At 44.0% G+C, this 144,179-nt stretch overlaps 2 protein-coding genes across 2 annotated transcripts in view; both read left to right on the top strand.

Moving 5' to 3' along the window:
* Nucleotides 1-33,224: 33,224 nt before the first annotated feature.
* LOC310775929 (uncharacterized protein) lies at nt 33,225-113,661 on the top strand (the record flags this gene model as incomplete). Its single annotated transcript, XM_083636051.1, has 9 exons — nt 33,225-33,296; nt 108,292-108,372; nt 108,602-108,688; nt 110,251-110,364; nt 110,456-110,566; nt 110,658-110,771; nt 113,059-113,145; nt 113,343-113,456; nt 113,547-113,661. The coding sequence occupies exons 3-9, from the start codon at nt 108,615-108,617 to the stop codon at nt 113,659-113,661; spliced, it is 729 nt and encodes a 242-aa protein (XP_083492177.1). The 5' UTR covers nt 33,225-33,296; nt 108,292-108,372; nt 108,602-108,614.
* Nucleotides 113,662-130,525: 16,864 nt separating this feature from the next.
* Nucleotides 130,526-144,179, top strand: part of LOC310775928 (NACHT, LRR and PYD domains-containing protein 3-like) — a gene marked incomplete at both ends in the record, with an annotated part of 15,886 nt that continues 2,232 nt past the window's right edge. Inside the window, 5 exons of the mRNA XM_083636050.1 lie at nt 130,526-130,763; nt 131,559-133,347; nt 133,448-133,621; nt 143,755-143,949; nt 144,039-144,179. The exon at nt 144,039-144,179 is cut by the window's right edge and continues 30 nt beyond it. Of these exons, the coding sequence (XP_083492176.1) occupies nt 130,526-130,763; nt 131,559-133,347; nt 133,448-133,621; nt 143,755-143,949; nt 144,039-144,179 (2,537 nt within the window). The remainder of the gene's footprint in view (nt 130,764-131,558; nt 133,348-133,447; nt 133,622-143,754; nt 143,950-144,038) is intronic.

Raw genomic sequence — 144,179 nt, 5'->3', positions numbered from 1 at the left:
AGAGCAGCAGCATGGTGGTGAGTGATGACTGTCTGTCTGCCTGGCGAGATAATTGAAGGTGAGCAAGCTGCGAGACAGTGAGCGAGTGAACGACAGACAGTGAGTGACACACACTGACAGATTTTTTAGCAACAACCAAGAAAGTAAGTGTCTAGTCTGTCTAAGTAACTTTGTGTGTTGTGTACGGCTTGGGTTGTGTACCTGTGTTTGTAGGTGTCATTTTGATATGAATTTGGCTAAAACAGTTTGTGTTTGTTAGTTACAATTATGTTGACAGGAGAGCTGAGCAGGTGGTGACATGAAAGAGAATATACTGAATAATGACATCACAACAGTATAATCCTAATGTTGATTTAAAATGATATATTACTCTAAATATGGCTTAAAAAGGGGGGGGGGAAAACTCACCGCCGAATCCGCCTCCCCTTGCTGGACCTCCCCTATTTCGGAACCCTGGCTACGGCCCTGATAAGAGCAGCTTATGGAATTTATAAATGTCCTTTGTAACAGCAGTGTAGAGAAATATCTGCAAATGACATCTCAAAGACAGGATGCTGTTGAGAAATATTTGAGGCTGTCTTCAATTGTGCTAAAACAACATTGGTGAGCTTTGTATAAAGAAGATACTGTTGCATTAATATTGGTATCCTATTTTATGTTTAAGTAGCTTATATTTGACAGCTATTGGTATTGTTATATATATATTTTTTTTTTACTGGGAGTAGCCTACTCACGAGTCTCTCAGGCTGCAGTAGTGTCGTTAAGTGAAGTTAACAAGCAGCTGGGTGCCAGCCGTGGCTCTCTCTCCCTCCCCCGCTCTCATGTCTCGTCTCTCTCTCTCTCTCTCCCTCTCTGTCTCTCGCTCTCTCTTTATCTCTCTTTCCCTCTCTATCTGCCTCGGTCTCTCGCGCTCTATCTCGCACAAATGGGGGACATTAAATAGTTTATTATGTAGAAATAAAATAAAAAAATAATCTGGCCACTAGGGGTTGCACATGCATCCGGTGCACCAACGTATAATCGCCAGTGCACTCACTTTCGTGTCACCACCTGCTCTCCCTTTAGGTCGTTTTACACTACAACAGACAGCAACAGAGGCAGAAACAATGAAATTATTTAGTCTTATATTTTATTATCTTATTATTATAAACCAATCCTAAAGAATAACATCACCCTCTTTGCTTTGCTCATAGTCTTCAACTAAACCCTAAATATCGCAGTAATACATATAAAACACATTTTAATCATATATATATATATTTTTAAATTGACATTACATTTCCAATACAAAACAGCAGAGGGTGCTGCAGCACCACAAGCACCCCCACTTCCCGCGCCCCTGGTCACCACTTGCCCACAGGCATCCAATGACACTAAATCATCAGACTTAATCTTCTTGGAAACAAAATTTATTTTGTCCTGATTTTTTTTTTTGATACTTTTTATTTATAGAAGATGGTCCATTACAGTAGTCCTCACAAATAATGAGTAAAGGTACAGCAAAAGGAACATATGCTGATCATCATATCTACTGCCTGTTCCCCCACCCACCCCTCAGTCCCCACACATTACCCTAAAAAAAAATTAAAGCAATCGCAAACAAAAACAAAAACAAAACAAGAAACATATACATTAATGTGTGCATACATACATACATACATACACATACATATACATACTGTGATAAAACCTTTAACTAAGGCAGTGAAATGCTGCCGCCACCTGGATAAAACCAGTATTTGGCTTAATGTCACAATCAAGAGGCTGAAAGAATCCCACACAGGAAACAGGGGGCAATACAAAAAGGACAATTTATTAGCTAAAATAAGTTAAGGCATAGCAACCAGGTCATGATCAAACAGGGGGAAAGCTGACACAGCCAATGGGCTGGGACATTGTGGTTTAACAACAATGCACACTTTATGGCACGGCAAACACTAGGCTAGATATACAACCGTCTAGCTTACACTGCACACTGGATAGCACTGCAAACACTAGGCTAGATATACAACCGTCTAGCTTCCACTGCACACTGGACAGTTAAGGCAACTGTAAAACACCTCACACATTAGAGCTAGATATAGAACGGACTAGCTTTAAGCACTGCAAGCACTGCACTGGAAACAGGCAGACACACGTGACGTCACTGCACACTTTGAGCCCGTGGGCTAATAAGAAGACCACACACCCCAATCCCACCAACAGGCTGGCCCTCCCCACTACTTCCAAATAGACAGCTGGCTGCGTATGCAATTCATAAAACCCTAAGAACGTAGCTAAGATGAAATAATACAGAGACAGGACATACACATCAACATTAAAACATGTAAGTTAAAGTGTGTGGGCTGCTACTCAACTCGCCGGGTGTGGCGAGACCCTCCCCGGGGTCTACGCTTGTGGCGCCGGCCGACTCCCCGGGGAACCACGGCTTCGTCGGCGGCGCTGGGCAGAGTCAGATGAATGGCATGGAAGACAGCAAGCGGCGGCGTGCCACTGCTGCGGATCGGCTGGAGAGCGGCGGCCAGTGACACTCCTATTACCCGGCCCTATCCCTAAACTACAGGAGGCAGCTGACCTCCCCTCCTACAGCAACACAGCAGCAGACCTCCACCTCCCTAGGTGTCTTCTGCACCGGCAGCACTAATAGCTACGAACGCTCCCTCCCTGTCCCGAGAGTCACCAGCCGTGAATAGGCAGAACGCTCCACCAGCAACGTAGGAGTCAAAGGCTGGCTGCCTTTTGAATGTCTGTGTCTCCTCTGGCCACACAGGTGAGAGTCATTATCATCAGGTGCGAGTCATTGTCTCTTGATTAGTTGATTGCAGGGAGACAGCCCCTGCTGTCGCACTACACTCCTCCCCCCCTTGGCAAAGGAGACTTGTCCCCAAGTCACTCCACAGACACATTGTAGTCACGGGACCACGCTGGCGCCCTCCGGTGGCGCTGTGGCCTCCCTCCTCCAGGTCCCACGACCCCCGGCTCTTCTCCAGGGCCCTGGGCAGCACTGCTCCGCTGCGGGTGTGGGGAGATGGAGACCCCCTCTGGTCTGGAGTCGAGTGAAGGCTGGACTGGTGCAGAAGTGATCACCGCCGGGCCTGGCCTCTCCATCGGCCTCGAAACATCCGCCGTGGCATTCCCTTCTCGAGACGTCCTGGCTGGATCCTGGCGCCTCCGGTAGGCCCAGCTAGGCTCCCAGTTGACATCAGGCGGATGTCTCGATGGGTTGACAGGCTGCCGGGATGGGTGGGGCGGCTGTCTCAACGGGGGTACCCCTCCTCCATCATGTGTTGCTACTGGTTCTGGACACGGGGAGAGATATGGTTTGAGGCGGTTGAAGTGCAACACAATCTCTGGCCCTCCCTGCACTAGCACCACTCTATACAACACCTCAGTAACTCTCTCTAGAATCCTATATGGGCCCCTAAACCGCCTTTGAAGTTTAGGGCAAAGCCCTCTCCTCTTCGCTTTGTTCCGGACCCATACTAGCTCCCCTTCTGAGTAGTACTGAAAATTCACTTTGACATCAAACGCAGCTTTCTGCCGGCCCGATGCCCTAGTTTGGTGTCTCTGTACAGCATTAACTACTGTAGACAAAATCCCTGCTAAGCTGGTAATGTACTGATTAGCTGAGGAAAACTTCTCCTTATCACCCAGATGTAACATGATGTCAACTGGTAGCACAATCTCTTCGCCAAATAGCACCTTGTAGGGTGTAAACCCTGTGCTGGCGTGGACACTGCTGCGATATGCCATCATAACATACGGCAGCAGTGTGTCCCAATTTGTCTGATTATCCTCCACAAATAAGGACAACATCGAACAAAGTGTGCGATTAAACCGTTCGATTAATCCATCCGACTGGGGGTGATACGGCGTTGTCCGAGTCTTGTGAATGTTCAGCAGCCTACATAACTCTTGAAACAGATTGGACTCAAAATTACGACCCTGATCAGTGTGAATGCTGCGGGGTGCACCAAAACGACACACCCATTGCTCAGCTACCACTTTGGCGATGGTTTGAGCCTCTTGATTAGGGAGGGGAAAAGCCTCTGTCCATCTAGAAAAATAGTCCCCCATTACCAGGATATATTTATTTTTGGTAGTAGTCTCAGGTAGGGGGCCCAAGATGTCTAAGGCTACCCGTTCGTGAGGCCTTGATGCCACAACGGATTGGAGTGGGGCACATGGGGCTAAACCATGAGTTTTGCGTGAACCACAATCCACACATTCCCTGCACCACTGCTTTACATCTCTGAACCACCCAGGCCAATAGAAGCGATCTTTAACTTTGGCCTGTAGTTTCTGCACCCCCAAATGGCCTCCAGTTGTTGAATTGTGCAGCTGAGCCAACACACCGGATACCAAGGTACCAGGAAGGACCACCTGCACCTGGGAGGCAGCATCAGAATTAGCAGGGGGTACTCTCACTAACCAGGAACCCTGCAGTTTTAGCTGTGACCACACAGGGGCATACCTCCGTAAAGCAGGGTCCTCTGGGAGTTCTGCGCTCTTCCCACCCCTTCCCCCTTTGATACGCATTAACTGCTGTATCTCTACATCCTCTGCCTGAGCTCTGGCTATATCATCCAGCTCAGCACTCTGGGAGGGGTCTACGTGGGCCACCCCTTGAATGGCTCGTATAACAGGCCTTGGAAATGCCTGCACGGCATTACAGCTCTCGGGTTTGGGAGCCCTCTGGCGCCCCTCCATAAACCCTGGAACTCTAGATAAAGCATCTGCATTGGTATGCAACTTCCCAGGTCTATGCACTATTTTATACTGAAAGTTGGCCAGCTGCTCTATCCACCGTGCTAGTTGCCCCTCCAGCCCCTGGAAATTGTGCAGCCATCGCAAAGAGTTATGATCGGTACGCAGCAGAAATTCCTTGCCCAGCAAGTAATGCTTAAAGTGCTTAGTGAAAGTGACCATGCTCAAGAGCTCCTTTTTGGTTGTTGCATACTTCCGTTCTGACTTAGTCAATGCCCGGCTAGCATATGCTATTACTCGTTCAAAGCCCCCTCCCTCCTGCGATAGTACAGCACCAATGCCTGAGTCACTTGCATCAGTGTCTAAAATAAATGGCTTGCTCGGATCAGGATAAGCCAATACGGATGCAGAGAGCAAACCCCGTTTGAGCTGTTCAAATGCCTGTTGACATACATCGGTCCACTTAAAACGCCTCCCTGTCTCTGTCAGCTGGTGTAATGGGCGGGCTATTTGGGCAAAGTCCTGAACAAAACGCCTATAATATGAGGCCAAGCCCACAAAGCTTTTGACTTCAGTCTGAGTCCTAGGGGTGGGCCACTCCCTCACAGCCTGCACCTTTGCTGGGTCTGCCCCAACCCCTTCGGCTGAAATAATGTGGCCTAGATATTTGACCTGGGCGGAAAAAAGATCACATTTGGAAGGCTTAACCTTCAAATTAGCCTCACGCAGCTTTAACAGTACTTCATCCAGGCGTGTCAGATGCTCCTGGAAAGTGCGGCCGAATACAATAATATCGTCAAGATACACCAAACAGGTGTTCCATTGTAGGTCGGCCAGCACAACGTCCATTAGCCTCTGAAACGTGCTTGGCGAGTTACATAGGCCGAAGCTCAGGACGTTAAATTCAAACAGCCCCTGGCGTGTAATAAAGGCTGTCTTAGGCCTATCGGCAGGGTCTATCTCCACTTGCCAGTATCCACTGGCTAAATCAAGAGTGGAGAACCAACACGCATTGCATAGACTGTCCAGAGCATCATCAATTCTAGGAAGCGGATACGCATCTTTTTTAGTCAGGTCATTTAACTTGCGGTAGTCAACGCAAAAACGGAGGCCACCGTCACGTTTCCTAACTAGGACCACCGGAGCTGCCCAGGGGCTGCATGAAGGACGGATGACATCGTTCTCCTGCATCTGTTTTATGTGTTCAGCTACCTCCTGTTGTAAATGCAGTGGAACGCGCCGGGGGGGCAACTTCACAGGTTTGGCGTCGCCAGTATCAATCTCGTGTAATGCGAGATGGGTCCTGCCTAAATCTGAATCCCCCGTGCTAAAAACAGATTGATGACGGGATAGCAATGTGGACACGACCTCAACCTCTGAAGGGTCCAGACCTTTTTTGTCGATACCCAACCGTGACAAAAGGTCATTGCCTGACCAAGGCGGGGCCGTTTTTAAAGCGTCCTTGCCTCCCCCCTCCCCCTCATTCTCTATGCTGATGCCGGCGTAGAAGGTGCCTACTTTCATACCGGCTTTTAACACTAGCTCATCGCCTGTGACATTGATCACTCGAACAGGAAGGGTCCCTGCTTTTACCTGACAAACCACCCGGGCTACTAAAACATCACAGTGGTTTGACAACGAGAAAGATGGCTCTAACATCCCCTCCACTCCATCCCGAAATCCTGCAGCAACTGCCCCTGGAATAATTGCCTCGCTGCGAGGGGGCACCACAGTGTCTGCCTGGATTACCACCACTTGGGGTTGGTGCTCATCCTGAGGTACCACCATTTTTAATGTTTTCCCCATTAGACGGCAGATTCTCTCTTTGAAATCGAGTACAGCACCATATCTGGAGAGGAAATCAAAGCCTAAAAGAATTTCTTGAGAGGGTATATCCGCGACCAAAAAGTCTGCAACTACTGCCAGTGAATCAAATTGACACACAGTTTGCCATTGCCCAATGACACCCATATTTCCCCCATTGGCAGCTGACACCTCCCGGTCGTACTCCATTAACTCAGACCCACCCTTGGTAATTGTTAACCATATCTGCTTGGGGACTATGGACCTATTGGCCCCACTATCTACTAGGACGAGGGATTCCAACCCACCTATTTTGGCGGCCAGATAGGCAGAACCACCAACATCCGTTGCAGAGGCCACACTTTGAGAAGGTGAGGGGGCGGGCATTTGGCCCTCCGTACCGGCCCCCTCTAGTTTCCCTGCAAATAGGGGCAGTCGCGGCGTATGTGTCGGTCAGACCGACACTCCCAACAAAGGACCGTACGTTCCCGAGACCACCCGGGTCTAGTGGGCGGGGCAGGCTCGCCGGGGTCTCTAGGATGTCCCCCGCTGGCCGACATATCAGTGGGGGCCCTGTGCATGGCCTGGACTGTACCCTGCAATGATTTAATCTCCTGGCGCAATCCCTCCACCACCCCCAGCAGATTATCCATTCTCTCATCTACTTTTGTCCTATGTTCTGAAACTTCACGGACTCTCACATCAGGAGGGGGAGCCTGGGAGTGCTCTAAATTTCTTAACAGTTCCATTTCAGCAGCTAGATTAATGGCAGACTCCAGGGTGTCCGGCTTGGCACTCCGCAAACTGATACGAAAGTCTCCAGTAGCAAAGTGAGTTATAAAATGGTCCCTAGCCAGCAGGTCACGGGTACCCTCATCCGCTGTCGGATAAGCTCTAACAGCCATGCGGCGTAACACATTACCAAATTCGCGAGCAGTCTCATTATGTAGCCTCCTCCTGCTCGCGAACGCAGCTCTGCTCCAGTCATCACTGTCACTAGGCTCTAAACACCTGGTCATGGCTGCTTTCAGCAGTAAGTAATTGCTTTTAGCTTCAGCTGGTATGCCGCTATAAATATCCCGAGCCCGCCCAGACAAAAGTAGTGACATGAATTTAAGTTTAAGGGAATCATCCCAATTATTGACATCTGCAGCTAAGTCAAATTGCTCAGACCAGTCCGTCCACTGACGTCCCACTCCAGTAAAGGTTTCTGGCATAAATACTGGCCGAGGGGTGGAAAGCGTATTAGGCAGATGGGGTTGTGTACCTGCTGCGACCACAGGCCCATTTGACCCGCCTGGCTGGGGTTCAGCCTCCGAAAGCGACATTTTGATTAAAGGTCAAATATCCCACCGCTGCCACCAGTGTGATAAAACCTTTAACTAAGGCAGTGAAATGCTGCCGCCACCTGGATAAAACCAGTATTTGGCTTAATGTCACAATCAAGAGGCTGAAAGAATCCCACACAGGAAACAGGGGGCAATACAAAAAGGACACTTTATTAGCTAAAATAAGTTAAGGCATAGCAACCAGGTCATGATCAAACAGGGGGAAAGCTGACACAGCCAATGGGCTGGGACATTGTGGTTTAACAACACTGCACACTTTATGGCACGGCAAACACTAGGCTAGATATACAACTGTCTAGCTTACACTGCACACTGGATAGCACTGCAAACACTAGGCTAGATATACAACCGTCTAGCTTCCACTGCACACTGGACAGTTAAGGCAACTGTAAAACACCTCACACATTAGAGCTAGATATAGAACGGACTAGCTTTAAGCACTGCAAGCACTGCACTGGAAACAGGCAGACACACGTGACGTCACTGCACACTTTGAGCCCGTGGGCTAATAAGAAGACCACACACCCCAATCCCACCAACAGGCTGGCCCTCCCCACTACTTCCAAATAGACAGCTGGCTGCGTATGCAATTCATAAAACCCTAAGAACGTAGCTAAGATGAAATAATACAGAGACAGGACATACACATCAACATTAAAACATGTAAGTTAAAGTGTGTGGGCTGCTACTCAACTCGCCGGGTGTGGCGAGACCCTCCCCGGGGTCTACGCTTGTGGCGCCGGCCGACTCCCCGGGGAACCACGGCTTCGTCGGCGGCGCTGGGCAGAGTCAGATGAATGGCATGGAAGACAGCAAGCGGCGGCGTGCCACTGCTGCGGATCGGCTGGAGAGCGGCGGCCAGTGACACTCCTATTACCCGGCCCTATCCCTAAACTACAGGAGGCAGCTGACCTCCCCTCCTACAGCAACACAGCAGCAGACCTCCACCTCCCTAGCTGTCTTCTGCGCCGGCAGCACTAATAGCTACGAACGCTCCCTCCCTGTCCCGAGAGTCACCAGCCGTGAATAGGCAGAACGCTCCACCAGCAACGTAGGAGTCAAAGGCTGGCTGCCTTTTGAATGTCTGTGTCTCCTCTGGCCACACAGGTGAGAGTCATTATCATCAGGTGCGAGTCATTGTCTCTTGATTAGTTGATTGCAGGGAGACAGCCCCTGCTGTCGCACTACAATACTCACATCGGTCCTCATTTTTATATGTATAGGACATTGTAGAATACATATCTACTTACTATTCTACAAGTGTTATCACCTAAATGCACTCTTACATTGCTGCAGGTCATATGGTTAGTGTCCTCATTCCTACATACATATACAGTCACACCCATATATACAGCTATCCATCCATACACACACATGCCACCTCCATTCATACTTACGTTTCCACCTCCTCACGTACCCACATTCATCCACCCTGCACACACACACCTATATATATGTATATATATAGCAAAGTAAGCACAGAGAAAGAAAAGGACAAAACAAAAGAAAATAAAGCAAAGACAACAAAGGTTAATGAAAAGGAGGAAAAAAGTTAGTAAAGCAAGAAAAATAAAAGAAATAAAAAATAAAAAATAGTAAGTCGTACATAGTTGGGTTTCACTCGGGGAGCATCTTAAAATATGCGTTTTTCTATATTTCTATATCCCCTCTTTTTATTATATTCCATCTTGTCTTAAACAGTTCCGTTAGGTTTCTAATGTTATGATTAATCCTCTCCATTTTATAAATGTCGCTAATTGTATTCTTCCATTTCGTAATTTGTGGTAGTTCTGGTTTCAGCCAGTTTTTTGTTATTTGCTTGAGTGCTGCTACTCTTAAGATTCTATACAGGTATTTATCCCCTTGTTGTAGAAGCAATTGTGGTGGTCTACCCAGTAGGAGTTGCTCAGGGCCCAAGTTAAGTTTGCACTGGAAAATGTTGTCCATAATTTCGCCTATTTGGGTCCAAAATTGTTTTAACACCGGACAGGAGAAAAAAATATGTGTGTGGTTGGCATCTGCCTCCCCACAATTCCGCCAACAGTCTGTGGTTATTTCTTTCGAGTATTTTGCTTGGATAACAGGCGTGATAAAAAAACGTAACTGAATTTTCCAGGAATACTCTCTCCAGATAAGAGAGCTTGTTGTTTTCCATGAGTTATTGCTTATGTCCTTCCATATTTCTGGGGTTAGCGTAACGTTAAGTTCTTTCTCCCAATTGGAAATTGCCTTGATTTCATGTCTTCTAGGTTTTTCTTCTATTATACGATAAATCTGGCCAAGAATATTTTTGGTGTTAGCTTTACTAGATGTTTTTATTACACAGGTTATTAAGGGATGTATTTCCTTTGTTGTTTTGTTTAAGCCCATTTCTTTGATCAGATAGTTTCTTATTTGAAAATACTTGTAAAAGTTTGTTTTTGGTAAATTACGGTATATATTTTTGATAGATTTTCGAAGCTATCTATTCCTTTATCTGTAACTATTTGATTATATCGAATCAAGCCTTTGCTTGCCCAGTTTTTGAAAATGTTATCATTGAGGGTTGGTGTAAATTCCCTGTCCATAGCGATTTCTCTTTCTCTTATTTTGTCCTGATTGGTCTTAGATTTGTGTCATAGTTCTGTGGAGCCCAACATGAGCCCGACCAAAAAATATATACGTATATATATATATTATTATTATTTTGTTTTTTGGAGGGCCCCTTCACACCGAGGGCCCCTGGGGCACCTGCCCAGGTTGCCCATATGGTTAATCCGGCCTTGGCTCAAGCGCCCCTAGCATTTGCCTAGTTCGCCTAATGGACGGCACGCCACTGACAGCGCCCGATTACATTTTGCTGTTAATTAGATTTTGGAACAGTTAATTTCTTGGTTTCTGTAAAGCCGTTTGATAGGCTTCCTCCACACAGCCACCTGGATACCCCCGTTGCAAAAACCTTTGTTTAATTTCTGCTGATTTTTCAATTGAATCCTCTGTAGTATGACATATTCATCGAAGTCTGAAGAACTGACTTTTTGGTAGACCTCGTTTCAGGGGTGTGGGATGATAGCTGTTTGCCAGCAGTAAGGTGTTGTGATCAGTGTATTTTCTGTATAGAGTAATCATGGTCAAGTGCTGGATCATTCTGGGTGATTTCTGAAGCTGAATCAGCATCTGGGCACGCTTCCCGTTTTTACCAACTTTTGCTGAGGCCAGGTGTCTTCAGTTCTCCCTGTGGCAGCTATAGGGGAAGTCTCACTTCTGAAAATAATTTAGTCAAATGTAGAAGAATGACTGTTGTGATGATAGTTTCTCTGTGATCTCTCTAGCTACAGTCATGGAACTCTGGACAAATTCATATCAGAAATATTCTGATTTTGGTTTGAGAATCACTGGCCTAGGGGACCTCTCTCTCGCGCTCTCTCTCACTCTCTCTCTCTCTCTCTCTCTCTCTTTCTAAATAATGACATATAGGCCTACATTAAGTAGGCCTATAAATAAACAAACCTGAACATGTGTCCTTATACTTTTGTGGTAATTCAATGGCCGACACAATTTGATTTTGATTTGAGGCAAGTGATAATTCAAAACCAGAGATCATCATCTTACAATGTGTTGCATGTAAAACCTGCATCAGTGCAGATGGATTCATCAACAGTGAACACCCTAACCTGGTCTTTTATATCTGTGCTTCTGTGGTGATATAATGGTGATATGACCATCTAGAGCAGTGGTTCTCAACTGGTGTAGCCTCAGGACCCATTATTTTCCTTGTCATGAAGTCGCGACCCAAATTTAAGTTTTTTTTTTAAACCACTCAAATTTATTGCACAGAAAATAGCGCATTAATTTAATACACAATGCCTTCATGCACTGTTATAAACCTCAAATGAACAAAAAAGTGCAACAGAAGTGCAACTAGGGCTAAAAACCAATTGAAATAAGGCAGACTGGAATTACAGGCCTATATGTTTTTAAATTTAAACAAGTCAAACTGGTCATGCTCAGAAAGTCTTATTTGAACTGCATGAAATATGAAATAAAAGGCAGACTTATCTTGAATTGCATGCCTATATGTTTTTAAACAAGTTAATAATAATAATAAAACAAGTTAACCTGGTCATGCTAATCCAGTTTCAATAGTCTGAATTTAACTAATATGAAATAAAAAGGCAGACTTTTCTTGAATCACAGAAATATGCTTTTTAGTTAAACTGGTCATAACTTTTAATTAAACTGGGGCCATGCTAATCCAGTTTCAATCATCTGAATTGAACTAAAATTAAATATGAAATGAAAAGCCAGACTTCTCTTGAATTACAGGCAGAGCATATGCTTCAGCTTGTTAAACAAGTAAAACTGGTCAGGCTAATCCAGTTTCAATAATCTGAATTTAACTCAAATGAAATATGATTTTTTTTTTTTTTTTTGCCAATGTCCGCGACCCAATCATAACGGCCCCGCGACCCACCTTTGGGTCGCGACCCACCAGTTGAGAAACGCTGATCTAGAGTGTTTTCCAGGGTGTTTTTCTGTGAAATATGTGGTAGTTTAGATCAGACGCCTAGCTAAACTGGAGCTTTACAGATTGCGAGCGGCTCGCTGTGCCGAGTGTGAACAACCTGATCCACTAACATGGGTGCTGGGTCCACACACACAGACACGCACACACCCACGTACACACGCACGCACGCAAGCGCGCACACACACTCGCACACACACACACACACACACACACACACACACACACACACACACACACACACACACACACACACACACACACACACACACACCTTCCCCTGCAGTTATCTACCCAGTATTTGTGAAACAAAATCACTCAAGTGAAAGTTCTTTCACAAAACTATATTGTTATGTATCCCTGCAAATTGTATACTCAAATCCTGGAGCTTTCCTAGTGGGTATACATACTGCGAACCTGCGTATCACGTCGTACACTACGCCCCCATTCACACAGTACGCCGAAGCAACACTCAACCTAAGCTCTACGCTGAACCCACAAGTTTCATTTTGGCGTCCTTGTTAACAGGCGAAGCCGTTCACACCACCCGCGCGCGTGCCACGCTGACGCTTTGACGAAGCCACGCTCACACCACGCCGAAAGCGATCACTCAGGATTGACGGCGAATTTCCAAGCGTGACGCTGAAGCCGTGAGGCATGAAGTCAATGGGAGTTGTGGGCGGGTTCAAGGCGCGAGAGTAGGCGCTGAGAGGAAGAGAGAAGGCGTCTTGTGTGAACGAGGGCACACAGGACGCCGAAAGTAAGCAGAACTGAAGCTTGAAGCAGGCACAAGCTGAACGTACGCCTTGTTGTTCACACAAGACGCATTCTCTTTTCCTCTCAGCTCCACTCAGCGCCTACTCTCGCGCCTTGAACCCGCCCACATCTCCCATTTGACTTCATGCCTCACGGCTTCACGCCTTCAGCGTCACGCTTGGAAATTCGGCCTCCGGCCTGAGTGATCGCTTCGGCACGGCGTCAGCGTGGCGTGAGGGTGGTGTGAACGGCTCCGCCTGTTAACAAGGATGCCTAAATGAAACTTGTGGGTACAGCGTAGGTACAGCTTCGGTTGAGCGTTGCTTCAGCGTGCTGTGTGAACTAGGGCTTAAGGTAAACCACCTGCTGTTTACTTAGTGTTACACACAGAAGCTGTAAAGTGATGTCATTATCTGTGACACAGGCAGCAAGAGGTAAACCTGCTGTTTACTTAGCGTTACACACAGAGACAGTAAAGTGATGTCATTCTCTGTGACACAAGAGGTAAACCTGCTGTTTACTTAGCGTTACACACAGAGACATGAGAGAGAGAGGCGTCGGGAGAAGGCGACCCGCTGAGAGCTCCGTTAACTTCATAGACAAATAGGCTTTTTTTTTTGTGTAATCGCGTTTTGTTTTTAATTTTGTTGCTTCGATTCGCTTTGTAAATACCTATTGTATATAACAGTGTTTTTATATAGTGTATATAGTAGGGTCTTTGCACTTTTTGCAAGAAAGAACATAACAGAGGCTAAACTGCGGGACCATTGTTTTCGCTGCAGCCCCCCTCTCTACAATGGAGGACAACAAAGACCGGACAACAGCGACAAACACAAATACAACAGGAATGCGCTAATCAAGATCAGGAATGCACGGAATCACCCCAAACGAGAATGGCAAGCTCCCGACCTCACAGAATTTCCTGAACTTATAAAACATCAACAGAAAAGAGGAAGGAGAGGAGGAATAATCGCCCGCCTAAGGAGACGCGCTAACAAGCCACCATTGCCCAGCGTCCTCCTAGCCAACGTACAATCTCTAGAGAATAAAATGTGCGAGCTGAGAGCGCGAGCACAATTCCAAAAAGACATAGCGCGCTGTAACGTTCTGTGTCTGACTGAAACCTGGCTCACACCTGATACAACGAACCATGCCATCACCATACCAGGTTTCAGCGTCCACAGGGGAGACAGGGACGCAGAACGATCGGGTAAGACAAAAGGCGGAGGCGTTTGTCTAATGATAAATGAAAACTGGTGTGTAAACAACACTAACATTGGGAAATACTGCTCAGCAGACCTGGAGTATGTCATGCTGCAGTGCGTGCCGCACTACAGCCCGAGGGAGTTCACATCAGTCACCATCATTGGTGTGTACATACCTCCACAGGCGAATGTCACCATCGCACTGAAGGAACTGCAACGTGCGATTAGCGCACAAGAGACAAAACAACCAGAAATGGCGCTGGTAGTGGCTGGAGACTTTAACAGGGCAAACCTGAGAGGGAGAATGCCCACGCTTCACCAGCACATCCACTTCCACACCTGAGGCAAAAACACACTGGATCGATGTTACACAAACATCCGCCATGGTTACAAGGCCACACCCCGCCCCCCCCTTCGGCAAATCGGACCACGCCTCCATACTCATACCCAGGTACCAACAAAAACAAAAAACAGCCCCCAGCATTCCGAACCGCCCACTGTTGGTCAGACCAATCAGACGACATCCTGAGGGATTGCTTTGACCAAGTAGTATGGGAGGAGTTCAAGGCTGCAGGAGACCTGGGCGAATATGCAGAGGCGGTGTCATGCTTCATAAAAAAATGCACCGAGGATATAGTCCCAACAAAGAGAATCAAAATAATGCCAAATCAGAAGCCCTGGGTCAACAGTGATGTCCGGGCTGCCCTTCACGCCCGGACCACCTGTCATAGTTTTGTAATATCATTCTTTATTATGTTACTTTTTGCATTCAGTTATTCAGTCGTCATTCATTCAGTCTTATTGTTCATACTCTGTCCTAACTCTGCTGTCATTCCAGACCCAGCCACTCCCACCTGCCTGTCTTCCCTCAGTAGTTTCACCTGTGTGCCAATCATCCCCACTCACCTGCTCCTCATTCCCTAATCAGCTCCCTAGTATATCTTCATGTCCATTCCACCAGCTCTCTGCCAGATTGTAATTGCCATCCACCCAGAAACAGCTCGGCTCCATAGCATTCGGATTTTTGATCTTGTTCTGTATTTTCTGCCTCAGTTAACCTTTTGGAATCTTGCCTGTTTTGTTTGTTGGAGTTTGTTTTGGAGTAAAGACTTTTGACTTTGGAAACTTGTCTCTTGAGTCGTGCATTTGGGTCCAGGTTTTGTATCTGATCGTGACACCACCGCCTTCAGTTTTGGTACACCAGAACAATACAAGCAGGCCCAATATGCCCTCCGAACCGCAATAAAAAAAGCACGGAGAGATTATGGAAAGCAGCTGGAGTCAAAATTGGACACTAACAACCCCAGACACCTGTGGAGTGGACTCCATGCTGCCACAGACTTCAAAGGGGTGAAACGACAGAACCCCAGCACGTCACCCACCCTGCCGGACGAACTCAACGCGTTCTACGCTAGGTTCGACCCCTCTGCCAGAGCGCCCAAAAATCCTCAGGGACTTCTACAGAGGCACCATTGAAAGCCTGCTGACTGGCTGCTTCACCACCTGGTACGGGAACTGCACCACCATGGACCGCAGGGCGCTAAGAAGGGTGAGGCGCGCGGCCCAGCACGTAACAGGATGTGAGCTGCCAGAACTGCAAGATCTGTACAACCAGCGGTGCCTCAGGAGGTCCCTGAAGATCATCAAAGACACAAACCACGCCCACAACAGTCTGTTCTCCCTGCTACCCTCAGGGAGGAGATACAGGGTCCCAAGAGCATGCACAAATCGCTTGAGGGACAGTTTCTTCTCACAGGCCACGAGACTCCTTAACATATACAAATAGTGTAGTAGCCGTACTGTACCGCACTGTAGATGCTACCATTATGTATGACTAATGTTCAATAGTATGTTTAATTAGGTATATGCTATTTGCACCTAAACAGAATGTTATTATGTTTAATTATGTTTAAAGTATGTTCATGCCATTTGCACTATGGGCAGTGAATACGCCACTGTCTGTGGCGTGTCTTACTGCTTTATTGCTTGTTGCCTCTTGTTTTTATTTATATATATTTTATTTTTTGCACTATGTTGTAACGGAGCCTACAGCACAAGAATTTCACACGTGATACTTGTACTACGGAGTGACAATAAAAATCTTGAATCTTGAAAGACTGTAATGTGATCTCATTCTCTGTGACACAGGCAGCAAGAGGTAAACCCGTTACACACAGAGACTGTAAAGTGATGTCATTCTCTGTGACACAAGAGGTAAACCTGCTGTTTACTTAGCGTTACACACAGAGACTGTAATGTGATCTCATTCTCTGTGACACAGGCAGCAAGAGGTAAACCTGCTGTTTACTTAGCGTTACACACAGAGACTGTAAAGTGATGTCATTCTCACTTGGCGTTACACACAGAGACTAAAGTGATGTCATTCTCACTTCGTGTTACACACAGAGACTAAAGTGATGTCATTCTCACTTGGCGTTACACACAGAGACTAAAGTGATGTCATTCTCACTTTGTGTTACACACAGAGACTAAAGTGATGTCATTCTCACTTGGCGTTACACACAGAGACTAAAGTGATGTCATTCTCACTTGGCGTTACACACAGAGACTAAAGTGATGTCATTCTCACTTGGCGTTACACACAGAGACTAAAGTGATGTCATTCTCACTTGGCGTTACACACAGAGACTAAAGTGATGTCATTCTCACTTGGCGTTACACACAGAGACTAAAGTGATGTCATTCTCACTTGGCGTTACACACAGAGACTAAAGTGATGTCATTCTCACTTTGTGTTACACACAGAGACTAAAGTGATGTCATTCTCACTTCGTGTTACACACAGAGACTGTAAAGTGATGTCATTCTCACTTCGTGTTACACACAGAGACTGTAAAGTGATGTCATTCTCTGTGACACAGGCAGTCAGAGGAAAACTTAAATTGGGGACAACCTCCACCAGGGGACAATGACAGTATGTTAACAAAAGCCCTTAAACAAATCTCTTACAAATATAGATTTCAGAGCTTTTCTATTGGTAGAGAACTCGGTAACACTTTACAATAACGTACACAAATACTGTAGTAGTTACTAGTAAACTAATCATTAACTAATAGTTAGTTAATGAGTAGCTAAGGAATAATTTGTCATTAGTCAATCACTAGTCAATCATAGTTAATGAGTAGGTAGTCATTAGTTAATGATTAGTATCTAAGTTCCTGAGTAGAGTAGTTAATCAATACTTAATGATTACTAAATGTCAGCTCGTGAATATAGTAGTTAATCATTAGTTACTGATTAGTCGGTCAGTTCCATGAGTAGAGTAGTTAATCGTTCGTTAATGATTAATAAATGTCAGTGCGTGAATATATTAGGTAATCATTAGTTAATCATTAGTTAAGGTCACATTGTGAGTATAGTAGTTAATCATTAGTTCATGATTAGTTGTTAGTTCCTTAGTAGAGTAATTACTCATTAGTTAATGGTTAGTGAATGGTCAGTTTGTGAGTATATAGTTAATTGTTAGTTACTCATTACTTAATTATTACCTGTCCATTAGGTACTCTTTTTGTGTACCCTATTGTAAAGTGGTGCATCATACTCAGTAGTTTATGAATACTGAATTATTACTTAATTATTATCTGTCTATTAGTTAGTCTTTTTGTGTACCCTATTGTAAAGTGGTGCATCATACTCAGTAGTTTATGAATACTGAATTATTACTTAATTATTATCTGTCCATTAGTTACTCTTTTTGTGTATCCTATTGTAAAGTGGTGCATCATACTCAGTAGTTTATGAGCACTGAATCATTACCTGTCCATTTGTTACTCTTTTTGCACCCTAATATAAAGTGAAAGATATCCTGATCAAATAAGCACTCACTCCAGGTGAGATTCAAACTCTGAACCCCAAGATTGTTAAATTGTGAGTCTGGTTTTCTACCATCTGAGCTAACCAGCCTGTTATTTGGTAGAGCCATACTAGGGGTCACACACACACACACACACACATACACACACACACACACACACACACACACACACACACACACACACACACACACACACACACACACACAATTTTCAGCCAATTTCCCCCAAAATATACTGTGTGTATAAAACATTTCAAAGGAAACTAGTTGATTGTGGTTTGAGCTCAGTCTGAAGCGGCTGTTGATGGATTTCTGTGAGTTTGCTGTCAGTGTATGACGTGTCTGACAGTGACAGGATAAGCCCCTCCCCCCCTCTCTCTCTCTCTCTCTCTCGCGTGCTCTCTCTCAGTTCATCATTTCCTTCTTCGACTGTTATTAGCTTTTTTAGACTAAGAAGAGGAACTCAGCTGTTAAGGTTTTGTCTGTGTGAAAACCCCAGATTCAAAACAACTCAACGCTCCTTTACATGTTAGTTTTAGTAGTGTTAATGTTCAAATCGTCTAAAAGTAGAAGTAGTTAGTAACAGTGTTGGGGGTAACTCATTACAAAAGTAACATATTAATATGTTACTTTATTACAAAAGTAATATATGTAATATATTACTTTTAGCAGTAATATAACTTATTACCAATAGGATTTCAGTAATATTATACCAGTTACTTTGTCAAGTAACAAGTTACAAATTCAACAATCATCAATATTGTGGAAACTATATTTTAATGTTTTATATTTACTTACCATACTTAACTAGGTTTCACTGACTTCCTGTTTTCAACTAGTTTAGGCCTAAAAAATGAGGAAGCCAGTAAGTTATTATAACCAACACCATGAAGCAATATGTTCAAATACAATAAATGACAAAATAAAGTGCAAAGTAAAACAATGTAATCACAGGACAGTAACATCTCTTGCTATAGTAAAATGGAAGATTTAGCTTCTTGTCACATGTTGCTCTTCAGTCAGTCACAAACCTTTTTGATATTACAAACTGTGACGTCAGACAGATTTTAGATGTAGTCTCTCATTCTCACTCTATCATTGAATTTTAAAGCCATATAAATTACTCCTCCATGCATTACATCTGTGTGAGTGCTGCTCTGCTGTTTACTACCGTCAGTCTTCCCCAGGGCAGCTGTGGCTACATCACCCGTAGCTTACCACCACTGGTACGAATGGTGTGAATGAATAATAATTCCTGTGAAGCGCTTTGGGTGTCTAGAAAAGCGCTATATAAATCCAATCATTATTATTATTATTATTATTTACTTCACTGTAGATGGTTAATGTCTCCATCTAGTGGACAGCCGGTAGTACTCCACTCCATCACATTTCTTGATGTCAGACTAGACTAGACTTGTTTACCCTGAAGTTATGAGGCCACACCCTCATATCAAATGAACACAGAACTGACAGAGGAGAATAAGCTGTGTCTGTCTTCTCTCTCTCTCTCTCTCTCTCTCTCTCTCTCTCTCTCTCTCTCTAGATGAAGGCAGAAAGTCTCTGACTTGATCTGGATGGTGTGAATTTACCAGGAATACATCTTCCAAGGCAATGGTGACTACATTTGTCTTTGTTTGATTGTTTGTTGTCTGGCAACGTGTGAATGAACTTCTGTCTTTATAGACCTGCTCTGTTCGTAGCAGGTCTCTCTTGAAAAAGGATGTTTTCTGTATCTCAATAAGATAAGACTTCCTCGTTAAATAGATCGAAACACAGTGTGAACAATTAAAAAAATATATATTGGGGGCAACTTTTGCCCACATGGTTTAAAATGTGGGGGCATTAACATTATTTTGGGGGCACTTTAAAAAATAGTAAATAATTAGTGCATAAAGTTGCTAAAGTGTAGTGTGCTGTTTGTGTGAGTGTGTTCTTCATCGTTGTCTTCTGGCAACCAGCTTGCAGGTGCTGAGTGTGTTACAGATGGAAATTAAATGTATTGAATGAAAATACAAAATATCAAAATATTTGGGGCAATTTTTGCCCCTGGATCATGGTTTTTAGGGGCATTGTTCTGAGATTTGTTGGGGGCATTTTTGCCCTTGCCCCTGGCTATGTGTTTGCCAGTGTAGGAAACACTGGCAAACACATATTAGATAAATACATAGCTGACATTATGTTATCACTGTAATGCTGACTTCTGCAAGACGAGCTGCTAGTCTTTCAAATCATGAACCTGCTATTTGCAGATGGCGTTCATAGTGTCATAATATCCAACATTTGTTCTCTTAGTGGCCAGAACATTGTTTTATTTGGGACTTTTAGTGGAAGCGTGATAAACATGTTTTGACTCATGTGTTTTAATGTTTCCTTATGTGCTGTTTGTGTGTTCCTGTCTGCTTTTTAGGCTTTTGAGTCTGCAGTTTGTCATTGTATGCTTTGACCTATGTGCTTTGATTGTGTGTGTTGTTGAAACTGTATTGCTGCTATCTTGGCCAGGGCTCCCTCGAAAAAGAGATCTTGTCATCTCAACGGGACTCACCTGGTTAAATAAAGGTTTAATAATAATATTAATAAACTCTAGTTATGTTGTAATCTCAGTTCTCTGCATTGGTGAAATATGCAGGATGCGTCAGAACTAGTCTGTAAGCTCAGATACATGTTGTGTTTCTGTTGATACACTGTGAACAAAACACTTTACAACACAGCAGAACTACATCACCTCATCTGTCATCAGAGGGTACCTGCTCAGACCTGGTTTCTGGCCCCAGGTTAGGCTGGTTATATCAGAAATATGTTTATAGACTTTAAAGCCCCATTCAGTAGCTTTTCCAAGTTTTCCTATTGGAGAAACTGCACCCTCTGGGTGCAATAGCATCGGTATCGATATCGCCGTCCAAAGTAAAAAAAAAACACAGCACCAGAAAGCTTTATGTACATGTTGTGACATCGGGTACTCACCACGTGATGAAATAATAATCCATAGTTGCGTGAAACGTCAAATCTGCACAGAGTTACTTCCTTGTTTTCCTGAAGACAACGCTTCCGCTGTTACAGCGCATGTGTGCATGCTGCCTCCGGGAAGCAGGCACCAAACTGCTTAGTCCCACGAGAGGCCTTTGGAGGGTGGTGTGTAGCCTACTGGCCGGTGTTGTGTCAGAAAGTGATTTGCTGCCAAAAACTGATTTCGATCCGCGGGACCACGCACAGCGCTGCCTCAGTGCCTCGGCAGTGCCTCTACCCACCCTGTGCACCGACCACCCCAGCCTGCCTACCCGGCCCAGCTCACACCTTCTCCGGGGAGACCCCCCTTCAGGACATGGCACACTAGCCGAACACAAAGCACCCCTCCCATCACGCTACACACAGACTCCCGCCCCGCCAGACCCTCGTTCCTCTGGTAATCCAATTCAAAACGCAAATCACTTTTTCGCACAAAACCATGACAAACGAATTCTCATTGTTAAATCAATGTGTGTTTTTTTCTGCAGTGTAGGTTAGTTGAAAATCAACGTGGCATTGGAGGGAAGTATAGAAAAAGAAAAGGAAATCCGCACACTGTTTTTTAAGCTCCCACGGTGAGTTTTTTAATTACAAAAAAGCAACGTTTCGACCCTCACGGGTCTTCATCAGGCAGTACCATTGGAGGGAAGTATGTCTGCGCGCGAGCCGTGCGTAATGGGCCTATCCAAGCGAGGCATCCATGTGCATCCATCTACCCAGGGCCAGATTAACACCCCCAGGGGCCCCTGGGCACTGAAGCTACCCATCGCCGCCCCCCACACACACTCGGACACAAGAAGGGGGAAAACAAGATAAAAACAACAACAAAAATTTTGTCCAAGTAAAATGCTGATTCTAAATATAACTGAATCGCTTTGTTTGACCAAGCAAATAAATTCTTTTATAAGCATTTTACAAAATGTCTATGGAAAAATGAATGGCTGACCAGTCACCACCAGGGACACTGGAACTGTTTTTAAGTAGGGGGTGCTGCAAGGAAGGGACTGTGAAAAATTTACTTTTTTTGGACGTTTGGATGTTTTTTAGCCATATTTAGAGGAATATCTCATTTTAAATTAACATTAGGATTATACTGTTATTATGTCATTATTCAGTTTCTGAGATTCCGTTTCTCACTCACTCATAGGCGATTCTAGGCTTTGCAAACAGGGGTAGCACTAGCAGGATAAAAATATTAGTCTGATTGGGGGGTTTGTAGGGGGGGCTGTGCCCCCCCTGGACAAAGAAATTTTGTACATTTTAAAGTAAAATGCATGAATCTGATGCACTCTGAGAGCAAAAGGAAGAGGCTAATCTTCACATTAATATCCTCTTCACTGTGCTGTGGCTTTACAATGATGAAAAAATAATTGTCTAATAAACACAGATGCAAGCAAAACACTAATGAGGGTTTCCAAATTCCAATCATGGAAGTTTAAAGCCCTCATTAGTGTTTTGCTTGCACCTGTGTTAACCCTGCCTTTTCGACAAAAAAGACCCCGTGAGAAGGGTCTACTGTCCCAACTCTCAGGCTATGTAAATAGCCTACAGTAAGCAACACATGTGACTAAAGTGTGTAGGCTACAATAAAACAGAACAGACAGGTTGCTGATATGGGATTCATGGCTTCTGTTCAGATATCAAATGCATGGCATGTTTGTGCCTTCCAACGATAGCATTAAAGTTAGTCAATCTTTTCTAGTAGAACAATGTACTAATAGCTTATACTGAAGTAGAACCATACTGTAACTGTTGTAGGCTACATTACTGGTTCATTTGAACAAAACATTAAGAATAAGAGCAGCTTATGGAATTTATAAATGTCCTTTGTAACAGCAGTGTAGAGAAATATCTGCAAATGACATCTCAAAGACAGGATGCTGTTGAGAAATATTTGAGGCTGTCTTCAATTGTGCTAAAACAACATTGGTGAGCTTTGCACAAAGAAGATACAGGCCCACTGTTGCATTAATATTGGTATCCTATTTTATGTTTAAGTAGCTTATATTTGCACGCTATTGGTATTGTTATATATATTTTTTTTACTGGGAGTAGCCTACTCTTGAGTCTCTCAGGCTGCAGTAGTGTCGTTAAGTGAAGTTAACAAGCAGCTGGGTGCCAGCCGTGGCTCTCTCTCCCTCCCCCGCTCTCATGTCTCGTCTCTCTCTCTCTCTCCCTCTCTGTCTCTTGCTCTCTCTCTCTTTATCTCTCTTTCCCTCTCTATCTGCCTCGGTCTCTCGCACTCTATCTCGCGCAAATGGGGGACATCTAAATAGTTTATTATGTAGAAATAAAATAAAAAAATCATCTGGCCACTAGGGGTTGCACGTGCATCCGGTGCACCAACGTATAATCGCTAGTGCACTCACTTTCATGTCACCACCTGCTCTCCCTTTAGGTCGTTTTACACAACAACAGACAGCAACAGAGGCAGAAACACTGACATTATTTAGTCTTATATTTTATTATCTTATTATTATAAACCAAACCTCAAAAATAACATCACCCTCTTTGCTTTGCTCATAGTCTTCAACTACACCCTAAATATCGCAGTATAAAACATATAAAACACATTTTAATCATATATATATATTTTTTTATTGACATTACATTTCCAATACAAAACAGCAGAGGGTGCTGCAGCACCACAAGCACCCCCACTTCCCGCGCCCCTGGTCACCACTTGCCCACAGGCATCCAATGACACTAAATCATCAGATTTAATCTTCTTGGAAACAAATTTTATTTTGTCCTGATTGGTCTTAGATTTGTGTCATAGTTCTGTGGAGCCCAACATGAGCCCGACCAAAAAAAATAAAAAAAAATTTGGAGGGCCCCTGGGCACCTGCCCAGGTTGCCCATATGGTTAATTCGGCCTTGCCTCAAGCGCCCCTTGCATTTGCCTAGTTCGCCTAATGGACGGCATGCCACTGACAGCGCCCGAATAGCCAGTCCGCGCCTGGTTGGGGGTATAGGTTCTGCTAAACATGATTGAGTATTTGTTGTTAATTAGATTTTGGAACAGTTCATTTCTTGGTTTCTGTAAAGCCGTTTGATAGGCTTCCTCCACACAGTCACCTGGATACCCCCGTTGCAAAAACCTTTGTTTAATTTTTGCTGATTTTCAATTTAATCCTCTGTAGTATGACATATTCATCGAAGTCTGAAGAACTGACTTTTTGGTAGACCTCGTTTCAGGGGTGTGGGATGATAGCTGTTTGCCAGCAGTAAGGTGTTGTGATCAGTGTATTTTCTGTATAGAGTAATCATGGTCAAGTGCTGGATCATTCTGGGTAATTTCTTCAGCTGAATCAGCATCTGGACACGCGTCCTGTTTTTACCAACTTTTGCTGAGGCCAGTGTCTTCAGTTCTCCCAGTGGCAGCTATAGGGGAAGTATCACTTCTGAAAATAATTTAGTCAAATGTAGAAGAATGACTGTTGTGATCATAGTTTCTCTGTGATCTCTCTAGCTACAGTCATGGAACTCTGGACAAATTCATTTCAGAAATATTCTGATTTTGGTTTGAGAATCACTGGCCTAGGGGACCTCTCTCTCTCTCTCTCTCTCTCTCTCTCTCTTTCTAAATAATGACATATAGGCCTACATTAAGTAGGCCTATAAATAAACAAACCTGAACATGTGTCCTTATACTTTTGTGGTAATTCAATAGCCGACACAATTTGATTTTGATTTAGATTGTTAGGTTTTCTTCTATATCAGACACAGGTTTGTGTTCCTACCTGACATGTTTCGACGGCAATACTTCCGTCTTCATCAGAGGTGTCACTAGATGGTGTGTGACGTGCCTTAAACAGCTGATGTTGTTTACAGAGGCGTGGTCGTCCTGTCAGATTTGACAGGACAACCACGCTGTCATTCCGCCGTTTGAGAACGCTGCTCCAGGTGGTGGAAAGCATGTAAGCCCCCTCGTCCCGGTTCATCGTCGTTTGCGCCCGCTTCCTGATCTCCACTGCCTCCATAATCCAGCGCTGGTGTTTGTTGTCCTGAGTGCGGATGACTTTGGCCTTATCCCAATCCATAATGTGGTTCTCCCTTTTGCAGTGATCTGTGATTGCCGATTTGAGATTTTCTTGTAGTGCCTGTTCCTTTATAGCCCGTGTCTGCCTTTTTGTTGTCTCCTTCTCACATTCCTTTTGGTGCTCTTTTTTGCGGGTGATGAATGACCGTCCTGTTTCTCCTATGTACGATTTATTGCATGATTGACATGGTATCTCATAGATGACATTGTATTTATTGTTTGGGTCGATTTTATCTTTTGGGTGCACTAGCAGTTGTCTGAGTTTTATGTGTGGTTTGACTGGTGTGCTGATGTGACGTTTTCTCATGGCTCTCTGTATGCGTTCAGTGATGCCTCTGACGTATGGTAGTGTGACCGCCCCTATGTTTTCTGTTTTATTGTCCGGTTTCTTTTTTCCTGTACGGCTGTGTTGTCTTTGTTTGACTTGCTGTTTTCCCTTTTCTATGGCCCAGTTTGGATAGTGGCAGGTTTTGAGAGCGTTGTGGATGTGTTGTTCCTCTTGTTTTTTGTCCTCTTCCTCCGTTATAATGCTGGCGCGGTCGTACAGTGTCCTGACTACAGATAGTTTGTGTATTGTGGGATGTTCCGATGTCCAACGTAGATATTGGTCCGTGTGTGTTGGTTTCCTGTATATTTTTATTTTGATGCTGCCGTCGTTAGTGTGATGTATTTTAATGTCCAGAAAAGCTATGGATTTGTCTGTTTCCTCCTCGTGCGTACATTTTATTTGTCCAGTTTCGTCCATGGTGTTTAGGTGATCCGTGATGTCCTGTGTGTGTCCCAACTTGACCTTTTCCAAGATGTCATCCACATACCTTTTCCATAGGGTGGGTCGGCAGTGCTCAGGTGCAGATGTTATGGCCTTGGCTTCCAGGTTCTCCATGAAAAAGCCGCACATTATTGCCAACAGCGGGTCCCCCATGGCAAAACCTTCTTTCTGCCGGTATATTGTTTCTCGAAATTGAAAATTGGTGGATGTAGCTACAAACTGCAATAACTGTGAAATGTCCTGTGGGGTGAGATTGGTGCGTTTTTTGAGTGTTTTGTCCGCTACTAGCCGTTCCTGTACTATCTGTAATGTTGCCTCAATCGGTGTTCTGGTGAAGAGTGATACGACGTCGTGGGATATGAATATTTCATCTGTTTCTACTTTTATTGTTTTGAGTTCCTGTGCTAGCTGTCTTGCGTTTTTACAGTGCTGATCTGTTTGTCCTAAGAGGGGTTTCAAAATGTCTGCGAGGGATTTGGATAGGTTGTAGGTTACTGAACCGATGCTGTCCACTATGGGTCGTAGGGGGGCTCCTGGTTTGTGTATTTTTGGTGTGCCATATATCCGTGGTGTGATACTGGCTGTGGGAATTAAATGATTATATGATTGTTTGTCTATTTTATTGTCATTTAACAGCGGTTTCAACAGGGTCTTGAGCCTGTTCTTCTTGGTTTCAGTTGGGTCCTTCTTCAGTACTTCATATGTGTTTTTGTCGTTTAGCATGTCCATCATTTGTCTTTCATATTGTTCCGTGTCCAGGATGACAGTAGTTCTTCCTTTGTCCACTGGCAGGATTGTGATGTTGTTGTTTCGTTTTAGTGTGTCTATGGCCTCTGCTTCTTTTTTGTTGATGTTGCTGGGTGGTAATTTGGCTGTTTTGAGGATTCCTGCTATTTCGTTACGTAGTGCTGCTTTTTCTCCTGGGTCCTGTATTTTTTGACACGCTAACTCCGTTGCTACAATGAATTCCTCATGCGGGATATTTTTTGGAGTTATGGCAAAGTTTAGACCGTGCGATAGTACGCTGCGTTCTGCCTCTGTTAGCTGATGTTTTGACAGGTTGCATACCCATTTGTCCGGTATCTTACCGTCGCGCTGTTTGTTTCCTTTCTTTGCGATGAGTTTCTCTAATTTGCTAATGTGCCGTCTTTTTGTTTTTGTGAATTCGTTTTCGTGGATTCTATTTAAATGATTTTTTATCGTCTCTTCCATTTCCTTGTCCAAATGGAAACTGTGTTTTATTTCCTGCATTTCCTGCTTCGCCTCCGTTTCCAAATTTCTTATTTTATTTGCCGTGCATCTAATCCTTTCTTTGACCAAACCCATCCGCACTTTATTGACCATCCGTTCCGCATTTTTAGTGGGGATCGGGTTTCTGATGTTTAAGCTGGTAAGTATGACTCCTTCGTCTCGGCAGCGGAGATTGAAACGGAGATGGTTTCTCTGGCGCGCCCGTTTTTCCTCAAGATGTTCCAGATGGCGAAACTTTTTGGCACATTCTTGTCCAAAACTTTCACGTAATAATCCAAAAAGGTTCATAGTGTCTATACTTTACTTAGATTGTTAGGTTTTCTTCTATATCAGACACAGGTTTGTGATATAGAAGAAAACCTAACAATCTAAGTAAAGTATAGACACTATGAACCTTTTTGGATTGATTTTGATTTGCATGTAAAACCTGCATCAGTGCAGATGGATTCATCAACAGTGAACACCCTAACCTGGTCTTTTATATCTGTGCTTCTGTGGTGATATAATGGTGATATGACCATCCAGAGTGTTTTCCAGGGTGTTTTTCTGTGAAATATGTGGTAGTTTAGATCAGACGCCTAGCTAAACTGGAGCTTTACAGATTGCGAGCGGGTCGCTGTGCCGAGTGTGAACAACCTGATCCACTAACATGGGTGCTGGGTCCACACACACAGACACGCACACACCCAGGTACACACGCGCACACACACACACACGCATGCACGCACGCACGCACGCACGCATGAACACACACACACACACACGGGGACACCTCGCCATTCCGAAGTGTCGGCATTCCGATCATTGACTTCTATGCTTTCGGAGAGGCGGCCCTTTTTATCTCCAAAAAATGTTTCGCCGAGAGGTTAGGTTCTGGGGGAGGTTAGGCTTAGGCGTGGGGGGTGGGAGAGGTTAGGTTTAGGGTTAGGGTCTGGGGGAGGGTTCTTTCGCAATGGCGAGACAGATCTCAATTTTGTCGGAATGCCGGTATTTCGGAGTGCCGACATTTCGGAATGCCGAGGTGTCCCCCCCTCCCACACACACACACCTTCCCCTGCAGTTATCTACCCAGTATTTGTGAAACAAAATCACTGAAGTGAAAGTTCTCTCACAAAACTATATTGTTATGTATCCCTGCAAATTGTATACTCAAATCCTGGAGCTTTCCTAGTGGGTATACATACTGCGAACCTGCGTATCACGTCGTACACTACACCCCCATTCACACAGTACGCCGAAGCAACACTCAACCTAAGCTCTACGCTGAACCCACAAGTTTCATTTTGGCGTCCTTGTTAACAGGCGAAGCCGTTCACAGCACCCGCACGCGTGCCACGCTCACGCCACGCCGAAGCCATCACTCAGGATTGACGGCGAATTTCCAAGCGTGACGCTGAAGCCGTGAAGCCGTGAGGCATGAAGTCAATGGGAGTTGTGGGCGGGTTCAAGGCGCGAGAGTAGGCGCTGAGAGGAAGAGAGAAGGCGTCTTGTGTGAACGAGGGCACGAGGACGCCGAAAGTAAGCAGAACTGAAGCTTGAAGCAGCACAAGCTGAACGTCCGCCTTGTTGTTCACACAAGACGCATTCTCTTTTCCTCTCAGCTCCACTCAGCGCCTACTCTCGCGCCTTGAACCCGCCCACAACTCCCATTGACTTCATGCCTCACGGCTTCAGCGTCACGCTTGGAAATTCGGCCTCCATCCTGAGTGATCGCTTCGGCGTGGCGTGAGCGTGGCTTCGGCACGGCGTCAGCGTGGCACGCACGCGGGTGGTGTGAACGGCTTCGCCTGTTAACAAGGATGCCTAAATGAAACTTGTGGGTACAGCGTAGGTACAGCTTCGGTTGAGCGTTGCTTCGGCGTGCTGTGTGAACGAGGGCTTAGGGTAAACCACCTGCTGTTTACTTAGTGTTACACACAGAAACTGTAAAGTGATGTCATTCTCTGTGACACAGGCAGCAAGAGGTCAAGTCAAATTTATTTATATAGCACCTTTCATACACAAAGGCAATTCAAGGTGCTTTACAATTTTTTTTTTTTTTTTTTTTTTAACATAATGAGCTTTACCAGTTACAATCGGCTAACTTGGTCCTGCTGCAAAAGTGGTATAGCTTTACCAGTTACAATCGGCTAACTTGGTTCTGGCTACAATTGTACCACTGATTATCCACATGTCATTTTTGACACACCCACAAATACATGTTGTGGGAATTTCAAAAATGCATCAAACATTTTGAGCTTTACCAGTTACAATCGGCTAACTTGGTTCTGCTCCAATTTGGTCTTGTTACAATGTGCCTAACATGGACCTTACTTTTGAACATAATGAGCTTTACCAGTTACAATCGGCTAACTTGGTCCTGCTGCAAAAGTGGTATAGCTTTACCAGTTACAATCGGCTAACTTGGTTCTGGCTACAATTTTACCACTGATTATCCACATGTCATTTTTGACACACCCACAATATGCAAACATTTCAGATTATTATTATTACATGTACAGTCCATTTGTTGGAAATGTACAGGAAAAAAATGAAAAATTACAGGCCGAATACAGGTTTATTCTGCCGGGCTGGAGAGAGGCAGTAGTTTAGTAGCAGTTAAAGGCAAGAGTAAACATAAAGGTCTTTAGCTTGGATTTAAAAATAGGCAGAGTAGGGGCAGATCTAATGTGTTCAGGGAGTTTGTTCCAGTTATGAGAGGCATAGTGGGAGAACGCGGCTTCACCATGTTTTGATTTGGTCCTCGGGACAATTAGTAGACCAGTGCCTGAAGATCTCAGGGATCTGGATGGTTCATAGTGTAGAAGCATTTCAGAGATGTAGTGTGGGCCTGACCTGTTGAGAGATTTGTAAACTATTAGCAGAATTTTAAAGTCTATTCTAAGATTTACTGGCAGCCAATGCAGGGATTTGAGAACTGGTGTAATGTGTTCAGCTTTCTTGGTTCTTGTTAGAACTCTAGCAGCCGCATTCTGAATGAGCTGTAGGTAAACCTGCTGTTTACTTAGCGTTACACACAGAGACTAAAGTGATGTCATTCTCACTTTGTGTTACACACAGAGACTAAAGTGATGTCATTCTCACTTTGTGTTACACACAGAGACTAAAGTGATGTCATTCTCACTTTGTGTTACACACAGAGACTGTAAAGTGATGTCATTCTCTGTGACACAGGCAGTCAGAGGAAAACTTAAATTGGGGACAACCTCCACCAGGGGACAATGACAGTATGTTAACAAAAGCCCTTAAACAAATCTCTTACAAATATAGATTTCAGAGCTTTTCTATTAGAGAACTCAATAGATCTAAAGTAAAGTTGAGTTTCCTTTATCAAGACAGGATTCCTGTGAGATTGCTGTCTGTCAGTGAGGAAATGATGTGTCTGACAGGATATAAGCTCCTCCAAATTTAGGTTTTACAAGAAATCCTACTCTTGATAAAAAAAAGCATTTTATAGCATTACAGAACAAGACACGCGTGCGAACGCACACGCCTACGCAAACACACACACACACACACACACACACACACACACACACACACACACACACACACACACACACACACACACACACAATTTTCAGCCAATTTCCCCCAAAATATACTGTGTGTATAAAACATTTCTACTTTACTTACTTTATTGGTTTATTGTGACGGGACAATGCACATTAATGGACATGTTCAGAAATATAGAAGCCTCTATATACGAAAACATGTAAATATGCCGGAGTTAGCTAATGCTAGTTTACATCCGTAGTCCCCAATAAATATCAAAACAATCATTCATTACATTCATTCAAAGCACAAACTGAATATACATGTAACGTGTCATCGCAAGAGATACCACAACATTACAGACATCAAATTACAGCAAAACACAGACATGCAGCATGTCAGTGCTAAAAGAAAATACTACACCTTACATTCATCAGGTTACATGATAACAATACATAAATACAATACGAAAGGCTACTCTACTCTCTCTTAAGTGCTACACTTAAGTGGTGAAGTGCCTAGTGGAGGAGGAAGAGAAGAAGATTTGGAAGGTAGCTATTAAGCTAGTGTTCACAAAATTGGTTTGTTTTGAGCCAGTTTTTGAGCTGGCTTTTAAATGCCGCAAAAGTGGGGCTTTCCCTAATAGCCATAGGCAGTGTGTTCCAGCTAGTGCTGCCATTGATCGACCAGGTGTTTTTTGAGAACGTGGTTTTTCTAGCTTGGACTTCACAGTCCCCCCTAGCTGCTGCCCTTGTGCTCAAATTTCTATTTTTCCTTCTAATGAACTCCCCTAGAGGAGGAGGAGCCAAGCCGTGTAAACATTTATAGATTAGACACGTGCTTTTAAATGTTCTAAAATTGTTAAAGCTAAGGAGCTGATATTTCTCTAAGATTTCACAGTGATGATGTGATTGTGGTTTTTTGTCAAACACCTTGATTGCTTTTTTATAGAGCTGTTCAAGGGGTTTGAGCACAGTGACACCAGCGAAGGACCAAACAGGGGAGCAGTAGTCTATGTGAGAGAGAATCATACAGCGGAGATAGGCTTTAGCCGCATCCATTGTGATAAAGGGCCTGATTTGTTTGAAATTCTGTATGTTAAATCTAACTGTATTGGACACCTTTTTTACATGATTTTTGAAAGTGAGGTTAGAGTCCAAAATAACCCCAAGGTACTTGAACTGAGGTACCAGTTCCAGTTCTTCTCTCTCCAGGAAGACATAGGATCTGCTCAACTTATTAGGTCGCTTGGTGAACATCATACATACAGTTTTCAAAGGGAACTAGTTGATTGTGGTTTAAGCTCAGTCTGAAGCGGCTGTTGATGGATTTCTGTGAGTTTGCTGTCAGTGTATGACGTGTCTGACAGTGACAGGATAAGCCCCTCCCCCCCTCTCTCTCTCTCTCTCTCTCTCTCTCGCGTGCTCTCTCTCAGTTCATCATTTCCTTCTTCGGTGTGGCGCAGATTATTTTCTCCAGCTAAAGGAATTGTAACCGCACTTTACTGACAAATTTACTCTACTGACTCTTTAATTAGACTGTTATTAGCTTTTTTAGACTAAGAAGAGGAACTCTGCTGTTAAGGTTTTGTCTGTGTGAAAACCCCAGATTCAAAACAACTCAACGCTCCTTTACACGTTAGTTTTAGTAGTGTTAATGTTCAAATCATATAAAAGTAGAAGTAGTTAGTAACAGTGTTGGGGGTAACTCATTACAAAAGTAACATATTAATATGTTACTTTATTACAAAAGTAATATATGTAATATATTACTTTTAGCAGTAATATAACTTATTACCAATAGGATTTCAGTAATATTATACCAGTTACTTTGTCAAGTAACAAGTTACAAATTCAACAATCATCAATATTGTGGAAACTATATTTTAATGTTTTATATTTACTTAGCGTACTTAACTATGTTTCACTGACTTCCTGTCTTCAACTAGTTTAGGCCTAAGAAATGAGGAAGCCAGTAAGTTATTATAACCAACACCATGAAGTAATATGTTCAAATACAATAAATGACAAAATAAAGTGCAAAGTAAAACAATGTAATCACAGGACAGTAACATCTCTTGCTATAGTAAAATGGAAGATTTAGCTTCTTGTCACATGTTGCTCTTCAGTCAGTCACAAACCTTTTTGATATTACAAACTGTGACGTTAGACAGATTTTAGATGTAGTCTCTCATTCTCACTCTATCATTGAATTGTAAAGCCATATAAATTACTCCTCCATGCATTACATCTGTGTGAGTGCTGCTCTGCTGTTTACTTCACTGTAGATGGTTAATGTCTCCATCTAGTGGACAGCCGATAGTACTCCACTCCATCACCTGAACTGTGGTTACTCTGCCTCAGACCTGGTTTCTTGATGTCAGACTAGACTAGACTTGTTTACCCTGAAGTTATGAGGCCACACCCTCATATCAAATGAACACAGAACTGACAGAGGAGAATAAGCTGCGTCTGTCTTCTCTCTCTCTCTCTCTCTCTCTCTCTAGATGAAGGCAGAAAGTCTCTGACTTGATCTGGATGGTGTGAATTTACCAGGAATACATCTTCCAAGGCAATGGTGACTACATTTGTCTGGTGTAGTTGTCTGGTGTACTACCTGGTCTGTTGGTAGCAGTTCTCTCTTGAAAAAGGATGTTTTCTGTATCTCAATAAGATAAGACTTCCTCGTTAAATAGATCGAAACACAGTGTGAACACTTACAAATATATATATTGGGGGCAACTTTTGCCCACACGGTTTAAAATGTGGGGGCATTAACAACATTTTGGGGGGCACTTTAAAAAATAGTAAATAATTAGTGCATAAAGTTGCTAAAGTGTAGTGTGCTGTTTGTGTGAGTGTGTTTTTCATCGTTGTCTTCTGGCAACCAGCTTGCAGGTGCTGAGTGTGTTACAGATGGAAATGAAATGTATTGAATGAAAATACAAAATATCAAAATATTTGGGGCAATTTTTGCCCCTGGATCATGGTTTTTTTGGGCATTGATCTGAGATTTCTTGGGGGCATTTTTGCCCTTGCCCCTGGCTATGTGTTTGCCAGTGTAGGAAACACTGGCAAACGCATATTAGATAAATACATAGCTGACATTATGTTATCACTGTAATGCTGACTTCTGCAAGACGAGCTGCTAGTCTTTCAAATCATGAACCTGCTATTTGCAGATGGCGTTCATAGTGTCATAATATCCAACATTTGTTCTCTTAGTGGCCAGAACATTGTTTTATTTGGGACTTTTAGTGGAAGCCTGATAAACTCTAGTTATGTTGTAATCTCACGTGTCAGAACTAGTCTGTAAGCTCAGATACATGTTCTGTTTCTGTTGATACACTGTGAACAAAACACTATACAACACAGCAGAACTACATCACCTCATCTGTCATCAGAGGGTACCTGCTCAGACCTGGTTTCTGGCCCCAGGTTAGGCTGGTTATATGGTAAATGGTAAATGGCCTGCATTTATATAGCGCTTTTATCCAAAGCGCTTTACAATCAGTAGATAGTCTACATTCACCCATTCATACACCGATTGCGGCAGGCTGCCACGCAGGGTGCCTACACACCATCGGGAGCAAGGAGGGTTAAGTGTCTTGCCCAAGGACACAGCGACAGCAGCTGGGAGGGAGCGGGGATCGAACCGCCAACCCTTGCGTCATTGGCCGACCCGCTCTACCTCCTGAGCTAAAGCCGCCCGTGGTTATATCAGAAATATGTTTATAGACTTTAAAGCCCCATTCAGTAGCTTTTCCAAGTTTTCCTATTGGAGAAACTGCGCCCTCTGGGTGTAGCATCGGTATCGATATCGCCGTTCAAAGTAAAAAAAAAACACAGCACCAGAAAGCTTTATGTACATGTTGTGACATCGGGTACTCACCACGTGATGAAATAATAATCCATAGTTGCGTGAAACGTCAAATCTGCACCGAGTTACTTCCTTGTTTTCCTGAAGACAACGCTTCCGCTGTTACAGCGCATGTGTGCATGCTGCCTCCGGGAAGCAGGCACCAAACTGCTTAGTCCCACGAGAGGCCTTTGGAGGGCGGTGTGTAGCCTACTGGCCGGTGTTGTGTCAGAAAGTGATTTGCTGCCAAAAACTGATTTCGATCCGCGGGACCACGCACAGCGCTGCCTCAGTGCCTCGGCAGTGCCTCTACCCACCCTGTGCACCGACCACCCCGGCCTGCCTACCCGGCCCAGCTCACACCTTCTCCGGGGAGACCCCCCTTCAGGACATGGCACACTAGCCGAACACAAAGCACCCCTCCCATCACGCTACACACAGACTCCCGCCCCGCCAGACCCTCGTTCCTCTGGTAATCCAATTCAAAACGCAAATCACTTTTTCGCACAAAACCATGACAAACGAATTCTCATTGTTAAATCAATGTGTGTTTTTTTCTGCAGTGTAGGTTAGTTGAAAATCAACGTGGCATTGGAGGGAAGTATAGAAAAAGAAAAGGAAATCCGCACACTGTTTTTTAAGCTCCCACGGTGAGTTTTTTAATTACAAAAAAGCAACGTTTCGACCCTCACGGGTCTTCATCAGGCAGTACCATTGGAGGGAAGTATGTCTGCGCGCGAGCCGTGCGTAATGGGCCTATCCAAGCGAGGCATCCATGTGCATCCATCTACCCAGGGCCAGATTAACACCCATCGCCGCCCCCCACACACACTCGGACACAAGAAGGGGGAAAACAAGATAAAAACAACAACAAAAATTTTGTCCAAGTAAAATGCTGATTCTAAATATAACTGAATCGCTTTGTTTGACCAAGCAAATAAATTCTTTTATAAGCATTTTACAAAATGTCTATGGAAAAGTGAATGGCTGACCAGTCACCACCAGGGACACTGGAACTGTTTTTAAGTAGGGGGTGCTGCAAGGAAGGGACTGTGAAAAATTTACTTTTTTTGGACGTTTGGATGTTTTTTAGCCATATTTAGAGGAATATCTCATTTTAAATTGACATTAGGATTATACTGTTATTATGTCATTATTCAGTTTCTGAGATTCCGTTTCTCACTCACTCATAGGCGATTCTAGGCTTTGCAAACAGGGGTAGCACTAGCAGGATAAAAATATTAGTCTGATTGGGGGGTTTGTAGGGGGGGCTGTGCCCCCCCGGACAAAGACATTTTGTACATTTTAAAGTAAAATGCATGAATCTGATGCACTCTGAGAGCAAAATGAAGAGGCTAATCTTCACATTAATATCCTCTTCACTGTGCTGTGGCTTTACAATGATGAAAAAATAATTGTCTAATAAACACAGATGCAAGCAAAACACTAATGAGGGTTTCCAAATTCCAATCATGGAAGTTTGAAGCCCTCATTAGTGTTTTGCTTGCACCTGTGTTAACCCTGCCTTTTCGACAAAAAAGACCCCGTGAGAAGGGTCTACTGTCCCAACTCTCATGCTATGTAAATAGCCTACAGTAAGCAACACATGTGACTAAAGTGTGTAGGCTACAATAAAACAGAACAGACAGGTTGCTGATATGGGCTTCATGGCTTCTGTTCAGATATCAAATGCATGGCATGTTTGTGCCTTCCAACGATAGCATTAAAGTTAGTCAATCTTTTCTAGTAGAACAATGTACTAATAGCTTATACTGAAGTAGAACCATACTGTAACTGTTGTAGGCTACATTACTGGTTCATTTGAACAAAACCTTAAGAATAAGAGCAGCTTATGGAATTTATAAATGTCCTTTGTAACAGCAGTGTAGAGAAATATCTGCAAATGACATCTCAAAGACAGGATGCTGTTGAGAAATATTTGAGGCTGTCTTCAATTGTGCTAAAACAACATTGGTGAGCTTTGTACAAAGAAGATACAGGCCCACTGTTGCATTAATATTGGTATCCTATTTTATGTTTAAGTAGCTTATATTTGCACGCTATTGGTATTGTTATATATATTTTTTTTACTGGGAGTAGCCTACTCACGAGTCTCTCAGGCTGCAGTAGTGTCGTTAAGTGAAGTTAACAAGCAGCTGGGTGCCAGCCGTGGCTCTCTCTCCCTCCCCCGCTCTCATGTCTCGTCTCTCTCTCTCTCTCCCTCTCTGTCTCTTGCTCTCTCTCTCTTTATCTCTCTTTCCCTCTCTATCTGCCTCGGTCTCTCGCGCTCTATCTCGCGCAAATGGGGGACATCTAAATAGTTTATTATGTAGAAATAAAATAAAAAAATCATCTGGCCCCTAGGGGTTGCACGTGCATCCGGTGCACCAACGTATAATCGCTAGTGCACTCACTTTCATGTCACCACCTGCTCTCCCTTTAGGTCGTTTTACACTACAACAGACGGGGACACCTCGCCATTCCGAAGTGTCGGCATTCCGATCATTGACTTCTATGCTGTCGGAGAGGCGGCCCTTTTTATCTCCAAAAAAGGTTTCGCCATTGCGAAAGATATTAGGTCCGCCATTCCAATTCTTCGACAGTGCAGCTGTGTGTGTGTGTGTGTGTGTGTGCGCGTATGTGCGCACCTCATCCAGCCTGCTGCTGGTGAGTTGCGCTGAAACAGCCAGGATTCATTCTGTTTTATCTATGTTTTAATTCTAACTTTTTTTTTAATCCTATCTAGGTTTTAACTTTAATGTAATTAATGTCTTTTTATGTTGCCTGTTGCTTTTACTTGCTGTATGTTTTATGTAAAGCACTTTGAATTGCCTTGTTGTTGAAATGGCATTGTGTGATTCCGTGATGGATAAAAGGAGGAACATGTCTGCTCCCTTTATGTGCAAAAGTCATAGACTAAAAGAGGCTTACAGTTTTTATTTAAACAGAGTTATTGGCATTATCAAAAAAAACAGGTCTATCAGACCGTCTAGGCATTTCTGAGATATCACTGCTGACAGTGGTTTACAGTCCATGTGATGAATTAATGATGTGGATGCTACAAAGAGCCGCACCGCCGTGCGTAATGGTCGCGCGTAATGACAGCTGTTCTGGCGCTGTTGGAAAACCTCACAACAAAACATTATTTTTAATAGAAATGACAAGTTAAAGTAGCCTACAAAATGATCATAAATATCTCACTGCAGAGAAGCCACATGGTAGTCAAATTGTGGGAACACTGTGCTGCGGCGCTCTCCAAGGTGCTGATCCTGCTGGTTGGGCTGGGGCTCATGTCACGTCTCTCTCTCACCCACAGGCCTATGCACAAGGCACAACACATTCCCCAATGGCGAGACATATCTCCATTCCGACAATTTTGTCAGTGCCGGTATTTCAGAGTTTAATTTGTTTTAGTTACATAAAGAACATGTAGGCTATCTGTGGCTTGTCAAAATGTTCTTAATTGCTTCATCGTCACATCACGCAATCAGATTTGCAAGAGCGGAGCAGCTGCGCACTTCCAATCAAATCAACATGAGGAAAAACAAGAAGAAAGTCCGCACACTTCAGCTCTTATGTGCATTTATTTATCACATCCAAATAGTTGTTAAATAGATGCTAAATAAATGCACATGAGCTGAAGTGCGCAGACTTTTTCCTCCTCTTTTTCATCACGCAATCACACAATGTCGTGAATTTGCAGCAGGCTGAGGAAGCAGAGAAATGGACAATACGTTTTAATTTTAATTTATAGAAAATACAAGTTGACCCTCTTATGATCCTTTTTTTTGCCATCCAGGAAGCGCTGCATCCTGGCTGTTTCAGCGCAAATCACCAGCAGCAAGCTGAAGGAGGTGCGCGCACACACACACACACACACACACACAGCTGCACTGTCGAGTAGATCTCGTGAAAGCTTATCTGCACTTTCAGAATCTGGAAATAACTCAAGATGCTGTTGGACCTAATATCTTTCGCAATGGCGAGACAGATCTCCATTCCGACAATTTTGTCGGAATGCCGGTGTTTCGGAGTGCCGACATTTCGGAATGGCGAGGTGTCCCCACAACAGACAGCAACAGAGGCAGAAACACTGAAATTATTTAGTCTTATATTTTATTATCTTATTATTATAAACCAAACCTCAAAAATAACATCACCCTCTTTGCTTTGCTCGTCTTCAACTAAACCCTAAATATCGCATTATAAAACATATAAAACACATTTTAATCATATATATATATATTTTTATTGACATTACATTTCCAATACAAAACAGCAGAGGGTGCTGCAGCACCACAAGCACCCCCACTTCCCGCGCCCCTGGTCACCACTTGCCCACAGGCATCCAATGACACTAAATCATCAGATTTAATCTTCTTGGAAACAAATTTTATTTTGTCCTGATTGGTCTTAGATTTGTGTCATAGTTCTGTGGAGCCCAACATGAGCCCGACCAAAAAAAAAAAAAAAATTTTGGAGGGCCCCTGGGCACCTGCCCAGGTTGCCCATATGGTTAATTCGGCCTTGCCTCAAGCGCCCCTTGCATTTGCCTAGTTCGCCTAATGGACGGCATGCCACTGACAGCGCCCGAATAGCCAGTCCGCGCCTGGTTGGGGGTATAGGTTCTGCTAAACATGATTGAGTATTTGTTGTTAATTAGATTTTGGAACAGTTCATTTCTTGGTTTCTGTAAAGCCGTTTGATAGGCTTCCTCCACACAGTCACCTGGATACCCCTGTTGCAAAAACCTTTGTTTAATTTTTGCTGATTTTCAATTTAATCCTCTGTAGTATGACATATTCATCGAAGTCTGAAGAACTGACTTTTTGGTAGACCTCGTTTCAGGGGTGTGGGATGATAGCTGTTTGCCAGCAGTAAGGTGCTGTGATCACTGTATTTTCTGTATAGAGTAATCATGGTCAAGTGCTGGATCATTCTGGGTAATTTCTTCAGCTGAATCAGCATCTGGGCACGCGTCCTGTTTTTACCAACTTTTGCTGAGGCCAGTGTCTTCAGTTCTCCCAGTGGCAGCTATAGGGGAAGTATCACTTCTGAAAATAATTTAGTCAAATGTAGAAGAATGACTGTTGTGATCATAGTTTCTCTGTGATCTCTCTAGCTACAGTCATGGAACTCTGGACAAATTCATATCAGAAATATTCTGATTTTGGTTTGAGAATCACTGGCCTAGGGGACCTCTCTCTCTCTCTCTCTCTCTCTCTTTCTAAATAATGACATATAGGCCTACATTAAGTAGGCCTATAAATAAACAAACCTGAACATGTGTCCTTATACTTTTGTGGTAATTCAATAGCCGACACAATTTGATTTTGATTTAGATTATTAGGTTTTCTTCTATATCAGACACAGGTTTGTGTTCCTACCTGACATGTTTCGACGGCAATACTTCCGTCTTCATCAGAGGTGTCACTAGATGGTGTGTGACGTGCCTTAAACAGCTGATGTTGTTTACAGAGGCGTGGTCGTCCTGTCAGATTTGACAGGACGACCACGCCCCCCGCTGTCATTCCGCCGTTTGAGAACGCTGCTCCAGGTGGTGGAAAGCATGTAAGCCCCCTCGTCCCGGTTCATTGTCGTTTGCGCCCGCTTCCTGATCTCCACTGCCTCCATAATCCAGCGCTGGTGTTTGTTGTCCTGAGTGCGGATGACTTTGGCCTTATCCCAATCCATAATGTGGTTCTCCCTTTTACAGTGATCTGTGATTGCCGATTTGAGATTTTCTTGTAGTGCCTGTTCCTTTATAGCCCGTGTCTGCCTTTTTGTTGTCTCCTTCTCACATTCCTTTTGGTGCTCTTTTTTGCGGGTGATGAATGACCGTCCTGTTTCTCCTATGTACGATTTATTGCATGATTGACATGGTATCTCATAGATGACATTGCATTTATTGTTTGGGTCGATTTTATCTTTTGGGTGCACTAGCAGTTGTCTGAGTTTTATGTGTGGTTTGACTGGTGTGCTGATGTGACGTTTTCTCATGGCTCTCTGTATGCGTTCAGTGATGCCTCTGACGTATGGTAGTGTGACCGCCCCTATGTTTTCTGTTTTATTGTTTCTTTTTTCCTGTACGGCTGTGTTGTCTTTGTTTGACTTGCTGTTTTCCCTTTTCTATGGCCCAGTTTGGATAGTGGCAGGTTTTGAGAGCGTTGTGGATGTGTTGTTCCTCTTGTTTTTTGTCCTCTTCCTCCGTTATAATGCTGGCGCGGTCGTACAGTGTCCTGACTACAGATAGTTTGTGTATTGTGGGATGTTCCGATGTCCAAAGTAGATATTGGTCCGTGTGTGTTGGTTTCCTGTATATTTTTATTTTGATGCTGCCGTCGTTAGTGTGATGTATTTTAATGTCCAGAAAAGCTATGGATTTGTCTGTTTCCTCCTCGTGCGTACATTTTATTTGTCCAGTTTCGTCCATGGTGTTTAGGTGATCCGTGATGTCCTGTGTGTGTCCCAACTTGACCTTTTCCAAGATGTCATCCACATACCTTTTCCATAGGGTGGGTCGGCAGTGCTCAGGTGCAGATGTTATGGCCTTGGCTTCCAGGTTCTCCATGAAAAAGCCGCACATTATGGCCGACAGCGGGTCCCCCATGGCAAAACCTTCTTTCTGCCGGTATATTGTTTCTCGAAATTGAAAATAGGTGGATGTAGCTACAAACTGCAATAACTGTGAAATGTCCTGTGGGGTGAGATTGGTGCGTTTTTTGAGTGTTTTGTCCGCTACTAGCCGTTCCTGTACTATCTGTAATGTTGCCTCAATCTGTGTTCTGGTGAAGAGTGATACGACGTCGTGGGATATGAATATTTCATCTGTTTCTACTTTTATTGTTTTGAGTTCCTGTGCTAGCTGTCTTGCGTTTTTACAGTGCTGATCTGTTTGTCCTAAGAGGGGTTTCAAAATGTCTGCGAGGGATTTGGATAGGTTGTAGGTTACTGAACCGATGCTGTCCACTATGGGTCGTAGGGGGGCTCCTGGTTTGTGTATTTTTGGTGTGCCATATATCCGGGGTGTGATACTGGCTGTGGGAATTAAATGATTATATGATTGTTTGTCTATTTTATTGTCATTTAACAGCGGTTTCAACAGGGTCTTGAGCCTGTTCTTCTTGGTTTCAGTTGGGTCCTTCTTCAGTACTTCATATGTGTTTTTGTCTTTTAGCATGTCCATCATTTGTCTTTCATATTGTTCCGTGTCCAGGATGACAGTAGTTCTTCCTTTGTCCGCTGGCAGGATTGTGATGTTGTTGTTTCGTTTTAGGGTGTCTATGGCCTCTGCTTCTTTTTTGTTGATGTTGCTGGGTGGTAATTTGGCTGTTTTGAGGATTCCTGCTATTTCGTTATGTAGTGCTGCTTTTTCTCCTGGGTCCTGTATTTTTTGACACGCTAACTCCGTTGCTACAATGAATTCCTCATGCGGGATATTTTTTGGAGTTATGGCAAAGTTTAGACCGTGCGATAGTACGCTGCGTTCTGCCTAGGTTAGCTGATGTTTTGACAGGTTGCATACCCATTTGTCCGGTATCTTACCGTCGCGCTGTTTGTTTCCTTTCTTTGCGATGAGTTTCTCTAATTTGCTAATGTGCCGTCTTTTTGTTTTTGTGAATTCGTTTTCGTGGATTCTATTTAAATGATTTTTTATCGTCTCTTCCATTTCCTTGTCCAAATGGAAACTGTGTTTTATTTCCTGCATTTCCTGCTTCGCCTCCGTTTCCAAATTTCTTATTTTATTTGCCGTGCATCTAATCCTTTCTTTGACCAAACCCATCCGCACTTTATTGACCATCCGTTCCGCATTTTTAGTGGGGATCGGGTTTCTGATGTTTAAGCTGGTAAGTATGACTCCTTCGTCTCGGCAGCGGAGATTGAAACGGAGATGGTTTCTCTGGCGCGCCCGTTTTTCCTCAAGATGTTCCAGATGGCGAAACTTTTTGGCACATTCTTGTCCAAAACTTTCACGTAATAATCCAAAAAGGTTCATAGTGTCTATACTTTACTTAGATTGTTAGGTTTTCTTCTATATCAGACACAGGTTTGTGATATAGAAGGAAACCTAACAATCTAAGTAAAGTATAGACACTATGAACCTTTTTGGATTGATTTTGATTTGCATGTAAAACCTGCATCAGTGCAGATGGATTCATCAACAGTGAACACCCTAACCTGGTCTTTTATATCTGTGCTTCTGTGGTGATATAATGGTGATATGACCATCCAGAGTGTTTTCCAGGGTGTTTTTCTGTGAAATATGTGGTAGTTTAGATCAGACGCCTAGCTAAACTGGAGCTTTACAGATTGCGAGCGGGTCGCTGTGCCGAGTGTGAACAACCTGATCCACTAACATGGGTGCTGGGTCCACACACACAGACACGCACACACCCAGGTACACACGCGCACACACACACACACGCATGCACGCACGCACGAACACACACACACACACACACACACACACACACACACACACACGGGGACACCTCGCCATTCCGAAGTGTCGGCATTCCAATCATTGACTTCTATGCTTTCGGAGAGGCGGCCCTTTTTATCTCCAAAAAATGTTTCGCCGAGAGGTTAGGTTCTGGGGGAGGTTAGGCTTAGGCGTGGGGGGTGGGAGAGGTTAGGTTTAGGGTTAGGGTCTGGGGGAGGGTTCTTTCGCAATGGCGAGACAGATCTCAATTTTGCGGAATGCCGGTATTTCGGAGTGCCGACATTTCGGAATGCCGAGGTGTCCCCCCCCCCCACACACACACACACCTTCCCCTGCAGTTATCTACCCAGTATTTGTGAAACAAAATCACTGAAGTGAAAGTTCTCTCACAAAACGATATTGTTATGTATCCCTGCAAATTGTATACTCAAATCCTGGAGCTTTCCTAGTGGGTATACATACTGCGAACCTGCGTATCACGTCGTACACTACGCCCCCATTCACACAGTACGCCGAAGCAACACTCAACCTAAGCTCTACGCTGAACCCACAAGTTTCATTTTGGCGTCCTTGTTAACAGGCGAAGCCGTTCACAGCACCCGCACGCGTGCCACGCTGACGCCTTGCCGAAGCCACGCTCACGCCACGCCGAAGCCATCACTCAGGATTGACGGCGAATTTCCAAGCGTGACGCTGAAGCCGTGAAGCCGTGAGGCATGAAGTCAATGGGAGTTGTGGGCGGGTTCAAGGCGCGAGAGTAGGCGCTGAGAGGAAGAGAGAAGGCGTCTTGTGTGAACGAGGGCACACAGGACGCCGAAAGTAAGCAGAACTGAAGCTTGAAGCAGCACAAGCTGAACGTACGCCTTGTTGTTCACACAAGACGCATTCTCTTTTCCTCTCAGCTCCACTCAGCGCCTACTCTCGCGCCTTGAACCCGCCCACAACTCCCATTGACTTCATGCCTCACGGCTTCAGCGTCACGCTTGGAAATTCGGCCTCCGTCCTGAGTGATCGCTTCGGCGTGGCGTGAGCGTGGCTTCGGCACGGCATCAGCGTGGCACGCACGTGGGTGGTGTGAACGGCTTCGCCTGTTAACAAGGATGCCTAAATGAAACTTGTGGGTACAGCGTAGGTACAGCTTCGGTTGAGCGTTGCTTCGGTGTGCTGTGTGAACGAGGGCTTAGGGTAAACCACTTGCTGTTTACTTAGTGTTACACACAGAAACTGTAAAGTGATGTCATTCTCTGTGACACAGGCAGCAAGAGGTCAAGTCAAGTCAAGTCAAGTCAAATTTATTTATATAGCACCTTTCATACACAAAGGCAATTCAAGGTGCTTTACATTTTTTTTTTTTTTTTTTTTAAACAAGCAGCAAAGCAATGCATATATAAAAAACAGCCGACAGTTTTAGTTAGAATATATACTCAAATTAACAAACATGAAACATTATTTCTGTTTTAAATAAGTTACAAGGCATTCTTCAGTCTTATTTTTGGTTGTTTGTTTGTTACATGTTGTGGGAATTTCAAAAATGCATCAAACATTTTGAGCTTTACCAGTTACAATCAGCTAACTTGGTTCTGCTCCAATTTGGTCTTGTTACAATGTGCCTAACATGGACCTTACTTTTGAACATAATGAGCTTTACCAGTTACAATCGGCTAACTTGGTCCTGCTGCAAAAGTGGTATAGCTTTACCAGTTACAATCGGCTAACTTGGTTCTGGCTACAATTTTACCACTGATTATCCACATGTCATTTTTGACACACCCACAAATACATGTTGTGGGAATTTCAAAAATGCATCAAACATTTTGAGCTTTACCAGTTACAATCGGCTAACTTGGTTCTGCTCCAATTTGGTCTTGTTACAATGTGCCTAACATGGACCTTACTTTTGAACATAATGAGCTTTACCAGTTACAATCGGCTAACTTGGTCCTGCTGCAAAAGTGGTATAGCTTTACCAGTTACAATCGGCTAACTTGGTTCTGGCTACAATTTTACCACTGATTATCCACATGTCATTTTTGACACACCCACAATATGCAAACATTTCAGATTATTATTATTACATGTACAGTCCATTTGTTGGAAATGTACAGGAAAAAAATTAAAAATTACAGGCCGAATACAGGTTTATTCTGCCGGGCTGGAGAGAGGCAGTAGTTTAGTAGCAGTTAAAGGCAAGAGTAAACATAAAGGTCTTTAGCTTGGATTTAAAAATAGGCAGAGTAGGGGCAGATCTAATGTGTTCAGGGAGTTTGTTCCAGTTATGAGAGCCATAGTGGGAGAACGCGGCTTCACCATGTTTTGATTTGGTCCTCGGGACAATTAGTAGACCAGTGCCTGAAGATCTCAGGGATCTGGATGGTTCATAGTGTAGAAGCATTTCAGAGATGTAGGTCCCTATCGTTGCATCGGCGCAGTTTCTAGGCCGAGCGCCAGCCGCAGCGCAAAGCAGTGGGCGTGGACAGGCGCACTTGATATCGTCGTGCTGGCGCTAGACGCAGCCCAAAGCATTACAACCACGCCTTTTAAGCGTAAAATTATGCACCGTCATGCTCATTGGATAAGTGCAATAAACGAATCGCACGCTTGCCTTTTTAGCTCCAATTCCACTGGTCCCGCAAAACCTGACGAAAGCCAGGCGCTCTGCCCCCCCCCCCCCCCCCTCCCTTCATCCAGTCTGCTGTCTCCATTATAGGCTATTATTCCATATTATTATGCTTCTCAAACCAATCTAACTGCAGTTGAAATACTGCAAGCATGTAAATACGCTACACTATAGCAAGATCAAAGTGAAAAGAATGTTCCAAATGCATCAGCTAGAAAAATATAGCCTATTAGATTGGTGAAAGTTTGTCCAGAAAGATATCATTTTCTCTCGCCTGCTGCAGGAAGGATGATGCACATAAATATACCCTACATTATGTAAAGTCATTGCATAAATGTGTTTTTATTGTAAAACTAAATGTGAAATGGGGCTAAGTTATTGCAGCAGACATCACAGTATAGCAGATGCCAGTAGAAGCGCGGAACGCGTTCGCTGTTACTTCTCTAAATCACGTTAACTCGACAAGGGGTATATATAGGCTCAAGAGGACATATATGTTCACATAGGGTGGTGTTTTCATTTCGATGTTTTATTTGGTCCAATATTGAAATGTTGACAATGGCAGGCTGTGTTACCATTACACATTAATTTAGAACTACCTTTTATATCTATTTTGGCTCATTTGGTTGCTATTTAGTAGCGAAATGGAGAAACACAATGCATGCTGGGAACTCAGAGAGAGAGAGAGAGAAGGGTGACAGAGAAGAGGCAGTGAAGGCACAGAATAGGCCTGCTTTTCAAAGGCGCAAAGCGCTAAATGTAGGCCAGGTGCGAAGATATCAGTAGGCCGGTAGTTAGCGCCGACACGCCCACTTTGGCCCATTCTGGGACTGCGCCACGCCCATTCGGCCTAAAGCGCATTTGGCAGCGTAAAGCCATATTGATATCGTCCCAAAACAGGCGCAAGGCACGTTTTTTTGCGTTTAAGGCCCGTTTTAGCGCCGAAGGCCTGTGGGAGAATAGGGCCCGTAGTGTGGGCCTGACCTGTTGAGAGATTTGTAAACTATTAGCAGAATTTTAAAGTCTATTCTAAGATTTACTGGCAGCCAATGCAGGGATTTGAGAACTGGTGTAATGTGTTCAGCTTTCTTGGTTCTTGTTAGAACTCTAGCAGCCGCATTCTGAATGAGCTGTAGGTAAACCTGCTGTTTACTTAGCGTTACACACAGAGACTAAAGTGATGTCATTCTCACTTGTGTTACACACAGAGACTGTAAAGTGATGTCATTCTCTGTGACACAGGCAGTCAGAGGAAAACTTAAATTGGGGACAACCTCCACCAGGGGACAATGACAGTATGTTAACAAAAGCCCTTAAACAAATATCTTACAAATATAGATTTCAGAGCTTTTCTATTAGAGAACTCAATAGATCTAAAGTAAAGTTGAGTTTCCTTTATCAAGACAGGATTCCTGTGAGATTGCTGTCTGTCAGTGAGGAAATGATGTGTCTGACAGGATATAAGCTCCTCCAAATTTAGGTTTTACAAGAAATACTACTCTTGATAAAAAAAAAAAGCATTTTATAGCATTACAGAACAAGACACGCGTGCGAACGCACACGCCTACGCAAACACACACACACGCACACACACACACACACACACACACACACACACACACACACACACACACACACACACACACACACACACACACACACACACACACACACACACACAATTTTCAGCCAATTTCCCCCAAAATATACTGTGTGTATAAAACATTTCTACTTTACTTACTTTATTGGTTTATTGTGACGGGACAATGCACATTAATGGACATGTTCAGAAATATAGAAGCCTCTATATACAAAAACATGTAAATATGCCGGAGTTAGCTAATGCTAGTTTACATCCGTAGTCCCCAATAAATATCAAAACAATCATTCATTACATTCATTCAAAGCACAAACTGAATATACATGTAACGTGTCATCGCAAGAGATACCACAACATTACAGACATCAAATTACAGCAAAACACAGACAGGATGTACATGCAGCATGTCAGTGCTAAAAGAAAATACTACACCTTACATTCATCAGGTTACATGATAACAATACATGAATACAATACGAAAGGCTACTCTACTCTCTCTTAAGTGCTACACTTAAGTGGTGAAGTGCCTAGTGGAGGAGGAAGAGAAGAAGATTTGGAAGGTAGCTATTAAGTGTTCACAAAATTGGTTTGTTTTGAGCCAGTTTTTGAGCTGGCTTTTAAATGCCGCAAAAGTGGGGCTTTCCCTAATAGCCATAGGCAGTGTGTTCCAGCTAGTGCTGCCATTGATCGACCAGGTGTTTTTTGAGAACGTGGTTTTTCTAGCTTGGACTTCACAGTCCCCCCTAGCTGCTGCCCTTGTGCTCAAATTTCTATTTTTCCTTCTAATGAACTCCCCTAGAGGAGGAGGAGCCAAGCCGTGTAAACATTTATAGATTAGACACGTGCTTTTAAATGTTCTAAAATTGTTAAAGCTAAGGAGCTGATATTTCTCTAAGATTTCACAGTGATGATGTGATTGTGGTTTTTTGTCAAACACCTTGATGGCTTTTTTATAGAGCTGTTCAAGGGGTTTGAGCACAGTGACACCAGCGAAGGACCAAACAGTGGAGCAGTAGTCTATGTGAGAGAGAATCATACAGCGGAGATAGGCTTTAGCCGCATCCATTGTGATAAAGGGCCTGATTTGTTTGAAATTCTGTATGTTAAATCTAACTGTATTGGACACCTTTTTTACATGATTTTTGAAAGTGAGGTTAGAGTCCAAAATAACCCCAAGGTACTTGAACTGAGGTACCAGTTCCAGTTCTTCTCTCTCCAGGAAGACATAGGATCTGCTCAACTTATTAGGTCGCTTGGTGAACATCATACATACAGTTTTCAAAGGGAACTAGTTGATTGTGGTTTAAGCTCAGTCTGAAGCGGCTGTTGATGGATTTCTGTGAGTTTGCTGTCAGTGTATGACGTGTCTGACAGTGACAGGATAAGCCCCTCCCCCCCCTCTCTCTCTCTCTCTCTCGCGTGCTCTCTCTCAGTTCATCATTTCCTTCTTCGGTGTGGCGCAGATTATTTTCTCCAGCTAAAGGAATTGTAACCGCACTTTACTGACAAATTTACTCTACTGACTCTTTAATTAGACTGTTATTAGCTTTTTTAGACTAAGAAGAGGAACTCTGCTGTTAAGGTTTTGTCTGTGTGAAAACCCCAGATTCAAAACAACTCAACGCTCCTTTACACGTTAGTTTTAGTAGTGTTAATGTTCAAATCATCTAAAAGTAGAAGTAGTTAGTAACAGTGTTGGGGGTAACTCATTACAAAAGTAACATATTAATATGTTACTTTATTACAAAAGTAATATATGTAATATATTACTTTTAGCAGTAATATAACTTATTACCAATAGGATTTCAGTAATATTATACCAGTTACTTTGTCAAGTAACAAGGGTGCCTACACACCATCGGGAGCAAGGAGGGTTAAGTGTCTTGCCCAAGGACACAGCGACAGCAGCTGGGAGGGAGCGGGGATCGAACCGCCAACCCTTGCGTCATTGGCCGACCCGCTCTACCTCCTGAGCTAAAGCCGCCCGTGGTTATATCAGAAATATGTTTATAGACTTTAAAGCCCCATTCAGTAGCTTTTCCAAGTTTTCCTATTGGAGAAACTGCGCCCTCTGGGTGTAGCATCGATATCGATATCGCCGTTCAAAGTAAAAAAAAAACACAGCACCAGAAAGCTTTATGTACATGTTGTGACATCGGGTACTCACCACGTGATGAAATAATAATCCATAGTTGCGTGAAACGTCAAATCTGCACCGAGTTACTTCCTTGTTTTCCTGAAGACAACGCTTCCGCTGTTACAGCGCATGTGTGCATGCTGCCTCCGGGAAGCAGGCACCAAACTGCTTAGTCCCACGAGAGGCCTTTGGAGGGCGGTGTGTAGCCTACTGGCCGGTGTTGTGTCAGAAAGTGATTTGCTGCCAAAAACTGATTTCGATCCGCGGGACCACGCACAGCGCTGCCTCAGTGCCTCGGCAGTGCCTCTACCCACCCTGTGCACCGACCACCCCGGCCTGCCTACCCGGCCCAGCTCACACCTTCTCCGGGGAGACCCCCCTTCAGGACATGGCACACTAGCCGAACACAAAGCACCCCTCCCATCACGCTACACACAGACTCCCGCCCCGCCAGACCCTCGTTCCTCTGGTAATCCAATTCAAAACGCAAATCACTTTTTCGCACAAAACCATGACAAACGAATTCTCATTGTTAAATCAATGTGTGTTTTTTTCTGCAGTGTAGGTTAGTTGAAAATCAACGTGGCATTGGAGGGAAGTATAGAAAAAGAAAAGGAAATCCGCACACTGTTTTTTAAGCTCCCACGGTGAGTTTTTTAATTACAAAAAAGCAACGTTTCGACCCTCACGGGTCTTCATCAGGCAGTACCATTGGAGGGAAGTATGTCTGCGCGCGAGCCGTGCGTAATGGGCCTATCCAAGCGAGGCATCCATGTGCATCCATCTACCCAGGGCCAGATTAACACCCCCAGGGGCCCCTGGGCACTGAAGCTACCCATCGCCCCCCCCCCACACACACTCGGACACAAGAAGGGGGAAAACAAGATAAAAACAAAACAATTTCTTTTGTCCAAGTAAAATGCTGATTCTAAATATAACTGAATCGCTTTGTTTGACCAAGCAAATAAATTCTTTTATAAGCATTTTACAAATGTCTATGGAAAAATGAATGGCTGACCAGTCACCACCAGGGACACTGGAACTGTTTTTAAGTAGGGGGTGCTGCAAGGAAGGGACTGTGAAAAATTTACTTTTTTTGGACGTTTGGATGTTTTTTAGCCATATTTAGAGGAATATCTCATTTTAAATTAACATTAGGATTATACTGTTATTATGTCATTATTCAGTTTCTGAGATTCCGTTTCTCACTCACTCATAGGCGATTCTAGGCTTTACAAATGGGTAGCACCAGCAGGATAAAAATATTAGTCTGATTGGGGGGTTTGTAGGGGGGGCTGTGCCCCCCCTGGACAAAGAAATTTTGTACATTTTAAAGTAAAATGCATGAATCTGATGCACTCTGAGAGCAAAAGGAAGAGGCTAATCTTCACATTAATATCCTCTTCACTGTGCTGTGGCTTTACAATGATGAAAGAATAATTGTCTAATAAACACAGGTGCAAGCAAAACATTAATGAGGGTTTCCAAATTCCAATCATGGAAGTTTGAAGCCCTCATTAGTGTTTTGCTTGCACCTGTGTTAACCCTGCCTTTTCGACAAAAAAGACCCCGTGAGAAGGGTCTACTGTCCCAACTCTCAGGCTATGTAAATAGCCTACAGTAAGCAACACATGTGACTAAAGTGTGTAGGCTGCAATAAAACAGAACAGACAGGTTGCTGATATGGGATTCATGGCTTCTGTTCAGATATCAAATGCATGGCATGTTTGTGCCTTCCAACGATAGCATTAAAGTTAGTCAATCTTTTCTAGTAGAACAATGTACTAATAGCTTATACTGAAGTAGAACCATACTGTAACTGTTGTAGGCTACATTACTGGTTCATTTGAACAAAACATTAAGAATAAGAGCAGCTTATGGAATTTATAAATGTCCTTTGTAACAGCAGTGTAGAGAAATATCTGCAAATGACATCCTGTTGAGAAATATTTGAGGCTGTCTTCAATTGTGCTAAAACAACATTGGTGAGCTTTGTACAAAGAAGATACAGGCCCACTGTTGCATTAATATTGGTATCCTATTTTATGTTTAAGTAGCTTATATTTGCATGCTATTGGTATTGTTATAGTTAACAAGCAGCTGGGTGCCAGCCGTGGCTCTCTCTCCCTCCCCCGCTCTCATGTCTCGTCTCTCTCTCTCTCTCCCTCTCTGTCTCTTGCTCTCTCTCTCTTTATCTCTCTTTCCCTCTCTATCTGCCTCGGTCTCTCGCGCTCTATCTCGCGCAAATGGGGGACATCTAAATAGTTTATTATGTAGAAATAAAATAAAAAAATAATCTGGCCACTAGGGGTTGCACGTGCATCCGGTGCACCAACGTATAATCGCTAGTGCACTCACTTTCATGTCACCACCTGCTCTCCCTTTAGGTCGTTTTACACTACAACAGACAGCAACAGAGGCAGAAACACTGAAATTATTTAGTCTTATATTTTATTATCTTATTATTATAAACCAAACCTCAAAAATAACATCACCCTCTTTGCTTTGCTCATAGTCTTCAACTAAACCCTAAATATCGCAGTATAAAACATATAAAACACATTTTAATCATATATATATATATTTTTATTGACATTACATTTCCAATACAAAACAGCAGAGGGTGCTGCAGCACCACAAGCACCCCCACTTCCCGCGCCCCTGGTCACCACTTGCCCACAGGCATCCAATGACACTAAATCATCAGATTTAATCTTCTTGGAAACACATTTTATTTTGTTCTGATTGGTCTTAGATTTGTGTCATAGTTCTGTGGAGCCCAACATGAGCCCGACCAAAAAAAAAAAAAAAAATTTGGAGGGCCCCTGGGCCAGTGGCGTGCCGTCCATTAGGCGAACTAGGCAAATGCTAAGGGCGCTTGAGCCGTTAGGGGCGCCAGAGAGGGTAAAAAAAAAAAAAATAGAAATACTTTTTCATGATAATAGGCCTACTATTATTTTACAATAGTAGACAAAAAATAAGCACAACAACATCTTAAGTCTTTAAATAATAGTGAAATCATTTTTCTAATTCTGGCTTTCTGGCTGCCTGGGCTGCAGCACTTTCACCATGGTCCCTAATCCATACCACCCCACCCCCTGCGCGGCCGCGCCCCCTTTTACCTGCTCTGAGCTTTTTCCCAGAGTGGGGGGGAGGGGGCAAGGGACCTGGAAGGTGGGTGCTGAGGGTGCTGCAGCACCCCCTGGTGGAAGGAAATGGGATTTTCGAAATTGTTGGATTTGGCTGTCTTGTGTTTATACCACCAACAAAATGCATTAAAAAACAGTTTGTGCTTCCCAGCTCTGATCTTATATGCTCTCTCTTCAAAAGTGTTTGATTTTCATCATAATCTGGTTTTCCATAATAATAATAATAAGTTCAGTGTTTATGCCTGTGTTGCTGTCTGTTGTAGTGTAAAACGACTAAAGGGAGAGCAGGTGCTTATATGAAAGTGAGTGAGAAAAGGAGAAGATACTGAATAATGACATCACAACAGTATAATCCTAATGTTAATTTAAAATTAAATATTCTTCTAAATATGGATTAAAGTCCAAAAAACATCAAATTTTCTTCGGCGCTGCCCTTGTGGGCAGCACCGACAGTCCCTTCCTTACAGCACCCCTTCCTAAAAGTACTTCCAGCGCCACTGGGGAAGGGCGATTCTGAGCCTGCACTGCAGTGGTGGAATTCGCTGCAATATAATTTTTATTATATTTTCTTTGGGGGAGGGGGGGCACCAGCACAAATCTTGCCTAGGGCACCAACTTGGTCAGGCACGCCACTGCCCTGGGCACCTGCCCAGGTTGCCCATATGGTTAATTCGGCCTTGCCTCAAGCGCCCCTTGCATTTGCCTAGTTCGCCTAATGGACGGCATGCCACTGACAGCGCCCGAATAGCCAGTCCGCGCCTGGTTGGGGGTATAGGTTCTGCTAAACAAGATTGAGTATTTGTTGTTAATTAGATTTTGGAACAGTTCATTTCTTGGTTTCTGTAAAGCCGTTTGATAGGCTTCCTCCACACAGTCACCTGGATACCCCCGTTGCAAAAACCTTTGTTTAATTTTTGCTGATTTTCAATTTAATCCTCTGTAGTATGACATATTCATCGAAGTCTGAAGAACTGACTTTTTGGTAGACCTCGTTTCAGGGGTGTGGGATGATAGCTGTTTGCCAGCAGTAAGGTGTTGTGATCAGTGTATTTTCTGTATAGAGTAATCATGGTCAAGTGCTGGATCATTCTGGGTAATTTCTTCAGCTGAATCAGCATCTGGGCACGCGTCCTGTTTTTACCAACTTTTGCTGAGGCCAGTGTCTTCAGTTCTCCCAGTGGCAGCTATAGGGGAAGTATCACTTCTGAAAATAATTTAGTCAAATGTAGAAGAATGACTGTTGTGATCATAGTTTCTCTGTGATCTCTCTAGCTACAGTCATGGAACTCTGGACAAATTCATATCAGAAATATTCTGATTTTGGTTTGAGAATCACTGGCCTAGGGGACCTCTCTCTCTCTCTCTCTCTCTCTCTCTCTTTCTAAATAATGACATATAGGCCTACATTAAGTAGGCCTATAAATAAACAAACCTGAACATGTGTCCTTATACTTTTGTGGTAATTCAATAGCCGACACAATTTGATTTTGATTTAGATTGTTAGGTTTTCTTCTATATCAGACACAGGTTTGTGTTCCTACCTGACATGTTTCGACGGCAATACTTCCGTCTTCATCAGAGGTGTCACTAGATGGTGTGTGACGTGCCTTAAACAGCTGATGTTGTTTACAGAGGCGTGGTCGTCCTGTCAGATTTGACAGGACGACCACGCCCCCCGCTGTCATTCCGCCGTTTGAGAACGCTGCTCCAGGTGGTGGAAAGCATGTAAGCCCTCTCGTCCCGGTTCATCGTCGTTTGCGCCCGCTTCCTGATCTCCACTGCCTCCATAATCCAGCGCTGGTGTTTGTTGTCCTGAGTGCGGATGACTTTGGCCTTATCCCAATCCATAATGTGGTTCTCCCTTTTGCAGTGATCTGTGATTGCCGATTTGAGATTTTCTTGTAGTGCCTGTTCTAGGGGTGCACCGATCGATCGGCACGCAATCTGTATCGGCCGATTTGGACCTCAAATATGTGATCTGCTGTTTCCGATATTCCTTTATTGTCACCGATCGCATAGCCGATCATGCTGCACGTGAGAAACATGAGGCAGCCCATTTTCATGTCTTCAATGTCCATCGTTTAACTTTCATATTGTGCTCTAACGTGTATATCATTGTGTTGCAAAGCACACGCTTTGCTTTCGTCAGCCGTACTTTCCGTACTATAAGGCTCACCTGAATATAAGCCGCAGCAGCTAAATTGAATGATTGTTACATATATAAGCCGCACTGGACTAAGCCGCAGGTGTTTTAATGTTTGAAACTGGTCAGGAGGAGGCGTAGCGCCTGCCTGTAACAGAGATCTCCGTGTCTTATCAGCGGAGACCGTTTTGAGTCCGATGAACAAATCAATCAAAAACACTTCACTACGTCCAAGGCTACAAGATTCGTTTCATTCCATTGACTTTGGCAGCGCGGACGAAACATGGGTGGAACGAAACATGCAAATTACATGTTTTGCATCCTCATCGTCGTAACACAGCCAGTTCTCCATCTTTTGAAGCATGATGTTAGATTACAACGAGCTAGTTGTGTGGCTTAGCCTTCCAAAATGTTGCCGTTAAGTTTTTAGAATGTAATACATAGAATTGGGAACGTTACATTCAATTTCATTCAGACTGTCTGTCTGGCTCAATCGCCGACATTTTTCCCCCGGAGCGAGGGAGGGTGGGAGGAGGGAGGGTGTTTTACAGTAGTGGCTGATAGAGCGTAGTGGCACAGTGCTCCAAGCAGGTCGCGAGGCACATTTTTTGTCCACACACCACACCAGACTGTCAACACACCCTTTGCGTCTTTGAATCACACACATCAGCTGGTGATTAGAGCAGACTCAGCAGAGAGAAGTTACCTCCAGTCCTCCCGCCTACCGAGGCATTTGCATGGTATTAAGTCCGTGTTTGATCCATATTTGCGTGTATCCTCCTAACGTTAATAGCTCTGGTTAGCTTTAGCCGCTTTAGCTTAATCGATAAAATAGTTAACTTGGGTCGAAGTTATTTTTCTTGTGTAACAGGGAAATCCCGGAAAATTGAGTATTTTTGTTGAGTGAACTGAACTGCATTGAACTGGTAACATGGAAATCCCGAAGTGGAATCAGTTTTGTTCTTTTATAAACTGAACTGAGGGAACTGGACTGAACTACTAGCCATTTAGTTCAACACAGTCTTGTGCTCCAATTATCTCACACACAAAAAATCATGTTGGCGGTTTCCTTTAGCCTACAAAATATAAAATATTGATGTAGAAAAAAAAGAAAATGTGCTGCACTTTCAATTTGATGCATGAAATGTAGGCCTATATGTAAAATGGAAACTGTTCTATAATAGACTGCTATAGCTGCTTACAAAATAAATAAATAAATATATATATATATATATATATCGGTGATCGGTAATCGGTAATCGGTGATCGGTCGATGATCGGTTGGGCAGATATTTCTCATAGGTGATCGGCAATCGGTGATCGGTGGCAAAAAACGTGATCGGTGCACCCCTAGCCTGTTCCTTTATAGCCCGTGTCTGCCTTTTTGTTGTCTCCTTCTCACATTCCTTTTGGTGCTCTTTTTTGCGGGTGATGAATGACCGTCCTGTTTCTCCTATGTACGATTTATTGCATGATTGACATGGTATCTCATAGATGACATTGCATTTATTGTTTGGGTCGATTTTATCTTTTGGGTGCACTAGCAGTTGTCTGAGTTTTATGTGTGGTTTGACTGGTGTGCTGATGTGACGTTTTCTCATGGCTCTCTGTATGCGTTCAGTGATGCCTCTGACGTATGGTAGTGTGACCGCCCCTATGTTTTCTGTTTTATTGTCTGGTTTCTTTTTTCCTGTACGGCTGTGTTGTCTTTGTTTGACTTGCTGTTTTCCCTTTTCTATTGCCCAGTTTGGATAGTGGCAGGTTTGAGAGCGTTGTGGATGTGTTGTTCCTCTTGTTTTTTGTCCTCTTCCTCCGTTATAATGCTGGCGCGGTCGTACAGTGTCCTGACTACAGATAGTTTGTGTATTGTGGGATGTTCCGATGTCCAAAGTAGATATTGGTCCGTGTGTGTTGGTTTCCTGTATATTTTTATTTTGATGCTGCCGTCGTTAGTGTGATGTATTTTAATGTCCAGAAAAGCTATGGATTTGTCTGTTTCCTCCTCGTGCGTACATTTTATTTGTCCAGTTTCGTCCATGGTGTTTAGGTGATCCGTGATGTCCTGTGTGTGTCCCAACTTGACCTTTTCCAAGATATCATCCACATACCTTTTCCATAGGGTGGGTCGGCAGTGCTCAGGTGCAGATGTTATGGCCTTGGCTTCCAGGTTCTCCATGAAAAAGCCGCACATTATGGCCGACAGCGGGTCCCCCATGGCAAAACCTTCTTTCTGCCGGTATATTGTTTCTCGAAATTGAAAATAGGTGGATGTAGCTACAAACTGCAATAACTGTGAAATGTCCTGTGGGGTGAGATTGGTGCGTTTTTTGAGTGTTTTGTCCGCTACTAGCCGTTCCTGTACTATCTGTAATGTTGCCTCAATCAGTGTTCTGGTGAAGAGTGATAACGACGTCGTGGGATATGAATATTTCATCTGTTTCTACTTTTATTGTTTTGAGTTCCTGTGCTAGCTGTCTTGCGTTTTTACAGTGCTGATCTGTTTGTCCTAAGAGGGGTTTCAAAATGTCTGCGAGGGATTTGGATAGGTTGTAGGTTACTGACCGATGCTGTCCACTATGGGTCGTAGGGGGGCTCCTGGTTTGTGTATTTTTGGTGTGCCATATATCCGGGGTGTGATACTGGCTGTGGGAATTAAATGATTATATGATTGTTTGTCTATTTTATTGTCATTTAACAGCGGTTTCAACAGGGTCTTGAGCCTGTTCTTCTTGGTTTCAGTTGGGTCCTTCTTCAGTACTTCAAAGTACTTGAAGTAGAACCATACTGTAACTGTTGTAGGCTACATTACTGGTTCATTTGAACAAAACATTAAGAATAAGAGCAGCTTATGGAATTTATAAATGTCCTTTGTAACAGCAGTGTAGAGAAATATCTGCAAATGACATCTCAAAGACAGGATGCTGTTGAGAAATATTTGAGGCTGTCTTCAATTGTGCTAAAACAACATTGGTGAGCTTTGTACAAAGAAGATACAGGCCCACTGTTGCATTAATATTGGTATCCTATTTTATGTTTAACACATTCACTGCCAACAACGTGTAAACACGTTTTCAGAATCCAGCTGTTGACTGCCAACAACGTGTAAACACGTTTTTGGCATCGATTTTTTTTTTTTAACGGGGGGTTGTGCATCTAACCCTTTTACATATCTTATATAAGTATTGGACGTGTACAACGTGTACAACCCATTCCACCGACCCACTAAGTGGCGACAAGGAAGTAGGAAGGCAAGCAAAAAGCAGTGTGATCCATTTCCATTCTCAAGAAAATGGATTGGCGGAGGCGCTTTCGTTTTCGCGTTGATTGCTGGCGGTGCGGGATTGCAAACTTGCATCGTGGATTGCGGATGGAGCACACTTTGAGGCACGCAGCGTAAATATGACCAGAGTCGCAGGGGCTTCATCGGAGCTCTCGGCCAGGGCTCCGGGAGGCGGGCGAGTCCAGCCGGGCTTCCTCGGGGAGCGGCCACGCAGACAGGCACAGCCAGGCACAGCCGCACAGCGGCAGCGGGGCAGTGAGACCGGTGACAAGCTTGTGGTGCAGCAGGCGATTTTGCCTTGCAAAATAGCACCAAATTGGAAACAGCCATAAAAGGCTTTTAGAATGGGATTTTCAACCCATTCTTTTTTGTTTCTTTTTCGCTCTAATTTAGAGTAATTTAATTTCTATTCAGAAATTTATTTGAGAGGTCGAGAGTATGAGAAAGTGAATTTGCACAGGTAGGAAAGTGCTTGTTACACGGCGCTGCAGCCAAGAAGAACGCCCACGGAGAGCTCCCTCTCGCTCTCTCCCTCTCTCTCTCTCCCTCTCTCTCTCTCTCTCTCTCGCTCTCTCTCTCTCCCTCCCTCCCTCTCTCTCTCTCTCTCTCTCCCTCTCCCCCTCTCACTAGGATTAAACCTAGTGCGTCTCCCTCCCGAGAGGGAGGGAGAGAGAGAGAGAGGGAGGGAGAGCGAGAGGGAGGGAGAGAGAGAGAGAGAGAGAGAGAGAGAGAGAGAGAGGGAGGGAGAGCGAGAGGGAGGGAGAGAGAGAGAGAGAGGGGGAGGGAGAGAGAGAGAGAGAGAGCCAAAAATGAATGGTTAAAGTGACTGTTCTATCCAATTTCACAAAAAGCCGTTTATCTCTGAATATTTTTTCTGACGCTAAAACCATGCTGTATTCAACTGCTAATGCTTACATAACTACTAACTCTACAAACTAACTCTTTTAGACAGAGAAAGTACACATTCTATTAGTACTTTTGAGATATTGTATGTTCACAAAGTCCAAGCTGAAACGAATCCTCGGCTCTTGTAAAATGAGCCAGAATCCTCAAAAAACGGCTTGGCAGAAGCTACCTACAGCAAAAAAAAACGGCTGGCAGTCAATGTGTTAAGTAGCTTATATTTGCACGCTATTGGTATTGTTATATATATATTTTTTTACTGGGAGTAGCCTACTCACGAGTCTCTCAGGTTGCAGTAGTGTCGTTAAGTGACGTTAACAAGCAGCTGGGTGCCAGCCGTGGCTCTCTCTCCCTCCCCTGCTCTCATGTCTCGTCTCTCTCTCTCTCTCTCTCTCTCCCTCTCTGTCTCTCGCTCTCTCTCTCTCTCTATCTCTCTTTCCCTCTCTATCTGCATCGGTCTCTCGCGGTCTATCTCGCGCAAATGGGGGACATCTAAATAGTTTATTATGTAGAAATAAAATAAAAAAATCATCTGGCCACTAGGGGTTGCACGTGCATCCGGTGCACCAACATATAATCGCCAGTGCACTCACTTTCATGTCACCACCTGCTCTCCCTTTAGGTCATTTTACACTACAACAGACAGCAACAGAGGCAGAAACACTGAAATTATTTAGTCTTATATTTAATTATCTTAATCTTATAAACCAAACCTCAAAAATAACATCACCCTCTTTGCTTTGCTCATAGTCTTCAACTAAACCCCAAATATCGCAGTATAAAACATATAAAACACATTTTAATCATATATATATTTTTTTTTTAATTGACATTACATTTCCAATACAAAACAGCAGAGGGTGCTGCAGCACCACAAGCACCCCCACTTCCCGCGCCCCTGGTCACCACTTGCCCACAGGCATCCAATGACACTTAATCATCAGACTTAATCTTCTTGGAAACAAATTTTATTTTGTCCTGATTGGTCTTAGATTTGTGTCATAGTTCTGTGGAGCCGAACATGAGCCTGTCCAATTTTTTTTTTTTTTTTTTTTGGAGGGCCCCTTCAGGTTAATCCGGCCTTGCATCTACCCCTGCTGATCAGGACGTCATCATCAAGCTGACGTCATGATGGAGTCTAATCGCCAAAATATATCTATTATGTGCCTACAGGCACATGTATCTAATCATCCAATAAATCATTGTCATTTAACACATTGACTGCCAGCCGTTTTTTTCTTGCTGTAGGTAGCTTCTGCCAGGTTTTTTTTTGAGGATTCTAGGCTCATTTTACAAGAGCCGAGGTTTCTCTTCTGTTAGGACTTCGTGAACACCAATCATCTAAAAAGAACTAATAGAATGTGTGCTTTCTCTGTCTAAAAGAGTTAGTTTGTAGAGTTAGTAGTTATGTAAGCATTAGCAGTTGAATACAGCATGGTTTCAGCATCAGAAAAAATATTCAGAGATAAACGGCTTTTTGTGAAATTCGATAGAACAGTCACTTTAACCATTCATTTTTGGCATCAGTAAGACCTAAACAATAGTTTTGAACAGTAATTTCCTCCATAACAGCAGTAAACTTCCCTCTGCTCAACTCCTCCCTCCTGTGGGCGTTCTTTTTGGCTGCAGCGCCGTGTCACAAGCACTTTCCTACTTGTGCAAATGCACTTTCTCATACTCTCGACCTCTCAAATAAATTTCTGAATAGAAATTAAATTACTCTAAATTATAGCGAAAAAGAAACAAAAAAGAATGGGTTGAAAATCCCATTCTAAAAGCCTTTTAGAATGGGATTTGTTTCCAATTTGGTGTCGGACTAGGGGGCAGTCCCCGCTTGTCACCAGTCTCATTGCTTTGCTGCTGCTGTGCGGGTGTGAGCCTGTCTGTGCGGCCGCTCTTTGAGGAAGTCTGGTTGGACTCGCTCGCTTCTTGGAGTTTTGGTTGAGGGCTTTGATGAAGCTTTTGCGATTCTGGTCATATTTATGCTGCGTGTTTCAAAGTGTGTCCCACCCGCAATCCACTATGCAAATCTGCAATCCCGCACCGCCAGCAATCAGCGCGAAAACGAAAGCGCCTTCGCCAATCCACCTTCATGAGAATGGCTTCAGTCACACTGCTTTTTGCTTGCCTTCCTCTAGTCAGGAAAGCACTGTCACCACTTAGTGGGTCGGTGGAATGGGTTGTACACGTTGTACACGTCCAATACCTATATAAGAGATGTAAAAGGGTTCGATGCACATCCCACCGTCAAAAAAAAAAAATCGATTTTTTTTGACGAGTCAACTCGTCGCTGGCAGTGAACAGCTGGATTGTGTTTGACGACTCAACTCGTCGCTGGCAGTCAAGGTGTTAAGAAATGGTCTCTCTGGTTGAATTTGGATTAGCTACTAGTTAAGCATGATAGAGGGACTACTGATGTACATGACTGCAGTAAATTTTCCCCAACGCATCAACATTTGAATTTTTGAACAATATTTGAAAATGGGCTCATTTTACTGTTCTGTTGTAATGTGTGTCTGCCTCATTGATATGGACAGACATTTCACAAGCCCATGAGCAGAAGTGCCTACTTTTCACAGAACCACATCATCCATTGTGCATATTAATGCAATTATTTAATTATTAGCACCCATACTTGATAATCTCTCCTATTGATGTCTTCCGAGAGGCAAATCAGGTGAGGCAGCTATTGACCAGCGTGAAGTGGTCAGCAGGAGTTTTCTGTACACAGTCTCCTTTGTATTTGTTCTGCTGGTCTATTCTCATTCAAACATTAAACTAGAGCTTCATCTTAGTGTTCTTATGTTCATTATGTTGGGTGTCATAGGTACATTTCTACTTAAATTCTTATTGTAAAAATTGGATGCTTTTATTCTTAAGGAAAAAAACTAAACAATTAGTGAAATTCCTGCTGGCCGGAAGTGAAATTCCTGCTCACTGCACGCTGGTTCATGTGACTCCACCACATCAGGAGGAACATGAAAACATTGCCACATACAGTACAGGGAATGAGTCAAAGTGAAAGTATAAAGCAGTACTTGAAAATTTAAGTGCGCAGTAAATTCAGACACCATTTTGAGAGAGCAGAGCGGAGCAGGAAAACAGGTGGAGGCAGTGTTATTATTTATCTTTCTTTTGCGACCCCCCCCCCCCCCCCCGCCCCATAATTTATTTACATGTGTATTTGAATTGTACAAGAGGAAGATGACCGAAATAAAAAATAAACCAAACTAAACTAAATTAAGTGCTTTTGTGTTAGGCTAGGCTAACACACATATGACTGTTGTGGGGTTGACGTGCGTTTTATGAGTGCTTTTTATAGGCATATGTCGACTCTGACTATAGTCATTATGGATGACTGTAGTTGTGGGGTTGACGTGCGTTTTATTTGTGCTTTTGTATTGTCGACTCTGTAGTAGCCTAGGGCCTAGGCTATTCACCTTATGTTTAGACGTGGGGTTGGGCCAAATTCGTCCGGGTCATGTTAACACTTCCGCCGGTCACGGCGCAAAATACAAATGAACGTCATGAAGAAGAGAGTTGTTTTTGTAGCGGACAGTGCAGGGGGTAAAACAGCCTACTACTTTGAGCTCAGTACACAGCCAGGTCAGATAACGTTATCGCCGACAATGACGAGCACTTTCTTGTAAAACATACCTGGACTCCAACAAAGAAAGCTTCAGATGATTTTCTCTCCTCCGATGCATCGTGAGCCATTTACATCTATAAGACCCGCAAACGTTAACGTAATTCCCTGGAATGACTTAACGAGCCAGTTACATGGCATTGCATTCTCAGACATTGCCGTTTGCTTTTATTTGGTATGTTACATACAATTGGCTAAATTATTAGTTAATTCAGAGTTAGATTATATTTCACACAACGTTAACACTACATGCATATATTATACATCAAACTCTTGAGCTACTTCTGCTCTCACTCAGAATGTCAAAATATAAGCAATGTCATGTATAGTTTTTGAGATATTAACGTTTGTTTGGCACAACTCATACTATTAACTCATACTATTAACTGCCGCGGGGTTCCCTATTTCTGGGTGTCAAGTGACATCACGCTGATTCGTCCTATAGTTGTGGTGGCTCTTTTAAGTCCTATGCTTAAAACAAATAAATAAATACATAAATACAACATAAATAAATAAAAGTCAAATGGGAGGAAAGGGACTTCTTTGGATTGTGGCTTTTGATTTTTTTTGGTCAATATGGCTCTTGAGTAGGGAAAACATTGAGTACCACCGCTTTAATGGATGACTGTAGTTGTGCGGTTGATGTGCATTTTGTGAGTGGTTTTGTATTGTCAACTCTGTAGTAGCCTAGGCCAGGGGCTTTCAAAGTCTGAGACTGTGGGCCCCCACCCCCACCCCTTCCCTTCCCGGCTCAGTTCCTGGATGCCTATGGGATCATGATTATGTTATTTGAACAATTGAGCCAAGATAGCCTGATATTGCTGTTTGACATACTTCAGTCTGAAGGCATTTATTTGTTTCTGACTCTGGGAAAGTTGGGTGCAGTGGCAATTTTATCCATTAAACCTTGTGAGCCACCTGGTTGCATGACTAGTTTGTCTGTGGTTTTGACACATCTCTTATCCCTTGCATTTCACTGTATCCACTTGAAGTTATAGAGAGGTTACTCACAGATCCACACAGAGTCAGAAAAATAACTTTAACCGTTTACTTGTTTCTCCAAGCAGGTGTGAACAATCCTTTCTTTTACAGCAAGAATGCAAAGGTCCAAAGCAAAACAACTTTCTGTAGAAATAATCCAAATGAGTGTCCAAGAAAAACAATATTTCACAGAAAAGTAGTCCAAAAGTATTCCAAGTTAAACGATGATGGTAAAAAAACTGTATCGAGCCAAACTTGTGCAGCAACCTCGTTCTTTCACCAACTACTGACTAATGAGATTGATTAGCTGATTCCCACTTGTGCCACTAGGCAGCATACTTCAGCAATAAACGCTCAGTAAACAACACAAAAATATACAATAAATCACCAACTATCATGTGTTAACAAAAAAAAATATGTCATGGCAATTTTGGCTCTTACATTGGGAAAACAGTAAAATGCCCCAAAACTATTGTATCTCTGAACTATCTCTTTAACCAAAACACAAAAATTTAGGCTTTTCTGTGATCTCCTTTTGAGAACTAAGTTTCACATCTATTCACTGAGGCTGAGCCTCCCCTGAAACTGCATGGAGCCCCCCTGGGGAGGCCCCCCTCCCACTTTGAAAACCTCTGGCCTATAGAGTGCCTAAGTCACGCCCCCTTCGGGGTCCACATGAGACCTTTTGATGCGCTTTGATGCAAATGTTGTCTCAGTGTAATTCTACTCTGACCTCTGACCTCATACAATCAACATTACATTGTCTAAATTAACTACTCTGACCTCATACGATTATCATTACATTGTCTAAATTGCACATGTTGAAGACCGTGTCATGTTTTTCTTCATCTTCACTTTTCAGCACAAAGTGACACAAGAAGGGGGAAAACAAGATAAAAACAAAAAAAATTTTTTTGTCCAAGTAAAATGCTGATTCTAAATATAACTGAATCGCTTTGTTTGACCAAGCAAAAAAAATTTTTTTTTAAGCATTTTACAAAATGTCTGGAAAAATGTATGGCTGACCAGTCACCACCAGGGACACTGGAACTGTTTTTAAGTAGGGGGTGCTACAAGGAAGGGACTGTGAAAAAATTACTTTTTTTGGACGTTTGGATGTTTTTTAGCCATATTTAGAGGTATATCTAATTTTAAATTAACATTAGGATTATACTGTTATTATGCCATTGTTCAGTTTCTGAGATTCCGTTTCTCACTCACTCATAGGCGATTCTAGGCTTTGCAAACAGGGGTAGCACCAGCAGGATAAAAATATTAGTCTGATTGGGGGGTTTCTAGGGGGGGCTGTGCCCCCCCTGGACAAATAAATGTTGTACATTTTAAAGTAAAATGCATGAATCTGATGCACTCTGAGAGCAAAATGAAGAGGCTAATCTTCACATTAATATCCTCTTCACTGTGCTGTGGCTTTACAATGATGAAAAAATAATTGTCTAATAAACACAGGTGCAAGCAAAACGAGGTTTCCAAATTCCAATCATGGAAGTTTGAAGCCCTCATTACTGTTTTGCTTGCACCTGTGTTAACCCTGCCTTTTCGACAAAAAATACCCCGTGAGAAGGGTCTACTGTCCCAACTCTCAGGCTATGTAAATAGCCTACAGTAAGCAACACATGTGTGTAGGCTACAATAAAACAGAACAGACAGGTTGCTGATATGGGATTCATGGCTTCTGTTCAGATATCAAATGCATGGCATGTTTGTGCCTTCCAACGATAGCATTAAAGTTAGTCAATCTTTTCTAGTAGAACAATGTACTAATAGCTTATACTGAAGTAGAACCATACTGTAACTGTTGTAGGCTACATTACTGGTTCATTTGAACAAAACATTAAGAATAAGAGCAGCTTATGGAATTTATAAATGTCCTTTGTAACAGCAGTGTAGAGAAATATCTGCAAATGACATCTCAAAGACAGGATGCTGTTGAGAAATATTTGAGGCTGTCTTCAATTGTGCTAAAACAACATTGGGGAGCTTTGTACAAAGAAGATACAGGCCCACTGTTGCATTAATATTGGTATCCTATTTTATGTTTAAGTAGCTTATATTTGCACGCTATTGGTATTGTTATATATATTTTTTTTTACTGGGAGTAGCCTACTCACGAGTCTCTCAGGTTGCAGTAGTGTCGTTAAGTGAAGTTAACAAGCAGCTGGGTGCCAGCCGTGGCTCTCTCTCCCTCCCCCGCTCTCATGTCTCATCTCTCTCTCTCTCTCCGTCTCTGTCTCTCGCTCGCTCTCTCTTTATCTCTCTTTCCCTCTCTATCTGCCTCGGTCTCTCGCAATCTATCTCGCGCAAATGGGGGACATCTAAATAGTTTATTATGTAGAAATAAAATAAAAAAATCATCTGACCACTAGGGGTTGCACGTGCATCCGGTGCACCAACGTATAATCGCCAGTGCACTCACTTTCATGTCACCACCTGCTCTCCCTTTAGGTCGTTTTACACTACAACAGACAGCAACAGAGGCAGAAACACTGAAATTATTTAGTCTTATATTTTATTATCTTAATATTATAAACCAAACCTCAAAAATAACATCACCCTCTTTTCTTTGCTCATAGTCTTCAACTAAACCCTAAATATCGCAGTATAAAACATATAAAACACATTTTAATCATATATATATATATTTTTTAATTGACATTACATTTCCAATACAAAACAGCAGAGGGTGCTGCAGCACCACAAGCACCCCCACTTCCCGCGCCCCTGGTCACCACTTGCCCACAGGCATCCAATGACACTAAATCATCAGACTTAATCTTCTTGGAAACAAATTTGATTTTGTCCTGATTGGTCTTAGATTTGTGTCATAGTTCTGTGGAGCCCAACATGAGCCCGACCAAAGGGGCCCCTTCAGGTTAATCCGGCCTTGCATCTACACCTGCTGATCAGGACGTCATCATCAAGCTGACGTCATGATGGAGTCTAATCGCCAAAATATATCTATTATGTGCCTACAGGCACATGTATCTAATCATCTAATAAATCATTGTCATTTAAGAAATGGTCTCTCTGGTTGAATTTGGGTTAGCCACTAGTTAAGCATGATAGAGGGACTACTGATCTACATGACTGCAGTGAATTTTCCCCAACGCATCAACATTTGAATTTTTGAACAATATTTCAAAATGGGCTCATTTTACTGTTCTGTTGTCATGTGTGTCTGCCTCATTGATATGGGCAGGCATTTCACAAGCCCATGAGCAGAAGTGCCTACTTTTCACAGAACCACATCATCCATTGTGCATATTAATGCAATTATTTAATTATTAGCACCCATACTTGATAATCTCTCCTATTGATGTCTTCCGAGAGGCAAATCAGGTGAGGCAGCTATTGACCAGCGTGAAGTGGTCAGCAAGAGTTTTCTGTACACAGTCTCCTTTGTATTTGTTCTGCTGGTCTATTCTCATTCAAACATTAAACTAGAGCTTCATCTTAGTGTTCTTATGTTCATTATGTTGGGTGTCATAGGTACATTTCTACTTAAATTCTTATTGTAAAAATCGGATGCTTTTATTCTTAAGGAAAAAAAACTAAACAGGAAGTGAAATTCCTGCTGGCCGGAAGTGAAATTCCTGCTCACTGCACGCTGGTTCATGTGACTCCACCACATCAGGAGGAACATGAAAACATTGCCACATACAGTACAGGGAATGAGTCAAAGTGAAAGTATAAAGCAGTACTTGAAAATTTAAGTGCGCAGTAAATTCAGACACCATCTTGAGAGAGCAGAGCGGAGCAGGAAAACAGGTGGAGGCAGGGTGAGTGTTATTATTTATCTTTCTTTTGCGAACCCCCCCCTCCCCCCCATAATTTATTTACATGTGTATTTGAATTGTACAAGAGGAAGATGACCGAAATAAAAAATAAACCAAACTAAACTAAATTAAGTGCTTTTGTGTGGTCGACTCTGTAGTAGGCCTACCCTAGGCTATAGAGTGCATATGACTGTTGTGGGGTTGACGTGCGTTTTATGAGTGCTTTTTATAGGCATATGTCGACTCTGACTATAGTCATTATGGATGACTGTAGTTGTGGGGTTGACGTGCGTTTTATTTGTGCTTTTGTATTGTCGACTCTGTAGTAGCCTAGGGCCTAGGCTATTCACCTTATGTTTAGACGTGGGGTTGGGCCAAATTCGTCCGGGTCATGTTAACACTTCCGCCGGTCACGGCGCAAAATACAAATGAACGTCATGAAGAAGAGAGTTGTTTTTGTAGCGGACAGTGCAGGGGGTAAAACAGCCTACTACTTTGAGCTCAGTACACAGCCAGGTCAGATAACGTTATCGCCGACAATGACGAGCACTTTCTTGTAAAACATACCTGGACTCCAACAAAGAAAGCTTCAGATGATTTTCTCTCCTCCGATGCATCGTGAGCCATTTACATCTATAAGACCCGCAAACGTTAACGTAATTCCCTGGAATGACTTAACGAGCCAGTTACATGGCATTGCATTCTCAGACATTGCCGTTTGCTTTTATTTGGTATGTTACATACAATTGGCTAAATTATTAGTTAATTCAGAGTTAGATTATATTTCACACAACGTTAACACTACATGCATATATTATACATCAAACTCTTGAGCTACTTCTGCTCTCACTCAGAATGTCAAAATATAAGCAATGTCATGTATAGTTTTTGAGATATTAACGTTTGTTTGGCACAACTCATACTATTAACTCATACTATTAACTGCCGCGGGGTTCCCTATTTCTGGGTGTCAAGTGACATCACGCTGATTCGTCCTATAGTTGTGGTGGCTCTTTTAAGTCCTATGCTTAAAACAAATAAATAAATACATAAATACAACTTAAATAAATAAAAGTCAAATGGGAGGAAAGGGACTTCTTTGGATTGTGGCTTTTGATTTTTTTTGGTCAATATGGCTCTTGAGTAGGGAAAACATTGAGTACCACCGCTTTAATGGATGACTGTAGTTGTGCGGTTGATGTGCATTTTGTGAGTGGTTTTGTATTGTCAACTCTGTAGTAGCCTAGGCCAGGGGCTTTCAAAGTCTGAGACTGTGGGCCCCCACCCCCACCCCTTCCCTTCCCGGCTCAGTTCCTGGATGCCTATGGGATCATGATTATGTTATTTGAACAATTGAGCCAAGATAGCCTGATATTGCTGTTTGACATACTTCAGTCTGAAGGCATTTATTTGTTTCTGACTCTGGGAAAGTTGGGTGCAGTGGCAATTTTATCCATTAAACCTTGTGAGCCACCTGGTTGCATGACTAGTTTGTCTGTGGTTTTGACACATCTCTTATCCCTTGCATTTCACTGTATCCACTTGAAGTTATAGAGAGGTTACTCACAGATCCACACAGAGTCAGAAAAATAACTTTAACCGTTTACTTGTTTCTCCAAGCAGGTGTGAACAATCCTTTCTTTTACAGCAAGAATGCAAAGGTCCAAAGCAAAACAACTTTCTGTAGAAATAATCCAAATGAGTGTCCAAGAAAAACAATATTTCACAGAAAAGTAGTCCAAAAGTATTCCAAGTTAAACGATGATGGTAAAAAAACTGTATCGAGCCAAACTTGTGCAGCAACCTCCTTCTTTCACCAACTACTGACTAATGAGATTGATTAGCTGATTCCCACTTGTGCCACTAGGCAGCATACTTCAGCAATAAACGCTCAGTAAACAACACAAAAATATACAATAAATCACCAACTATCATGTGTTAACAAAAAAAAATATGTCATGGCAATTTTGGCTCTTACATTGGGAAAACAGTAAAATGTCCCAAAACTATTGTATCTCTGAACTATCTCTTTAACCAAAACACAAAAATTTTGGCTTTTCTGTGATCTCCTTTTGAGAACTAAGTTTCACATCTATTCACTGAGGCTGAGCCTCCCCTGAAACTGCATGGAGCCCCCCTGGGGAGGCCCCCCTCCCACTTTGAAAACCTCTGGCCTATAGAGTGCCTAAGTCACGCCCCCTTCGGGGTCCACATGAGACCTTTTGATGCGCTTTGATGCAAATGTTGTCTCAGTGTAATTCTACTCTGACCTCTGACCTCATACAATCAACATTACATTGTCTAAATTAACTACTCTGACCTCATACGATTATCATTACATTGTCTAAATTGCACATGTTGAAGACCGTGTCATGTTTTTCTTCATCTTCACTTTTCAGCACAAAGTGACACAAGAAGGGGGAAAACAAGATAAAAACAAAAAAAAATTTTTTGTCCAAGTAAAATGCTGATTCTAAATATAACTGAATCGCTTTGTTTGACCAAGCAAAAAAAAATTTTTTTTAAGCATTTTACAAAATGTCTGGAAAAATGTATGGCTGACCAGTCACCACCAGGGACACTGGAACTGTTTTTAAGTAGGGGGTGCTACAAGGAAGGGACTGTGAAAAAATTACTTTTTTTGGACGTTTGGATGTTTTTTAGCCATATTTAGAGGTATATCTAATTTTAAATTAACATTAGGATTATACTGTTATTATGCCATTGTTCAGTTTCTGAGATTCCGTTTCTCACTCACTCATAGGCGATTCTAGGCTTTGCAAACAGGGGTAGCACCAGCAGGATAAAAATATTAGTCTGATTGGGGGGTTTCTAGGGGGGGCTGTGCCCCCCCTGGACAAATAAATGTTGTACATTTTAAAGTAAAATGCATGAATCTGATGCACTCTGAGAGCAAAATGAAGAGGCTAATCTTCACATTAATATCCTCTTCACTGTGCTGTGGCTTTACAATGATGAAAAAATAATTGTCTAATAAACACAGGTGCAAGCAAAACGAGGTTTCCAAATTCCAATCATGGAAGTTTGAAGCCCTCATTACTGTTTTGCTTGCACCTGTGTTAACCCTGCCTTTTCGACAAAAAATACCCCGTGAGAAGGGTCTACTGTCCCAACTCTCAGGCTATGTAAATAGCCTACAGTAAGCAACACATGTGTGTAGGCTACAATAAAACAGAACAGACAGGTTGCTGATATGGGATTCATGGCTTCTGTTCAGATATCAAATGCATGGCATGTTTGTGCCTTCCAACGATAGCATTAAAGTTAGTCAATCTTTTCTAGTAGAACAATGTACTAATAGCTTATACTGAAGTAGAACCATACTGTAACTGTTGTAGGCTACATTACTGGTTCATTTGAACAAAACATTAAGAATAAGAGCAGCTTATGGAATTTATAAATGTCCTTTGTAACAGCAGTGTAGAGAAATATCTGCAAATGACATCTCAAAGACAGGATGCTGTTGAGAAATATTTGAGGCTGTCTTCAATTGTGCTAAAACAACATTGGTGAGCTTTGTACAAAGAAGATACAGGCCCACTGTTGCATTAATATTGGTATCCTATTTTATGTTTAAGTAGCTTATATTTGCACGCTATTGGTATTGTTATATATATATTTTTTTACTGGGAGTAGCCTACTCACGAGTCTCTCAGGTTGCAGTAGTGTCGTTAAGTGAAGTTAACAAGCAGCTGGGTGCCAGCCGTGGCTCTCTCTCCCTCCCCCGCTCTCATGTCTCATCTCTCTCTCTCTCTCCGTCTCTGTCTCTCGCTCGCTCTCTCTTTATCTCTCTTTCCCTCTCTATCTGCCTCGGTCTCTCGCAATCTATCTCGCGCAAATGGGGGACATCTAAATAGTTTATTATGTAGAAATAAAATAAAAAAATCATCTGACCACTAGGGGTTGCACGTGCATCCGGTGCACCAACGTATAATCGCCAGTGCACTCACTTTCATGTCACCACCTGCTCTCCCTTTAGGTCGTTTTACACTACAACAGACAGCAACAGAGGCAGAAACACTGAAATTATTTAGTCTTATATTTTATTATCTTAATATTATAAACCAAACCTCAAAAATAACATCACCCTCTTTTCTTTGCTCATAGTCTTCAACTAAACCCTAAATATCGCAGTATAAAACATATAAAACACATTTTAATCATATATATATATATTTTTTAATTGACATTACATTTCCAATACAAAACAGCAGAGGGTGCTGCAGCACCACAAGCACCCCCACTTCCCGCGCCCCTGGTCACCACTTGCCCACAGGCATCCAATGACACTAAATCATCAGACTTAATCTTCTTGGAAACAAATTTGATTTTGTCCTGATTGGTCTTAGATTTGTGTCATAGTTCTGTGGAGCCCAACATGAGCCCGACCAAAGGGGCCCCTTCAGGTTAATCCGGCCTTGCATCTACACCTGCTGATCAGGACGTCATCATCAAGCTGACGTCATGATGGAGTCTAATCGCCAAAATATATCTATTATGTGCCTACAGGCACATGTATCTAATCATCTAATAAATCATTGTCATTTAAGAAATGGTCTCTCTGGTTGAATTTGGGTTAGCCACTAGTTAAGCATGATAGAGGGACTACTGATCTACATGACTGCAGTGAATTTTCCCCAACGCATCAACATTTGAATTTTTGAACAATATTTCAAAATGGGCTCATTTTACTGTTCTGTTGTCATGTGTGTCTGCCTCATTGATATGGGCAGGCATTTCACAAGCCCATGAGCAGAAGTGCCTACTTTTCACAGAACCACATCATCCATTGTGCATATTAATGCAATTATTTAATTATTAGCACCCATACTTGATAATCTCTCCTATTGATGTCTTCCGAGAGGCAAATCAGGTGAGGCAGCTATTGACCAGCGTGAAGTGGTCAGCAAGAGTTTTCTGTACACAGTCTCCTTTGTATTTGTTCTGCTGGTCTATTCTCATTCAAACATTAAACTAGAGCTTCATCTTAGTGTTCTTATGTTCATTATGTTGGGTGTCATAGGTACATTTCTACTTAAATTCTTATTGTAAAAATCGGATGCTTTTATTCTTAAGGAAAAAAAACTAAACAGGAAGTGAAATTCCTGCTGGCCGGAAGTGAAATTCCTGCTCACTGCACGCTGGTTCATGTGACTCCACCACATCAGGAGGAACATGAAAACATTGCCACATACAGTACAGGGAATGAGTCAAAGTGAAAGTATAAAGCAGTACTTGAAAATTTAAGTGCGCAGTAAATTCAGACACCATCTTGAGAGAGCAGAGCGGAGCAGGAAAACAGGTGGAGGCAGGGTGAGTGTTATTATTTATCTTTCTTTTGCGAACCCCCCCCTCCCCCCCATAATTTATTTACATGTGTATTTGAATTGTACAAGAGGAAGATGACCGAAATAAAAAATAAACCAAACTAAACTAAATTAAGTGCTTTTGTGTGGTCGACTCTGTAGTAGGCCTACCCTAGGCTATAGAGTGCATATGACTGTTGTGGGGTTGACGTGCGTTTTATGAGTGCTTTTTATAGGCATATGTCGACTCTGACTATAGTCATTATGGATGACTAGTTGTGGGGTTGACGACTGAGTGTGCTTTCACTCTCAAACGACCGTACATCAGCACATGAATGAATCACCAAACTTGTTTTTATGTTTCAGTTCTCATTCCTGATAGCCTACTGTGCTGCTTTTAATCTCTCTCAAACATGCTCTCAACACAACACATTTACTTGGTGAAATGACTAAAAACGAACAGTTGCAAATCAAAGTTTAGCCTACCACATGGGTCAAGAAATGTGGTGAAAACACAGCTCAGTGTTCAGGGCTCAGTGGCTCGAAAGTGGCCATGTTTGGAGAGAAGCCGTGCGGAGGTCGCGCTGCGAGAAAAATCTTCAGGTACACCGTGGGCAGCCTACGGAGGTCGCGCCCAACACATTTACGTCATTTGACGCTTGCGGCCCTCGCTCCTCCCCCGCACCCTTCGCGGCACAGCGAGTATAAAGCAAGCTTTACTCTGTTTACATTTTTAAAACTGCGACAGTTCACACAACATTAACACTACATGCATATATTATACATCAAACTCTTGAGCTACTTCTGCTCTCACTCAGAATGTCAAAATATAAGCGATGTCATGTATAGTTTTTGAGATATTAACGTTTGTTTGGCACAACTCATACTATTAACTCATACTATTAACTGCCGCGGGGTTCCCTATTTCTGGGTGTCAAGTGACGTCACGCTGATTCGTCCTATAGTTGTGGTGGCTCTTTTAAGTCCTATACTTAAAATAAATAAATACATAAATACAACATAAATAAATAAAAGTCAAATGGGAGTAAAGGGACTTCTTTGGATTGTGGCTTTTGATTTTTTTGGGTCAATATGGCTCTTGAGTAGGGAAAACATTGAGTACCACCGCTTTAATGGATGACTTTAGTTGTGCGGTTGATGTGCATTTTGTGAGTGGTTTTGTATTGTCAACTCTGTAGTAGCCTAGGCCAGGGGCTTTCAAAGTCTGAGACTGTGGACCCGGGGAACATAGGACCCGGGGAACATAGGGATGACCCCGTCTGAAGGCATTTATTTGTTTCTGACTCTGGGAAAGTTGGGTGTAGTGGCAATTTTAACCATTAAACCTTGTGAGCATGACTAGTTTGTCTGTGGTTTTGACATATCTCTTATCCCTTGCATTTCACTGTATCCACTTGAAGTTATAGAGAGGTAGGGAGGACTAACCCGTTTGTGTGTTTTTCTGAAAAACATATTTGTAACAGTTTATGATGCACCTACTGTATCTTGTTATATTTACTAGTATGTGGCCAATAAACAACAAATCAAAAGTGTCCTGGCCAAAATCGTGCATTTTTTTGTTTTAAATCAAATTTTAAGGGGAAATTAGGATTCATCACTCATTACATTGCCAAACGCCTGAAAAAGTGGGCCTCACGTCAAATGTAATTCATGCCTGGAAGGTCTTGGAAAACCCCTCACGCCCACACCCCAGCTCCGATTGGGCTGAAAATTTGCATGGCTGTTGGTTATTATCTGGGCAAGGTTATGGTCAGGTTGTTCAGTACTTGAACCACCTGGAAAATCCTGGAAACCACCTGGAAAGTCCTGGAAACCACCTGGAAACCACTTCATGCCCACACCCCAGGTCGGATTGGGCTAAAAATGTGCATAGCAATGGGTTATTATCTGGGGAGGCCATAGCAGGTTGCAGTCCCTGAACCACCACACCCCCAAACACACACAGATTGAGCATAGCGCCACCTATTGGCAAACACAAAAAGCTGTTTATCTCGAGAACCGCTTGTCCGATTGACTTCAAACTCAAGGAGTGCACTTAAGGGGGCCCGATGGAGTGCACTGCTGAATTTCGTGCAAGTCGGCATAGCGCCACCTACTGGCAAACACAAAAAGTGGTTCATCTCAAGAACCATTTGTCAGGCTTCAAGCAGGAAAACACAAAAGCAGACTGACAACCAGGTAAGTGTAAAAAAATCAACAGTGGTTTTATTAATTGATCCAGGTAAGTGTAAAAAATCAAGTTTTTTTTTTAATTAACCCATCCACCACCCCCCACTTTGGAGGACATACTTTGTTTTTACATTATTATATTACATTTTGATTTGACAAATAAGTACATACAAGTGTAAAAAATCAACAGTGGTTTTATTAATTGATCGTGGTGGGGCACTCCGTGCGCTCAGTGGGGGAACAGGCGGGCAGGCAGAGGATCCTGGGAACACACAGGGAAAAATGGATCAGGTTGGCAGGCAAAACAGGCAGTCAGGAATATTCACAAAAAGGTGCTACTGAGTTTAGATAAATTATTTACGATGCTCAACTGGCTGGGTTACAAACCTGTGAATGGCAAAATGTTCCAGCAAGGACTGACAGGCCGAGGCAGTATTTGTAGGCCAGTGGTGATTGGTGGAGATGAGTAGCAGGTGGTTGAACGCTGATGCTGGCCAGGTGTGTGGAGCCTGTGGAGTCTAAAAAGTGGAAAAACGAGCACACTCGGAAAGTGAAACGGGTCCGGTGCAAGGCACAAGCACACAATCAATACGAAGAACAAGCCAGCACACAAGATGTATTTTTTCTCATTTAATTTACCTCAGTCCGGGGTACAGCACAAACAAGTTTCGGCGCTAGGCCTTCATCAGTGTAGTGTCTGTACCCCGGACTGAGGTAAATTAAATGAGAAAAAGGACATCTTGTGTGCTGGCTTGTTCTTCGTATTGAGCCTTTGGAGTCACAAGTGGAGTTGGGACACCATTTGTTGGATCGACTTCAAACCAGTGTCGAATGTTGTGCCATTCGGCATAGCGCCACCTACTGGAAAACAAGGGAAAACACAAGTATATGGCTAATCAACAACAAATCAATGGGTTATTATCTGGGCAAGGTCATGGGAAGGTTGTACACTCCCGGAACCACCTGGGAAGGCTTTCCCTGAAAATAGATGCAAGGCCATAACTGTAGTGGCTATTCGTCCTCAATCAATAAAAAATAAAAAAGATAAATCAAAGGCCACTGTATGCCTTGAGACTGGCAAAAAAACAAACAATACAAACATACACAGACAGAAAAACATCTTTGAACATCTGGGATCTCTGCATCAACCTGGAAAATAGAAAAAAACGTCAGAATCAAAGCTCTGAAAGAACATTTTGGGGAACTTTTTTTTTGTTTTTTTTTTAACAAACTATATACAGTTATATACAGACTGTTGACCACAGCAGAGGTGGAACTAAGTTTGGCAGCTAAGTCTAAGTCCTAGAATTAGCCTAGCCATCGCAGGTCGGTTCCATATGACATTCTTAATAACTACACCACCAGTACCATACGGCAATACCCAATGACTAAGGCTGTGACTAGCCCCACTGGCACCGTTAAGGGTATTCTCAGTGCCATCGGTTCCGTATGGTATTCTTAAAAATACCACCAATACCATATGGACCCTCCTCGATGACTCTATAGACAACAATAAAATTAGGTCAATTCACTATTCACTAACCACAGTCTATGTTTTACAAGATCATCAGAGTGCATCTGATACTGCTGGCTTGAAATGGCCCGCTCAGCAGTTCATACATCTACTACACCAACACTGGAGATCTATACTACAAATCTAAGTTTATGACAAACGTAGTCATCTAAGAGGGGGCATTCATAAAGACGTCCTTCCTCAAATGTATATTCAATTAAGAGCGAATTACCTCTGACATCAGCAACTACAATACCTGCCTCCCATTGCTCTTTCCCTTGCTCATCTATGAGCATGTGCTTTACACGCCTACCTACCATGTCTGCAGCACTGACACAGACTATCACTACATTCCCCTCCTGGAAATCTCTCCATACATCCCACTGTCTGATCTGCTCATCCTCATCATATTGCATGGTAAATAACTGACTATCATTCAGTTCTATGCTGTCTATCACTGTGGCCCTATACCACGCTGTGGTGCCATCTTCTACAACTTTGTGTCTGACTAACTTTCCCACAAGCTGCTCTGCTGCACTGATTTTTGGGACCGCAACCTGTGGAAGCCCTCGTCTTTTCCTTCCTACATCCCGAACCCGCTCCTGCTGCTTCTCTGCCAGGTGAAGAAACCCTTCCTTAGCCTGAGTAACTACATCTGAGGGAGCACAACCATATTCTCTCTCTTCTTCACTGTCTTCTTCTACTGGTGTCTCCTCATGCAATACACTCTTCAGATTACTGACCAGAGTGTCCAAGGGTAATGGCCTCCTGTCCTTAGTCACATTTAAAATTCCATTCACATTCTTCACTCCCAGGACAACACGCCTGAATCTCAACTGAGCTGATACAGCTTGCAGTTGCATCCTCTCATCAAAAGCCTGCAGCTGGTCATCTACCTCTTCAACTGTTGTCCACAAGCCCCCATATTTACACATCTCAACTGTGAGTTTTTGCTTCTCTGCAACACCCTTAACATCTCTCTCTGCCCGTTTCTTCCTAGTCTCTAGCAGCACCCTAACTCTCTCTTCTCTGATAGCCTGGGCTCTCTCAGAAAATGTGGCTCTTTGCTCTTTCACAGATCGTCTGGCTACAGACATTACCTGTGCTTTCCTATCACTATCTAAATGTGACAACCAATCCCAGGACCTGTTCTGCTTAAAAAGCATAATTCCCTCCAATGTAATTGTATTTGCCCTAGTCTTCTCCCTAAGCAGCCTATCAAACATGCCAAAATCACGCTCTGAGCTGGCATTCGTTTTTGGTGCACCTGCTACCTGTGCCTGGAGATCCTGGGTTACAGAAGAGTAACGGCCGTGCTGCAGATGGTCAGCTAACATGCACCTGCATACCCTGACAAGGCTGGCAAGAAGGATCTCTACTGCTTGCACAGTTAGAGCATCAAACTCTGCAGTGGTGTTCTGTACTAAACACTGAAGCACAGGGCTATCTGATACATCTATATCCTCAAACAGCTTCACCTCCCCTGTCACAAATGAGTGGCCATCTGCCTGCCACTCCTCAAGCTTCTTAACTAACTCCTGATACCTGTCATTCATGGCAAGTACATTCTCTCTCTCAGAAAGAGCAACCCACAGAGGATGGATTACCAATTTGTCAATCAGACCTAATGCCCTACAACCTGCAAGAAACTGAGGAACACCAAGGTCCTCATTCACAGCATGAACAAGCCTGTTCTCTGCCCTGTTGGCAGCTGTGAATGCACTAAGGTCATTACTGATGTAGTATAAACCAGCAGCATTGTGGAATGTGACATTTGCCCTACTGCCCTTCATCGGGGCAAGGGGAACACTGTCAGATCCATTCTTCTCCATAAGAAATGTTCTGAAGTGAACCGGCTTGCCACTCTTTTCACATCCACGTTCCTGCACAAGTTTACACACAGTTCTGAGTAGTCTAAGAGTACCGCTCTGATGTCTAACCACATGTTCACTATCGTCTTCATCCTCGCCCTCATCTCCACCCACATTACTGGCTGTCTGTGTGCCCTGCTTGCTGCAGCTACCTACCTTATCAGTGCCAAACACCAGATTTTCCCATTTACACAGAGTGTTGTTTGCCTGATGTGCTAAATTGTCAATAAGATGCAAGCTACAAAATAATTCATTAACTACACAGAGACTTGCCCTCTGTTCCTCACTACACTCATCAAAACCCTCTATGATATCTGGCAGAATATTGGCTCTATAGTCTCTCAGAATTTCATTAAACTTCTTCTGTGTGTTGGCTCTATCACTCATTAAATTCTTGATCTTGGAGAAGACTTGTTTCTCACAGTAGTCAACATTCACCTGTCCCCCACCACTGCTGACAATATCCTGAATCATCTCCCTTACTGTTTCAAATGTGCACTGGGCAGTGCCGGATGCCTGCTCTCTTACGCCTAAATGTAGCCTACTGCCATCCGGCAAAAATACGCCTGCAGTGCCATATTTATGCGCGTGTTTAGTCGTGGCATCAGTACACAGTGTCAGTGTCGTGTTATTTTCTCTAAGAATGGTCTCCTGCACATGTTGCATTGCTACCTGTCTTGCCTCCGTGATCATATATTTACAAAAGGTGGTACCTGGCAACTTCCCTACCTCTATACCAGCCAGCTTCTCTAGTACGATTCTGACCACCTCTGTGGCTTTATTGGCACTTACCCCTTCACTTGTCACTAAATCCATGTACACTTCCCTAACGGCATCAGTGTACTTACCATGTTCGAAGGTGCCGATACGACTCTGGGCTACAAGCCTGTCTAATTCTTCACTTGCAGCAAGATGCTCACCCTTCCAAAAGTCTACCTCCTTGTTTAAAACTTGTACCTGCTCCAGTAAATCAGTAACTGTATGACGGCTCTGTTCTGCCTTCCTTTTATAGTAACTACAACTGACAGATTCCTTTCTCTTCTCTGCTTTCATTTTTTCCATATCCTCACGAAGGTCTTGAATCCTGCTTGCTGCCTGCACTATTGCATTTACTATGCCTTTTTCCCTCCGTCTCAGTTCTTCTTTGTCTCGCTGCACTTTCTGCAACTTATTCTCCTTCCGCTTCAGCTTCTTATAAAAGTTCCTTGGCTGCTGCTGAGAGAGTCTCTCACTACACTTAGCCAACTTGGACTGTAGGCGTCTAATTTTAACTTCAGCCTCATACAGTTTTGAGTTTGTGGCTTTCTTTTCTCTATCTAACCTGTCCTCAATACAAATAAGATCAAACTCTATCTTGAGCCTGTTTGTATCTGCTATCTCTCTATTCAGATCTCCTACAATCTCAGTGACATCCCTAACGCAATGAGCAGCATCATCAGTGCTGGTACTGTCTGTACTTATCTGGCGAGACGGTGGGTCTGATGACATGAGACTACTTACCTGGACAAACGCTGCGTCTGATGGTGTGAGACTAGTACTTACCTGGGGAGACGGGCCTGATGATGTGACACTAGTACCTGACTGACCTGCTACAGCTACACCTTGTGCTTTTGGAAGCTTAAATACTGCCCTGCCAAACATCTCCTTGTCACTACCATGCATCTTCCTGTGGTCCTTGTGAGCCCGATGCAAATATGTCCTAATATTCCTTTCAAGTATAGGCTACGATAACCTTCACCATGTCCCTGAGTGTCAAAGCTGAAGTTGTACAGCAGAATGTTAAATAAGCTATACTTATTGTTTGGCACAACCATCACTTTTACATACTTCTCTATCTCAAACATTACATTGTTGGTTAACAAGTTATGATCCAACTTCTCTGCTCTGTCAACAGTGCACTCAAAGCCTACACCCAGCTTGTCACACTCCCTGAACTCCATACTACCACCCGTTTTTCCAAGTTTGCTGCAGCTCATCTTGCCGGTCTGTTCTCCTTGGGTCTCTAATAGAAATAGGAAATACAAAATAAAATAAATACAATAATACAGAAATAATAAAATAAGGTTGAATATATTTTGAGATTTTGTCTCTCAGATGCAAATCTGAGAATATTTTTATTGATACGATTTTGTTCAGAATTCCATCTATATTTGGCTGAGAGAAAATCCTGGAAACCTCTCAAGGACCACTGGTGGTCCCCGGACCTCACGTTGAGAAACACTGCAAATTACAATCGTGGACGTGCAGAGCAATGACTGTGTGCAGAGAGAGAGAGAGAGAGAGAGAGGGAGGGAGGGAGGGAGGGGAAGAGGACTTTGTTTGCACCGCGGCCTACAGCAGCTACACAGCTAGCCGCGTGAGCTAATTACCAAGACAAAGCAGAAAAACAGGGGGTGGTTTGACACGAATAAAAAAAAAAAAAAAAAAAAAAACGAAAACTGACTCGACAGCATTTAACACATTGAGTGCCAGCCATGTTTTCAATCCTGTGGGTAAGTTGTGCCAGGGGTGTTTTTGACGATTCTGGCTCATTTTACAACAGCCGAGGATTATTTTCTGTTAAGAATTCATGAACACCAATCATCTAAAAATAACTAATAGAATGTGTGCTTTCTCTGTCTAAAAGAGTTAGTTTGCAGAGTTAGTAGTTATGTAGATATTAGCCGTTGAGTACAGCATGGTTTCAGCGTCTGGAAATTTATTCAGAGATAAATGGCTTTTTGTGAAACAGTCACTTTAACCATTCATTTTTGGCATCAGTAAGACCGTCAGACATTCTAAACAATAGTTTTGAACAGTAATTTCCTCCATAACAACAGGAAACACCCCTCTCATTCAAACTCCTCCCTCCGTGTGTCTTCTCCTCCTTCCTCCTGGCTGTACAGCGGGCGTGTCAGAAGCGCGTTGCTGCTGCCTGCGTGCCTGCCTGCCTGCGTGCGGACGCTCCTTGTGCGAGTCAAGATGGGCCGGGGAATGCGTGGGCGATGGGCAGATGTTGATTCTGGCCTTTCTGAGGTGTTTCAAAGTGTGTTTCACCTATAATCTATTTTGCAAATCGCTCTCCGCTCTCTGTGTGCTGCTGCCGGTGCGCGGCCGCTCTCAGGCAAGACAAGTCTTGAATGGATTACTGTAAAATCGCCTCGCCATTTCCTTGAACGGCTTGCTCCCGCGGCATTTTTTTCTTTGATTTCGGTCGTCTGGGGGAGCACTGTCAACACTTAGTGGGTCGGTAAAATAGATTATACACATTCTCTTGCTCCAATAGTGATCTCGAAGATGTAAAAGTTGTTGATTGATGTCCCACCGTCAAAAAAGAAAAATGTTTATGTAAGACGAGTAAACTCGGCTCTGGCACTCAAGCGTTGGATTATGTAAGACGAATTATCTCGGCTATGGCACTTAACGTGTTAAGAGAACAAGTTGGCGGACAATTTCCTGTATTTACCTCGATGATTCCTTACAGTTGAATGAAGCGAATGAAGGGAAATGACGCGATTTTCGTCAGTATAACCCAAACCAATCAAAAGGAATCATTCACCATGACGTGTACACGGGGACTGCCCCCTAGTCCGACACCTCACGAGACCGACACCGTGTACACAGGGGTTGGCTATAATTTAAGTGACAGACCAAAGGACAAATCAAAAAATCCAGCTGGGAATCCACTCTTAAAGGCGAGGAGTGACGATTTTTTGTTGTGCCGTTTTTTTTCAGGTGGGCTGAAACGCTGCATTTGCTGCTCTGAACAGAGATTGATTTAACTTATTATTTCGGCGTTTTTCAAAATTATTTTTTCATTTTGTAGTAGTAATGGTGCATATTTATCGATACAAGCAGTGTTTTTATTCCAACAAGACCCAAAAGTATGTTTAATACTAGATTGCAATGAGGCCAGAATCCAAAAATCTCCCATTGTGATTACATTGGCGCGTGGTTAGAGCGGGGAGTTCGTCCTGCCTAAGAGAGGTTACTCACAGATCCACACGGAGTCAGAAAAATAACTTTAACCGTTTACTTGTTTCTCCAAGCAGGTGTGAACAATCCTTTCTTTTACAGCAAGAATGCAAAGGTCCAAAGCAAAAACTACTTTCTGTAGAAATAATCCAAATGAGTGTCCAAGAAAAACAATATTTCACAGAAAAGTACTTGGCACTAGCCATTTCCATTTTTTAAGATGGCCTTCCACCTTTTCTAAGACATTTTCCCAATTTTTTGCTAGCACAGATTCCTCTGTGATACCGGTGTTTTCAGCTCTGCCTATTACGACTTATTTTGCCAATTCCTCGCCTACCTTTTGCTATCTTATCTTTTCTCTGCCTGCGATATCACATCGCTACTCAATAACTCTTCTCTCTCAATCCGCGGACATCTGAAACAACCGTTCTATCGCTAAACGTTAGCCTAGCCGCCTGCTAGGCTAACGTAAACAAGAGCTGCTAGCCACCAGCTAACAGCTAACGCTAAAACTGTTTACAATGCTCTCGCTCTCCCCCCCGGATAATCACCATGCTACGGGACTATCCAATACGACTACGCTTAGTGGATCCGTGGAATCACGCTCATTTCCTTCGGATGATGAAGTTATTTTCAAGCTGCTGCCTGATACTACTTCAACACCAGCTCCCTCAGTATCCCGGGCCCTCATCGCACAACAACTAGCCACATCATCCGAGCGACTGGTCCGGCGTCAAACTAGGCTACCAGCCTCTGCTCCAAATGGCCTCAGGTCCCCGGACTGGCCCGAACTGGTCCGGCGTCAACCTAGGCTACCAGCCTCTGCTCCCAAGACCCCAGGTCCCCGGGCACCGCAACGGCGTGAGCTGCTTCTGGCCGCAGCACTACGACACGCTCCGGACATGGCTAACGCTAGCCATCTCCCTCCCGAATCGGGTAAGATCGATCCAATTCTTACTATCCACTCTCTCTTAGATATGATTAATCTATTAGAAAACCGCGTTTCCCAACTAGAGAACGATAAACGCCAGTCACCCAATGATAGTCTTGTTACACTTAACCAGACTGGCTTCCCTGATCATTTACAATGTACCTCAGTAGCTGATGTGTATTGTGAATTAAGCGAGGATGCTAGCTGCGGTCCAGCTGGTACCCCCGTTAATGCTACTCCGCAGCGCGAGCAGAACAACCCGGCCAATGTCTCGTTGGCCCCACAGTCTGTGGATGATGGGTTTACAGTTGTCTCACACTGCCGTGGCGCTAAACGTGCACAGCCCGCCGCTGTGCAGCCTGCTTCCCAACAAACCACTTCGGTTGAGATTCGGAATAGATTCATGCCGCTTGCTAACTCTTCTGTTCAGCATGCTGCGTCGTCCGCTCCGCCCGACAATATTAAACCCTCTATTCTATTGATTGGAGACTCTATAACCCGCAATATCAAGCTTAACACACCAGCCGAGATAGTTTGTCTGCCCGGGGCCAGAGTACCCGACATTGAAGCTACTCTTAGGGTGCTAACAAACAGCCATAGACAGACAATTACCCAGGCTACCCATGACAACATCATACTACATGTTGGCACCAACAATGCTAGGTTTAAACAATCGGAGATCACAAAGCACAGCATAACTAGGACCTGTGCTTTTGCTAGCAAGATGAGTCGGCATCCACTAATTGTCTCTGGTCCCCTCCCTGTCACACTTAACTCTGACATTTTTAGCAGGCTGTTTTGGCTCAACAACTGGCTGGCCAAACACTGTGCTGATAAGGGCTACCTATTCTCAGATAACTGGCCCTCCTTTAGAGGCATGACTGGCATGCTTAAGATGGATGGCATCCACCCTACCCCATTGGGCGCCAGCACTCTATCAAAAAACCTAGATAGTTGCCTACGGCAAACCCAGACTGTTATCCTTGATTGACAGTTTCACCCACAACATGCAGGGCCACAGGCTGCTAGACAGCCTGTTAGTTCTACTTGTGCGGTTATGGAGTCTGCTAGTTTAATTAACTTAGTCTATCCAATACAGACTGTGCTCCGTCCGCGCCGCACTACTACTAGTAACCGACCCATAAACGCTCTGCAATATCCTAACCCAAACCTTATTGTTATTAATCCAATTGTTACCACCGCCGCTCCGTCTCCGTATTATACCACGATCTCTCAAATTAACACAGTTTCTCTTCGTCGCTCCGTCCCCTCACGCCGCTCTCGTCCACCCCCCAAAACGTTAAACACCAACCTCATTGAGATTAAATCTACTCCTGGTATCGAATGCTCTAAATTAACTAACACTGATGATAAATCTATTCAATTTGGATTCATTAATATCAGATCAATCACCAATAAAGCCCTCCTGGTCAATGACTTAATCATTGAACATAATATTGACGTTATGGGATTATGCGAAACCTGGCTAAAACCGGACGTTGTTCTTCCACTCATTGAAGCCTCCCCCCCTAACTTTGACAATTCGCATGTTGCCAGAATGTCAAGAAATGGTGGGGGCGTTGGCCTAATTTATAACTCAAATCTAGGTCTTTTGCAGGATCAAAAGTATAAGCTCCTATCTTGTGAGATACTTACTATGAGACACTCTAATATAGCTGGCCTCGGAGCCTTCTACCTAGTTATGCTCTACCGCCCACCTGGGCCCTATTCATCTTTTCTTGATGAATTTTCCAATTTTCTCTCTGACCTCGTAACCCGCACGGATAATATCCTTATCATTGGCGATTTCAATATTCATGTTAACCGTAAAGCTGACCCACTCTGCAAAGCCTTTCTATCTTTAGTCGACACCCTTGGCTTTGCTCAGCTGGTTCATGAACAAACGCACTCTAACGGCAACACGCTTGATCTCGTCCTCGCTCGTGGGATTAACGTCTCAGATCTGTCAGTCATGATATACCCTCCAGCACTGTCAGATCATTATCTCATTAAATTTAAAATAGACCTGCCCCTCCGGCAATCAAACCTAGCCGATACCTACACCGCCCGGCGTATCGATAGTTCTACTCCCACTGAACTCGCTGATTTGTTATCGGGGCCGCTTTCCTCTCTCCCAGAGCGGATCGACTCCATTAATGAATTCACAAATCAATTTAATTCAATCTTACTCGCCTCGCTGGATTCTATCGCACCTCTACGTACTAAAATCCGTCACCCTAAAAAACCCTCGCCCTGGTATACTGACGATACACGCGCACAAAAATTAATATGCAGAAAACTAGAACGTAAATGGCGATCATCCAAGCTTGAAGTCTTTCGACTAGCTTGGAGTGATAGCCTACTAAAATACAAATGCATGCTCTCCGCTGCAAGAGCCTCCTACCTATCAGATCTTATTAACACTAATAAAAATAATCCTAAATTTCTATTTGACACGGTCGCAAATCTTACTCGCAAACCCTCCCCCAATACAAACTCTCCATTTACAGCTAATGACTTCCTTGACTTCTTTAACCGTAAAATTATCTGTATTAGAGATGAAATTAGCAACTCTCTATTACTCACAAAGGGTGCTAACCCCTCTCCTAGCCCTGTCCTTAGAACCTTAGACGAGAGTACTATACTCTCGAATTTTGAGACTATCTCTCTAAATGCACTTTCAAAAATTGTACTTTCATCTAAATCCACAACCTGTTTATTCGACCCTCTCCCTGCAAAGTTGATTAAGGAACTCCTTCCAATACTAGGCCCCCCCTTACTTAACATTATCAATAGCTCCCTCTCCTCTGGCATTGTCCCTACCTCCTTCAAATCTGCTGTAATCAAACCCCTACTTAAAAAGCCAAACCTTGATTCTGAGGTTCTTAACAACTTCAGGCCAATCTCAAATCTCCCCTTCCTCTCTAAAGTTCTTGAAAAAGTAGTCTCGACACAATTAACTGACTACCTCTCACATAATAAACTTCTCGATCCCTTTCAATCTGGTTTTAGATCACTCCATAGTACTGAAACTGCTCTTACAAAAGTAACCAATGACCTTCTCCTTGCGTCCGACTCTAATTTCTCCTCTCTTCTCATTTTATTAGATTTAAGCGCAGCCTTCGATACAATCGATCATAAGATCCTCCTAGACCGCTTATCTAACTACGTAGGTATCCGGGGCACTGCCCTAATCCTGGCTAAAGTCATATTTGTCTGATAGGACACACTGTGTCTCATATAAAAATATCATGTCCACTTTCTCCTCAGTGAAGTTTGGTGTACCGCAGGGATCAGTCCTGGGTCCCTTACTCTTTGGAGTTTACTTACTGCCTCTTGGCGAAATCTTCCGTAGATATGGCATTAACTTTCACTGTTATGCCGATGATACCCAAATTTATATACCAATTAGACCAGACGATCGCTCTAAACTCGCTAATCTTGAATCCTGCTTAATCGCTGTTACAGACTGGATGTCAAATAATTTCTTACGACTAAACGCCAACAAAACTGAACTACTAGTTGTTGGCCCAAAAACCCAACTTCCATTTCTCACTGATCTTAGTCTGAACATTGAGAACTGCGTAATTACTCCAAACTCAAAGGTGAAAAACCTAGGTGTTACCTTTGATCCTACTCTGTCATTCGATGCTCACATTAAGGATATCACTAAAATAGCTTTCTTTCATCTCCGCAATATTTCAAAGATCCGTCCCTTGCTAAATGCAACGGATGCCGAAACCTTAATACACGCCTTTGTTTCATCTAGACTCGACTACTGTAACGTCTTATTCTCTGGCCTTCCACTCTGTAGCACAAATAAATTACAACTCGTGCAAAACGCCGCTGCTAGAATTCTAACTAGAACTAAGAAGTTTGATCATATAACTCCGGTCTTAATCTCCCTCCACTGGCTCCCAATTCAGGCCAGATCAGACTTTAAGGTGCTTCTGTTAACCTATAAATCTTTGCATGGGCTCGCACCTCCGTACTTATCTGAGCTAATCATTCCCTATGTTCCCACGCGTACTCTCCGCTCACAGGACGGTAATTATCTTACCGTCCCTAAAATTAAGAAAAAATCAGCAGGTAGCAGAGCATTTTCTTACCGTGCTCCACATCTCTGGAACCAGCTTCCTCTGTCAGTTAGGGAAGCTGGCTCCATTGAAATCTTCAAAACTAGACTCAAAACCCATTTATTCTCCCAATCATTTGGTTGTGCTTGATAGTTGTGTTTGATGATGTCATTCTCCAGAAATATTTATTAGCTCTTGAGTACATACAATCCTGAATTGCTGAGCGGGCTGTCTCAAGCCAGCAATATCATTATAAACTTATACTTGACCTAATTTAATAATATGGCATCAGTCGACCCAGTAGCTTAGATACAAAATCTAATAGCTGGTGAATAAACCTAGTCCTGAATTGCTGAGCGGGCAATCACAAGCCAGCAGTATCAGTATAAACTTAGACTTGACCTAATTTAGTTTTGTTTGTTGTAGGTCATGATTAACGGTCCGCATCAACAGGGCTGAATCATTGACAGTGGTGTTAGGTGGTACTTAGACCTGAATTAGCAGTATAGTATTAGTCATCCTAAAAAATAAAAAATAAAAAATAAATAAAATCCTAATAAATTTTGTTGTAGGTCATGATTTACGGTCCGCATCAACAGGGCTGAATCATTGACAGTGGTGTTAGGTGGTACTTAGACCTGAATTAGCAGTATAGTATTAGTCATCCTAAAAAATAAAAATAAAAATCCTAATAAATTTTGTTTTGACCTAATTTTATTGTTGTCTATAGAGTTAGTTCCACCTCTGCGCAGATTCCCCCGCTCTCTTCTCTCTCTCCCCCTCAGGTGTCCTTCACTGGCCTGACGTACACCCCCGCCGCTGCAGCCCTAGGTCCGGCCGTCATCGCCCTAGCCACCTGCCGCTACTCCTTCTACTGTCTGACACCCCGGGCTCTTCACCACCACCGACCCCTATCCTCATCATCCTGGTCACCTGCCTGCCTAAGGGAAGGGGGGGGCGCCCCCCCAGCCCCCCCCCCGCCGCCTCATCATCACCTCCAACTCCTATCCTCCCCTCCTCTTAATCATCACCTCCGACTCCTATCCTCCCCTCCCCTCCTCTTAATCCATGTCACCAACGCGGACTCATGGATTCCTCAGATCATCCTCATGGAACTCCCAATCTTGTTACCCTTTTTGTCACCTAGTTAATTAACTAGTATTCTCTAAACCTACGAACACTTAAAGACTGCATTTTCTATTTCTTTTTGGACTCTACTTTTTAGATTTTCAACTCCCTTCCCTGATCTTAGGATAATTTAAAAATTACATTTTTATATCCCTTCTGTTGGACTCTTTTTACATTTTCAATTTTCTGTTCTCTTGTACATTTTATTTCCATATTAAACCATTCACAGAGTTTCATTATCGGAAACTCTGTGCATGGTTTAGCCCGGCATCTCTCGGCCTGTCTCGGAGGGGAGTCCCCAGATGGGGGTCCGCTGCTGTGGCCTGGTGGGTGGGCCCGTCCCCCGCGTGGCCTGCTCTCACGCTCTCAGTCACTATGCTGGTGGCTGGGGGGGCGGGTCGCGTGGGGGCTGGGTCCGCCTGGGCCGCAGCAATTGGCCCCTAGCACAACGACCTCACAAGGTTCCTCCTCAGCCAAGTCACTGGGGCAATCCATGCGGCGATCCATATGGTGGAAAGGTTTTCTTGCGTTCACTGGGGGTGAGGGGGTGCCGCTGTGTCCCGGCCTGGCCTTCCCTCCCACGCCATATGTGGGCGGGGGCCGGGTCGGGGGGCATCGGTGCTCTTCATCACTGGTCGAGGGCTGCCGGTTGGTTTAGAACAGCTTAGGTAGGCGATAGATTAGCTACAGCCTAAGGCTGACCTGTTAGTGTTCAGGCTAAAATCAGACTAGAGCAGGGTAGGATAGGCCAGATTAGGCTGTAGATTAGCTAGATACTATGTCCCAGTTAGCTCTGGTTAATGCTTAGAGTAGTCAGTTGTCTGATCTTCTCCCCCCCCCCTCTCTTTCCCCCTTTCCCCGCTTCTTCCCTTCTTCCCCCTTCTTGTTCTCCTCTCTTTCCATGCTCTTTCCTCCCCCACATCCCACCGCCCCCCCCTCCCTTCTCCTGCTCTCTCCTCATTCTCCCCCCCTCTGCTCCTTCCTCTTCCTCCTCTTCTCCCCTATTTTCCTGAATCCCTGCCACTTCCTGCTCTCCCTTCTCTCACATTCCCCCTGCTCTCCTTCCCCTGCACCCTCCCACCCCTCCTTCTCTGCCTCTCTGTCCTCCCCCCTCTCTCACATTCCCCCTGCTCTCCTTCCCCTGCACCCTCCCACCTCTCCTTCTCTGTCCTCTCCTCCTCCACATTTCCCATTTTCCCCCCACCCTCGCCCTAATCCGGGCCCGTATCCTACTCCCTCCCTCCACCCTAGACCCTACCTCTACTCTCTGTCCTCCCCCCTCTCTCACATTCCCCCTGCTCTTCTTCCCCTGCTCTCCTTCCCCTGCACCTCTACTCTCTGTCCTCCCCCCTCTCTCACATTCCCCCTGCTCTCCTTCCCCTGCACCCTCCCACCTCTCCTTCTCTGTTCTTTCCTCCTCCACATTTCCCATTTTCTCCCCACCCTCGCCCTAATCCGGGCCCGTATCCTACTCCCTCCCTCCACCCTAGACCCTACCTCTACTCTACCTCCCCTGTACCCTCACATTCCCACTGCTCTCCTTCCCCTGCGCCCTCCCACCTCTCCTTCTCTGTTCTCTCCTCCTCTCTGCCCTCTCCTCCCTCTCACATTCCCCCTGCTCTCCCTCCCCTGCACCCTCTCCTTCTCTGTTCTCTCCTCCTCCACATTTCCCATTTCTCCCCACCCTCGCCCTAATCCGGGCCCGTATCCTACTCCCTCCCCTCCCTCAACCCTAGACCCTATCCCTACCCTGGCTCTCCCTCCCCTGCACCCTCATCTCTCCTCCCCTGTTCTCTTCTCCTCCACATTTCCTATTTTCTCCCCACCTCCCCCCTCTCCTCCCTCCCTCCCTCCACCCTAGACCCTACCTCTACTCTACCTCCCCTGTACCCTTCCACCTCTCCTTCTCTGTTCTCTCCTCCTCTCTGTCCTCTCCCCTCTCTCACATTCCCACTGCTCTCCTTCCCCTGCGCCCTCCCACCTCCCCACATTTCCTATTTTCTCCCCACCTCCCCCCTCTCCTCCCTCCTCCCTCTCCCTCCCTCCTCCACTCTCCTGTTTTCTTCAAATGTTCAAATGTTATCTTTATTCTGTATATTCTTGTTATTGTGTGTTAGCTAGAATCAGCTAGACATACTTTCTGTGAAGCCCTCTGAGACATGCTTGTGAATTAGGGCTATATAAATAAACTTGACTTGACTTGACTTGACTCCTCACCCAAAAACACTCCCAAGTACTTAAACCCCCCTTTCCTCCAAATTAGCCCCCCAGGTAGAACTAAACTATTTATAAACTCTTTTCCGACCATCACAGCTTCACTCTTTTTCCAATTCACTCTGGCAGAGGAAAGTTTGTTAAAAATGCTAACATTCCCCTCCAAAATATCAATATCCCTCTGTTTATTTAATATTAATATAACATCATCTGCATAAGCCGAAATTTTTACAGCCGAAACACAACCTGGAAAACAAACACCTGAGAGCTCATTTCTTAGTTTGTGAAGCATAGGCTCAATGGCCAAGGAGTACAACATACCAGAAAGAGAACATCCCTGCCGCACCCCCCTCCATACACTGAAAGGTGCAGCCAAACCACCGTTCATTTTCAGTATACTCGCAATATCACGGTGCAGTACCTGGATCTTGGCTATGAAATCCGGGCTGAACCCAAAATCACTTAAGGTTTGCCACAGATATTGATGTTCAACCCGATCAAAAGCCTTTTCCTGGTCTATAGAAATAAGACCAGTATCTAGTGAGCTTTAGACGTCCAAAACATGCCGAATAAACATGATATTATCACTTATTAGCCTGCCGGGCACACAGTAAGTTTGGTCAACATGGATGATATCACTCATCACTTTTCTCAGCCTGGAGGCTAAAACTTTAGAGAGGATTTTATAGTCCCCACACAGCAAGGACACGGGCCTCCAGTTCTTTAGATCCTGTAGGACCAGTGCCCCCTGGGCTGTGACGCCCAACAGGTTGGCTAAGGCCGCCTTCTTAGATTTGAGGGCTTCAACATGCCCTTGATTTCCTGTAGAATCCACCAAGTCTTGTAATTCTACTACTTCAGTCTCAAGGTCTTGAAGAGACCGGGTAATGTGCTTGGTGACATTGCGAGTATTCTTTTGACAAAATTGTTTTATCAAAACTTTTCCAAAGTCCCACCATCGCTGTATTGAAGAGAACGTGGGTTTATTCATCCTATGTGAAACCCATAAAACACCAAAAGCCTCTTTAAAAGATTTATCATGTAGAAGACCCATGTTAAAATGCCAATACGCACTGCGTACCTTAACATTTCGTATATAAACATTGCACTGAACAAGACAATGATCAGACAAACCAACAGGAGTTATTTGACATGCTTTGAACATACCAAAATGATGCTTAAAACAATAAAAGCGATCAAGCCTGGCCAATAGGGGTGTCACGATACACTAATTTCACGATACGATACGCTAAACGATATTGGGTTCACGATAACGATACGATACGATATTTTAACAATATTCTTTTTAACAAAAGTAAATCATTTTTATGTATTTATTTATCATTTATTTAACCATGTGAGTCCCGTTGAAATCGAAACCTCTTTTCAAGGGAGCCCTGGGAAAATACTGGAAAAATAGTCTTTCATTTGAAATACACAAAATACAAAACAAATGCTGTTTTTGGAAATTGTTATTATAATAACTAAAACAACATGGAAGATAATGCTTCTCTTGCAATAGAATGTGTCACACTGTCACAAACTAAATGTTTGCATGGTGAAAGAAAATAAAGTATACAATCTATTTCTTAAATAACTCATGCTCAATGGTCCCTAAACTTATGTAATCTTATGTACCCCTTGAGCTGTTTTGCCATGACAGTAGTAGTCTACCCCCTCACTCATGCGTGTTGATTCTGCTAAATTTGTTCTATTATTATACGATAGGAGCAAAAAAAGGAAAAAAAAAAAAAAAACGATATAATTTTTTTCTGACGATACGCATATCGTGACGTTTCGATATCGCGATATATCGTGCGACAAAATATCGTGACACCCCTACTGGCCAATGACAAAGAATTGTCCCTGCAGTGACTCCAAGTGTAAACTCTCTCCAAACATCCTTCAAATCGTAAGTTTCAATTAGGCGCTTGAGCCTGGTAGCAGGGTGTGGTTCTAGATGATTTCTGTCTAACTGGGCATTTTCTGTGCAGTTAAAATCACCCCCCAAAAACAAAAAATCATCTGCACACTTTATGAGAGCCCAGAAATCAGAGGGGCGGAAAATTGAACGCCGTTTCAGACAAACCGGTCTGACCGTCCACCAACTATCCCTGAGAGAACACCAGAAAGCCTACTCCGCCGCACTGAGGGCTGCCAGGATGTCATATTACACCACCGTCATTGACTCTGGCCATACCAACCCCAAGCACCTGTTCTCCACCATCAATCGGATGCTTAAGCCCAGGGCCTCCCCTGCGGCTGACCCATCTGTCGATGACTGCAACCGATTCATGGACTTCTTCAAAACGAAGATTGAAGGAATCAGGGACAACATCACCCCCACTCACCCTGCCCCTCCCCCCGCCCCCCCCTATAACGGCCAAACACTGGATTCCTTTGCAGAGGTGACGAGTGATCAGCTATCGGCCACCATTCTCAAAATGAACTCTTCCAGCAGCTCCCTGGATCCTATCCCCACTGCACTTTTAAAAATGTGCCTCCCAGCCATCGCTCCCACCATGACCTACATAATAAACAGGTCCCTGACCACTGGCGAAGTCCCCCCTTCCCTCAAGCTAGCAGCCATCAGACCGGTGCTTAAAAAGCACAACCTCGACCCGGAGGTGCTCTCCAACTACAGACCCATTTCCAACCTGCCCTTCCTTGCCAAGGTTCTGGAAAAAGTTGTTGCCGTCCAGCTGCACGACCACCTCCAATCCCATCAGCTCTACGAGACCTTCCAGTCCGGCTTCAGACCATCACACAGCACTGAGACAGACCTGGTGAGAGTCGTGAACGACCTCCTCATGGCGGCAGACTCCGGCTCCCCCAGCCTGCTGATCCTCCTGGACTTGAGCGCCGCATTTGATACGGTGGACCATGACATCCTGTCTCAGCGTCTCAGGGAGGTGGGAGTCACAGGCACTGCCCTTGACATCTTCCTCTCCTTTCTCTCAGGAAGACTTGAGTATGTCGCGCTGGGCAGTTTCATCTCCAGCATCAGGAGTGTCACCTCTGGTGTCCCACAGGGATCAGTCCTGGGTCCCCTGCTCTTCCTGGTGTACCATGCGCCCCCTGGGGAAGATACTGAAGAGCCACAACATCAATTTCCACTGCTACGCCGATGACACCCAAATCTATTTTCAAACCTCCCCTGACATCCATCTGACTCAAGCCCGGGCCACCAAATGCCTCAATGACATCCGCCACTGGATGAGCAACAGCTCCCTCCAGCTCAACGGGAGTAAAACAGAAGCCATCCTCATCGGTACACCTCACCAAATAAAACAGGCCGGCATCACCCACATCACCATCGACGGACACTCCATCCCTCTCTCCTCACTGGTCACCAGCCTGGGTATCAAACTTGACCAAACATTGTCATTTGACGCCCACATCAAATCCATCTGCCAAACCTCATTCTACCATCTCCGGAACATCTCAAAGCTCAGACCCCTCCTACCCCAAGCCGCCGCAGAAAAACTGGTCCACGCATTCGTCTCCTCCCGCATTGACTACTGCAACTCCCTGCTTGCAGGCCTCCCCATCAAATCCACCCAGAGACTGCAATATGTTCAGAACTGTGCCGCCCAAGTCAGAACACATCACCCCTGTCCTCCACTCACTCCACTGGCTCCCCATCAACCAACGCATCACCTTCAAACTCCTCCTCCTGGTCTATAAGCGGTCAACCACACTGGTCCCACCTACCTCCAAGAACTCCTCCCCCCCAAGCCCCCCTCCCGGTCACTCAGATCCGACACCCTCAACCTGTTAGTTGTCACCCGCACCAAGCTGGCAACAATGGGTGACCGAGCCTTCTCCACTCTGGGGCCACGCCTGTGGAACCAGCTCCCAGGAACTGTTCGGGCCTCTGAATCCCTCGCTGTTTTTAAAACGAACCTTAAAACCCACCTGTTCCGCTCTGCTTTTTACTAGCTCGGAGCTTTTAGCTGTTTTTAGCTTTTTTTTTTTTTTTTTTTTTTTAGCTACTGTAAAGCACCTTGAGATTTGTTTTACATTTTAAAGTGTGCTATATAAATTAAAGCCATTATTATTATTATTATTATTATTATGAAGAACATCTCATCTCATCTCATCTCATCACACAAAACATTCAAAAAATTAATCCTTTCATTTCTCAACACCGGGGAATAGACATTTATAAAAATCATTTTTACATTTTCATACTTCACTTCAACTTTCAGAATATGACCACACATCACTTCTTCTACCTCAAAAGAACAGGGACTAAAACCCTTTGAAAACAGCACACAAACTCCCCCACTAATCGATGACTTGTGACTCAGAATGATCTCCCCATGCCACTCTTTTTTCCACTCACTTTCATTTTCAGCGTCACTGTGAACTTCTTTTAAAAACAGCACGTCTAACTTCTTAACCTCTACTGACTTAAAAAGAGAAGCTCTTTTCACATCACTCCTTGCACCATTAATATTTAAATAACCTATTTTTAGATCACCCATTGAAAAGAAAAAGCTTGTCACAAAAGCAAAAAACCACAAAGATAATGTATGGAGAATCATGTCTGACCTAATCAGCATTCTGAGTTAGTTGAACTCTGGCATTAGTCACTAGCTTGTTGAACCTATAGATTTCTTGTATAGTGAAAGCATCCTCCTCCTTCTTCCACTATCTCACAGACCCGATAAACCCTCTCACATCAGAGAAAAAATCTTAAATTTTGAAGCTTTTAAATTTAGTATCCTGAAGAAATTTCTGTATTTTCTGCAGAGGATAAAAAGTTGTCTCATCCTCCTGTGAAGGTGTCCACACACATTCCTCTTCCTCATCTGACACCCCTCCCATTACTTTTTTTGCCTGAACATCACTCTGCTCATTTTCATTCATCTTCCTTTTACTGGTGTTATTTTGACTTGACTCCCCAGACATACTTTCATCCATCACCTCATCACTCGCCACACTTTCACCTTTTTCACCATTCTCACTGCACCCTTCCTTAATTCCATGTGTTTTCTTTTTTTTCTTCCCTCCCTTCTTAATCTTTGCTTTCCCACTGGTTTGAGGCTGAACAGCTGATTCATCCTCACTTTTATCTTCACTCTCAATCTCAACATCTGCATCTGGCTCCTTCTCCTCCTGCACCTCAAGCAAGCCAGATTCAGTAGGTGTCGATTTATCAGTCACGACAGGTGCATCATTTGCGTCAGGTGTTTCAGGGGCTCCAGGTGAAACAGACGCGCCTGCAGGCTCCTCGGCCTGCGCAGCTGGTTGGCCATTACTATTACTCTGTTCCCCACCCCCCTCAGCCGCGAGGCTCGCGGCCACTACATCCCGCTCAGACGAACGGCTTGGGCCGGCCCGGTTCTCAGCATCAGCCCCCTGGCAACTACTAGTACCCTCCCCTCCCGCCTCAGACCAACAGCTCGGGCCTGGCCCGGCCCGTCTCCCAGCATCAGGACAAGACCGAATCAAATGCCCCTCTGCCCCACAGCCGAAACATTTCATATTCTCAGAAGTCGCAAAGACTACATAATTAAACCCATCAACTTTGAAACTGAAAGACAGGTTTAAATCTCTCATGTTGTCTTTGAGAATCATAAACACCTGTCTTCTGTGACACACAACATGCTTTAGTTTAGGTGACTTGCACCCCAGCATAACCATTTTAATTGGAGACACCAGTTGCCCATAGCACACCAATTCTTTGGCCAAATCTTCACTTTTAATGAATGGAGGTGCGTTTAAAACGACCTTCTTCGCCGGATTCACCAGCGGGAGAACAGGAGTGAAAGTGTCACGAACCACAACGCCATGTTCAACAACTTTCTCAACTTTGGCCACTTCATCCAGAAAAATGACAATAGCGCTGTTCATGCGGGACGCAGATTTGACACCTTCAAATCCCACAACCTCTCCAACAGCGAGGCTTGCTTCCTCTACTGAAATGCCGACATTCGCTACTATTTTAACAGCGTGTCGGCGTGTGAGCAACTCCAGCTCCACATGACTATTGACAACAGGCATAATGCCCAGTTGCCGACCCCACAGTCAACCACCACAAATTAACTAACGCCACTAAACAACAAACTAAAGATGTTCAAAACCATAAACAGAAAAATAGAAAAGTTAGAAACTCACTCGTTCGTAGAATTCTCAGTCACTCCAGCAAACACTCCACTCTCGCATATGCGCACAGAGAGAGAGAGAGAGAGAGAGAGAGAGACAATTTGTGCGCAATTGGCATGGTCTGTCTTCTGTGTGGACTGCAGAGCTATGGAGCCTGCACCTTTCCTCCATGCACCCGCCTCACACACACGCGAGGTCATTGAATGGTGACGGCCCACTAATACGTGTGTGTGTGGTTGTGAGAATGTCTGCGGGGTGCAGCGTTTTTGAAACTCCGCTTGAGTTTCTTCAGAATAGGCGGGGGAGATAAGGACGACAGGCACGTCAGCGTGACTAGAAAGAAAGGAAGGAAAGCTTAGCTTGGCATTTAAGCTTGCAAATGATGGTGGGCTGAAAAGTAGGTTTGTCAATGAAGAGAGTCATTAGGAGAGCGAGCGTGTAAAAAAGAGTAAAAAGACAGGAGCGAAAGTAGAGGATCATTAAACATGCTTTTTTCCAGCACGCATTAAAAAGACATTTCATTCATTTGCACGTCGGGTTACAATGCACACCTCTGTGCAGTAACAAAGACGACTAGTGAAATCATAGTGTTGCAAACGCATTTCTATCTTGTTGTGGCTCTGGCCATCCACAATATGTATGGATTTGAATAAACACTGTAACGCAGACATGAGAAAGTGGAAACACAGGTGCGGTGTGTGGGACGGACATGAGAGAGAAAGTGGAAACACAGGTGTGGTGTGTGGAAAAGACATGAGAGAGAAACTGTAATAAACACAGGTGCAGTGTGTGGGACAGACATGAGAGAGAAACTGTAATAAACACAGGTGCGTTGTGTAGAACAGACGTGAGAGAGAAAGTGGAAACACAGGTGTGGTGTGTGGGACAGACATGAGAAAGAAAGTGTAATAAACACAGGTGTGGTGTGTGGGACAGACATGAGAGAGAAAGTGGAAACACAAGTGTGGTGTGTGGGACAGACATGAGAGAGAAAGTGTAATAAACACAGGTGTGGTGTGTGGGACAGACATGAGAGAGAAAGTGGAAACACAGGTGTGGTGTGTGGGACAGACATGAGAGAGAAAGTGTAATAAAAACAGGTGCGTTGTGTAAGACAGACAGAGATAAATGGTAATAAACACAGGCGTGGTGTGTGGGACAGACATGAGAGAGAAAGTGTAATAAAAACAGGTGCGTTGTGTAAGACAGACAGAGAGAAAGTGTAATAAACACAGGTGTGGTGTGTGGGACAGACATGAGAGAGAAAGTGTAATAAACACAGGTGTGGTGTGTGGGACAGACATGAGAGAGAAAGTGGAAACACAGGTGTGGTGTGTGGGACAGACATGAGAGAGAAAGTGGAAACAGGTGCGGTGTGTGGAACAGACATGAGAGAGACAGTGGAAACACAGGTGTGGTGTGTGGGACAGACATGAGAGAGAAAGTGGAAACAGGTGCGGTGTGTGGAACAGACATGAGAGAGACAGTGGAAACACAGGTGTGGTGTGTGGGACAGACATGAGAGAGAAAGTGTAATAAACACAGGTGTGGTGTGTGGGACAGACATGAGAGAGAAAGTGTAATAAACACAGGTGTGGTGTGTGGGACAGACATGAGAGAGAAAGTGTAATAAACACAGGTGTGGTGTGTGGGACAGACATGAGAGAGAAAGTGTAATAAACACAGGTGTGGTGTGTGGGACAGACAGAGAGAAAGTGTAATGAACACAGGTGCGGTGTGTGGGACAGACATGAGAGAGCAAGTGGAAACACAGGTGTGGTGTGTGGGACAGACATGAGAGAGAAAGTGGAAACACAGGTGTGGTGTGTGGGACAGACATGAGAGAGAAAGTGGAAACAGGTGCGGTGTGTGGAACAGACATGAGAGAGACAGTGGAAACACAGGTGTGGTGTGTGGGACAGACATGAGAGAGAAAGTGGAAACAGGTGCGGTGTGTGGAACAGACATGAGAGAGACAGTGGAAACACAGGTGTGGTGTGTGGGACAGACATGAGAGAGAAAGTGTAATAAACACAGGTGTGGTGTGTGGGACAGACATGAGAGAGAAAGTGTAATAAACACAGGTGTGGTGTGTGGGACAGACATGAGAGAGAAAGTGTAATAAACACAGGTGTGGTGTGTGGGACAGACATGAGAGAGAAAGTGTAATAAACACAGGTGTGGTGTGTGGGACAGACAGAGAGAAAGTGTAATGAACACAGGTGCGGTGTGTGGGACAGACATGAGAGAGCAAGTGGAAACACAGGTGTGGTGTGTGGGACAGACATGAGAGATAAAGTGTAATAAAAACAGGTGTGGTGTGTGGGACAGACATGAGAGAGAAAGTGTAATAAAAACAGGTGTGTTGTGTGAGACAGACAGAGAGAAAGTGTAATAAACACAGGTGTGGTGTGTGGGACAGACATGAGAGAGAAAGTGGAAACACAGGTGTGGTGTGTGGGACAGACATGAGAGATAAAGTGGAAACACAGGTGTGGTGTGTGGGACAGACATGAGAGAGAAAGTGGAAACACAGGTGCGGTGTGTGGGACAGACATGAGAGAGAAAGTGGAAACACCGGTGTGGTGTGTGGGACATACATGTGAGAGAAAGTGGAAACAGGTGCGGTGTGTGGAACAGACATGAGAGAGACAGTGGAAACACAGGTGAGGTGTGTGGGACAGACATGAGAGAGAAAGTGTAATAAACACAGGTGTGGTGTGTGGGACAGACATGAGAGAGAAAGTGTAATAAACACAGGTGTGGTGTGTGGGACAGACATGAGAGAGAAAGTGTAATAAACACAGGTGTGGTGTGTGGGACAGACATGAGAGAGACAGTGGAAACACAGGTGTGGTGTGTGGGACAGACATGAGAGAGAAAGTGTAATAAACACAGGTGTGGTGTGTGGGACAGACATGAGAGAGAAAGTGTAATAAACACAGGTGTGGTGTGTGGGACAGACATGAGAGAGACAGTGGAAACACAGGTGTGGTGTGTGGGACAGACATGAGAGAGAAAGTGTAATAAAAGTAGGAAAACTGTGCGCACATCCACCACATTGGGCATCAGGTGCAGGACAAATAGGTGAAATCAAAAAATAAAGGAATTGTCCGCACACTGATTAGCAGCTCCCGTTTTTATTTGCTCAAGGTTGGCAAGCTTTCGACCCTACTGGGTCTTCATCAGGCAAATGAATGACAGCAGTTACAGAAGAGAATAAATAGGCCTGTGCGTATGAGACGTCATCAGGTACAATCAAGGCAAGTCATCACAGCCGGGCGGGGGATATAATAATTAATAATAATGGTAAAACTAATAGGAAGAAGACAACAATATTACATATCAAAATAGATAAACAATGTTAAGTAGGCCTAGAAAATACAATGTAAATACAATGTAAATATAGCCCAAGGGGAAAAGGAGAAGGAGAAAGAAACAACAGTGAATATGACCAATTACACCACAACTAGAATGCTAATAAAAACAGCAATAATTCATAAGATTAAAAAATCAAAAGCCATGTCTAGTACAAATTAATATAATAATGATTAATAATTAATAGTCATTATTCTTGGACTAGCTGGAGTATTGCACATAGTCATTCTAAAATGTATAAAAAATGTATAAAAGCTGGCTACTGAAGATATATACAGTATATAGAAGGCACTCAAAATGGCAATTGCTTAAAGAAAAGGTTTAATATCAAACTCCTCATTTAAACCATTAGGGGACATGGTGTTGAGAAAATAAATCCAGAAAGTTTCTCGCTGGAGGAGTTTTCTTTCAAGGTCGCCCCCCCGTGGATGTTTCTCGACTTTTTCCACTCCAATGTATCTGAGGGCGCTGACACTGTGCCCCGCTAGTTTGAAGTGTGCGGCCACTGGGTTGCGTTCATCCCCCGTCCTGATATTGCTTCTGTGTTCGCTGATCCTGGTGCGTAACGCTCTTGATGTTTTGCCCACATAAGCTAAACCACAAGGGCAGCTAATAAGGTAAACTACATGTGTAGTACTGCACGTGATGGCTCCACGTATGGCTATATTGCGGCCAGTATGTGGATGATTAAATTTTTTACATTTATGTGTATAAGTGCACTGAGTGCAGCCACCACATTTGTAGTTACCATCAGGCACAGTCATAAAATTATGCGTAGGAGAGCGTATGTCTGATTTAACAAGACTGTCCCTCAGATTAGCGGGACGTTTAAAAACAAGTCTAGGGGCACCGGTGAAACACTTTTTTAGTTTGGGGTCTGACTCAACAATATGCCAATGCTTTTGGATGACGTTTCTGAAAAGGGACCCTAGTGGAGAATATTTGGTGCAGCATAAGGAACTAGCACCACTAGCATTTGTAGTTTTAGCCTTGGGCTGAAGACTTTCAGCCTGCGTTATTTGATCAAACCTGTCCCTAGCGGCATTCACCCATTCCTGTTTGTGCCCACGGATTAAAAATCTGTTTGATAGATCATTAGCCTGTGTCAGGTAAGAGGAGTCCTGGCTGCAGATCCTACGGACCCTATGTAGCTGGCTGATCGGTAGACTTTTTTTAAGGGCTTGTGGGTGATAGCTGTCACCCCTAAGTAAAGTATTGCGGTCCGTGGGCTTACGGAACAGATCAGTGTGGATGTGATTATCAACTTTATAAATCAATATATCCAAAAAACTCATACGTTCAGGACTATATTGTAAAGTAAATTTCAAATGGTCATTGCACGAATTTAAATAGAGATGAAAATGTGTCAGTTCATCTGCAGTGCCATCAAAAATCACAAAAATATCATCAATATAACGTCGATACAAGAGAATTTTAGAATGAAAAGGGTTCACTGGATTCAAAACAGAATTATTTTCAAAGAAACCCATATAAAGCATGCATAATTAGGTGCCATTTTGCTGCCCATGGCTGTGCCCTTCTGTTGTAAATAAAAATCACTGTGAAAACAAAAATAATTATTAGTCAACACAATGTTAGCCAGATCTAATATACATTTAGTACTGGGACTGGATTCTGTCGGGCGTAGGTTTAAGAAATACTGAAGTGCCTCAAGCCCTCCAGTATGTGGTATATTAGTGTATAAACTTTGGACATCAAAAGTAGCAAATAATGCTGTGTCTGAAACATGGTTCACAGATTTAAGTAACTTTAAAAAATCAATCGAGTCTCTGATATATGAGGGAAGGGTGGTGACCTCAGACTTAATGTGATAGTCAACATAGGCAGAGATATTTTCTGTAAGGCTACCTATGCCACTCACAATAGGTCTCCCAATAAGGGGAATGGTTAAGCCCTTGTGATATGTAATATTGTTGTCTTCTTCCTATTAGTTTTACCATTATTATTAATTATTATATCCCCCGCCCGGCTGTGATGACTTGCCTTGATTGTACCTGATGACGTCTCATACGCACAGGCCTATTTATTCTCTTCTGTAACTGCTGTCATTCATTTGCCTGATGAAGACCCAGTAGGGTCGAAAGCTTGCCAACCTTGAGCAAATAAAAACGGGAGCTGCTAATCAGTGTGCGGACAATTCCTTTATTTTTAGAGAAAGTGTAATAAACACAGGTGTGGTGTGTGGGACAGACATGAGAGAGAAAGTGTAATAAACACAGGTGTGGTGTGTGGGACAGACAGAGAGAAAGTGTAATGAACACAGGTGCAGTGTGTGGGACAGACATGAGAGATCAAGTGGAAACACAGGTGTGGTGTGTGGGACAGACATGAGAGATAAAGTGTAATAAAAACAGGTGCGTTGTGTGGGACAGACAGAGAGAGAAAGTGTAATAAAAACAGGTGCGTTGTGTGGGACAGACAGAGAGAAAGTGTAATAAACACAGGTGTGGTGTGTGGGACAGACATGAGAAAGAAAGTGGAAACACAGGTGTGGCGTGTGGGACAGACATGAGAGAGAAAGTGTAATAAACACAGGTGTGGTGTGTGGGACAGACATGAGAAAGAAAGTGGAAAACACAGGTGTGGTGTGTGGGACAGACATGAGAGAGAAAGTGTAATAAAAACAGGTGCGTTGTGTGAGACAGACAGAGAGAAAGTGTAATAAACACAGGTGTGGTGTGTGGGACAGACATGAGAGAGAAAGTGGAAACACAGGTGTGGTGTGTGGGACAGACATGAGAGATAAAGTGGAAACACAGGTGTGGTGTGTGGGACAGACATGAGAGAGAAAGTGGAAACACAGGTGTGGTGTGTGGGACAGACATGAGAGAGAAAGTGGAAACACCGGTGTGGTGTGTGGGACATACATGAGAGAGAAAGTGGAAACACAGGTGCGGTGTGTGGGACAGACATGAGAGAGAAAGTGGTAACACAGGTGCGGTGTGTGGGACAGACATGAGAGATAAAGTGGAAACACAGGTGTGGTGTGTGGGACAGACATGAGAGATAAAGTGGAAACACAAGTGTGGTGTGTGGAACAGACATGAGAGAGAAAGTGGTAACACAGGTGCGGTGTGTGGGACAGACATGAGAGAGAAAGTGTAAACACAGGTGTGGTGTGTGGGACAGACATGAGAGAGAAAGTGTAATAAACACAGGTGTGGTGTGTGGGACAGACATGAGAGAGAAAGTGGAAAACACAGGTGTGGTGTGTGGGACAGACATGAGAGAGAAAGTGTAATAAAAACAGGTGCGTTGTGTGAGACAGACAGAGAGAAAGTGTAATAAACACAGGTGCGGTGTGTGGGACAGACATGAGAGAGAATGTGTAATAAACACAGGTGTGGTGTGTGTGACAGGCATGAGAGAGAATGTGTAATAAACACAGGTGCGGTGTGTGGGACAGACATGAGAGAGAAAGTGGAAGCACAGGTGTGGTGTGTGGCACAGACATGAGAGAGAAAGTGGAAACACAGGTGTGGTGTGTGGGACAGACATGAGAGAGAAAGTGTAATAAACACAGGTGCGGTGTGTGAGACAGACATGAGAGAGAAAGTGTAATAAACACAGGTGCGGTGTGTGGGACAGACATGAGAGAGAAAGTGTAATAAACACAGGTGTGGTGTGTGTGACAGACATGAGAGAGAAAGTGTAATAAACACAGGTGCGGTGTGTGGGACAGACATGAGAGAGAAAGTGTAATAAACACAGGTGCGGTGTGTGGGACACACATGAGAGAGAAAGTGGAAACATAGGTGCGGTGTGTGAGACAGACATGAGAGAGAAAGTGTAATAAACACAGGTGCGGTGTGTGGGACAGACATGAGAGAGAAAGTGTAATAAACACAGGTGCGGTGTGTGGGACAGACATGAGAGAGAAAGTGGAAGCACAGGTGTGGTGTGTGTGACAGACATGAGAGATAAAGTGTAATAAACACAGGTGTGGTGTGTGGGACAGATATGAGAGAGAAAGTGTAATAAACACAGGTGCGGTGTGTGGGACAGACATGAGAGAGAAAGTGTAATAAACACAGGTGCGGTGTGTGGGACACACATGAGAGAGAAAGTGGAAACACAGGTGCGGTGTGTGGGACAGACATGAGAGAGAAAGTGTAATAAACACAGGTGCGGTGTGTGGGACAGACATGAGAGAGAAAGTGGAAGCACAGGTGTGGTGTGTGTGACAGACATGAGAGATAAAGTGTAATAAACACAGGTGTGGTGTGTGGGACAGACATGAGAGATAAAGTGTAATAAACACAGGTGCAGTGTGTGGGACAGACATGAGAGAGAAAGTGTAATAAACACAGGTGTGGTGTGTGTGACAGACATGAGAGAGAAAGTGTAATAAACACAGGTGCGGTGTGTGAGACTGACATGAGGGAGAAAGTGTAATAAACACAGGTGCAGTGTGTGGGACAGACATGCGAGTGAAAGTGTAATAAACACAGGTGCAGTGTGTGGGACAGACATGAGAGAGAAAGTGTAATAAACACAGGTGTGGTGTGTGTGACAGACATGCGAGAGAAAGTGTAATAAACACAGGTGCAGTGTGTGGGACAGACATGCGAGAGAAAGTGTAATAAACACAGGTGTGGTGTGTGTGACAGACATGCGAGAGAAAGTGTAATAAACACAGGTGTGGTGTGTGTGACAGACATGAGAGAGAAAGTGTAATAAACACAGGTGCGGTGTGTGAGACTGACATGAGGGAGAAAGTGTAATAAACACAGGTGCAGTGTGTGGGACAGACATGCGAGAGAAAGTGTAATAAACACAGGTGCAGTGTGTGGGACAGACATGCGAGAGAAAGTGTAATAAACACAGGTGCGGTGTGTGGGACAGACATTGGTGATATGAGTTAATGTTTTCATATTCATACGAGGAAAATACCCGTTTATTTGATAGGCTACTATATTCATACGTATATGAACTATGTGCTTGTTATCCAATTCCATCATACACTGATCTTAATAAATGCTGCATTCACATGCTCCTGGGAAGCTCGTATTCCCAACATATGAATCACTCATAATGGCACAATCCTGGGGGGAAAGAATAGTGGAGCTTGCTTTGAAACGTAAATATCCAGAAAATGGTAAGGAAATGAGACGTGTTGTAATTGTATAGCCTAGTAACCTTTCTACCTGCTCCCTGAAGGCTTCAGTGATTGTACACCTCTCACATCATAATAATCACCAAGGCTTAATCTTTGTTCTTCTTACTGTGAATCCATCTGTAGTTATACAATCCAATCAGGATTCCCAGAATGTCTCTGTTACTCATCTATTTAAACATTTTAAACATGTAAACAATAGAACAATTACTGTGCTTTGCATTTGTACTACCTATATATCCGTTTAAGGAATACACAGACACAGAGTGCAGTATCTGCATTTTTGGGGTAATAGGTCAAATAATTGATCATGTTTTTTAGCCATAAAGAAATACTTTATGTGTACATATTTAATAAGTGCATTATCACTTTTCAACCTATAACTCATTTGGCTGGACAGTCAAAAAAACATTTTTAGTTAGTTAGTTGCGGTTAGGATTTGTAGGGCAGAACTGGGAAACGGGTATCATCAATATTTCCTAAATTTCCACTTGTAAATAGGACATTTGAGGGCCTTTCATGTGCTCACAACTCGTAAATACGATATATCCGAGGAGCATGTGAATGCAGCATATCTCTGCCAGGCAGAAAGCCTGGAGGAGATCATGTGTTCGGTCATGATGTAACAATATTGTGGGAACTATATATATATTTTTTTTAAAGATGTTTTTATTGAACCAAGAATGGCAATTTTTCAATTTCCATACATAACAAAACAATACAAACAGAAAAAACAGACAGAGAAAAAACAACAACAACAACAACAACAAAGAAAAACAGAGGGTATCCCCTCTCCCCCCTCCCGGTATGGTAGACATTTCGCTCTCTTTCAAATATAAAATAAAAGTAAAGTAAACTACAGGAGGTAATATTCAATCAAATCAAAACCAATAAACAAATGTATGTGGAGTGGACATAATGAAGGTGATATTAGAACCTTATGAAGCCCTGGTACTGGCTCAACTATCCAAGAGGGTGTAATGAAGGTAATGAAGCCAGAAAGGAGCCCCATATTTTTTTACAAGTTGCCGGCTTCCTTCTCACACTGTACAGGATCTTCTCAGGAGTACTATATGATGTTAATTCATTCAACCAATGTCTCTGAGAGGGAGACAGTTCAAATTTCCAATTTAGCAATATACACTTTTTGCCAGCTGTATCTGCAAGTAATATGAAGTATTTCTTATTGATGCTCACCTCCAGAGATCGAGTGTCTCCCAAAATCCAGATCCTAGGGTCATAAGGAACCTGGGTTTCTAACACTTCTGAAGTTGTTTCAACAATATATTTCCAAAAATCTTCTAAATGAGAGCAATTCCAAAGCATATGGAGTAAATCCCCATCACAGGTTCTACATCGTTGGCAGTTGGGAGAGGAATTATGGTAAATTTTGTGGAGTCTGTGTGGAGTGTAATAGGTTCTGTTAAATATATTAAACTGTAACTGTCTGTGTTTAGTTGAGATTAAAACAGTCTGAGACATTTCAAGGAGGGCGTGCCAGTCAATTTCATCATACGTGCATTCAAGATCGGATTCCCATTTCATTTTGTTATCATTCCTATTATAGATTGGCAAGTCGGTGTTTAGAATAGTATAGATAGAGGATGTCAGACCCCTAGTAGTGTGCAAGGCAACACTAAGCAAATGGTTCTCAAGAGGGGATACTGATGGAATTTGTGGGAAATCTGCGTAGCTATTACGGACCCAGTCTCTAATCTGAAAGTACTTAAATAGATTATGATTTGGCAAATTAAACTTTTCAATTAACTGCTGAAAGTTGGTGAAGTTATTTTGATTGTATAAGTCTCCGACTGTTTTAATGCCTTTGTTGACCCAGTTGTTTAATGTCCCATCTGCGACTGGGGAAGGAATACTGGGGTTGTCCCATAGGGGAGTGTTACGAAGCAATAAAGTATTTAGACCAATGACAGTGTGAGCTTCCTGCCATACAGCAAAGGAATTTAAAATAATGGGGTTCCTGGTAATGACTAAAAGTGCTTTCTTGGAGGGTAAGAAAGGAAGAACCTTTAAAGGTACATTCTTTAAATGGTGTTGTTCAATAGGAAGCCATCTAGCCTCATTGTCCTCGGAGTGTAACCAACACCATGTTGCGCGGAATTGAGCTGCGAGGTAATATAACCTAAAATTCGGAAGGCGTAATCCCCCTTTGGAGTATGGGGTCTGAAGGGTTGAGAGTTTAACTCTAGGGACTTTGCCCTTCCACAGAAAACTACATATAGATTTATTCAGATCTTTAAACAAACTTTGGGGAATTTTAAATGGGACACATTGGAACAAATATAGAAATTTTGGCAGTATATTCATTCACTCTCCCTATCAGAGACAATGGAAGATCCCTCCACCTCTGTAAATCTAGTTTGACCCGGTCCAATAACTTCATGTGATTGTCTTTAAAGGTTTTGGGAATAGATCTCCTAATTTCTACACCCAAATACTTGAATCCGCTCGGGCACCACTTTAGAGGTCTGACTAAGTTCTTGATATTATTGTCTTGTATGTTAAAAGGCATAACTTCACTTTTTGGAGATTTAGTTTATATCCAGAGGCAGCACTGTAGTTTTGAAAGCATTCTAAAAGGCTGGGAAGAGAATTTGAAGGATCGGACAAGAAAACTAAAAGATCATCGGCGTAAAGGGATAATTTATGTTCATTTAAACCGAAATTAACGCCCGTGATGGATCGGTTAGAGTGAATGGAAATAGCTAGCGGTTCGACAGCTATTAAGAACAGCAGTGGTGCGCTAGGGCAACCTTGACGGACCCCTCTGGACAGCGGGAAGGCACCCGACAGGACCCCATTAGTTAGAATTTGAGATTTTGGGCCATTAAAGAATGTTTCAATGTATTTGATAAATGTGTTTCCAAAATTCATTGCTTCAAGAGTTTGCAAAAGAAAGCTAGGTTGTGGGAACTATATTTTAATGTAACACTCACTTCCTGTTTTTAACTACGCCTAAGACCTGAGGAAGCAAGTTACAACCAACAACATGAAGCTTATGTTAAATAGAATGAATGACAAAATAAATTGCAAAGTAAAACAATGTAATCACAAGACAGTAAAACATCTTGTTGGAGTTAACATGCTCAACCTCAGTGAGAAATATAAGGTTATGAATATAACCCCGCTTCTAACAAGGTGAGTTAAGCAGCCTGTGTCTTCTCTGTCAGTGTCTCCTCTACAGCAGAAGGCAGAAGGTCTCTGTGACTTGACCTGGATGCTGTGAATTCACCAGGAAAACATTTTCCAAGGTAAAAAAAAATAAAAAATGGAGGAAAAACAAAAGTGCAAACCATAAACAGGGTGACTGACCTGTCTGTAAACTTGAAGAGTAAAAGTTAAAACATTGACATTTGACTGTACAGTATATTTGGCATTTTGGAGCACAGAGCAGAAGTGATGTATCCTGTAATGAAAGCTTGTTGTAATGACTGAGTCCAGCTAACTGTGTGTGCGTGTGCGTGTGCGTGTGTGTAAAAGTATTGGCTCTACTATGAGTGAGTGTGAGGAGAGAGAGGAGGGCGTCTCTCTGTCTGGGGAACATGACAGCCCGACCAAAGCTAAGAGGTAAGATGACTATGTCTAACTGTCCATGACATCATTAAAGCACAGCAGTGACATCATTACAGCACAGCAGTGACATCATTACAGCTCAGCAGTGACATCATAACAGCCCAGTGACATCATTACAGCTCAGTGACATCATTACAGCTCAGCAGTGAAATCATTACAGCTCAGCTGTGACATCATTACAGCTCAATTGTGACATAATTACAGCCCAGTGAAATCATTACAGCTCAGCAGTTAAATCATTCATTACAGCTCAGCAGTGACATCATTACAGCTCAGTGACATCATTACAGCTCAGCAGTGACATCATTACAGCTCAGCAGTGACATCATTACAGCTCAGCAGTGACATCATGACAGCTCAGCAGTGATATCATAACAGCCCAGTGAAATCATTACAGCTCAGCAGTGACATCATTACGGCCGGAACACACATCTTGCGTGTGCTGTGCGTCTGCGTGGCGTCTGCGTGGCGTTTTCATTTCGGTTCCCATGTTAACAGGTTACAGCAGCCACACCACCGGCATCAGACACGCGTCTCAGGCGCGTGTCTTGCGAGCGTGAGACGCGCGTCATCTAGAGAATAGAAACAAAGCCTATTTTTTCAGCTTTCCGCGCGCGTGTCTCTAGCGTCTCTACAGAAATACCCATTAAAAATGACCTATTTCTGTTCATAATCATATCATACAAGCACTATTTTCAAAGCAGATATAATAACTGTTAGCAGAGTGGGTTAATGCAGCAGTTCTCGCGTGCACTCCCAGAGCAGCAGCAAGACGGAGGAAATAAATATACACGAGGAACAGTTTCTCTTTCTCTGTGGTTCTTCTCCCATGGAGCTGTTTATTGACACTGACACTGGGTCAGAGACACACACACACATATACATACGTTTTCCGTGCATGTCATTGGCTGTAACCACCTGTGTTGCATTCAGGTAACATCCTAAATTACAATGTTATACAATTGAGAGCAGATTCTCTTTTATATCAACAATAATATTCTCACAACACCTCCGTGTTTATTTCTCTGGGCGAATTTGCGGCATATTTTTTTTGACTCTGGTTGCCAATCAAGGCTCGTTTTGATTTGAGACGAGAGGATGAGCTGAGCTCACCGCTGCAGTTCTCCTGCCCACTGAAAAACCAGATAGGCTACAACGTGGCTTCGTTTCTCCCCTCCCCACCACACACACACACACACACACACACACACACACACACACACACACACACACACACACACACACACACACACACACAAATCATACTGCCTCGATTCTGAAGTGAGCCCAAGCGATCTTCAGTTAAAATCATCATTGTATTGTTTATAGCAAATTTAATAAATGGTAAACTCTATAGGAAGATAGTTGGCAGACAGGCAGCAGCGCAGCAGCTGCACGCACCAGCCACGCTGCCTGTGTGGATGCCGCGGGCGTGCCAGCGCAGCAAGCACGCCACGCACACGCACACGCCACGCACACGCAAGATGTGTGTTCCGGCCGTTACAGCTCAGCAGTGGCATCATTACAGTCAAAGTTCTGTCTCTGTTGTGTTGAAGCTCTGTCCAGCAGCAGAAAGCAGACCGCCCTGAGCCCAGCTGTGTGTCCATGAAGAGTGACCGCTCTATGGATAAACCAATCTCCTTTGAGGATAAACATCCTTCTGAAAGGATGTAAGTCATTATGCTGTTATTATTACTAATAAAATAAAGTTCTCTACTTAGTAAGGACACATCATTTCACTGTCTAATCTGCTTACATCAGGATCCAGCAGGAGAGAGCAGACTCCCCTGAGCCCAGCTGTGTGTCCATGAAGAGTGACCGCTCTATGGATAAACCAATCTCCTTTGAGGATAAACATCCTTCTGAAAGGATGTAAGTCATTATCCTGTTAGTATTAATAAGAAAATAAAGTTCTCTACTTCATAAGGACACATAATTTCACTGTCTAATCTGCTTACATCAGGATACAGCAGGAGATAACAGACTCCCCTGAGCCCAGCTGTGTGTCCATGAAGAGTGACTGGTCTATGGATCACCCTATGAGGTTCAAAGATGCAGCGCCCTCTACTGAGCAAAGGTAAGAATTGAAAACATAAGTTTGTTATTATTCAGGGGAGCACTTTACATTACAGCTCGGTAACAACATGGTAATCGCGCGTAATAATAATAATAACCAGGTGAGGCAATAGAAAAGAGAAAATAAAATGGCTCGTCAGCCCATGTGTGGACTGTTCTGGTTATAGACATTATTGTCAATAAAGATTTGTTTGAAAGCCCAGATGCAGGCAGCAAGGCTCATATTATCTCTGTTCCTCACACACACGTCAGTCCAAGTTTTGTTTCCTTCTCTTGCTCAATCTCCCACATACACTGTCCAGTGACTCCCAACCTGTGGGCTGTGGCCCTCTGGTGGTCTGCGGAGGTATTGCAAGTGGGCCGCCAAATCATTTGGATTGTGTGTGTGTGTTTACATTAAACACATTTTAAAACCCCTTGCTGATGGACAGCTCCTTGAAAACTGAAAATGCTGAACATGTTTCAGATGCTGTGTTAGTGACTGTGGAAAAATATAAAGTGTTGAGTACACATTCTTTTTTATGGAGTTGGAGGTGGGCTGCAAAAAGTTTTAAGATTTTCAAGTGGGCCCCGAGTTGGAAAAGGTTGGGAACTGCTAGTCAGCAGTTCTAACAAGCTAACAGCAAAAGCTATATAACGTTAAATCAGAACAAAGCAGGCAGCTGAAGATGAGCGGATATTTCCTGCCATTGTTTTTCCTCATTCATATCAGACATGATAGGAGGAGGAAACGAAGTAGTTACTTATAATATTTTCAACATTTGAATAGGCGCTGAACCAAAACATGTTTATTACAGATTTATGACTAGAAAAACTTGGCACATAGTTCTGAGCTGCATCTCAAATTAACCTTCAGGTTCCCAGCTTTCAGATGATGTGTGCCACTTATATATAGCATAATACTGTTGACCAGCTATCTTACTAGATATCCGCTGTCCTCTGTTAACTCACTGAGTGCCAGCCACTTTTGGAAAACGGATGCTCCCAGTGCCAGCCCTTTCAGAGCGTTTTCAGTGATTTCTCAAGACCCACAGAATATTGTGTGATATTACTATGTAAACACCGAACACGCCCAAAGAACGATGAGACTCTCTTGTATCATCAGCAAAAAAAAGTTTATTGATATAATTTTCCGTTCTTTAGTTATCAGCAGTAGAAGATTGGTTTCAGCAAAAACAGACGTTTCAAACTAGAAGCTGAGATAATGAGCCTTTTGTGAAATGAAGCATTTCAAGCACATCACTGACTCTGAAGCTAATATTTTCTGATGTAGTGACACCTCAAAAATAATTTCCTTCAATAAAACAGCGAAAACAAAGGAAATGGCAAAATAATATTTTTTAGCTGCAACCAGCAGCGCTGGCCCCTGCGTGCGCAGACCCTACACCTTCTTGCTGGTCTTGATTTACTGCTGGTGGGCATCAGGTATTCTAGCTTGTGTTTGCCAATCTGTCCATCGAGCCTGCTGTCTGGGTCGGTGTTGTATGGTGCCCTGCGTGCCCCACCCCCCTCAACTGCAAACCCCTCCTCCGTGGGAGTGTCTCTGGTGGCTCTTTGCTCTGAATTTTCCGCTGCACGTTTCAAAGTGCGCTGGCTGCACCCAGCCTATTTTCACAGCGCTCCGCCGTTTTTGTCGCCGGCTCCCAGCGCTTCCAGCTGAGAATAATTTATCTTTTCAGAAAGACGCTGGTGTAGGGTGCTCCTTTTCTGGGAACTAATCATGTGGAGGGGCTATCGCAACAGACAGAAAGGCTCAATTGTGGGAACAGATTGGCTGCTGTTCACAGGCACAGCTAACGATACAGCATCCATCGGTTTCCGTGTGCCCACGGCTTCTTCTCTGTTTTTTTCCTCACCTTTCTCTAATCTGGAGAGCACTGTCGCCACCTAATGGGTCCGTAAAATAGCTTATACACCTTCAACATCCCCCTTATTTTTACAGGAGTTGCATCAGGCTTTGATCCATGTCCCACCGTCAAAAAACGCAATTGACGACTTTAGTCGTCATTGGCACTCTACGTTACTATTTGAATTGACGACTTTAGTCGTCATTGGCACTCAATGAGTTAAGAAAAAGAGGCAAAAATGTGTCCCTGGTAGGGAAGGGTGGGGTAGAAAAGGAATTGTCAGTGGACCTGCACCCTGCTGGTTTGCCTCCTATCTATCTAATTACTCCTACCAGTTCGCCTGGTGGAGATCTCTGTCCAGAACATGCACTCTTAACTCTGTGTGTGTGTGTGTGTGTGTGTGTGTGTGTGTGTGTGCGTGTGCGTGTGTGTGTGTAAAAGTATTGGCTCTACTATGAGTGAGTGTGAGGAGAGAGAGGAGGGCGTCTCTCTGTCTGGGGAACATGACAGCCCGACCAAAGCTAAGAGGTAAGATGACTATGTCTAATTGTCCATGACATCATTAAAGCACAGCAGTGACATCATTACAGCACAGCAGTGACATCATTACAGCTCAGCAGTGACATCATAACAGCCCAGTGACATCATTACAGCTCAGCAGTGAAATCATTACAGCTCAGCAGTGGCATCATTACAGTCAAAGTTCTGTCTCTGTTGTGTTGAAGCTCTGTCCAGCAGCAGAGAGCAGACCGCCCTGAGCCCAGCTGTGTGTCCATGAAGAGTGACCGCTCTATGGATAAACCAATCTCCTTTGAGGATAAACATCCTTCTGAAAGGATGTAAGTCATTATGCTGTTATTATTACTAAAAAATAAAGTTCTCTACTTAGTAAGGACACATCATTTCACTGTCTAATCTGCTTACATCAGGATCCAGCAGGAGAGAGCAGACTCCCCTGAGCCCAGCTGTGTGTCCATGAAGAGTGACCGCTCTATGGATAAACCAATCTCCTTTGAGGATAAACATCCTTCTGAAAGGATGTAAGTCATTATCCTGTTAGTATTAATAAAGTTCTCTACTTCATAAGGACACATAATTTCACTGTCTAATCTGCTTACATCAGGATCCAGCAGGAGAGAGCAGACTCCCCTGAGCCAAGCTGTGTGTCCATGAAGAGTGACCGCTCTATGGATAAACCAATCTCCTTTGAGGATAAACATCCTTCTGAAAGGATGTAAGTCATTATGCTGTTATTATTACTAATAAAATAAAGTTCTCTACTTAGTAAGGACACATCATTTCACTGTCTAATCTGCTTACATCAGGATCCAGCAGGAGAGAGCAGACTCCCCTGCGCCCAGCTGTGTGTCCATGAAGAGTGACTGGTCTATGGATAAACATATGAAGTTCAAAGATGGAGCGCCCTCTACTGAGCAAAGGTAAGAATGGAAAACATATAAGTTTGTTATTATTCAGGGGAGCACTTTACATTACAGCTCAGTAACAACATGGTAATCACGCGTAATAATAATAATAACCAGGTAAGGCAATAGCTTGGTATTATTAGCAATGGGTATATCTGCGTAATATTAGACTGAGATTTATGTAACAGGGTAATAAGGGGCCAGAAAAAAGGGTAATAATAACGCATTGAAAGATAGAAAATGTGCAAAACTATTTTGTAATAGTATGGTAATATTTTGGTAGCAATATAACTGTAACCTGCTAAGTTAACAATAAAATGGCTATATCAGTGCAATATTTGGATTATAAAATGGTAATATGGCAGGCACGGGGGGAGTGAAGGCGGGGGATGAGGGGGCTTGAGCACGTGCCCCTTTACCCTTTTGATGCCCCTTTTGTCCGAGGCCGACATTACTGTCTTTCAGAGGCTGTAATGGGCTCATTTTTAAAGGTAGAGTGAAGATACTGGTATCATATGAAACTATAGAAGACCTCAAGCTGGGCATACACTGTGCAAATTTAGAAATGTTGTTTAATTGCATCTCTTACTGTACGAGCCAAAGCTCGAGTTGTGTGCTCTCACTGCACGGTCCAACCATCAAGCCCAACCTGAGACCTCATACTGTGCGTGTAAAATAGAAAATAAAATGGCTTGTCAGCCCATGTGTGGACTGTTCTGGCTATTGACATTATTGTCAATAAAGATTTGTTTGAAAGCTCAGAAGTTTTGTTTCCTCTTGCTCTCTCTCACACATACACTGTCCAGTGACCAACCTGTGAGCTGTGGCCCTCTGGTGGTCTGAAACGTGGCTTCCAGAGAAGGGATGAGATCAGCTCAGGTGCAGCGGCCAGAGATCAGGGAAAGAGGACGATGGTGCGCCAAGCGTGGCTATAAATACTGCCGCGTCATAGCCTCGGCACTGACGACATTAACGCCGTCACCTAGGCAAGTGCGTCACGCGAACGTCACGCTGGGATTACTGCACTGACGACATTAACGGCGTCACCTAGGGAAGTGCGTCACGCGAACGTCACGCTGGGATTACTGCACTTGTCGTCACGCTAGGATTACATGTGATGATGAGGTCGCTATGTCACTAGATTACATGTGGCGCGAGGCAGCGTGTCTGGTCTTTATCTTGAAACTAGGTCGAGACCATCATTATTGTCAATAAAGATTTGTTTGAAAGCTAAGAAGTTTTGTTTCCTTCTCTTGCTCTCTCTCAAACATACACTGTCCAGTGACCAACCTGTGAGCTGTGGCCCTCTGGTGGTCTGCGGAGGTATTGCAAGTGGACCGCCAAATCATTTGGATTGTGTGTGTGTGTTTACATTAAACACATTTTAAAACCCCTTGCTGATGGACAGCTCCTTGAAAACTGTAAAACTGAAAATGCTGAACATGTTTCAGATGTTAGTGACTGTGGAAAAATATAAAGTGCTGAGTACACATTCTTTTTTATGGAGTTGGAGGTGGGCTGCAAAAAGTTTTGAGATTTTCAAGTGGGCTCCGAGTTGGAAAAGGTTGGGAACTGCTAGTCAACAGTTCTAACAAGCTAACAGCAAAAGCTATATAACGTTAAATCAGAACAAAGCAGGCAGCTGAAGATGAGCGGATATTTCCTGCCATTGTTTTTCCTCATTCATATCAGACATGATAGGAGGAGGAAACCTCATTACAGCACAGCAGTGACATCATTCCAGCTCAGCAGAGACATCATTCCAGCTCAGCAGTGACATCATTACAGCACAGCAGTAACATCATTACGGCTCAGTGACATCATTACAGTTCAGCAGTGAGACCATTTCAGCTCAGTGACATCATTACAGCTCAACAGTGACATTATTACAGCACAGCAGTGACATTACAGCTCAGCAGTGACAATACACCTTAGTGACATCATTACAGCTCAGCAGTGACATCATTACAGCTCAGCAGTGACATCATTACAGCATTATTCACAGTCAAAGCTCTGTCTCTGTTGTGTTGAAGCTCTGTCCTGCAGGAGAGAGCAGACTCCCCTGGGCCCAGCTGTGTGTCCATGAAGAGTGACTGGTCTATGGATAAACCTATGCAGTTCAAAGATGGAGCGCCCTCTACTGAGCAAAGGGAGCTATATCTGTCTGGGGAACATGACAGCCGGACCAAAGCTAAGAGGTAAGATGAGGATCTCTAACTGTCCATGCCATCATTACAGCATAGCAGTGACATCATTACAGCTCAGCAGTAACATCATTACAGCACAGCAGTGACATTACAGCACAGCAGTGACATCATTACAGCTCAGCAGTGACATCATTACAGCATTATTCACAGTCAAAGCTCTGTCTCTGTTGTGTTGAAGCTCTGTCCTGCAGGAGAGAGCAGACTCCCCTGAGCCCAGCTGTGTGTCCATGAAGAGTGACCGGTCTATGGATAAACATATGCAGTTCAAAGATGGAGCGCCCTCTACTGAGCAAAGGTAAGAATGGAAAACATATAAGTTTGTTATTATTCAGGGGAGCACTTTACATTACAGCTCAGTAACAACATGGTAATCACGCATAATAATAATAATAACCAGGTAAGGCAATAGCTTGGTATTATTAGCAATGGGTATATCTGCGTAATATTAGACTGAGATTTATGTAACAGGGTAATAAGGGGCCAGAAAAAAAAGGGTATTTATAATGCATTGAAAGATAGAAAATGTGCAAAACTATTTTGTAATAGTATGGTAATATTTTGGTAGCAATATAACTGTAACCTGCTAAGTTAACAATAAAATGGCTATATCAGTGCAATATTTGGATTATAAAATGGTAATATGGCAGGCACGTGGAGGGGGAGTGAAGGCGGGGGATGAGGGGGCTTGAGCACGTGCCCCTTTACCCTTTTGATGCCCCTTTTGTCCGAGGCCGACATTACTGTCTTTCAGAGGCTGTAATGGGCTCATTTTTAAAGGTAGAGTGAAGATACTGGTATCATATGAAACTATAGAAGACCTCAAGCTGGGCATACACTGTGCAAATTTAGAAATGTTGTTTAATTGCATCTCTTACTGTACGAGCTAAAGCTCGAGTTGTGTGCTCTCACTGCACGGTCCAACCATCAAGCCCAACCTGAGTCCTCATACTGTGCGTGTAAAATAGAAAATAAAATGGCTTGTCAGCCCATGTGTGGACTGTTCTGGCTATTGACATTATTGTCAATAAAGATTTGTTTGAAAGCTCAGAAGTTTTGTTTCCTTCTCTTGCTCTCTCTCACACATACACTGTCCAGTGACCAACCTGTGAGCTGTGGCCCTCTGGTGGTCTGCGGAGGTATTGCAAGTGGACCGCCAAATCATTTGGATTGTGTGTGTGTGTTTACATTAAACACATTTTAAAACCCCTTGCTGATGGACAGCTCCTTGAAAACTGTAAAACTGAAAATGCTGAACATGTTTCAGATGCTGTGTTAGTGACTGTGGAAAAATATAAAGTGCTGAGTACACATTCTTTTTTATGGAGTTGGAGGTGGGCTGCAAAAAGTTTTGAGATTTTCAAGTGGGCCCCGAGTTGGAAAAGGTTGGGAACTGCTAGTCAACAGTTCTAACAAGCTAACAGCAAAAACTATATAACGTTAAATCAGAACAAATCAGGCAGCTGAAGATGAGCGGATATTTCCTGCCATTGTTTTTCCTCATTCATATCAGACATGATAGGAGGAGGAAACCTCATTACAGCACAGCAGTGACATCATTACAGCACAGCAGTGACATCATTCCATCTCAGCAGTGACATCTCTGTCCTCCCTGGGTGGGGGGGGGGGGGGGTGTTAGTGGAGGAGGAGGGGACAGAGAGGTCTGTTCCCTCCCCCGCCTCCTCCTCTCGCGTTCCCCCTGCTCTCCCTCCCCTGCACCCTCTCACCTCTCCTTCTCTGTTCTCTCCTCCTCTCTGTCCTCTCCCCTCTCTCACATTCCCCCTGCACTCCTCCCCCTGCACCCTCCCACCTCTCCTTCTCTGTCCTCTCTGGGGGGGGGGGGGGGGTGTGGGGGAGGAGGGGGCGGAGAGGTCTGTTCCCTCCCCCGCCGCCTCTTCCCACGTTCCCCCTGCTCTCCCTCCCCTGCACCCTCCCACCTCTCCTTCTCTGTTCTCTCCTCCTCTCTGTCGTCTCCCCTCTCTCACATTCCCCCTGCACTCCTTCCCCTGCACCCTCCCACCTCTCCTTCTCTGCTCTCTCCTCCTCTCTGTCCTCTCTAGGGGGGGGGAGGAGGGGGCGGAGAGGTCTGTTCCCTCCCCCGCCTCCTCCTCCCGCGTTCCCCCTGCTCTCCCTCCCCTGCACCCTCCCACCTCTCCTTCTCTGTTCTCTCCTCCTCTCCCCCTGCACTCCTTCCCCTGCACCCTCCCACCTCTCCTTCTCTGTTCTCTCCTCCTCTCTGTCCTCTCTGGGGGGGGGGGGATGTTGGGGAGGAGGGGGCAGAGAGGTCTGTACCCTCCCCCGCCTCCTCCTCTCGCGTTCCCCCTGCTCTCCCTCCCCTGCACCCTCCCACCTCTCCTTCTCTGTTCTCTCCTCCTCTCTGTCCTCTCCCCTCTCTCACATTCCCCCTGCACTCCCTCCCCTGCACCCTCCCACCTCTCCTTCTCTGCTCTCTCCTCCTCCGCATTTCCCGTTTTCTCCCCGCCTCCTCCCTCCCTCACACTCCCCCTGCTTCTCTACCCTGGCTCTCCCTCCCCTGCACCCTCATCTCTCCTTCTCTCCTCCTCCACATTTCCTATTTTCTCCCCACCTCCCCCCTCTCCTCCGTCTATATTGCTCATTCTCTCCCCACCTCCTCCCTCCCCCTGCTCTCTTCTCCCCCACACCTCCCCTCCCTTCCCCTCTCCTGCTCTCTCCTCTTGCTCCTTCCCCACCTCCTATACCCTCCAACATCTCCCATTCCCTCCCCACCCCATCACTCTCTCACATTCCCCCTGCTATTCTCCCTTCTCCTGCGCTCTCCTCTGCTCTCCCCTCATTCCTATATTTTCTATATTATCAATTGCTCAAATGTTATCTTTATTCTGTATATTCTTGTTACTGTTGTGTCAGCTAGAATTAGCTAGACATACTTTCTGTGAAGCCCTCTGAGACATGCTTGTGAATTAGGGCTATATAAATAAACTTGACTTGACTTGACTTGACTTGACATCATTACAGCACAGCAGTAAAACATCATTACAGCTCAGTGACATCATTACAGCTCAACAGTGACATCATTACAGCACAGCAGTGACATTACAGCTCAGCAGTGACAATACATTTTAGTGACATCATTACAGCTCAGCAGTGACATCATTACAGCTCAGCAGTGACATCATTACAGCTCAGCAGTGACATCATTACAGCTCAGCAGTGACATCATTACAGCATTATTCACAGTCAAAGCTCTGTCTCTGTTGTGTTGAAGCTCTGTCCTGCAGGAGAGAGCAGACTCCCCTGAGCCCAGCTGTGTGTCCATGAAGAGTGACTGGTCTATGGATAAACCTATGCAGTTCAAAGATGGAGCTCCCTCTACTGAGCAAAGGGAGCTATATCTGTCTGGGGAACATGACAGCCAGACCAAAGCTAAGAGGTAAGATGAGGATCTCTAACTGTCCATGCCATCATTACAGCATAGCAGTGACATCATTACAGCACAGCAGTGACATCATTACAGCCCAACAGTGACATTACAGCTCAACAGTAACATCATTACAGCACAGCAGTGACATCATTACAGCTCAACAGTGACATTACAGCACAGCAGTGACATCATTACAGCTCAGCAGTGACATCATTACAGCATTATTCACAGTCAAAGCTCTGTCTCTTGTGTTGAAGCTCTGTCCTGCAGGAGAGAGCAGACTTCCCTGAGCCCAGCTGTGTGTCCATGAAGAGTGACTGGTCTATGGATAAACCTATGCAGTTCAAAGATGGAGCGCCCTCTACTGAGCAAAGGTAAGAATGGGAAACATATAAGTTTGTTATTATTCAGGGGAGCACTTTACATTACAGCTCAGTAACAACATGGTAATCACGCGTAATAATAATAATAACCAGGTAAGGCAATAGCTTGGTATTATTAGCAATGGGTATATCTGCGTAATATTAGACTGAGATTTATGTAACAGGGTAATAAGGGGCCAGAAAAAAAGGGTAATAATAACGCATTGAAAGATAGAAAATGTGCAAAACTATTTTGTAATAGTATGGTAATATTTTGGTAACAATATAACTGTAACCTGCTAAGTTGTACCCTTTTGATGCCCCTTTTGTCCGAGGCTGACATTACTGTCTTTCAGAGGCTGTAATGGGCTCATTTTTAAAGGTAGAGTGAAGATACTGGTATCATATGAAACTATAGAAGACCTCTGTTAGGGTTTTGTTTGTTGGACTCAAAGGGCAGAGACAGACAGAGACAGAATATCAAGTTGTAACAAAGTTTGTTTATTTAAATGTTATTCGCTTTGTCCGGCTGGACTAGATACCCAGGTTGAATGATGGCAGGCTAGAGTCCAGGTAGGTAAATGAGCAGGCAGGCTGAAGTCCGGGCTAGCAGAGAGCAAGCAGGCTGAAGTCCAGGATGGCAGAGAGCAGGCAGACTGAAGTCCAGGCAGGTGGTGAGCAGGCAGACAGACAGGTTAGGATTGGAGCAAGTAGTCAGATTCAGGACAGCAGACGTTCCTCTCCGTGTAGCTGGGTTGATAATCTGACAGTGTCTTGTGTCTGGGCTGGGTATATAAAGCCTGCTGATTGGTGATGATTGGCAGCTGTGATAGCTGGAACCCAGCTCCACACACCTGGCTCCAATCCTGTAATCACAACAGAAGGGAGGGGGCGAGAGAGACTAGGAGGCAGAGGTTGAGGGCATGACAGTACCCCCCCCTCTACGGGCGCCACCTGGCGCACGCCTGGCTCTGTCAGGGTGCTGGCGACGGAAGTCCCGGATGAGTGTGGGGTCCAGTATGTTCCGCCTCAGGACCCAGCAGCGCTCCTCAGGACCATAACCCTCCCAGTCGACCAAATGCTGGAATCCGCGGCGACGGACCTCCAGGATACGCCGAACGGTGTAGACTGGACCACCCTCCACCATCCGAGGAGGAGGAGGGGCGGCTGTGGGAGGGACAAGAGCACTGGACCGAACAGGCTTTAACAGAGACACATGAAATGTGGGATGGATCCTATTAAAGGAGGAAGGGAGCTTAAGCCGAACAGCACAGGGGTTAATGATGGTTTCAATTTCATAAGGACCAATGTAGCGAGGTGCGAGCTTTCGAGAATCCACCTTGAGAGGCAGGTCTCTTGAAAGAAGCCATACCTTCTGCCCTGGAGCGTAGGCTGGAGCTGGGACACGGCGACGGTCGGCCTGGACCCGTGACCTGGAGGCAGCTCTGAGTAAGGCGGCGCGGGCTCTCTTCCAGGTAGCGCGGCAGCGGCGCATCTGGGCCTGAACCGAAGGGACTGCAATCTCCTCCTCCTGGGCTGACAACAGAGGAGGTTGGTAACCCAAAGAACATAAGAACGGAGACATACCAGAGGAGGCGTTGGGGAGGGTATTGTGGGCGTACTCCACCCAGGACAGCTGTGAGCTCCAAGAGGAGGGGTTCGCCGCGGTGACACAGCGAAGAGCTGCTTCCATCTCCTGGTTTGCTCGCTCAGTCTGTCCGTTGGTCTGAGGATGGTACCCTGAAGACAAGCTGACGGTGGCTCCCATTTCTGTGCAGAATGCCTTCCAGACCTGAGAGGTGAATTGAGGCCCCCTGTCGGAGACAATGTCTGCAGGCAGGCCATGTACACGAAACACATGTTGCACTAATAGATCGGCTGTTTCCCTAGCGGAAGGCAGCTTGGGCAGGGCAATGAAGTGTACTGCCTTAGAGAAACGGTCTATGACAGTGAGAACGGTGGTGTTACCTCCAGATGGGGGAAGGCCAGTGACGAAGTCCACCGCTATGTGTGACCATGGCCGGCTGGGGACAGGCAGGGGACGGAGCAGGCCAGAGCTGGGCTTTGTGGAGGTCTTGCTGCGAGCGCAGACAGAGCAAGCTGCCACAAATTACCGTGTATCCTGGTCCATTGTGGGCCACCAGAAACTCTGCCGAAGGAAGGCCATTGTCCGACGAACCCCCGGGTGACAGGTAAGGCGGGATGAGTGAGCCCATTGTAGAACCTGGGAGCGGACAGAATCAGGTACAAACAGGAGGTTAGGAGGACCATTACCTGGGTTGGGCTGGGCCCTCTGGGCTTGGCGGACCTTGGATTCGATCTCCCAGGTAACTGCAGCGATGACACATGAAGATCGAAGAATGGGCTCTGGGTCCGTGTTTGCCTCCTCCACCGCAAACTGGCGTGACAGTGCATCAGGCTTCACGTTCCTCGAACCAGGGCGGTAGGTGAGTGTGAAATTAAACCTGCCAAAAAACAGAGCCCACCCTGCTTGGCGTGAGTTGAGCCGCTTCACCTCCTTGATGTAGGTGAGGTTTTTGTGGTCTGTCCACACGACGAAGGGATGCTCGGCCCCCTCTAGCCAGTGTCGCCACTCCTCCAGCGCCACCTTCACAGCCAGGAGCTCTCTGTTGCCGACGTCGTAGTTCCTTTCTGCGGGGGAAAGTTTGTAGGACAGAAAGGCACAGGGATGCAGTTTGTCATCAGCCAGTGTGCGCTGAGAGAGGATTGCACCTACCCCTACATTAGAAGCGTCCACCTCCACAATGAACTGCCGGGTCCGGTCTGCCTGGACGAGCACTGGAGCAGAGACAAACCTGTGCTTGAGCTCCCAAAAGGCGGTCTCAGCCTCAGGTGTCCATCGAAACGAGATGGAGGTGGAAGTGAGTGCAGTCAGGGGGGCTGCTATGGTGCTGTAATTACGGACAAACCTTCAATAGAAGTTGGCAAATCCTAGAAACATTTGTAACTGTTTGCGGCTAGTAGGCACAGGCCAGTCCAAAACTGCTGCCACTTTGGCCGGCTCCATCTCCATTTTCCCCGGGGAGATGACGAAACCCAGGAAGTGCACTGTGGATGCATGAAATTCACATTTCTCTGCCTTAGCAAACAGTCTGTTTTCCAGGAGATGCTGCAGCACTGCCCGCACATGTTTCTGGCGTTCCTGGAGAGACTGGGAGTAAATCAGAATGTCATCAAGGTAAACAAACGCAAAATGACCAATCATGTCCCTGAGTAGATCGTTGACGAGTGCCTGGAAGACTGCGGGCGCATTAGTGAGGCCGAAAGGCATCACCAAGTACTCAAAGTGGCCCAGGTGAGTGTTGAAAGCAGTCTTCCATTCATCTCCATCTTTGATGCGCACCAGGTGGTACGCGTTCCGGAGGTCCAGTTTTGAAAACACTGTGGCGTCATGAAGGGGCACAAAAGCAGAGTCAATCAGAGGCAGGCAGTACTTATTTTTAACTGTGATGTCATTTAGTTTTTTATAGTCTATACATGGTCTCAAAGACCCATCCTTCTTGCCCACAAAGAAGGCACCTGCACCCACCGGAGAGGATGAAGGTCGAATGATCCCCGCTGCCAAGGAGTCCTGGATGTATTTCCCCATGGCTTGCTGTTCCGGCAGAGAGAGGTTGTAGAGCCTGCTAGAGGGAAAAGGAGCTCCGGGCAAAAGCTTTACCTCACAATCGTAGAGGGATCGTCTGTGCGGAGGGAGTGTTAATGCCTGTTGCTTACTGAATGCAGGAGTGAGGTCATGATATTCTTTTGGGACAGACGACAGATCTGGAGGTTCTGGTACTGGTAGAGGCTCAGAGGAAGGTGTCTGGGCGGAACGGAGGCAGTTGGCATGGCAGAATGAGCTCCATGACCCCACCAGTTGATCTTGTGGTTATGGAGTTTCAACCAGGGGAAGCCCAACACTAGAGGAACATTAGGAGAATGAATAACGTGAAACTGAATTTTTTCTTGATGATTCCCAAACATGTGAAGCGACAGGGAAACGGTTTTTCTGTCCACTTGGGCCAGCAGTACCCCGTCAAGGGCGGTGGTATTTAGTGGGACATCGAGGGGCTCAGTCTCGATGCCCCACTGCTGGCACGTACCACTATGGATGAAATTCTCATCTGCTCCAGAGTCTATGAGTGCAGAGAGTGTAATGGATTGCTGGCACCACACGATGGCGGCATCGAGCTGTGGACGGACAGGGAGAGAGGAAGTGGCTGCTCGACTCGACAATACCTCTCCAACTATTGCCGAGCCGGCCCTTTTGCTGGACGGACGGGGCAATCTGAAATACGGTGGCTGGGGTTTCCACAGTAAAAACAGGCCTGTGTTGTAGCCCGACGATGAGCCCTTTCCTCCGGGGACAGACGGACCCGGTCGAGCTGCATGGGTTCTGGTTCTGGAAAGTTTGGAGTATCGGGACGTGACGAGAACAGAGAGACGGGGGTGTCAGTACGCCAGAGGGCGATTTGATCCGCAATCTTAATGGCCAGACTAATGGCGGCGTCTAAGGAATTTAGTTCCCCCCGTAGTGCTATTTCCCGTCCAATCTCTCTATTCAAACCACTTTGAAACGCTGCAATGAGGGCCACATTATCCCATCCCGACTCAACAGCCAAACTGTGGAACTGGCTTATGAACTCACCGACTGGGAGTCTTCCTTGTCGAAGCATCAACAGGCGCTGCCCCGCCTGTTGCCCTCGTATTGGGTGGTCGTACACTCGTTTGAGCTCGACAGCAAATCCCGCAAAGGACTGGGTGAGCGGGGAGCCCTGTTCAAAGAGAGCATTAAAAAAGTTAAGCGGGGGTCCCTCCAGTAGGTTAACCAGGTAGGCAATTTTGGCAGCTTCAGTAGAGAAACGGATGGGCTGAGCGTTGAAAGACAAGTGACACTGTGTGAGGAATTGACGACAGCTGTGTGGATCACCTGAGTATTTTGCTGGAAGTGGGATGTGAGGCTCCGGAGCTGTGGTAGCAGGCAGCGCTGGCTGGTCGGGCTGAGGCAGAGCGGCAACTGGAGCTGGTGTAAGACGCTCGGTGAGGCCCGTGATGGTCACACCAAGCCTCTGCATCTCCGTGGTCAGGGTCCGCAGACGCTCCTCCTGGCCTCCCAGCCATTGGCCCTGCTGAGCAAGAGCTTGTCTCATGGCTTCTGCCTCTGCCGAGTCCATAATGGTCAGATTATACTGTTAGGGTTTTGTTTGTTGGACTCAAAGGGCAGAGACAGACAGAGACAGAATATCAAGTTGTAACAAAGTTTGTTTATTTAAATGTTATTCGCTTTGTCCGGCTGGACTAGATACCCAGGTTGAATGATGGCAGGCTAGAGTCCAGGTAGGTAAACGAGCAGGCAGGCTGAAGTCTGGGCTGGCAGAGAGCAAGCAGGCTGAAGTCCAGGATGGCAGAGAGCAGGCAGACTGAAGTCCAGGCAGGTGGTGAGCAGGCAGACAGACAGGTTAGGATTGGAGCAAGTAGTCAGATTCAGGACAGCAGACGTTCCTCTCCGTGTAGCTGGGTTGATAATCTGACAGTGTCTTGTGTCTGGGCTGGGTAGATAAAGCCTGCTGATTGGTGATGATTGGCAGCTGTGATAGCTGGAACCCAGCTCCACACACCTGGCTCCAATCCTGTAATCACAACAGAAGGGAGGGGGCGAGAGAGACTAGGAGGCAGAGGTTGAGGGCATGCCAACCTCAAGCTGGGCATACACTGTGCAAATTTAGAAATGTTGTTTAATTGCATCTCTTACTGTACGAGCCAAAGCTCGAGTTGTGTGCTCTCACTGCACGGTCCAACCATCAAGCCCAACCTGAGTCCTCATACTGTGCGTGTAAAATAGAAAATAAAATGGCTTGTCAGCCCATGTGTGGACTGTTCTGGCTATTGACATTATTGTCAATAAAGATTTGTTTGAAAGCTCAGAAGTTTTGTTTCCTTCTCTTGCTCTCTCTCACACATAGGCTCAATTCCAATTCGCCCCCTTACTGACTCAAGCCCTTAGAGGCGCGTTCACGTGAAGGGAGTGAGGGCTTAGGGATGTCCCACGGTGAAATCGCAAAGTGAATGAGGGCTCAGAGTGAGCCCTTTCTGCCCCCTTACCGTAAGGGAGCAGCTATGGCCACTTACGGAAAGGGAATTGCCCACAATGCATAGCGTTGTGACGTATAAAACGGGGAAGGCTGCAAATATCTGTCAAAAAAATAAAAGAACACACGCGCGAAACGAACGCGGTGTTTGCGAGTGCGCTGGAATGCCTTAATTGACAATGAAACATTACATTAATAGGGATGTCAGATTAGACAAAAATATTATATCAGAGGAATGCAAGTAGTTATTTTACACAATCCTAGAATAATCATCGATCATTTCTATTACAATTGCAATCCACAACCTTTTTGATGAATGAGAAATAGTTTTACCGAATCTGTATTGTACAGTATTGACATTGTGTATAATGTTGGGTGACATGTCATTATTATGCTTATTTTAATTATAATTACACATGTTGCAGATTGCAGATTTTGCAGTAGGCTACATTTATTTTTAAATGAGCTGTTGTCCACTCTGTAGAGCCAGAGCCTGGATAAGAACAGACTCATCAGGAATTATATCCCTCAAAGCGTCTTGACAATAAACAATATAATAGCGAGCCCAAAACCTGCCAGAGTCAACATCATCTTGTCAAGTGCAAAGGGCTCTGCTGTCCCAATCCTCCTATTTATCCAATGTGGATCCCTTCCACACTTGATGACTCAACCACTTTCAGATGGCGGCCATTAGAGGGACTGAGGGTTCAGGGCTTGAGTCTTTAGGGGGCGGATTGGAATTGGGCCATTCACTGTCCAGTGACCAACCTGTGAGCTGTGGCCCTCTGGTGGTCTGCAGAGGTATTGCAAGTGGACCGCCAAATAATTTGGATTGTGTGTGTGTGTTTACATTAAACACATTTTAAAACCCCTTGCTGATGGACAGCTCCTTGAAAACTGTAAAACTGAAAATGCTGAACATGTTTCAGATGCTGTGTTAGTGACTGTGGAAAAATATAAAGTGCTGAGTACACATTATTTTTTATGGAGTTGGAGGTGGGCTGCAAAATGTTTTGAGATTTTCAAGTGGGCCCCGAGTTGGAAAAGGTTGGGAACTGCTAGTCAAGAGTACTAACAAGCTAACAGCAAAAACTATATAACGTTAAATCAGAACAAAGCAGGGAGCTGAAGATTGCCATTGTTTTTCGTCATTCATATCAGACATGAGGAGGAAACCAAGTAGTTACTTATAATATTTTCAACATTTGAATAGGCGCCGAACCAAAACAGGTTTATTAGAGATTTATGACCAGAAAAACTTGACACATAGTTCTGAGCCCCATCTCAAATTAACCTTCAGGTTCCCAGCTTGACCAGCTATCTTACTAAATATCCCCTGTCCTCTGTTAACACTTTGAGTGCCACGGCCCTTGGGCAAAAGGTTGCTTGCTGTGCCACATAGGCCGCAATGCATTTTAAAACAGTCATATAATTTCTTTAATAATTACTATGTAAACACTGAACACGCACAAATAACGATGAGACTCTCTTCTATCACCTGCAAAAAAAAGTTTATTGATCCCATTTTCCGTTCTTTAGTTATGAGCCGGAGAAGATAGCTTGATTGAACGAAAAACAGACCTTTTTTTCTACGAGCTGAGATAATGAGCCTTTTGTGAAATTAAACATTTCAAGCACATCACTGACTCTGAAGCTAATTTTCTGATGTAGTCACACCTCAAAAATAATTTCCTTCAATAAAACAGTGAAGGCCAGGGAATTTTGTTTGGCAGAATAATATTTTTTAGCTGTAAGGGACTGTTCGTTATTTATGAGAGGGGGGGGTATGGTGCAGGGGCGACTTTGTTTTCGTTTTGTTCCTTCACCCTCCCCAGATCTATAAATATTTTCCCATGTCCCTCCCTGAGTGACTGGAGATAAATGCATCACCCTCCCTCCACCATAAATAACCACACTTTATCATATTCACACCAAAGGTAGTAGCCTACTGAAGAACGCTACGTTTGATAGCGCCCGACATCGGGGGGGAGAGGGGGCGGGGGGCATATAACGTTAGGCTATGAGGCAAATAATCTGAAATTAGCTCAGTCTAATGCCATCTGTGAATTGAATTTAAAAGTAAAGCAACATTATCAGGCAGATTACTGACTAGTATTAGTCTATCAATCTGACAGACAGACAGGCAGACACAGACTTTCACTGGATGCAGAAATTACGCAGCTGCTCTCCCCCTCTCTCTCTCTCCCCTTGCAGCGGGGAGAGAGAGAGAGCAAGGGGAGAGAGAGAGAGCGAGAGAGAGACTGCAGACGGGTTGCCATGTTCGTTATCATAACCCCCGAAGAGGCAGATTTTTAAGAGGTTAAAACGTTACATAAACAGCCTAAACTAGTCTAAAATAACAAACCAATAACAGAACTCCACAATACAACCCTGACAAACTTTAGAAACAGCGTTTTAAATCCTAGAGTAGTCTATAATATAGCCTACCATTTGCAAGTACTGACACGCCCGTTTAACTGGCAACGTGAGGCTGCACGCGCAGCAGAGAGCAGCGCAGTTTACTTTAAGTTTTGTCACTACCTTCAAGAGCTTCAAAAGTATATTTAGCGGTCGAATTTCACAATAATCTTTACAGAGAATGAAAGCCAAGGCTTTATTTTACTATAGCCTAATCTGATGAAACCCCAAAACAGCAGAAATAAATATTCTCTGATAAAATCGCGTTTTCTAGACAAACAGCCAGCGCGACAAGCAACTGATTTGGTCAGAGCAGGTCACATATGTGTCAACAATTCCAGCTCTGAAACAATATAAAGCGATGATAAACGTTTCCAGTCAATGCACCAAGCAAACAGCAGGACCGAGTCAGGGCCTGGACACAGTGCATAGGAGCAGCGGTTTACGTGAAAGGAAGGAATGGGAGATACCAAGTCCAGTCACCATACAGGTAAACCATAGATATAAATAGGGGAGTAAACACGAATTTTGGAACGAAAAAACGCATTAAAAATATATACAAAATACAAAAAATGAATGTTGTATAGCCCTCCCTAAAGCCAAAATAAAAAACACAAGTCCCTCCCCAGTACTCAAAAAAATATTTGATATCCCTCCCCCTTTCTGCACCATACCCCCCCTCTCATAAATAACGAACAGTCCCTAACCAGCAGCACTGGCCCCTGCGTGCGCTGCTGGTTACAGCTTCCTCCTGTGTCAAATGCCATGTAACCGACCCTTCCTCCTGTAATCCTGTCCTGCTGTCTGGGTCTGTCTGGGTGAAGTGTTGTATGGTGCTCTGCTGCTCTGCGTGCCCCCCCCCCCCCCCCCCCCCCAACTGCACACGCCTCCTCCTGGGTGTGTCTGGTGGCTCTCTACTGAGTTTGCTCTGCACAGTGAAGGGTCCGCGACATCCAGCATTTTTACAGCGTTCCGCGTGTTTGTCACGGGCTCCTATGCTTCCAGTTGAGAATAATAAGGCAGTTTATGCGATTGTGCTGTCGCAGCGTACACGGAGGTGCTCAGTTGTGACAGCGGATGCTGCTGCTGCGGGCACAGCTGGCGTTGTGCTCGTTGTGCTTCATGCACGTCGATGCATACGGACGGATGCGATGCGATTTCCTCCTTTTCCCCAGCGACTTCTTCTGTGTGTTTGTCTCCTTTTTCTCTGATCAGGAGAGTGCTGTCGCCACCTAATGGGTTTGTAAAATAGGTTATCGACCTCCAATAGCTACAATATCGTTAGAGGCGACGTAAGAAGCTTAGATCGACACCCCCCCGTCAAAAAAACAATTTGGAGTTACAGACGCCATTTGGCGTCGCTGGCAGCCTACGGTAAATTTCTAATGACGCCATATGGCGTCGCTGGCACTCAATGTGTTAAGAAAAAGAGACAAAAATGTGTGCCTGGTAGGGAAGGGTGGGGTAGAAAAGGACTTGTCAGTGGACCTGCACCCTGCTGGTTTGCCTCCTATCTATCTAATTACTCCTACCAGTTCTCCTGGAGGATATCTCTGTCCAGAACATGCACTCTTAACTCTGTGTGTGTGTGTGTGTGTGTGTGTGTGTGTGTGTCTGTGTGTGTGTGTGTGTGTGTGTGTGTGTGTGTGTGTGTGTGTGTGTGTGTGTGTGTGTGTGTGCGTGCGTGCGTGCGTGTGTGTGTGTGTGTGCATGCATGCATGCGTGTCTCTCAATGTTTTCTCCACAGAGTTTCCCATCAAAGCAAAGAGGTTCCCAGTGGTCAGTCTGCCCAGGAGCATCAGACAGACTTGGACTCCATATTTATGGTGTGTAAATAAATAAATGAACAACAACACCTTTGACTTTACATTTTACTTCAGCTACAAATGAAATACAAAACAACCTCCAACAAGTCTCCAAGCTGCACTCTTTAGAGCAGCAGACTTTCACTCTATGATGGATCTGATGTTGTGTTCCATGACTTCAGTCAGAAAGTTCAATTCATATGTTGCAGCTGCTTGAGGAGAACATTGTCACCTTTGTGAAGAAGAAGCTGAAAACGTTCCAGAGGGTTCTGAATGCAGAGTACCAAGAATACTCAGAGAGTCAGAGGGAGGATGAGGAGGTTGTAGATGGTGAGGAGGAACAGCAGAGGAGGAGCAGCAGAGAGGCTTTTCTAAACATCACACTGCTCTTCCTGAGGAGAATGAAGCAAGAGGAGCTGGCTGAGGAGCTGCAGAGAAGTAAGAGGCTTTAACAGCTTTAACATCATGGAGAGAGATGGTGGAGAATGCGTGATTCATTGTCTGTTAGAGCCAGTTTTTGTTTTCAAGACAACACCTATAGGTGAAAGATTGGCAAAAGAATATAGGAGCAAATCATTTGGGACGCCCCATCTAATTCATTTGAATCAGGTGTACAAGCCGTAGCTGGAAGATGACGTCTGAGTTCTCAATCGCAACAAAGACAAAAAGTAGAATATGATCAAAACAAGTGTATAGAAAAGGAGAACATTTTGAGTTTTTCTCCTTTTGATTTCTTTTGACTTGTAAAGACCTGTTTTACTTTTCAGAATGTATTTGAGAAGCCAAATAATCTAAGCCAACAAGAACACAAGATCAACAAACTGCAAGAAGCCTACCTTTGTGTTGGAACTTTATGGCATATAGTGGCTATAGTTTAAAATAAAATAAGCCATAACAATGTCCAAACTCTCAAAATCTAAACATTTGCCAAACAAGATTTATTAATTTCAAGATCGAAAGGTCAATGAGCGAAATCCCTCTGGATAATCTGGTAAAATTATTAATTTGTTAATGTCAGTGTAATACACTGAACACAGTGGTGCACACTGGGAAACAAAACAGCACCACAGCAGTTGTCTTTCACACTGAGCTGCACACAATCAGGACCTGTTTGTTCACTCACCAGTGATGAGCTGTCATGGAGTGGAGATACACATTTACAAAAACATGTTCACATTTCTCATGTTTCCCAAAACATCTGCTCATTGATGTTGTTTTTCTTTGTTATTTCAGAAACTCTTGATGCCATCTGCCAATCTGAACTCAAATCCAGTCTGAAGGACAAGTTTCAGTGTTTGTTTGAGGGGATTGCTAGAGCAGGAAACCCAACACTTCTGAATCAGATGTACACAGAGCATTACCTCGTAGAGGAAGGGAGTGGAGAGGTCAATGATGAACATGAGGTCAGACAGATTGAAGCAGCATCCAGGGAACCAGTGAGATCAGAAACAACAATCAAATGTGAAGACATCTTTAAACCCTTGCCTGGAAGAGACAAACCAACAAGAACATTAATGACAAAGGGAGTGGCTGGCATTGGAAAAACAGTCTTTACACAGAAGTTCACTCTGGACTGGGCTGAAGACAAAGCCAACCAGGATATACAGTTCACATTCCCATTCACTTTCCGAGAGCTGAATCTGCTGAAAGGAAAAAAGTTCAGCTTGGTGGAACTTATTCATCTCTTTTTTCCAGAGACCAAAAGAATCTGCAGGTTTGACAAGTTCCAGATTTTGTTCATCTTTGATGGTCTGGATGAGTGTCGACTTCCTCTGGACTTCAAGAACAACGAGATCATGACTGATGTCACAGAGTCTACCTCAGTGGACGTGTTGCTGACAAACCTCATCAAGGGTAAACTGCTTCCCTCAGCTCGCCGATGGATAACCACACGACCTGCAGCAGTCAATCAGATTCCTCCTGAGTGTGTTGATGTGGTGACAGAGGTGAGAGGTTTCACTGACCGACAGAAAGAGGAGTACTTCAGGAAGAAATTCAGAGATGAGCAGCAGGCCACAATAATCATCTCCCACATCAAGAAATCACGAAGCCTCCTCATCATGTGCCACATCCCAGTCTTCTGCTGGATCACTGCTAATGTTCTGGACCATGTGTTGAAAACCAGTGAGAGAGAAGACCTGCCTAAGACCCTAACTGAAATGTACATCCACTTCCTGGTGGTTCAGTCCAAACAGCAGAACGTCAAGTACCATGGGAGAGCTGAGACAGATCCACACTGGAATACAGAGAGCAGGAAGATAATTCTGTCTCTGGGAAAACTGGCTTTTGAGCAGCTGGAGAAAGGCAACCTGATCTTCTATGAAGCCGACCTGACAGAGTGTGGCATTGATATCATAGCAGCCTCAGTGTACTCAGGAGTGTTCACACAGATCTTTAAAGAGGAGTGTGGGCTGTACCAGGACCAGAAGGTCTTCTCCTTTGTCCATCTGAGCATTCAGGAGTTTCTGGCTGCTGTTCATGTCATTGTCTCATTCATCGACTCTGGTGTCAATCTGCTGTCAGAAGCCTCATGGTGGCCTAAGCGATTGAGAGCCAAATCAGCATTAAAATACCTCTCCCGGAGTGCCGTGGACAAGGCCTTAAAGAGTCCAAATGGACACCTGGACTTGTTCCTCCGCTTCCTCCTGGGCCTTTCACTAGAGACCAATCAGACTCTCCTACAAGGTCTGCTGAAAGATACAAGTAGCTCACAGAGTGATCAGGAAACAGTCCAGTACATCAAGAAGAAGATCAGAAAGAATCCATCTCCAGAGACAAGCATCAATCTGTTCCACTGTCTGAATGAGCTGAATGACCATTCTCTAGTGGAGGAGATCCAAACGCACCTGAGATCAGGAACTCTATCCACAGACAAACTCTCCTCTGCTCTGTGGTCGGCTCTGGTCTTCATCTTACTGACATCAGAGGAAGAACTGGACATGTTTGACCTGAAGAAATACTCTGCTTCAGAGGAGGCTCTTCTGAGGCTGCTGCCAGTGGTCAAAGCCTCCAATACATCTCTGTATGTGCATGGTTAACTAAACATATTCAATATATTAAATGTAAGATTCATACAGAAAAAAATAGATTTTCAAACTTTTAAACCGTTAATTCTCCTCCAGGCTGAGTGACTGTCAGCTGTCAGAGAAAAGCTGTGAAGCTTTGGCCTCAGTTCTCAGCTCCCAGTCCTCTAGTCTGAGAGAGCTAGAGCTGAGTAACAACAACCTTCAAGATTCAGGACTGAAGCTGCTCTCTGCTGGACTGGAGAGTCCACACTGTAGACTGGAGATTCTCAGGTAAGATCAGGTTATGATACTTCTGGTTAAACATATGTTGTAACTGTAATATTAAACAACAGCAGTAGCGAGCACACTTCAAGATTAAAGTCAATCAAGGTGCAGGGCCATGGTAGAAATGTACAAAAGAGAAAAGGCCAGCACTCAAAAAAGTCCTTTAGGCGTTTTTAATACTTAGCATGTACAGCAGCAACAACGTACGCATTTCAGCAGGTAGCCTTCATCAGCGGTGTGCCGAGTGAGGCGGAAATGGCGTATAAATACAGTCAAACCGGAACTACATTCAATAATCCAACCAGTTACCAGGTAAGCGTACACAGATAAGGACATCAATAAAGTTACAGAATATACAGAAAATGTACATAGCAAATACTCTTCCAGTAGAGTTTACAAATATAAATAATTAAATATTTAATTAAATAAGGCCCAGCCAGATATGTTTCCCTGTCAATACTGCCCTCCAAATCAAAACCGCAGTAACTACAATTTTGGTTGTTATTATTGAAATTGAACTTTTAGATATCTGTTTTATCATGTGACAAATATTCTAAGTTCAGTCTTGCTCTATATTTGAAAAAACAGAGTATAAAAATTGCAGTAACTACGAAATCCAACCAAAAACACCTCAATACTTTGAGGTGTAGTTACTGCTGTATTATCAGCATTCAGACTCAGTCTGTAATTAATTTTATTCAAAATAATTTTAATATGATATTTAATATATATGTTCTTGTATGAATTATCAATCTGAAAAGCTGATCTGATTTGTAAAGAAAACCTGTTCTAAATTAAGATAATAAAACAACTGTGCTCATTAATTAATTGTGTCAGAATGATGACCAAAAAGCAACACCAGTGGTGAAGATGACATCAACTGACTTCAGGATTCCCTAAATGTATCTGTTACTCATCCATTTAAATGTTTTAAACATGTAAACAATAACACAATTAAATACAGATATGATGTGGTCAAATCAAAACCGATTACAATTGTCTCATGAAAAACAAGACAGGAGAAGCACATTAGATTGTAGTTACTGCGCTTTTCCCTTGTACTACCTACACATCTGTTTAAGGTAATAGACAGACAGAGTGCCGTATCTGCATTTCTGGGGTCATAGGTCAAGTAATTATAATTGTTTTTGCCCCAAAAAATACTTTAACGTATACATATATATAAAATATATTTAAAGCCATTTTTCTCAGTTTCAGTGTTGGCAGAATAGCCCTTCACAAAGAACAGGCAGAAACATAAATATACAAACGGGGGTCTAGTGGACACAATGTGAGTAGACAAGATAGAAAATATTGAAATAAAGTTAAAAAGTACCTAGAGGAAACAACCAAACAACAACTCCTCATTAAGGCCTTTAGGATGTTCAGTCTGTAAAGTGTGGATCCAGAAAGCGTCTCTCTGTAGCGCTTATCGCTTTTCAAATGGATAAAAAGCTGATCTTCGCCGGGGATATTACTGTGCTCTCTCTCACTCCCTCTCTCTCGTGCATCAGACAGGCACAATGACCGATGACAAAAAAGTTGTTATACCGTAGTTTTGAGCCCCTGTCATTCAGAGGCTGTTGCGTCTGTGCAGTGGGGGAGAAGAAAAGGTAGCGAGAGAAAACAATATCATTCTGCCCAAACAAATATTCACTGCGACGGCTCCCTTACCAAAGCCACACGTGAAATCTCCCAGCATCAGAGCCAGATTAACACCCCCAGGGGCCCCGGGGCACTGAAGCTCACCAGCCCCCCCCCCCCCCCCCCCCTGCACCCACCCCATGCCACCCGGGCCCAGCCACCCACCCACGCACTGCACACACCCAAGGCCACCCACACCACCCCAGCGATTAAACCTTATTATTTCGATCTTCCAGTCAAACTGTCATGTTAACTCCACCAGACCATAATCACACAGCTATTGGTCAAAGGCTGAATAACCACTCCAACTGAGTATCCAGAATAGGTATGTCTTTACAATTCAATAGACTGACTGCCATTTCACTCACAAATAACAAGACAAGGAAACAATGGATTAAATAATCCTAACTCACAGAGCAGAGGTCAGTTTGTAGACAGGGCAGAGGCAGAGGTCAGCTTGTAGACAGGCAGAGGCAGGGGTCATCTTGTAGTAGGGGTGGGCGATATAGCAAAAAAAATGCATCTATATAAAACATTTCATATCAGTTGATATAGATAATTATTGATCATTTTTAATTACCTATTTCTAATAAAGACCACAAGAAAAAAGATTGAATTTAACCACTTTATTTTTGGACCACAATTAAAAATACAAATTTAGTGTTTCAAGGGATATATTGATCTATAGTGAAAATGTTTCTTATTGTATTGATGAAGTATCTATTGCTGATATATACTGCTATTGATTTATCGCCCAGTCCTAGCTTGTAGACAGGACGAAGCAGAGGTCAGGTTGTACACAGGGTAGCCAGAGCAGAGGTCAGCTTGTAGACAGGATGAGGCACAGGAGATCACAGGCTGTTGGAAGTCTGTAAACACACACACACAAACCTATTGGTCAAAGGTTGAATAACCACTCCAACTGAATAGGTATGTCTACACAACTCAATACACTAAGAAAATCTGAGAAATGGATTAAATTATCCCAACTCACTGGCAGAGCAGAGGTCAGCTTGTAGACGGGATGAGGCACAGGTCAGCTACACAGGGTAGCCAGAGCAGAGGTCAGCTTGTAGACAGGATGAGGCACAGGTCAGCTACACAGGACAGGGTAGCCAGAGCAGAGGTCAGCTTGTAGACAGGATGAGGCACAGGAGATCACAGGCTGTTGGAAGTCTGTAAACACACACACACAAACCTATTGGTCAAAGGTTGAATAACCACTCCAACTGAATAGGTATGTCTACACAACTCAATACACTAAGAAAATCTGAGAAATGGATTAAATTATCCCAACTCACTGGCAGAGCAGAGGTCAGCTTGTAGACAGGATGAGGCACAGGTCAGCTACACAGGGTAGCCAGAGCAGAGGTCAGCTTGTAGACAGGATGAGGCACAGGTCAGCTACACAGGACAGGGTAGCCAGAGCAGAGGTCAGCTTGTAGACAGGATGAGGCACAGGAGATCACAGGCTGTTGGAAGTCTGTAAACACACACACACAAACCTATTGGTCAAAGGTTGAATAACCACTCCAACTGAATAGGTATGTCTACACAACTCAATACACTAAGAAAATCTGAGAAATGGATTAAATTATCCCAACTCACTGGCAGAGCAGAGGTCAGCTTGTAGACAGGATGAGGCACAGGTCAGCTACACAGGGTAGCCAGAGCAGAGGTCAGCTTGTAGACAGGATGAGGCACAGGTCAGCTACACAGGACAGGGTAGCCAGAGCAGAGGTCAGCTTGTAGACAGGATGAGGCACAGGAGATCACAGGCTGTTGGAAGTCTGTAAACACACACACACAAACCTATTGGTCAAAGGTTGAATAACCACTCCAACTGAATAGGTATGTCTACACAACTCAATACACTAAGAAAATCTGAGAAATCGATTAACACGTTCACTGCCGTGGACGAGTTAACTCGTCAAAAAAAATCCAACGGTTGACTGCCGTGGACGAGTTAACTCGTCAAAAAAAAAAAAAAAAATTTTGACGGTGGGACGTGGATCTAACCCTTTTACATCTCCTATTATAATATGGGAGCCACCGAACGTGTACAACCCATTCCACCAACCCACTAAGTGGCGACAGTGCTCTCCAGACTAGAGGAAGCCAAGCAAAAACAGCAGCTTGAGGAAGCCATTCTCATGAAAATGGATTGGCGAAAATGCTTTCGCTTTCGCGCTGGGAGCTGGCGGTGGGGGATTGCAAATTTGCATAATAGATTATGGGTGCAACACACTTTGAAACACCAGCAGAAAGCCCAGAATCGCACGCAGCTTCATTCCAGCTGAGCTCACAACCGAAAACCCAGAAACGAACGAGCCTCATTCTCATACTGTAGGCGAAAACGCTTTCGCGCTGGTGCACAACGGTGGCGCACAACGGTGGGGGGTTCCAAAAATAGACTGGGTGCAAAACACACTTTGAAACACGCAGCATAAAGCCTAGAATCGCACAAAGCTTCATCAAAGCTCTCAACCGAAAACCCAAGAAACGAGCGAGCCCCATCCAGACTCGCCGGCGAGGGGGCCGCCAGGGAGGGAGGCTGCTCAGACAGGCAGGAGAAACTCGCTTGTGACAAACGCTGCTGAAAGCCACCAGAGACACGCCCACAGAGGGAGGAGTTTGAAGGAGAGGGGGTTCAGAACTATATTGTTTAGATGTCTGATGTCTCACTGATGCCAAAAATAAATGGTTAAAGTGACTGTTCTGCCTGTTTGATTGAATTTCACAAAACTGCGATTATCTCAGCTTTCTGTCTCAGACGCTGAAACCATGCTGTACTCAACGGCTAATATCTACATAACTACTAACTCTACAAACTAACTCTTTTAGACAGAGAAAGCACACATTCTATTAGTACTTTTGAGATATTTTGTGTTCACAAAGTCCAAGCAGAAAATAATCCTCGGCTCTTGTAAGATGAGCCAGAATCCTCAAAAAACCCATTGGCAGAAGCTACCTACAGTAAAAAAAAACGGCTGGCAGTGAATGTGTTAAATTATCCCAACTCACTGGCAGAGCAGAGGTCAGCTTGTAGACAGGATGAGGCACAGGTCAGCTACACAGGGTAGCCAGAGCAGAGGTCAGCTTGTAGACAGGATGAGGCACAGGTCAGCTACACAGGACAGGGTAGCCAGAGCAGAGGTCAGCTTGTAGACAGGAGGCACAGGAGATCACAGGTCTGTTGTAAGTCTGTAATCACACAGCAGAGCAGAATGCAAAATAACATTAGCAACTTCACACAGAACTACATAATCCAAAATACAATGAACTTGACAAACTTACTCCAACACATATACACTATATTTATAAGCTTTGCCGCTTACCAGCATCACACAATAGCGATACAGTACACATATCTGACCTTTCACCAGCAGGTGGTATCACTGAGTAAGGTAAGGCAAGCATTACATCATATCAAATAAACTCAACAAAATATAGCCTACATGTCGGCAACACACAATCACAACAGATAAGGTCAATGCAAAGAAACAGCATCATTAAATGCTTCTTACCTAGAATTTCTTCTTTCTTGACCTTTGCTGGGAAAAGTCTTTGATCAGGTCCTCAAAATCCAGCTGCCTCACAAGGTCAGACTCAATGGCCATCAAAGAGAGTGCTGAAAGTCTTTTCTGACACATGGTTGTTCTGAGTTCATTTTTTATACGTTTCAGTTGAGAAAATGTCCTCTCTCCCTCACAGTTGGATACAGGCAGTGTGAGAAAAAGCCTGAGAGCAACAAACACATTGGGGAAATTGTTTGGAGTCCATTCCTCAGCACAACTCGCAGTAGGTTTGTAGGAGTCTTGTCTTGCTCAGTACTGACAAAAGGCCTAAACTGGATGAGCTCGTCAGCTAGGTCCTTGTCCAAGTCAGTTGAGTATAAGGAGGAGAGAGCCTCAGACCGTCTGCGGAGATCAGTGTCATCACAGTCCATGTCAAACAGGACACCAAAGCGGCCATTTACGTCTCTGTATGCATCCAGCCGTTTGTTCAGTCCTGAGAGCAAACGGTCAACAATCACATTGAAAGTCTCCACTTTGAACTTTGTACTTCCAGACAGAACTACTTCATTGTCGGCTGTCTCGTCAGCGAAGGCTTTTCTTTTGCTCACACGGTGAGTGTCAGTGTGGTAGCTCTGTGTCACACCCGTGACAGCCCGGGCACATTTCTCAAAATGGTCAAATCGCTCTCGTAGTGATGCAACAAAAGTGTGCAACGATTCCAAAAGGCCCACAGCAGTCTTTAGGTCCATGGTCGTCTTTTGCAAGCATGTGCTTGTAAGCTTGAATCGGTTCAGCACAGTGTCCCAAAATATGGTCATCAGCGCAGTCTCCAGCTTGCCCGCCATAGCCTGTGCTAGCCTAGCAGTGCTAGGCTAGCACAGGCTATGGCGGGATATTTAACAATACACCCGTAAAAATACTATGCAGCAGCGGCTCGCGCTCGCTCAAAGACTTGGACCTTTTATACCGTACGTCTGAAAACTCTAATACTGGAGCACAATGAAGCTGTACTCAGTTAAAACAACTAACTAAACGTAGTCTGATTCGAATGACCACCGTTCACTTCTGCTTGTCTGACTGACTGTAAGCGGCCGCCAATTTGACTGTGGCTGTGTGTGCCGTGCTAATACTGGTGGTGCATTCAAATGCGGTCGGATGGTCGCAATGTGATGCTGCCTTCAAGTGCCATTGGAATAATCATAAAAATTACACCAAAGTGAGGGAATCACACAGACAATGCATTTATGCTTGCTGGCCATAAAAATCAATAATGACATTAATAGATCATGCCGAGGAGCCCTGGGGGGACCCAGCATTTTTTTTTATTTTTTTTATTATTTTTTATTATTATTATTATTATTATTATTATTATTATTATTATTATTATTATTATTATTATTATTATTATTATTATTATTATTTTTTTTACCTGGGCTCGAGGGCCCCTTCACCCCGAGGGCCCCGGGGCACCTGCCCCGGTTGCCCTATGGTTAATCCGGCCTTGCCCAGCATGCATTGAGGCTAATACATTTAGACAAGAAATAGCAACCAAATCAGCCTAAATAGGCTAAGTGTTAGATATAAATAATATTTATGTTAACACAACATGCAATTCTAGAACATTTCAATATTGGACAAAATAAAACATAAAAATCAAAACACAACCCTATGTGAAACATATATGTAATCCAGGTGGTATATATATCCCTCGCAAATACAACGTGATATAGGCGGGTGACAGCCGTAACACAGTTCTACTGTGGTTCTACTGTGATGTCCGCTCCAGCAAGACTTGCTTTAGGCTACTTCACACGTACTTTCACAATAAAAACACATTTATGCAATGACTTTACATAATGTAGGCTATATTTATGTGCATCATTTAGCCTGTGCAGCAGGTAGTCTACAAGTTATAAAACTACCTACCCTGAATGAGCCGAGTGGGGGTGCTTGTTCACTATTGTGAAAGTTATGTGTTTACAACATAAAGATCATGGAATTGAATCGTATCAGGAATGTCACCGATAGTCAACGTTCTATATTGTAGGCTACAGGAAAACTGCATCAGCCCTGCTGAACAGATCTGTATTTGCCTGGCTGTAGGTTGAATCGTTTTAGTCAGGCTATGATCTGTGATGTGCTGAGATATCCAAATTGGCAGAGATGACAGCATAAAGCCGCAACCCGCGGACTGGATCGAGTGGATCGGAGCTTCGAAAGGAAGAATGTCATTGAGTAACTGCAGTTCACCAATGAGCACAGTAATTCTACGCTTAAAAGGCGTGGTTAAGGTGCTAATTTAAGGCCGTTGCAACGATAGAGCCCTTTGTCTTTGTTCCGAATAGTGCTCTTGTGTTCTGACATACGCGTTTTTAGCTCTCTTAAGGTTTTACCAACATAACACAGTCCACAAGGACACTTCAAAAGATAAACAACAAACCTGGTCTTACATGTAATTATACTATTGATAGAAAACGTTCTACCTGAGTGTGGGTGTAACTATAATACTGTCTGCTGATTTCTGATACATGTTTTTTTGGACACACCAATACACACAAACAAAAGAGCCACAGGTGTAACAGATAGACAGGGACAAAAACAAAGATAACTTACAATTTGTAGAGTAGAGCATGCGGATCACTTGAATATCATGTTTCCCTGGAGGTGGGGGTTTGGCCTCAGGTGTCATCTTGTAGACATGAACATGTGAAATTGAGAATGACAAATTTCATGGGTGAAATTAGACTCTCTGGGACCCGAATTTGAAACATAGTTCAGAGTGCAGATCAAGCCAGAAAAACGGATACAGCACGGTGCTCAAGAGGCATAATGTGGGTGCCACCCACATTATGCCTCTTGATGTGTTGTTATTTGAAATGATATCACAAGTATTATTTATTTTAGATATTTTCCTAGGAATCGTATAGGGCTGGATGATATAGACAAAATCAACGATTGCAATATTTTTGACCAAATACCTCAATATTGCAACAATACTGTAGGGATGAATATTGGTGCAAAATATGTACACAATAAGATTTAAAAAAATAATCATCAGGAATGTGGCTATAATAACTAAGTGGGTAAAGGCAAATATTAAAACAGCTAGAACAGTCTGGTAAGTCCAGCAATTTACACCACTTAATTGTTATGCAGCCTGTAAAACCACGAAAAGAAACACTTATGCCATATCATATTAGAATATCCAAAATCTAAGACGATATCTAGTCTCACTCATATCATGATATCGATATATCGATTTATTGACCAGCCCTATATTGGTATCAAAGTGAGAAATTCTAGTATTGTGACAGCCCTTATACAGGGTCTACACAACTTTGTTGCAGTTACAATTTCAAGCGGCTGCCAGACTGTGGCCTTTGTCCACAAGCAGAAGTGTCATGCCCTTTGAAACTGAGGGAGCAGTTGCCCCCTCACATTTTAGTTTTATTTTATTTATTTATTTATTGCAAAATTCATGGTGGTCATTAGTAGAATCCCATTTTCAAACACGTGAAAATGAAATGCTGTTAGTTATAGGCATAGTTTGCATAGCAAGTTAGTTGGCTATTGTATCATGCAGCTAAGGTTAGCAGTGTAATGTTAGCAATCGTTCAACCGTGCTGTTTACACACCAGGAGAGACTTAACATTTTCCAGAGTGTCTGTGGCTGTGCCGAGCATGGTGTGGTGTAAAGGGCAGTGTTGCCAACTCCTTTCCAAGCAAAGTCACTATTGGCTGCTCAGAAGGTCACTAGAAGTCGCTAAATGACGTCACATGCTAATTTTGCATATCAAATTATACTTAGAAAACATGCCTCGGCGTAGCCAGTGTAATCATTGACTGAATGTTTGTAATATTAAGTGCTGAGTGACTCCACCCGCCCGGACCAGATTCAGCATACGCTGTTAGAAATTACAAGTAAACCCTATCCTGCTGCTCTCTCAGTGGAGGAGAGGGGCTGCGCTGAAGTGTGCACTGTGTGTGTCAGACAGCCAGAGATGAGAAGAGTCTGAAAAGTAGCTGAATATAACGACAAAGGCGCTAAGTTGGCAACACTCGTAAAGGCACAATGTGTCTTCCTGTTCCTGACGCAGGGCGGAGGATTGGCTGCCTTCAAAATAAAAGTTCATTATGTTTGTCACTTTTCATGAATGGTAAAAACTGGGAAATATGGGACAACATTAGCACACATGTTCATTGGGACCATTCTATTAAACATGCACCGACACTATACTGTGACATAGACATTTAAAACAATTCTGAAAAGGGAAAAACTTAACTTGGCAATTTTATTTTGAAGGGAGGGCGTTTAGTGAAGTATTTTGACTAAATACAACACTGTATGGGTTAATGAGTGTGTATATGTATAAAGAGTCTATAACATTATATATGCATACCCTAAAAGAAATAATGCACAATATCTTGTATTTTGAACAATGCAGAGTAATCCAGGTATTAAGATTTACTGTGTAGAGATAAGAACATACATTTTATTGTTATATGACAGATTGAAATTGTGTTCCATTTACATCCTCCCAAAATCATTTTATCAGTGGGTGTCTGTGTGTGTGGAGGGGTTGGGAGTGTCTGTGTGTGTGGGGGGGGGGGGGAGGGGCGTGTCAGCGACATCATGATTCGTGACACAAAAGGTGACGCAAATCGTGACTGACAGACACTGCCCAACCGCCGGTCCACCTAGGTAATTGTATTATAGTATTACTTGAGGGACAATGCACATTAGTGTAAATGTGCCAGTGTTAGCAAGATGGCTAATTTTCAACTACTGTCCTTTGGAACTCCAGTTCGATTGCCAGTGCCACACACACACACACACACACACACACACACACACACACACACACACACACACACACACAGACAGACAGGCACTGACACGAGTAGAAACAAGAATCACAGACAAGAATGATTTTAAAAGAGAATACAATTTTCACAATTTATTTTCTTGCCGTTCAGGCTGAGTGGCTGCCAGCTGTCAGAGAGAAGCTATGAAGCTCTGGCCTCAGTTCTCAGCTCCCAGTCCTCTACTCTGAGAGAGCTGGACCTGAGTAACAACGACATGCAGTATGTGTTTGACCTGAGGAAATACTCAGCTTCAGAGAAGGCTCTTCTGTGGCTGCTGCCAGTGCTCAAAGCCTCTATAAGAGCTATGTAAGTGGATAGATAACTGGATATAATAACTTCATTAAATGTGATGTGAGTACAAAATGGAAAACATAACATAACTAATTCTCCTTCAGTCTGTGTGGCTGTCAGCTGTCAGAGAAAAGCTGTGAAGCTCTGGCTTCAGTTCTCAGCTCCAAGTCCAATCTGAGAGAGCTGGAGCTGAGTAACAACAACCTTCAAGATTCAGGACTGAAGCTGCTATCTGCTGGACTGGA

The sequence above is a fragment of the Poromitra crassiceps genome (genome assembly GCF_964638095.1).
Source record: "Poromitra crassiceps genome assembly, chromosome: 4".
Taxonomy (NCBI): Eukaryota; Metazoa; Chordata; class Actinopteri; order Beryciformes; family Melamphaidae; genus Poromitra; species Poromitra crassiceps.
The sequence above is the reverse complement of the archived record's forward strand: the minus strand, read 5'-3'. Positions and strand labels throughout refer to the sequence as shown.